Here is a 144179-nt window from a genome sequence, read left to right on the forward strand (position 1 = left end):
ATGACACTCACACCTTTAAAACAGAGAGACAGGTTGTCCCTGACCGTGTACCGAAAATAGGAAGGACTCTGAATATGGGTTGATGTACATAGAAACACTACTTGCATCCATATAATATTGCAGGTCTTTTACAAATCAAAGACTACAATGATAGTATTGCTTATGAAGGAAAACTTGTTGAATTGTCGCTTTGAGCACGGTCAAGTTATTGAGTGTGGAGTGATACCTCCTAAACCCACACTGGATGCAACTGAGTACTGACCTAGTTTGAGAACCCATACTATGTGCTGGTTAATGACACACACTAGTGTCTCTCCTACACAGCCTGCAAGTCTGACGCTACAGTAACTACTGGGTTAGTATGATCCTTTCCTGGTTTTAAAATCGTGATTAAAACAGATTCTTTTCACAAGTTGAGAATGCGTCCTGTAACTCAAATTGCATTAAAGAGCTGGAGGAGGACTACCTTCAACTGCATGTTCAATTATTTCAATATGCTGTAAGTTAACAGGTTGTGGTATAGTTAGCTACTGACAATGCAGAATCCAAGTTCAAAATAGAGAAAGGCTGGTTGTATACTTCCTGTTAACAGAACAGAAATCAAAACCAACCCACTCTTGCATCTTATGATAACCATGGAAAGCTGGATCTGGCTAAAATTGGCCATGATTGTCTAACAGTGAGCAGTGTCTCTCAACAATGGTAGAAAAGACCCCTGGTCTTGTGCAGATGCTTGGAGGTGAGTCCACCTACAAATCCTCCCAAAGGCTTCCCATTCTTTGCTTGTGGGAGTGGAACTACTGAAGGAGTTCAGGAACTCTTGTACTGATCTCTCTCACATTATTCTCCTTGCCTTTGCTCTTGCCATTCAAAAGGTTGCAAACTTTAAATATGTGGGGCACCAGGTAAATCTACACAGCAGCCCTCCAATTCTTGATTATAGGATGACACTCATCATTCCACCAAGGGACACACTGCCTCTTAAGTGTTCCTGATAACTTGGGGAAGGATGCATTGGTGGATTGGCGAGTTAGAGCTGTAATGTGATCTACCCAGTACTGGATACCTGCACATTGCTCAAAAATAGCTAACTGCATGCAAAGCATCCAGTCAGAGTTTCGGAACAGCCATTTCAGCAGCTTCCATTTGTGATCTACTCCATCTGGCAGATAGATCCAGATAGGGAAAGGTTGTCTGGCATGATAGCTGTCAACAACTTCCCACTGAGCAATAGCAGGAGGAGAGATTTATGGCAGTACACAAACCTGTAACAATGCTGAAATGCATAGCTTGATCCAAGATCTTCTAGTATACAAGTCCTGGGGGCGAGAGGTGTTGGGTCCCCATAGTACAATGTGTGCATTGTCTCTCAAAAGGAGAACAGGGTGGAGCAATATAGCAAAAAGCTGTGCGAGGATCTCGCTGTCAATGGTCTCATGGTGTAGAAGGTACCCCCAGAGCACACTGTGACATTAACGTGGGTCATTATCTTAACAACATTATCACTTGTAGCTTTTTGGTTACGGACATAGGTGAGGAGTGGGATGTGTCCTTGATGAATACTGCTTCCCATCTTTTGTCTTGTCTTTCTCGTGGAAGTGAAAGCCTCTATGTTCAAGTGCTTCAGTAGCTTTAAAATGTGTCTCTTGGAGATGTAAGCACATAGGTCTGTCCTGTACAATGCGTGCAAGTTCCTCCAGAGGGGTCTCGTCTTCTTCCTCTGTGCTCTACAACTCATGATGAATGTTCCCCTATTCAACTATCTCCTTTCACTTATCCTGGTCCCATCTTTCAAAAGTCTTCAAAGACTCCATCCTCCCATTTAGTTTTCAGTCGATCATGTCCTTTCTGTCCACCTGCTTTCTTTGCAAAATCTTTTTTGGTCTCTCTGTATCATTCATCCATGCCACGTGTCCAGCCCCTCTCAGCCTAGATGACTTCACAATCTACAGCTGATCTTTGTAGATGGTGTACAACTCATGATTGTATTGCCTCCTCCATTTTTCCTTTCACAAATTGGGGCGATGATTCTATTGAGTATCCTTCTCTTGAATGCATCCCTTGTTGCAGAGCCCAGGTTTCAGAGGTGTACGCTATATGATCAAAAGTATCCGCACACCTGGCTGAAAAGACTTACACGTTTGTGGCGACTTCCATCAGTAATGCTGGAATTCAGTATTGTGTCGGCCCACTCTTAGCCTTGATGAAGGCTTCCACTCTCACAGGCATATGATCAATCAGGTGCTGGAATGATTCTTGGGGAAAGGCAGCCCAGACTTCACGGAGTGCTGCACTGAGGAGAGGTATCAATGTCTGTCAGTGAGGCCTGGCACGAAGTCAGTGTTTCAAAACATCCCAAAGGTGTTCTATAGGAGTCAGGTCAGGACTCTGTGCAGGCCAGTCCATTACAGGGATGTTATTGTCACGTAATCACTCTGCCACAGGCCGCGCATTATGAACAGAGGGTCGATCGTGTTGAAAGATGCAGTTGCCATCCCCGAATTGTTCTTCAACAGTAGGTAGCAAAAAGGTGCTTAAAACATCAATGTAGTCCTGTGCTGTGATAGTGCCACACAAAACAACAAGGAGTGCAAGCCCCCTCCCTGAAAAACACAACCACACCACAACACCACCGTCTCTCATTTTACTGTTGCCACTGCACACACACACTGTCAGATGGTGTTCATGGGGCATTCGCCATACCCACATCCTGCCATCGGATCGCCACATTGTGTACCATGATTTGTCACTCCACACAATGTTTCTCCACTGTTCAATCGTCCATTGTTTACGCTCTTTACACCAAGCGAGGCGTCATTTGGCATTTACCGGCATGATGTGTGGCTTATGAGCAGATGCTCAATCATGAAATCCAAGTTTTCTCACTTCCCACCTAACTGTCACAGTACTTGCAGTGAATCCTGATGCAGTTTGGAATTCCTGTGTGATGGTCTGTATAGATGTCTGCCTATTACACATTACAATCCTCTTCAACTGTCGGCAGTCTCTGTCAGTCATCAGACAAGGTTGGCCTGTATGCTTTTATGCTGTACATGTTCCTTCACGTTTCCACTTCACTATCACACCAGAAACAGTTGACCTAGGGATGTTTAGGAGTGTGGAAATCTCACATACATACGTATGACACAAGGGACACTCAATCACTTGACCATTTTCGAAGTCCATGAGTTCCGCAGAGTGCCCCATTCTGCTCTCTCACGATTTCTAGTGACTACTGAACTTGCTGATATGGAGTACCTGGCAGCACAATGCACCTATTGTGAGAAACATATGTTTTTGGGGGTGTCCAGATACTTTTGATCACATAGTGTATGTAAGCACTGGTCTGATCAGTGTTTTTACACAGATGGTTAGTTTCATGGTTCTAGTCAGGAGTCTTGACAATAAAAGCTTTGTTAAAGCAAAATAAGCTTTATGGACTACAATTAATTACTGCTTTATTTCATAGAAGGTATCATTCAGATGGGTTACAGTTGAACCCAGTTATTTGAAATGATCAACTTTTTCAAAGGTGTAGTTACCCATTTGGCTGGCACGTTTTTCCTGGGTGCCTCCCCAGCAGCTAGGTATTGTGTTTTCTGCTTGTTCATATTTATCCTATATTACTGCTGGCCTGTTCAAGTGCAGTGAATGATTTTTCCATTGCCACCAGAGCTCTTGCTACTGCATTGATGTCATCCAAAGAGGCCAGTACCTGCACAAATTTATGAAAAATCATTCCCCTATTCGAGTTACTTGCTTCTCGAATCATCTTCTCCAAGGCAGTGTTGAATAGAAGGCATTCCAGCACGTCAACTTGCCATACTCCATTTTTAATTTCCATAGTATTGGACAACAATCCTCAAGTTTTTAACCTTGCATTTCTCTCATTGTCATTCTTACTATCTTTATCAGCTTTTTTGGAATAACCAATTCACCTAGAGTTTGATATAGTTGTTCTCTTCCTATACAGTAAGCTGCTTTGAAATCAGTAAAGAGATGATATACTTCGACCCCATATTTCTTTTTCCAGAATTTGTCTTAGGGTAAATATCCGATCGATAGTGGGCTCACTGGAGATAAATCCATGTTGCTATGGCTCCATTTCCCTCTGTATTATTGGATGGAGTCAGCCGTACAGTAAGCTAGAGGATTTTACATCCCAGACTAAGCAGGGTAATTCCTCTATTGTTATCACATTTCGTCTGGTCTCTTTTCTTATATAAAGGACCTCTAATTCCCTCTTTCCATGTATGAGGCACTTCCTCTTCTCCCCACATTAGATTAAACAGTTCAGGATGTTCCTTTCCAATTAGAGCCTCCTTGCTTGAAAAGCTCTGCTTGAATGCCATCCGTTCCTATCACTTAATTTCCTTATTGCAGTTCTCACCTCTTTCTGTCCCTGAAAGGTTTCCATGGCTTATTCCCCTCTCTATAAAATTTCCTTGCCTCATTTGCACTTCTGTGAAGCTCCATTTCTTCAATATTTGCCTTCATCCACTCCCTCTTTATCCTTTGATGGGTCCTCTTTTTCAGTTCTACACTTTTCTTTGAATTCTTTCATTATCCTCCTGGTACAATGTGGTTGTAAAGTCCTTCTGTGTGCTTTCTTTTCCTCATTTGTTACTGCTTCATATTTGGTATGGAACCACGAGGTTTTTGTTTGCCTCATGCTGTTCGCAATTATCTTGCTTGTTGCTGCTATCTGCACTGTTGTTTTTACCTTTTCCCATTATCTTCAATGTTGTTACATTCTCCAGCATCTTCAAGGGCCTGAATTATTCTCTACTGGTATTGTTCCCCTGCTTCCTCTGATGCTAAAGCTGTACTGTTGTATTTCTGTGTCCCGGGCTGCATTCCTTTCACTACATTAGATATTCTTGCTCTAACCCATGCCCAAACTACGAAGTGTTCCTTGTGTATATTTGGACCTATTAAGCTCCTTACACCCAAAAAGTCTGACTTGTGCCTTGCATCAATTATTACATAGTCAATCTGATTTATTGTATTTCTATCAGGTGCTATCCATGTTCCCTTATGTATTTCCTTGTGGAGGAGCAATGTGGAGCTTGCCACAACAGAGATGTTGCAAATACTATCAACTTTGCCCTATTGTCATTACTTACACCATGTTAACTATAGGTACTAAGATTTGATCTACAGATCTGTTCTCGTCCCATCTGGGCATTTTGGTCTTTGTCAAGTATTTTTATATCATGCCCTGAACATTCATCATATGCTCTTTCCAGAGATTCGTAGTAAGCTTTTTTTCCTCATCCTCTGATTCTTCAGTACCAATCTGCCTGATGGGCATTAATTATGGAGTTACTGAAGTGTCAATAGTTTTGGGTTCACAGGGTTGAATCCTATTACAAAGTGCTTTAGTTAGTGATGCACCACAAATCCTGCCCCAAACTCATGGTTCCTTTCGCTACAGCTATAAAATACATTTGTGTCTTTCTTTTTTAGTATTCCACTCCCAGTCTACATCTTACTTCTTGTAATGCTGTGATGTGCTGCTTCAGGTTCAGTATTTCGTCTAAAATGACTTTCAGAGCTCCTGGGTGTTAGTACCGATGAATATATTCAATTTACACTTAATACTGTTTTTCTTTCTTTTCTCACTATTTTTGTCCCCATCGACTGGTTGCCCATCCTCCATAACCTGGTCCATGCCATATCCGTTATCCTTTATCAACCTGGCTTTTCTTTGCTGAAGTTTCTTAACATGTAATTTTTTACATGTGTGGGGAGGTCAACCCTATGTCCAATCTCCACTGGAGAACGGGTAATTTTCGTTTAGAGTGTTCTTCCTTAGTAACTATTCCCTTCCAGCCACTTGGGAAGGAGCCTTATGGGGAAACTAGGAACTCCATACGGGAGATATGTCCTGCATCCACTTATATTCCACTAGGGTACAGGACCCACTTCAGTGACATGGTTTTAAGCTACTACAATCTTTTAGTCAGGTTGGTGAGGCATTTGTAGATCTAGGGGGGATTAAAGAGGCTGTCATTGTCTGACGATGAGGCATTTAATTCGGTGATCATGTCCCCCTTGTCTGTCAACTGTGCCAAAATTATGTCTGTTGGTGCCTGGAGATAGTTGGGACCCAAAAATTCTGACCTTTTCCTTACCCTCTTTCACTTCAAGGTTGGTGGGGAAAGGGGAAGTTTAGAGGCATTCTACTTTTGGGGCTCTATGCCCAATGCGAATGTGTTGCCCTTCTCTCATGTTGCACCTGCTTGTATCACTAGGTCTTCACTCTCATTGCTTTGGCATGTGCAAGTGCAGGTGCTGGTTTTGGTGTTGAATACAACTTCACTAAATGGCATCTGTGTTGGAGCGTCTACAATGAGAACAAGCTTCTTCACTGGGGAAGCAAAAGAAACGGCAAAGGTACAGGGTTTCTTCACCTTACATGCTGTTTTTGGCATCCACATAAGGGATCCACTTTGTCACCTTTGTTTCCATAATTTTTCGTTCATCAGTGAAAATTGGGTAATTTCAGCTCTGCGCTGGTTGGCTCCCAGAGCAGTTGATGCATATTGCTGGAGATGTGCAATAAGTGTCAGCATCATGAGCTGACTGTCCAGATTTCCTGCAAGTCACTTAACCTCTGAAACTCAGCACTGTGTGATCAAATTGCTAGCATTTGAAACAGCTCATGGAGTTACGTCTATATAAGGCCTAACCTTCAGAAATAGGAACCTTGCCATGACGCGCAGGAGATTTGAAGGTCGCAATGGAGGTAGCAGTCTTCTCAATCTCTCCATTGTTCCACATCGACTATCCCCTGTGACACCCATACTTATTTCAATTCTGAAATGTCTATGTCCATAACATCATGGCACATGATCACATGCTTGTCTGAATTGAGGGAGTTGTGCAACTCTTGAACTCTTTCATAGTCATATTGGATTTTCTAAGAAGGTCCACCTGCTTTGACCAGTTAGTTTCAATTATCAATTAACAATTACACAACAATGTAATAGACTTGAAAGTACCAGAAAGCCATTCCAATTCCTCATGAATATAGGACGGAGACAGTTTTTCAAACATACCCTCTTACCTCATCATCACTATATACAAGTTCTGATTCATGAGTCCTTGAGGCCTGTTACTAAAGACATTCCAAGTATCAGGATGACTAGCCTCTCCATTCGCTTCAATGAGAGAGTGTCAGTATTGATTGGATTCAGGAATGATGTTTCCACGAGCATCTATGGACATACCAGTTCACCCAGACAGAGTTCTGCTTGCCTGGTTAAGCCTTATATAATCAAGGTACGGCAGGTACACCAGAGGTTGCTCGTTAATGACTGTTTCGCCTCAACAGCCATGCATATCATCAGCAAACAGTACACCTTCAGATTGAGGGTTTTCTTGTGAGGTATTTACCACCCTTGTGATCACAGCGATTGACCCAAGATCCTCGCTCACTGCAAAACATAATGTTTCACCGTCGCACTGCGAGGTTGTTGCTGAAGATTCCTCAGAGTTCATTGTTACAGAAAACTGGAGGCACTTACCAGTCCTCAGCTCAGAAAACCTTGGTTTGCCAGGCCTGTACCCACCAAACAGATTGCTGAGCTATCTGCAGTGCTCACCATTTAGCTCGACCAGGGGAGGCACATGTGGCATATCAAACACCACAGATTCAGCTGTCTCTAAGTATTTCTTTCATGGAAGTTTGCAGTTGGTGAATACAACAAAGTCTAGTACATTATCAAACAGTTCAGTACTTTGTTCCCACCAACTGATGCTTGATATGTACGTTCCACCATCTTAAAATCTATATTTAATATCTTAATCAATGGTTGAATACAAATGTGTGGATTTTACTCATAGGTGATGTGGCAGTTATGAGTGATATACAATTAATTTGCCCAAAACATATATACATAAACATATCACAATTATATGGAAGCAAAAATTGATATGTTTATGATAAAATGCATTAGTGCTTGCACTTTAAAAAGGAAATAAAAGAGTGCTCTGGGAAGATGAATTCTTCTGGAAAGCATTCAGTTACACTTTTGAAACTATGAAAAATTCCCCAGTATCACCTGTCACATGATAAAAATAGGGGGCCAGTGAAAAGGTTCAAGCTCTGTCAGAGAACACAGCATTACTGTTGGGAAAACGCTCCAGTTATTCTTATCACATTACACTGACATCTTGATTCCGAGTAATGTTAAATTAATGTAGTTACCTAGCAAGTTACAAAAACACTGTGGCCCAAAGCAGCTACATGTGCCAAATAAGTTCGATTACAGAGGTTGACTGTAAAATTTGAGGTTCTTCCTATTATCTTTACCCATTGTCCTCAGTGAGATGCTTTCAGGAAGTGATAAAAAAAACAAATAGGTAATTTCATGACCAAAAAAATTGGGAAGATCAAAAGAACCTGGTGTATGTAATACTGATAAAAATGCACTGAACACTCAATGTTGCCAAATTTCAATGAGGTTTGCAACACAAAATGTATGTAGGGTGATCCATCTAATGATTAGCTTTTGGTGCTCATTGAATAATGGTCACACTACAGGTACATGACAATACATGATCAAATCCCTTATTTTAAAGCTGTCTGATGATACAAAGAGAACAGTAACACATGAACTTATTTTACACATGTATCACAGAAAACTATGATAGTGCCAATAAGATGACACCAAACATCCATCATCTAACTAAGTGGCTTAGTGTGGGTGTAAGAGACTGGGTTGGAGGAGACAATAGGTAACAAAATATTTGAAACAGCAAACCTGCTCTCCCCACACAACCCAATGCCCCCTCAACATACTGATGAGAACCTGACCAGAAGCACTGTTGTAGTTGCCCTGACAGAAGCATAGCAATTGTTGGTGAATTCATGAATTAATATTGTCACCTAAACGTCCACACACACCACCTGATAATGGGTATACAGTCCTTTGTTTCTCTGGCATGCTTACCTTTGGATACATCTTAACGCCACCTTTAGTGGAGAAAGAAGCGAGTAAATGACAATCAGTGGTATTTGACAATGAATCTCTGAAGCCTCAAACAAAAATTCTTATTTGTAGATATACTAGCTAACAAGGAACTTAAATGTATGTTTCCATTTGTCAGTTCAAACTGACTATGGGATCGGTACCCACTGAAATCCTCTCAGATAATCATTCACAATACATTTAGTGTCCACAGATTCCAAATTGATTCTTTTTCCATGCCAATATCTTAGATACAATAAATAAATAAGCAATGACACAAAGTTATTTCCTTACCTGGTTACAGTTTAACATCATCTGTCTGTAGACAAATGATGAAACACTGAGTACATACTAGGATAAAACAAGTTCAGTTTCTTTGTGATTTAAGGATTAATGGAAATTAGGTTCCAATAAGAATGTTTGTTCAAAATCTAATATGAATGTAATCTAAATTGTACTCTATTTCCAAAATAAAACTGGTTTTTGGCATTTTATCAGAATGCAATCTGAAGAGCTAAGAGGAGATGGACAAGAAAAATACATGACAAAATTATATCACAGGTTAGCTGTGCCAGAGCAGAATAAACAGTCATCATGTTAGAAAATTATCACACAGGACCTGTCTTTGTTTACTTACAAGTATTCTGTTGTGTGAGTGAGTTTCCAGACCAACTTGTTTGCTTCTCTCAGAAGTTTCTAAATGAAGTGGGGTTGGGACATATGGAACCTCAAGTTTTCTATTTTCTTTAGATGAGGCTTTCTTCAGTCTGTCTTGTGTATGAGAACTTGCAAAACAGGCACCATTACACATCAGAAAATCCTCACTAGTACATTAGATAGCCAATGTGTAATATTACAGCTGGTGTTAGGTGCGCTATTTCCAGATCGGTTTTATTTTTGTTGTCCTTTAGCTAAGAGTGAAAGCTGGATAATGTTGTTGTTGTGGTCTTCAGTCCTGAGACTGGTTTGATGCAGCTCTCCACGCTACTCTATCCTGTGCAAGATTCTTCATCTCCCAATACATACTGCAGCCTACATCCTTCTGAATCTGCTTAGTGTATTCATCTCTTGGTCTCCCTCTACGATTTTTACCTTCCGCGCTGCCCTCCACTGCTAAATTTGTGATCCCTTGATGCCTCAGAACATGTCCTAGCAACCGATCCCTTCTTCTGGTCAAGTTGTGCCACAAACTCCTCTTCTCCCATATTCTGTTCAGTACTTCCTCATTAGTTACGTGATCTACCCATCTAATCTTCAGCATTCTTCTGTAGCACCACATTTCAAAAGCTTCTATTCTCTTCTTGTCCAAACTATTTATCGTCCATGTTTCACTTCCATAAATGGCTACACTCCATACAAATACTTTCAGAAACAATTTCCTGACCCTTAAATCTATACCCGATGTTAACAAATTTCTCTTCTTCAGAAACGCTTTCCTTCCCATTGCCAGTCTACATTTTATATCCTCTCTACTTCGACCATCATCAGTTATTTTGCTCCCCAAATAGCAAAACTCCTTTACTACTTTAAGGGTCTCATTTCCTAATCTAATTCCCTCAGCATCAACCGACTTAATTCGATTACATTCCATTATCCTTGTTTTGCTTTTGTTGATGTTCATCTTATACCCTCCTTTCAAGACACTGTCCATTCCTTTCAACTGCTCTTACAAGTCCTTTGCCGTCTCTGACATAATTACAATGTCATCGGCGAACCTCAAAGTTTTTATTTCTTCTCCATGGATTTTAATACCTACTCCAAATTTTTCTTTTGTTTCCTTTACTGCTTGCTCAATATACAGATTGAATAACATCGGGGAGAGGCTACAACCCTGTCTCACACCCTTCCCAACCTCTGCTTCCCTTTCATGTCACTCGCCTCTTGTAACTGCCATCTGATTTCTGTACAAATTGTAAGTAGCCTTCCGCTCCCTGTATTTTACTCCTGCCCCCTTCAGAATTTGAAAGAGAGTATTCCAGTCAACATTGTCAAAAGCTTTCTCTAAGTCTACCAATGCTAGAAATGTAGGTCTGCCTTTCCTTAATATTTCTTCTAAGATAAGTCGTAAGTTCAGTATTGCCTCACGTGTTCCCATATTTCTACGGAATCCAAACTGATCTTCCCCAAGGTCGGCTTCTACCAGTTTTTCCATTCGACTGTAAAGAATTTACGTTAGTATTTTGCAGCCGTCATAGTTCGGTAATTTTCACATCTGTCAACGCCTGCGTTCTTTGGGATTGGAATTATTATATTCTTCTTTAAGTCTGAGGCTAATTCGCCTGCCTCATACATTTTGCTCACCGGATGGTACAGTTTTGTCAGGACTGGCTCTCCTGAGGCTGACAGTAGTTCTGATGGAATGTTGTCTACTCCCGGGGCCTTGTTTTGAATTACGTCTTTCAGTGCTCTACCGAACTCTTCACGCAGTATCATATCCCCCCATTTCATTTTCCCCTACATCCTCTTCCATTTCCATAATACTGTCCTCAAGTTCATCACCCTTGTATAGACCATGTATATACTCCTTCCACCTTTCTGCTTTCCCTACTTTGGTTAGGACTGGGTTTCAATCTGAGCTCTTGATATTCATACAAGTGGTTCTCTTTTCTCTAAAGGCCTCTTTAATTTTCCTGTAGGCAGTATCTATCTTACCCCTACATCCTTACATTTGTCTTCTAGCCATTCCTGCTTAGCCATTTTGCACTTCCTGTCGATCTCATTTTTGAGACTTTTATATTCCTTTTTGCCTGCTTTATTTACTACATTTTTATATTTTCTCCTTTCATCAATTAAATTCAATATTCCTTGTCACCCAAAGATTACTATTACCCCTCGTCTTTTTACCTACTTGATCCTCTGCTGCCTTCACTACTTCATCCATCAAAGCTACCCATTCTTCTTCTACTGTATTTCTTTCTCCCATTCTTGTCAATTGTTCCCTTATGCTCTCCCAGAAACGATGTACAACCTCTGGTTTACTCAGTTTATCCAGGTCCCATCTCCTTAAATTCCCACCTTTTTGCAGTTTCTTCAATTTTAATCTGCAGTTCACAACCAATTTATTGTGGTCAGAGTCCACATCTGCCCCTGGAAATGTTTTACAATTTAAAACCTGGTTCCTAAATCTCTGTCTTACCATTATATAATCTACCTGAAACCTGTCAGTATCTCCAGGGTTCTTCCATGTATACAACCTTCTTTTATGATTCTTGAACCAAGTGTTAGCTATGACTAAGTTATGCTCTGTGCAAAATTCTACCAGACGGCTTCCTCTTTCATTTCTTACCCCCAATCCATATTAATCTACTACGTTTCCTTCTCTCCCTTTTCCTACACTCTAATTCCAGTCACTCATGACTATTAAATTTTCATCTTCCTTCACTATCTGAATAATTTCTTTTATTTCATCATACATTTCTTCAATTTCTTCGTCATCTGCTGAGCTAGTTGGCATATAGACTTCTACTACTGTCGTAGGCATGGGCTTCGTGTCTATCTTGGCCACACCAATGCGTTCACTATGCTGTTTGTAGTAGCTTACCCCATTCCTATTTTCCTATTCATTATTAAACCTAGTCCTGCATTACCCCTATTTGATTTTGTATTTATAACCCTGTTTTCACCGTACCAAAAGTCTTGTTCCTTCTGCCATCGAACTTCAGTAATTCCCACTATATCTAACTTTAACCTATCCATTTCCGTTTTTAAATTTTCCAACCTACCTGCCCGATTAAGGGATCGGGCATTCCACGCTCTGATCCGTAGAACGCCAGTTTTCTTTCTCCTGATAAAGACATCCTCTTGAGTAGTCCCCGTCCGGAGATCCGAATGGGGGACTATTTTACCTCCGGAATATTTTAGCCAAGAGGACGCCATCATCATTTAACCATATAGTAAAGCTGCACGCCCTCGGGAAAAATTATGGGCGTCGTTTCCCTTTGCTGTCAGCTGTTCGCAGTACCAGCACAGCAAGGCTGTTTTGGTTAGTGTTACAAGGCCAGATCAGTCAATCATCCAGACTGTTGCCCCTGAAACTACTGAAAAAGCTGCTGCCCCTCTTTAGGAACCACACGTTTGTCTGGCCTCTCCACAGATACCCCTCCGTTGTGGTTGCACCTACGGTACAGCTATGTGTATCGCTGAGGCAGTCAAGCCTCCCCACCAAAGGCAAGGTCTATGGTTCGTGGGGGGAGGGGGGGGGGGACGAGCTGGATAATACACAAATATAAAATGAAAAGGGATAAAAACATCATAAGAAGAGTTATTGCATCCCAAGTTAATACAGTCCCAAAATTAGCTCTTTATAAGCAGTAAAAACATTCTTCCTTTGGTCATAACACTGATATTTGACAAGTTGACAATTCTGGAATTTTCACACACTGTGGAATAAGCAAGAGAAGCATAGAAGGGCAAATAAACACTATTGTTCACATATAAATTATAGGCTGGCCCACAAAAATGATACCCCACTGAATTTTCCAATGTCCTTTCCTTATTCAGACGCAAGTAACTAAAGTTTGCATTCCCCCCCCCCCCCCCTCCCCCTCCCCCCTTTACCAATGCATGGCCCACATTACAGTTACCGCTCTCTGATAAACAGATGCCTCTTTTTAATCAAAAAATCTCTCTCCTAACAAACAAAAAGTTTACCTCCTAGAGAATATTACATTATGAGCTGGCTTTTTGGAGGTGCAAAGTAGAGATGATACCTGCGTGTATGTTTAGTTATGTAGAAAATCCAGAAAAGTTGCTGTTACACACAATGAGATTAGCACTGGTGGTGTCTAGTCTACAGGTTTCCAAGAAACAAATTCACATAACATTCTTCTTCATGTACCACTTTTTGTAGATAGTCTACCTCCCAGCAATACATAAAATTTCACTGCAAAATGCGAACAGATTAAGAATTTTATATTATAAAAAACAAGAACAACAACACAGTCAACAATAACAAGACTGTATTTACAAATTAAGTGGAACTCCACACTTTGATCATATTATATCACACACAACGCATGTTATCTTGGGCTTAGTTTCCTTTGATCATAAATGAAGTGGCACAGACAATAATAAAAATTTTGTTTTTCTGATGTCTTGACATTTTATGTGCATCAGGTTTTAAGGTATTTGACAGAACAGTAACTACATATTAATTAACCTCAATCATTGTCAGTATCATCATCATAGTAATCCTCATCTTCCCCATCATCATCATCATCTTCTTCTTCTTCATTGTTGTCCAAATAGTGGTCACCATGCACCACATCCGATGTGTAAATATTTGACAACAAGTCTCGCATTGCATCTAACAATGTTGTTACACTGATGCGAAGTTCTACCCCAGCTGCAGCTGCTCCTCCTGCCCCTGCATCGGCATCTGCTTCAGCTGCTTCATTTTCCCTGGAAAAGTATGATAAACAAGACTGTTTTTAGAACTTTAGTATACATGGTGTGTACAATGCTAACAATACTTTTCACTGGCATAGAATGAAAATAATATTTATATTTAATGTCTATTTAGAAATGCTTGGGTGTACTGTGTTTGTTAGTATTTGCTTCTTGAACTTTCAACTTCAGAAAATGTGCCTTTTTTAAAGGTTCCTTTCACTCTGACCCAAGGAGGTCAAGATCATAACAGCACGGAATGATTGATGGAGTGGGGGGAAGGGAAAAGAAAGAGAGAGAGAAAGAGAGAGAGAGAGAGAGGGGCGGGGGGGGGGGGGGGGGGGCAGAATATTGTGAGGAGGATAGCAATGGATGCAAATGCCTGGCTAAGTTCTAGATGTATATCTATCCATCTCACAGCTTAAATAAAACAAAAGAAAGTTCACGATGGAATAATAATGTGAACAGAATAGTGAGCTATTCACCACAAAGAGGAGGTACCGAGTAGTAGAGAAAAATCAATGCTGCTTCTATGTGGTGAGCAGAAATCTATTCTTTTCATAATATTGTCATGTCACAGGTTAGTAAGATGACGTGAAATGTCAATGTAAGTTGATTCAGATCTGAGATTGAGCTCTGTATGTAGTAGCATCTGCAAACTGTTTCATACCTTTTGCCTGTGGGATACACAGTCCCTCCAAACTAAGTTGACACATGAATAACATCAATGACTGGTGTTTTGCTATTCTAAATGATATGGTGATGGTTCCGAAGCAGAAATCTATAGGATCAGACAAAAATGCAATCCAAACTTTGGATTAAATTTTGACTTAAAAAAGCAGGAATCACAAATAAAGGCACATACTGAGCAAAAAAAAATTGCTAAGTCGAGTTGTTATGCATCCAGAAAGATGACAAGCATTCTATCAGTATCGTCAATAAAGATGGTCTTAAGGATTGTCTCTCAGTATCTGCTAAACAATGATGTAAAGTTGGAATCTCCTCCTGCTGATGAAGCAGTGATAAAAATTATACACACAGACCAACACCTGATAACCTGGTATCATACATGAAGTATCGTAAATAAACAATGGAAAATCTGGGATGAAATAACAAAAGTATGCACACACACAAGTGTGTCCGCACACCTACATGCAGGCATGTAAATATATCTTGCACAGAACAAATATAAACCCCAAATAATAATCTATTTTCACTGTGATAGTGGAACTTGAAACACAAACAGGTGAAAAACTCAGTTTCTTACATTATACCACACATGAGAGAAACAACAAACATGAGTTCACAATTTACAGCATACCTACAATCACCAGTGCCATCATTCATACCCTGTCCAATCAGCCTATAACTCATAAAGCAGATGGTTTCAGATATTTACTACAAAGCCTAAACAAAACACCTATGAACATACATGATTACACAGAAGAACTGAACAAAATAAAACAACCTGCACAGGTGAATGGGTATGGTTCATAGATAGCAGATAAAATAATCAACAAAATGCAAAAACAGGCAACACAGTCATAAAAAGAATCATACACATTGATACAACACAACTCACAACAAATTGCATAACAACAAAATTACACACAGGGTGGGCAATATATTAGAGAGGCGAGGACTGAACATAGCATACAGAATCAACAATACAATACAGAACAGACTTGGAAGAAATACCACCAACACTGACAAATACAGCTAGCCTGGTATATATCAACTACCTTGCAACTGCTATCAATCTCTTTGTGTGGGACAAACAACCAGAAATTTTAGAAGCAGCTGTACACGATATCTCAGACCACTGAAAATAATAGCTCACATTCAACATTTGTAGATCAATCAAAGGCACAATGAAAACAGAAATTGATTTAAAAAGTTCTTACAACTAGTAGCAGCTTATATCAAAAATTAACAATAGAAGAAAACTATAATCTCCAAAAATCAATAGGCCTAGAAAGAAAGCACTAAACCAATAACCCCACCCCAAAACAGCACATAATCACCATCTAAAATTAAATTCCCCTCTCCCCATGCTTCACACCACTCACCATTTTACCTCTCTCTCTCTCTCACACACACACACACACACACACACACACAAACACACACACACACAAACACACCAACCATCACAAACACACCAACCATCACAAACACACCAACCATCACAAACACACCAACCATCACAAACACACCAACCATCACAAACACACCAACCATCACAAACACACCAACCATCACAAACACACCAACCATCACAAACACACCAACCATCACAAACACACCAACCATCACAAACACACCAACCATCACAAACACACCAACCATCACAAACACACCAACCATCACAAACACACCAACCATCACAAACACACCAACCATCACAAACACACCAACCATCACAAACACACCAACCATCACAAACACACCAACCATCACAAACACACCAACCATCACAAACACACCAACCATCACAAACACACCAACCATCACAAACACACCAACCATCACAAACACACCAACCATCACAAACACACCAACCATCACAAACACACCAACCATCACAAACACACCAACCGTCACAAACACACCAACCATCACAAACCTCAAAAACACTTCAAATCTGCACACCACATCGCAAACAAACATGCCACACAACAAACGAATACCACTAAACCACAACAACACATAATGGCAGTAGAAACTCTGCATTTGGTCAACAAATCTTGGAAAATGCACATGTACAAACAGCAACACAAGAAATAAGTGTGTTACCTTGGCACACACAAAGGAAGAGAAATGTTTAAGTAATATGCCAAATAACCTGATATTTAGTGATACCAAATAACCTTATATAAAGTAACTTTCATTCCTAACTTCATAATAAACAGAGAATAAAGAACATTTTGCTGTTTGCAGATGACAAGCTGCAAATTGTATAGCAGATCTAAAGTTACCAGCATATACAACTAATAGCTGCAAGTGCGAAATGTAAAAAGAGTTTACATCCACTTGTTTTTAAATTTACTGTAAAACTAAAACTTCTAGACAAATTGTAAATGAATGAGATGGAATGCCTCAACTCATTGATACATGTCTCAGTTCTGTATTGTTGCAAACTTGTGCAAAATATTTGACAATAACCACTCGTTTTACAAATGTAAATATTTTGTACCAAAAGTTTCTTTAGAAGATTAAAGTGTAACAACAATTTTGCAGAAACAAAAACACTGAAAACAGCACAGCACAAAAAATACTGAAACTTGTTAGGATGAAACCAGACCACAAAATGGTGTTGCTTGGTACAGAATTCCTCTCCAATTTCTCTAAGGAAGCATGGAAAAGAAAACCTATCACATTTACAAGATGATCCCCAATCAACTATTAAATAACAATTCTTCGAATATGTTCATGTATTATTCCACCTCATACAATGTAGAAAGATCTAGTAACTGTATTCAATAATAATTTGACTATTACATCAAGCAATACAGACTGCTTTTGTGCCAGAGTAGACTAACTCCTCTTCCATTGCCTTCATGACATAGTACACTGTCACAGTGTGTGCTATTGCATGGAACATGGTGTTTCTCCAATGACAAACTAGAGGGTGCAGCAAAGTGTGACTGAAATGCAAGTATCATGCCATCTTGCAGAAATGTTGCATCCATCTGCACTTGATTACATGCATGAGCAATATGTAATCTCCACACAACATACGAGTCCAAACTCACTAAACCAAGTAATGAGAATTACTTGCATGTTTAGTGACCATCATTTGATGGTACGATGAACACTGTGCAACATATCACTTTGCCAAAGTGGTATGTTGTACTACATGTCATAATAACAACAGGGACTGATGGCAGTGCTTGGTTCCAATTGTGTTTGAATACTGTGAAGATTTGAAAATGAACCAATCTTGAGACTTACTTCATATCCAAAGGATACATTTCCAGACATGGGTTCCTTATCAAAACATCTATTTGAGTTCCCTCTACAACTCCCAGAAGCATGTAAGTGATTCTATTAGTGTTCAGTACTTCAGAATATACAAGGCTATTCCTAAGTATCTCAGGGTTTCGGAAGACAATTGTGTGACAACTGCGAGACATATAGAAAATAGATATATGAGTGGATAGAGCTTCTCTCAAAGTTTTTAAGTCAAATTACAGTTGTTCCATATATGGGCACCATTTGTGATGTGCAATCATCATTATGATAATTGGAAACTTACCGTAAATATCCTACCAGATCATGGTCGATATCAGTGACCCCATTAATTATCCTTGCTTATACCACCTTCAAATTAAGTGGTGGTAGAAACAGGAACATGTTATCTTTGATATGGCACCATTAGGAGATCTCATGCAGTGAAGTCAGTGGCCACTGAAGGAGAAAGAGCCATGACGGGAAGCACATCCACTTAAACAATAAGAGAGTATGTCCCTGAGGTAATCATAAATGTCTAAAAGAAAGTGTGGTGAGGCACTGTATTGTTGCACAATTAAGTCTCCACCTCCTTGTTATAATTGTGGCACAAGCATTGCTGCAACATGCTGAGGTACACAAGACCAGTCACAGTTTTCGCCACAAAGAAAAATAGTCTACAACATTATGAAGACGATACGGCACAAAAGACTTTCATTTCAGGTGAATCACGAAGGTGTTCCACAATCTTACGGGGTTGTTATGTGCCCACACACACATTATGAAGACTCTTTTCCAGGCACTTTAAATGTGGCTTTGTCACTGAAAACCAAATTCATGCAAAACTGTCTTCCCTCAGTAGCCACTACAAGTCACTGCAAAATTCAGAACGAAGCTCATTATACTGAGTAGTCAGCACACACAACAACTGCAGCTAGTATGGTATTACACACAGACCTATGAATAGAACGCATCAGACAGCTGGCCACTTTATCAACAGTTCTACGACTGCTTGTTTCATCCATTCCTTTGAGCTCATGACAAATGATTCCCAAACATGTTCTACTTTCTTTGCTGACGGTCCCGGATAGCCTGTTTTTTCTTTCATGTCAAGTAAGCAGCCAGTCTCGTGGAATATGTTATTTTGTCTGTTGAAGCTTTTAACTGTTATCTGGTACAAAACTGTAGTTTAATCATCACAGTTGCCTCACATTTAGTGAATTCAAGAACACAAAACGTTCGAACTGCTCCACTGTACACCATGATCTGTGACACTTGCCATGAATTCTGCAACTACATCACAGTGTGTATTATGAACTGAAGCTTTAAGAGATGCTTTATTCACAGATATGTATCATTTTTATGTATGCTGCTTAGTTTTTGCACACTCATCTTCTGAAACTCTGAAGGTACTTGTGAATAACCCTGTACTCTGTTAATATCTGTGATTATTTTTTAATTCTGGTTTAATCAGATGCTTATGTACTTCTTTGTGATACATAAAATAAAGGAGAGGAGAGGAAAGGCAACCACTAAGGTGGCTGATGTGTGGCACATAAAAACTCGCAACAGAAAACATATTTACAATATCTTTCGAGCTCTTTATCTCCCTCTAGTAAAAGTACACAGATTCACATTTCTATGTACAACACACAAGTCAGCTATAGCCTATAGGGGAATGGTTGCCTTTCCATCCGGAATATACGTTTTTACTGTGTCATACGAAAATCGCACAAATTAAATAAAGTGTAATTTCACATTTATGTTCCTAGAATTGACATTTTTATTGATGCTTTCAAATTTGCTGTGGACACAATACTGCTTTGGTTTGTGGACACAATACTGATTTGGTTGCTTTTACTTTCAAATAATTAAAAATTGCACACCATATTATAGTGTGACAGAATTCTTGATCACACTGCTCTCTTTCCCACCTGAGTGACATATAATAATTTTTCTTTTTAAAACATAATTAAGGAGTTTCTATCCATTATGATTTATGATATAATTTAATTTTTTTTTTTTGTTTCATATAAGATGAGTATGATATGGATCATCAGGTTCAAATATTCTTCACTGGGAGCAGACCATCACTGCACCATTCAGAGCCACACATTTAACCGACGGCAAGTGATCGCGAGAAGACACCACTGTTTTGTTTTCATTTCCTGCGATAATCAGTAATATAATTGTGCTTTATAATGAAAAGAAATTACATGTAGAGCTGTACAAATTTCTCTCTAGTAATATTAAGTCTTCATGTTATATCAGGCACCGAAAGGTTGTCCATCTGACAACTTATGGAAGACAGCAGCAAAACATCTATGAAATATTGAAATTATTTTGCAGTAAAGTGTGAAACTTAATGTTTTATTAATGGAATGTGAATAAACTACAATGTCTAAATATTATGGTTTGACAGATTTTTCATGTGTTATTGGAACTTTGAGAGATTGATGAATGAAATGAAATGTTTTATACAGTCATGAAAGATAAAGCAATTAAAGATTATACGCTGATGTGCTCTTAATATGGTGAAAACTACCATATATGTGAATTACACATTTTCGAAATATTAAAAGTATGGGTAATGAAAAACATGATATGATGAACAAATAGACTACATCTAAATGATGGAGACTAATTTAATGGGACTAAGTTGAATAGTACATCAAGAATAGAGGAAATGATAAATTACACTCTCGTTGACACAATAGCAATGAGAAAGTACATAAACAAAACTTCTCTGTTTAGTGCTATAGCAACAAAAACATACAGCTAATCCAAAACAGTTAATCTACATCATCACACAAATTATAATAAAATCTGCACACTAGCAATTACTTTTCCCAGCACAAACCTATGACAAAGACAATAATTACAATACAACTATAAATTTATGCATGCAGCTGCTTGAAAAGCAAACACTATGAGGTCAACTAGAATACTAGAATCAAGAAATACATTTCATCAAGAGAGAATCTGTCACATCGGTGGAGGAGAAAACTAAGGGACGTAGAGCTATATCTGACTGTCTTCTGCAGCTGATGGCTGTCAACTGAGATACTGCTTTTGGTTATGAACAATAGCATGAAATTTCTTTTTAACATTGCAATATTAATACATGAGAGTGGCAATACATTACACTACAGCTGTCAGGGGATTTTGGTATAAGATGTTATGAGCAATTATTTTGATGAGATATTTAACAACAGAATCTGTGCAGTATATGGTGGCCAATGCGCAGTGACCAAGTTTCATCCAAAGTGCTTGGTATTTTGTTTGTTCGGAAGGGAGGCCAACACTGATTGTCCACTTTTGGCTGATCAGGGATGTGCTGTGATTACAGAATTGTGGTGCAAGCCATGCAGTCTCTCTCTAACAAATTTACAGAAACTAACTGGTAAAACAAAAATTTTCATTTTGGCATTGATTATAGCTTTATATGTCAACTTCATGCTGAAGTGCCCTTCATTTTGTTAATGTTCATAATTACTGTGATATTTGTATTTGAATAATACATTGTGTGAAATTTGACAAAGTTTGCAATGAAAAACAGGGATCACTATGATTTGCATTTGGTACATATTACATAATATGTTGCTGCATATGAAATTTAATTTACATATTGCAGTTTATTTATTTCAAGTTTCTGCTACCAGTCACTTTTTATTTTATGTTTAATCTAACATAACGCAACGAGTTTCGACCATACACTCCTGGAAATGGATAAAAGAACACATTAACACCGGTGTGTCAGACCCACCATACTTGCTCCGGACGCTGCGAGAGGGCTGTACAAGCAATGATCACACGCACGGCACAGCGGACACACCACGAACTGCGGTGTTGGCCGTCGAATGGCGCTAGCTGTGCAGCATTTGTACACCGCCGCCGTCAGTGTCAGCCAGTTTGGCGTGGCATACGGAGCTCCATCGCAGTCTTTAACACTGGCAGCATGTTGCGACAGGGTGGACGTGAACCGTATGTGCAGTTGACGGACTTCGAGCGAGGGCGTATAGTGGGCATGCGGGAGGCCGGGTGGACGTACCGCCGAATTGCTCAACACGTGGGGTGTGAGGTCTCCACAGTACATCGATGTTGTCACCAGTGGTCGGCGGAAGGTACACGTACCCGTCGACCTGGGACCGGACCGCAGTGACGCACAGATGCACGCCAAGACCGTAGGATCCTACGCAGTGCCGTAGGGGACCGCACCGCCACTTCCCAGCAAATTAGGGACACTGTTGCTCCTGGGGTATCGGCGAGGACCATTCGCAACCGTCTCCATGAAGCTGGGCTACGGTCCTGCACACCGTTAGGCCGTCTTCCCATCGTGCAGCCGGCCTCCAGTGGTGTTGCGACAGGCGTGAATGGAGGGACGAATGGAGACGTGTCGTCTTCAGCGATGAGAGTCGCTTCTGCCTTGGTGCCAATGATGGTCGTATGCGTGTTTGGCGCCGTGCACGTGAGCACCACAATCAGGACTGCATACGACCGAGGCACACAGGGCCAACACCCGGCATCATGATGTGGGGAGCGATCTCCTACACTGGCCGTACACCTCTGGTGATCGTCGAGGGGACACTGAATAGTGCACGGTATATCCAAACCGTCATCGAACCCACCGTTCTACCATTCCTAGACCGGCAAGGGAACTTGCTGTTCCAACAGGGCAATGCACGTCCGCATGTATCCCGTGCCACCCAACGTGCTCTAGAAGGTGTAAGTCAACTACCCTGGCCAGCAAGATCTCTGGATCTGTCCCCCATTGAGCATGTTTGGGACTGGATGAAGCGTCGTCTCACGCGGTCTGCACGTCCAGCACGAACGCTGGTCCAACTGAGGCGCCAGGTGGAAATGGCATGGCAAGCCGTTCCACAGGACTACATCCAGCATCTCTACGATCGTCTCCATGGGAGAATAGCAGCCTGCATTGCTGCGAAAGGTGGATATACACTGTACTAGTGCCGACATTGTGCATGCTCTGTTGCCTGTGTCTATGTGCCTGTGGTTCTGTCAGTGTGATCATGTGATGTATCTGACCCCAGGAATGTGTCAATAAAGTTTCCCCTTCCTGGGCCAATTAATTCACGGTGTTCTTATTTCAATTTCCAGGAGTGTATTTTGTTCGTTTTCAACTGGAAGAAGACAACACCATACCTTTTCTTGACATAAAAACATCAAAACAGAACCAAAAGGTAGCTTTCAATGTTTATAGAAAACCTACTGGCATTGACACCACTATACCAAACACCTCAACACATCCCTCCTCCCACAAAAAAGCTGCTTATAGATCAATGCTGTACAGAGCACACAAATTTCCACTTCAACATACAGAACTCCAACAAGAAATAGAAACCATAACATATACTGCAATAAACAATGGATATGACCCTTCTCTAATTAACACCATGTCACAACAGATAAAAAAATAAACTGAACAAACAACATCAAACTACACTCACAACTGACAGAGCCCCAGCAGTCAAATATGTAAAAATGCCATATCGTGGAATAGTATCTGACAAATTAGCAAGACTATTCAAAAACACAGAAGTAAAAATTAGCTTCAGCACCAACAACAACCTAAGTAGGAAGCTTATCCACAATATAAAATCACCAGATAGAAGTCTTGATGCATCTGGCATTTACAAAATTACCTGCAGCCAATGTAATAAATATTATATAGGCCAAACAAGCAGAAATTTCAGAACCCGATTCAAAGAACATTTAGACTGCTACATGCTTGATAAATGTGACAAATCAGCAGTAGCAACTCACATTAAAGACACAGGCCACCCTCTGAAAATAGAAGACAACCTCGAAATTTTACACAAAATAGGAAAAAGTAAAAGAATGGATATCATGGAATAAATGGAAATTTTCATACATAACACAAAGCATGGAGATAACATGCTTAATGAAATAACCATATTCAAAAACTCAAAATTCTTCAACAGTCTTAAGCCAGTTGTAACTCAATAGATTCATGAAATGTCGATGTAAATAATCTACCAGAACCAAGAATATAGATACAAACCCTTGATAATCGATACAGACTCACATGCTACAGTCCGCTATCTTGTGTTGTGTGTACAACACCGAAGCAATTTGTGCAGTGACATTCAGTGACAAAATAATGTGCAATAGTGTGATGTCTATCAACAGCTCCGCCATTACACCAGTGATACAAGTGAAGCAGCAAGAGGATGTAACTGTAAGTGATCAACTGCCATATAAAAGCCTTTCACACTATTTTCGTAACACATAACTGATGCAAATCTATCTGCATCCGATACAGGCTGTGAGATACATAACCAACAACAGAGAAGAAAACCAGCAGAAGACATCACTGACTTCGGATCTCTATATATACACTGCATCCCTACTTCCCCCCAAATGCCACACCAGCAGCTACAGTAAAAAACAAAGTGTTCTAGATTAATCTAATTTGAAATTGTTTATTCTAAGTAATATTTCTCGATGTATATATGTATGTATGTACAAACGCTTGAAAATGAACAAATATGTTTGAAACGCGTTGCGTTATGTTAGATTAAACATAAAATAAAAAGTGACTGGTAGCAGAAACTTGAAATAAATAATTTTCCCACACAGTCACGGTATACAAACATTAGCCATTATGGCTGAAAATAATATTGCAGTTTCCTTCGGCTTGGGTGAAGGTCTCTTTCTGTTACCAGTGTCAAGAAAATTGATTCCATGTAGCAGACTCATTTGTGACTGTGCACACCAATGATAAAGCCAAAATGAAATATCCACAACATTCCTCATATTTCATATACAGTTTGAAGTATCAAAACGAGTTTTAGCAAATGATAACACACCAAGAGGAGAGCATTTTGTTGTATGGTTCTTAAGCAAAACTTCATTAGATTCCATGTTATTCCACTAACTCAACTTTTTCAATGAAATAGTGTAATTTTTAAGGGCCACTGACAGCTTGTGAAATGAGAAATGATGTGGGTTTTGGAACAAAATAAGTGAAGACATTACACATTTATTTTTGTACTGAATACAGTCTTTTCATATGCTATCAACATTACTTATCCTTAGTTCCTATCTTAATAAACATAATACACCACTGTTTCAGAATTCTCTTTCAGTTGCACCTGCACAGCATGTTAATGTGGTGACTTCCATGTGAACTCGACTATGTTTTGCCGAAAGAAGCAAATTTTAACAGGGCAAAAAGAGATAACTAAATCCACCACTTGTGATGCTTCTCTGTGAGTTAGGAATGGTTAACAAGTCAGGCGAAAATAAATAGCTGCTTTTGTCACATTTTCAGTGGAAATTTTTTTAGATTTTAACCAAACGAGAGGTGACAGAATATCTTTTTGAATGGTCACCATGCAAGTGTGGGCATGAAGGGGCTCCACTTAATATTTACAAAAATTACAAATATAGGCTTTATTTTAGAATGGCACTTTCCCTCCATTGCTTGGCATTTCCCCTACAGCACCTGCCTATTGCCCCCTCCACTAGCACTCTCCCCAAGCGAGCCATGCTGACTGCTCCTACCGGCCATGTTATTCTGCAAGCATTCTAGTAAGAAAATAGTGTGTTGAAAGAAGTGTTACATGCTATTTATGCTAAGAAGCCCAACATAATAATTAATATTTTTTGAAACACCACTACGTTGAGAGTGCCCAGAGAGAAAATGACAAACTCCAAAAGCAAGAGATTTCAGATATAAATCAAACCAGAGACGTTACTAGATTCAAATTAATATAAGCTTCTTACAATCCTCTGACTGAAAGATTGTGAGGAACTTAGCATAGCAAGCAAAAACAACATCTAAACATAATTAATAAGTTTTGTATTTCAACAACTTTAGTGGAGGGTCTTGAACTGGCAATGTTAGTATCAAAATTCTGTCACCAAAAAATAAATATTAGCAACTTGAACTGATGTCGAGTGTACAATGCCCAGATTCATATGTACACGATCATGTAACTTCCATACTAAGACTGTTCATCTGAACACTGACGTGGGCTGCATATGTAAATTTCAAGGTACTACATATGCAATATCACACAGGAACATTTACGTAATAAGCCGTGGGAAGCCAATGTAGCATCACCCAACGGGGATATGAAGCTGTGCACAGGCCACCCCCTCCCTCCACAGAAATAGACAAAATGTGATACTAAACCTGCTGTAAATGCAGAACAAGAGTATGTCAACTAAACTTACATTCAGTATCTGAGCATTTACTGCTTGACCCTCCTTTAGATTTTCCCATTTACCATTTTTTGTGTTTAAGTATCTACGATTAAGCATCCAATGATTCAAGGAGGACTGACAACATAACACTAGTTTTAGATAGTGCTGATTCCAGACAGATTCAATGAAGGATATGCCTTCTTAGTTGAATGGTAATGTGCTTGCCTCCCAAGCAGCAGGCCCAGGTTCAATTCTGGCCGGGTTGGAGATTTTCTCTGCTCGTGCACTGGGTGTTGTGTTGTCCTCATTGTCATTTCATCCTCATCACTGGCATGCAAATGTGGCATCGACTGCAATAAGACGCACATTCGGTGGCCGAACTTCCCCAGATGAGGCCCGGAAAGCAATGCCACATGCTCATTTCATTTCAATGAAGAATCCTAAGAAAATTTAATTAATGAAGCAAGGCAGGAGTTTACAAAATCCCCATTTGAATGATGCTTGGACATTATTGGTTAGTATGATATCTTCATCACTAAAGGATTAATAGACATGATGGAAAAGATGAAATGAGAGCTGTGCATTTCTTGATTGATGATGTTATAGAGATGTTCACCAACTTCATTGCTCATCTGGAGCAACTTATTGTTAAAAGCTGCAAGTCCATATTTTGAGAAAAGTCTAGTAACCAATCTATTGTATTTGGTACACAGCAAAAGAGGGAAGAAAATCAATCATGCTGGTGTTTACAGGTCCATCCAAAATTTTGCAAGCCAAGGTTTCAGGCAATCATGGAAAACCTAACATAGGGCTATTATGAAAAACCTAAATCCGGACAGCACACGGAACTTTCTAGCCTGAACCTCAATGCAGAGTGCTGATAACAGCACCATCTCTCACTGTGATAAAATTCTGGGCATGAATAGAGTGATTTTTGTACATACACCCAGTGACTTTTTACAGGCTTGATGAGGCTAAAAATATTTTATTTTCACTCTACTACTTAAGTGATTATACTCTTTCTGTACATGGACTAAAGAAAGAACAAAGCTGAAGAAACTTGTTTAAAATTAAAATTTAAAACATAGAATGACAGTAAATAATTGGATCAAGTGTGACTTCTAATTCTCTGGACAAACTCTTTAAAATTTCTTTAATTGTTATAGTATTAGCGTTACCCAGAATGTAATGCACAACATTCTGCCCCCCCCCCCCCCTCAACCCTCAGCAATGAATGCGAAACGTTACATATATATTATTTGAAGTCTTCTGAGCGAGTGCACCAGCAGGCTGCGTAGCTGCAGGACAGTTTCAAAATGGCATTTCTAGATGATGTATGTTACAGGCAAAATGCCGTCATAGCATTTCTCACTGCAGAGAAACAAACTGTGGGGAATATTCATAAAAACACTTGTGCAAAGTCTATGGAGCATCTGCTGTCGACAGAGGTACAGTTAGTTGCTGGGCACTGAAGGTGAGGTCATCAGAAGGCGGTTTCATTGAGCTTCACGATTTGCAGTGGTCGGGGAGACCATCCACGGCTGTCACACCTGACATGTTGCAGCAAACTGATGTCATTTGGGAGGACAAATGCATTACAACTTGGCAGTTGGTGCTCCATCTGCTAATCTGCAAAGGAAGTTCCCACAGTGAAGCACCGGCTCCACCACCAGGACAAGTATTGGTACGGACAATGTATACGTGTCCTTGTTTCACACTGGAAGGCCATAGAACGGGATGGAGTTAACATAGAAAAAGAGGGCATGTAGCTAAAACACCATTCTTTGGTGTGTTTAATTCTCATTATGTTCATTAAAGAATTGTTGAAAAAAAATTCAGTGCACTCCTTTCTGGGCAACCCTAATAAATGCACTGTAACATGTACTAGTACCTAGGTTGTTCTTGAAAGTACCAAGTGAAAAAAGGTATTTATATTAGTCTATGTATACAGTTTTTACAAACAGAAAAAAACAGCATCATGTTCTGTTATCTTACTGTTTTCTAAATAAAATGGTGCAAATTTGGACAAATGTTCACTCACACACGTTCTGCAACAACAGCTGCTGCAGCTGGTTGGTTTAAGTTGAAGTTTGGCATCAAAGAGCGAAAAAACATTGAAAATGCGTTTGAACGTTCATATGCAGATCTCAAACGCTGTGGCCTTGTGTAGATATCAATGGAGTCTAGTGGTGGAAATGGATCAAAGCTCAGGACTGGACCTTGAACATCCTACAAAACAGAAAGTAACACATTGTACCATTAAAAACAACTGAAGAAGTCTTATTTATGCTAACATTACTAGTTTAGTGTTGCGATATGATCTCTACTGCTGCAGCTTTTACTTTATGTATTTTATTAAAACTTAATTATGAGGTCCATGATAATAAAATTACAGATTTCATTTTACTGTCAATGATAATCACAAACATATTAAGAAACATTTCTCCATCAACGCAAGAGAAATTACAATACACATGTTACATATCAGGGTGGTGGGCTAGACAGGGGGGAAGGGTGTGGGAAAGCAAAGGGGAGAGGGGAGGGGAGGGGAGGGGAGGGGAAAAAGGAAAGGGGAGGGGAGGGGAGGGGAGGGGAAAAAGGAAAGGGGAGGGGAGGGGAGGGGAGGGGAAAAAGGAAAGGGGAGGGGAGGGGAGGGGAGGGGAAAAAGGAAAGGGGAGGGGAGGGGAGGGGAAAAAGGAAAGGGGAGGGGAGGGGAAAAAGGAAAGGGGAGGGGAGGGGAGGGGAGGGGAAAAAGGAAAGGGGAGGGGAGGGGAGGGGAAAAAGGAAAGGGGAGGGGAGGGGAGGGGAGGGGAGGGGAAAAAGGAAAGGGGAGGGGAGGGGAGGGGAGGGAAAAAGGAAAGGGGAGGGGAGGGAAAAAGGGGAGGGGAGGGAGAAAGGAAAGGAAAGGAAAGGAAAGGAAAGGAAAGGAAAGGAAAGGAAAGGAAAGGAGAGATTAGAGAGGAGGAGGGAGGGATGGAGGGAGAGGAGGAGGAGGGAGGACTGGAGGGAGGGATGGAGGGAGAGAAAGGGGAGTAGGTGTGTGCATGGGGGGACGCATCTCTGTAAAAAGAGATAAAAACTCACCAAGTGAACAATGTTATACGCATCGTTAATACTATCATGATCAACCTTTTTTTTCCTGACACTAGAGCTTGTGTAGGTGGGAAGTGGAGGAGGGGAGCAGGTGCTGCAGGCAGAGGGGGGAGACAAGGAAGTAAGTGAAGAATGGTGGGGGTGGCTGGAGAATGGTGTAGGACAGGGCCTCCCAACCTTTTCAGCTGGCGGACTTCTTCTCGACTGCCATAAGATGTAGTATGTTGAAAGTATTTTACCACTGTCTGGGCTACAGCTTCTGGTGCAATGCTTAGAGCAGCATTGCTCTATATGGCCAATGCAGTGCCTTCATTCGTTTTCTCATTGATCTTTCTCGTTGACTCCCCATGCCTTTGCTGATGTGAAACATTTAACAAATTTTAAAATTCTTACCATGAGGTTTTTTATCATCACCCTCTCTCTTTCTGATAATGCACTGAGCTTTTACTCCAGCAATACAAAATGCAACAAGAGTGTCAGGAAACGCACTATGGTCAATATTTTTGGTCTGCCCACCTATATAGATGGTTTAAACCTTTCAGAACCTTTCGCTACAAATGTGTACATTAACTTTTATTGTGTCTTAGCCACAACAGATGTTTTTTTCCCAAAGGAAACCTGAGCAACACATTTATGAATGTTCAAACTTTTCATCATGTGAAGTGCTGCCAACTGTTGGGCATTATGATGAAAATATCACCAAGTCAAAGTAGCAGTGTGCAGAGTCTCATGACCACTAGAATGTATGAGTGTTGTTGGTTCACTGTCATCCACTGTACAATTGAATAATGTTATTTTGCATGGTAATTACTGAATGATCATTTTACTATTTATTACACAGAGAGCATTTTCTCATTAGTTATTTTAGTCTGTAAAATGAAGCCAAGTGTACAAAGTTTGTTTTGAAAACAGGTACATATTTTTGTATAAACCTTGCAACTAGAATCATTAAAAATATCACCAATAGCATTACCACATAAATAAAAATTCTCCTTCCTCTAGAAAAAAAAAAATCATGTCTGAAAGGGTTAAAACATAACTTTTGGACAGAGAGATTGGTAGCCCTCTAGATGACAGTTACATGCTCTACTATGTCCTAGATGTTAGAATGATGCTGTAAAGTGTCCAGATTGCTTTGTCTAACATTCATTTAGGTGGTTAGTGGCAGGTGGATAAAAATTTGAATATGGCAACGAGAATGCAAGTCCTCCCCCACAGCTCAAAGGACAATATCAGCTAGCATGCAAAAGCAAAGTGCCAGGTCAATGGCTGTGAATGATTTGTTTGCAAAGCTGAACTATGTCATTTTCCTGGTAGCGAAGAGGTGATATCATTCGACAAGAGGAACCTCGCCACTATTTTACCCTTGAGAAAAGTATGTAGAGCCCCACTGCATGTGATGTATATTGAAATCTCTAAGGAGGAAAGGTATTCGGAGTTCACTTACGGGATCCTGAAGAGGCTCAATGGGTGGGTGTTCATGTGATAGGTGACAGGACACACGCAGTTATTTTTAATGCTACTGTTTGAACTTATATGGTGAAAGTAACAGGTACACAATGGTATGCACCATAGATAAATATTACCACTCTTCCAATGGCCCATCCTTCATGCAAATGCTATAACCTTTAAACACAGGATTATATGAAGGTTTGACATGTGTGTCTTTTATGTATAGGCATGAAGATGTCTCTTGTGTAGAAAACTTTACTTCTTCCACATGTGTTCAACAATTCACATTCTGCTGGAGTATAGAAGCAATTTATAAGGGGTGGAGGGTGACACGTTGGACAGCAAGCGGAGAAGTAGGATGACGACCTGCTTTATCAGCATATATGGTCAGTCAGATGTATTGTCAGTTAATATTTACCTTCTCATATCTGATGATTTCATGTTAGGTTTCTTTGGATTTCAACTGTTTTTGGGTGTGGATTTTGCTCTCTGTTGCTAGAATGTAGGCTGTTCGTATAAAGTTGAAATGCTTTGTGCATCTAGCTTTGTGGTTGAAGATTGTCCCTGCAGCTTGGTAGCGACATACGTAGGAAATACTTTAGTAATACCTGCAGATGTAGTAGCATAGGCACTCTTGCACATGCACACAGTTGTGGCCAATATCTACAACCCAGAATGAGATTTTCACTCTGCAGCGGAGTGTGTGCTGATATGAAACATCCTGGCAGATTAAAACTGTGTGCTGGACCGAAACTCAAACTCGGGACCTTTGCCTTTCGCGGGCAAGTGCATCTACCAACCGAGCTACCAAAGCACGACTCACGTCCCATCCTCACAGCCTTACTCCTGCCAGTACCTTGTCTCCTACCTTCCAAACTTAACAGGAGCTCTCTTGTGAACCTTGCAGAAGTACTGGCAGAAGTAAGGCTGTGAGGACGGGGCGTGAGTCGTGCTTGGGTAGCTCAGTTGGTAGAGCATTTGCCCGCGAAAAGCAAAGGTCCCGAGTTCGAGTCTCGGTCCAGCACACAGTTTTAATCTGCCAGGAAGTTTCAATATCTATAACCTTTGTTTGTAGGGCAGAACTGGCCTTATCTACAGCTTTTCTCAGAATAGCAACAAACAGAGTTAAGAAAATAGAGGGATTTGAGATTTTCTAATGTACACAACTATAGATACCTGGCCACTTGGTTTGACAACCACAACTTAAGGCTGGATATAAAACAATAATTATTAACGCATTCAAAAATTAGTGCCGTAAGGAACACATTTTGACCTCACTATTTTTAGCAGAACTATTTTGAAAAAGCTCTTCAGTCCAGCACGAAATACTGAGGCTACACATGAAAGAAGAATCGAGGACTGTCAGAAATGATGCACAACATAATACTGTCCATTAAATAAAGGCAAAACGACTTCAATGGGCAACAGGTGATCCTCATACTTTTAACATTTTAGGGTCAAAGTTGTGAGAGTGTAGAGGCCCAAGGGAACATTTTCACTTGGCAAGTAATGGGTGGATGAAGTTATAAGGAACATACAATAGCTTCAGGTCAAAGGTAACTGAAGAGAGAAAGTGCAACAATGCAGATAATAAAGGCAGCCTTGAGGTTGACAAATGATCTGTAAGGCAGAATAACACTGAAGTAAGTTCATTGCAATAGTAAGTGGCACACTCACTGAACAACATTACATTTTAAAATAATATAATAAATACCTTAGTTAATCAAATACTTTCCTGAAATACAAATAAATATTAAATAAATATTCTCTTGACCTCAATGTGTATGTATGTGACTTGCATCCTAATGGCCCTGCTTTGTATAAAGAAAAAAATCTGAGAACAGAGATGCCTTCCAGTCACTGAAATTGAAACTGCTACAACTTATAAAAATTATGGAGCCTGTAAATAAGAAGTACCTTTCTCTTTCAGCAAGAAAAATGCTGTTTTTATTTACAAAACAAAAATTTCTGTGCTTGCTGAAGAGGATGTCCAAGCAAACAAACTTGTTATTCATAAAAATTAATATCATGTTCAAAAATCTTTAAAATGTCATGCAACTAGGTAATAAAACTTCATGCACATGCTTCCAACATTTACTCTGTGATTGTCAGTCACTTGAGCTGTTAAACAATCTTAAAAGCATCACTATAATTGAAAACAATTACTGTGGGGTCCCGGACTTAATATGTGAGTATGAAGATAGCTCACAACTCACTAAACAGGGAAAGTGCTTGACGCACCTGAGCAATTGCCGACCCCCCCCCCCTCCCCCGGCACACAAACACAGACTTTGTAGTTAAAAAATATAAACAATATATTATTTCCAAAATTACTTACAGATGGCAGTGCTCCTGAAACATCTTTGAGATCTGACAGCACAATGTGACGAAGCACATTCCTTGGTGTTTTCATATACCTCTTTTTTCTGTTCTCACCACTGTCCAGAACAAATGCATCTTTACTGTCAACACGGTCCAGCACAATATTTACATTCTTCTCTAGCCATGCAATCACTTTAGGATCTTTCCATTCATGATATGTTCTTGAGACATACAACTGAACCAATTGTTGCAGTGGCTGAGTTTGACTGTAAAATTCAATAATAAATTCATGTAATATTTACTCTCAAAGTTTATTAACTATACAATGGACTATTACATGTGTTTTTCATGGCTAGATGACATTACTCACAATGAGGTGTGACAGTTCTGCAAGTGTGTATACAAAAAGCTGCATGCAAATTAGGAGAAAAGAGAATGCAGACTATGTCTTTAATATTCATGGAATGCAGCTAATCTCTCTTATCCTTACTTTAATACAATCTCAATATGTATGATGTATTTGGAAAGGGGGTAAGAGGAAACAAGGGAGGATGTAACAGTTATAGCAGAGATCACACAGTCAAAGTGGTGTCTTGAGTTTAAACTAAGCCATCATGTTCCAATGTAGCAACATCCTTATCACTATAACACAAAATAAAATGTTAGAAAGAGAGGAACAATGACTGAATCATACCAAAACCTTTCAAATTCACTGCTGTAGCCTCATCAGTTACATAAACTATCCCCAGTTCAGTACACAGTAGCGAATCATTGCCAACCTAAAAGCTGCAACACGGCAAGCAGTGCCTCTGATCTTAACTTTGGCCTGAAACATATTTAGTAGTTTGTCATTGTGCCAACATACACACATAGTCTCACCAGAAGGGCACTAACGAGAACTTAAGAGGATATCAGCCTTTATAACAATATCATTTGATACTGTTCAGATCACTGAAAAAATTTGCAACACTATTTTATAACACACCACTGGAGAGTAGTGCCACTAGACAGTTTCAGAGAAAATGGTAAGTGCCCAGAAATAAACAAGTGGATAATGGCAATCTAAATACAAATCCAAAAGGACAAAACTAAGAGGAATCATCAACAGTGCATGACCAAAACGTGCACAGCAAACCGAGAGGAATAACCAGAAACAAGCACGTCATTGCGTACAAATAGTAACATTGGTGACCTGAAAGTTTCAGATACATAAACACAATTTTACAAGGAATGCATGCTCACTTTCCTTTTTGTCTATGCTGTCGCAGGATCTTGCCAACTCACTTAGTGTTCATGCCACCAATAGTGTGGCTGTGAAAACATAAAACTATGAATGGACAACACTAGTGTGTTCATCTAGATATCTCTGCCCAAATCTGGGCCGATTGCCGATACTTAATTACCTCCCCCCCCTGCCCTTTCTCCAACAGGCATAAAGGGTTATGCTTTATTCACTAGGGCAATGGGGAGCATTGTGCGAGTAGTTCTGCCAATGGCTTCAACAACTTCTGAATTTCCTGAGTTTCCATCCCTGTGGTGTCTTCCACAGTTGCTGCCTGGTCCAATTGAGACTGCAGTTACTGCTGAAGCACTTAAACTATTGGTGACTACAAAGCTGGAAGAAACTCCATGGTTGGCAGCTCTTTGCCAGTACAGTCATCATCAGCTCCTGCTGCTGCTGCTGCAGGTAACTGTGGCGTGTGCACAGGTTGTAACAGCACTATGACTGTGTCCCAAGTGTACACTGAGAAGTACCGGCAGGCTGCAAGGATGGCCTTAAAATGTGGTCGCCAATAGAGGCAGGACTGGAAGCCCACTGCACCAGCTTGAGGAGTGGGGATACCTCCTGGGTTATGTCTCATTTGCAACTGGTTTCGGTGAGGGATCAGATGCTCCTGCCCAGCTGCAACAAGGAACATTTGGTGCATCTAGTGAAGTGTGCGAGACAAGGCAGCTCCATCCTAGTAGCTGGGTGTGTAATAGAAGCTTGGGGTTCACGAGATGGGGCACAACAAATCCAGGAACACATGTGGCCTGTGCCTATGCGCTACCTCAGCAGCGCTTCGTCCGTTGACTGGGGTGGACTGGTAGGTGGCAAGAAGCACTGTCAATGTCTCGTCAGTGGGCATCAATGCCAGCACATTCCTCATTTGTGTCTTGGAAGTTTTGACCATTCACTCCATTTTGGAGTTTAAAACTGGGTGGTGGTCAGGTGCTAGGTGCCATTGCATTTGCAGAACACTCCAACTTTCATCAAAACAAACTGAGGTTGTCAGATACTAAGGCATTGGGGATGGGGAGCCCCTCTACTGTAAAAAGTGAAACAAGCCCTCAAATCGTAGTGCGTGCAGTCAGAGAAGCGACATTCACAACCATCAACCACACAACACCCTTAAAAGAGGGGGCAAAGTTGATATGCACCTTCTCCCAAGGGTGCTCAGGCTTGAGCCATGGGTACAGACTTTCTGCTCAGGAGGCTTGGTTGTGAGCTCAAGCCTGACACATACACACTGCATGCTCCACTGCATTGCCTACACTGGCCTGTAAATGTGGCACTAAGATAAAGCTTTCATCCTCGACATCTCCCATTGGGAAGTATGTGGCAACTGAAAGACATGGTCACACATTGTACGTGGGACAATGACAACATTTAGCATCCTCTGTATTTAACACCAGTGGTCCCTGAACAATATTAAACCTAGGAGAGAGAGAGAGAGAGAGAGAGAGAGAGAGAGAGAGAGAGAGAGAGAGAGAGAGAGAGGCCCAATGACTGACAGAGATTGGCAAAAGGACCCCAATTCCCGTAATCTCACTATATCACACGTTGCGACAGGAAATTACTGTGCATGACAAAATTTAGCCACAGCAGACTGTTTGAGTGAAGTATGTGCTTCAAACTCATTGGCTCAGGGCCATCATTGATTGGAACTGCTCATAATTCTCTAATAACAATTCTAAACATCTCTAATAACAATTCTAAATATCTCTAATAACAATTCTAAACACTGGAATGGTACCTATCTGAATACAAGGTTCACCTCATCCAATACTTGGAAACAAATGCAATAAATGCAGGTACACCAAAAGTTTTTACAGCCACCAGCCACCAGTCTTTTACCCCACAAAGGGATCCTCTGTCAGCTATATGAGATAACCTGCCACTGCGGTGGCTGCAAAACACCAACTCTGCAACCCATGTGTCAGTGAGGGAGTGGCTCCTTCTCTTGACCAATTCCCTTCTCTTCATTAATTTCTCAGTTGCCACTGTGTCACATTCCAAATCCAGATATCTGCAGCATCAGTTTCTCCCATATGTTGTGAGGATGCTCCAACAACAATGTCACCACCACCTACTGGTTGGAACTTCAACAGTATTAGTGAGGTGAATTAACTTTCTATTTTTGTGGCTGCTTCTGTTTTTGGACACAGCAATGATCGAGAGACTTTATGTGCTTAGAAACATGCAGGTGTGATTTGTGAAACCTGAAGGACCTGCGGATGTCCCAGTTTAAGCAAAACTATAGGGAGCACTATTTATGGCCAGTCATATGACAGCAACATAACCTGGCACATCACATATTTTGTTGCATGCAGTTAGTGTCAGTAACATGTAGTACTTGCCAATATTAGTGGCATGAGGCACATGACTATATGGAATCTATAATAGTTATCTTTCTTTTTTTGTGTTCTTTAGATGTATTGTATTCCTGATTGATAGAGGTTGCACAAATACCAGGCTTACAAACATGAGCAATAATGACTGAGGAAGTGATTGAATTCTTGGTGAAACAAGTAGCTGAATTTAAGGAAAGTAACGCTGCTTTACAAAGGCAAAATGGATACCCAGACAGACTGCAAAGTAGGTCGACAGGGTGAACTAGCTGGAGCAGTAGAAACAAAATTTTCATTTAGCGTACTTACTCCTTCATTAAATTTGGCTGCATCTAGTCTAGTTACCCTTTCTTTGAGTAAAGCAACTGAGGATGAGTCAGCATTTATTGATAACTTGGAAACTAATGCAAGGCTGTGGGAGTGGTTGGATGAAGTATGTTCAGACTCAGCCAAATTATGATAATTTATGGGTGAGGCAAAGATATACTTAATGTACCACGAAGGGTTGAAAAGACACACACATTTCAGCAACTCATAACTGGCAGCACTTAGCACTACTGTACTGAACAGTACCATAGTCTTTAGGGAACAGCTTAATGGAATATCCCAGAAGTACAACAAATTGGTGTAAGCGTTCTCGGATAGGATACAGGAAGATAAGTGCAAAAACATGAGAGTTGACACAGTATGAGGTGGTAGAAAAAATTATCCTCCAAGAGGCAGTGTACAGAATATGTTAAGTGTGTTTTTTGAGGGTACCTCCATCCAATATGTCGAGTAGAGTGTGGATGGAGAATCCGAAGGATTAGGTTGCTGCCATTAAGGTTTTTAGGCAGCCGGAGGAGGTGCATATAGCAACATAAGTATAGGATAAGAGAAGCGTTTTTTCCTTGGAGGTAAAATATTGCACGGGTGGATGTGAGGCCCGTATTTGCAGGCAATGCCTCTGGAGTGTGAAGTGGTAGGACACTACGCATGGCATTGTACGAATAACAAGAGGGCGGTAGAAGGTCGTTAAACATCAACATGTTTTCCGCAACTGCCAAATGACATTCCCAATGAAATTCAATGCTACGAAGATATTTGCACATTGAGAATACAGCTTAGACAGCATGGTGAACAGTATGGAACAGGGATTTTAGTGGACACACGGCTAAGGAGTCATTAGTGAGTCTTGAACCCTTTGGTAGGAAGAGACTGAATACCTCACAGTGTTATAGATTACATGGAATAGGTGACAATGAAGTAGCATCACTGAGGGTCAATGTTGCACAGTTTTTGTATTGGAGCAAGGAACTGTCAAGAGCACATGGATTTGTTGTTATATGTTGGCGGGGGTACTATGCAATAATGGGGTGGGATCATGTTATAGCAAGAACAAACATGATTTATGAACATAGCACTTTACAGAGCCAGTTTAAGATGCAATAAAGTACAGGTTCCACACACTGAATGGGCAACAGCAATCTAGATTACAGAATAGGCCGAGCACTTGTTTGCGATCGCTTACATAATGCTGTTTCTTTGGTGGCTCACTGGAGTGCGCCAGAGGAACAACCCAGCTGGCCTCTACAGGGTGTTACAAAAAGGTACGGCCAAACTTTCAGGAAACATTCCTCACACACAAAGAAAGAAAATATGTTATGTGGACATGTGTCCGAAAACACTTGCTTTCCATGTTAGAGCTCATTTTATTACTTCTCTTCAAATCACATTAATCATGGAATGGAAACACACAGCAACAGAACGTACCAGCGTGACTTCAAACACTTTGTTACAGGAAATGTTCAAAATGTCCTCCGTTGGCAAGGATACATGCATCCACCGTCCATCGCATGGAATCCCTGATGCGCTGATGCAGTCCTGGAGAATGGCGTATTGTATCACAGCCGTCCACAATACGAGCACAAAGAGTCTCTACATTTGGTACCGGGGTTGCGTAGACAAGAGCTTTCAAATGCCCCCATAAATGAAAGTCAAGAGGGTTGACGTCAGGAGAGCGTAGAGGCCATGGAATTGGTCCGCCTGTACGAATCCACCGGTCACCGAATCTGTTGTTGAGAAGCGTACGAACACTTCGACTGAAATGTGCAGGAGCTCCATCGTGCATGAACCACATGTGTCGTACTTGTAACAGCACATGTTCTAGCAGCACAGGTGGAGTATCCCATATGAAATCATGATAACGTGCTCCATTGAGCGTAGATGGACGAAACTAAAATGAGCTCTAACATGGAAATTAAGCGTTTCCGGACACATGTCCACATAACATGTTTTCTTTATTTGTGTGTGAGGAATGTTACCTGAAAGTTTGGCCGTACGTTTTTGTAACACCCTGTATAAGCAGCACTGTGAACTGTACAGACGTGCAATCTCTGAAATCGTGTGCATATCAAGTGAAGGTACATCAGAGTGCTTAAATAAGTGTCATGCAAAAACGCATCTTTTGCAGCATACTATCAAATTAAGCGGAACATTGTCCTAACTAGGAGAGACCTCTGTAAATGATACACTGTTACAAAGTTCACCTAGTAGGAAAGTGAGACCAATCAAAATGCATACACAATCATAAAGGCTCAGCTCACATAAAAAGTGCTGAATGGTGCAGGAGAAATACTCTGGGTAAGGGGAGGAACTGCCCTACTCAGTGATATTTTCTTTGCTATATAGCCATTGGAACCCAATGACAAGTTGGCACTATCACATACTTTTATATCTACAAGCACGCCACATATGTAGGAAGTGAATGGAGAACAAATGGTCCCAGTTAGTGTGGATAATTTTGGCACTTTGGACATCCTGGGGGATGACGATTTAGACAGATCAAGTTGTGGACCTTTGCCATAAGCAAACCACAAATGCAGCTGCATTATGTGAAAAAGTAAAACATTTGAAAGGGAAAGATAAGGTAGCAATAGAAATCCTATTGACACAGTTCACAGTTTTGTTCAAGATTAGTGGACCATTACCACACAACATAGGATCCTTGGCGGTTAATCCTCCTGTCTATAACAACCCATAGAGAATGCCTCAACACATGCAACCAACAACGGAGGACTCGTCAATCGACAGCTGAAGAATGGCATTATTGAAGTGAGTGGTAGCTTGTGGGGAGCACCCGTTTAATCATTGTGGCCATAAAACTAGTAGAGCGGGATGAGAAAATACAGATTCTGTTCCAACTATAGTTACTTAAATGCTATAATTGTGAAATATGCATATTCAATATTGAATATTATGGAAAAATTGGACAGCTTGGGTGAATGCAATTATTTTTCAGCAACAGAACTGAAAAGTGGTTTCCACAAGTTAGACAGTGGACTGGCTGAAGACAGCATTTATCGTCCCGGGTGGGCATTACCAATATTGGTGGATAGCTTTTGGACTTAAGGATTCATTGGCCATATTACAATGATTATTTGATGGAGAGTTGGGGGGGGGGGGGGGTGTTAAACCATGCCAGTGTATGGCCTACTTAGCCCCCCGTAACTTCTTGCTGTCAATGGTTACCTGAAACTATAATCACAGTGGCTCCACAAGCTGCCACAATGGCCATTGGTTAAGTTATCTGAGGGTAGGATTGGCCAATAGGTCACACTAGCAACTTCCCATACATCTAGGAGCAAAATGAAGAAATACCAGGGCCATACGAATCAGAGAGCTGACAATGCCTGTGAATATGAAGTTGCAATTACTAATTTCAACTTCCATTGTCTGCATAGAATGAGTTAAACAGTTTAAGGCTACCCTGGACACACTACTTGAAGTGTCAGTGCCATTATTTATGAAGATGGCGAAAGGTAAGAAGAGACTAAAAGGGGACAGAAGGTAAGTAAAGTTGCAGGATGTAATGTTAATCTCCAAGGGGAGAGAGGAAGTTGTGTGTTGATGTCAATGGACGAGTTCATATTGTGCCAAAGAGAAAGAATTATCTTATACACAACCAATATGGTCCACACTGACATGGAAGCACATGAGATACAGATTTTTTAGGTAGCGAAAATGGATCAGGATTTCGAAGAGATGTTCTGATGCAGCAACCGAACTTCCAAAGTATCAAAATGCAATGGATTTACTCTGTATTTGCTCCAGAGATAGTCACTGAATTGTTACTAAGAAGGTCGTCCCAAGGGAATGACAAAGCTAGAATTCAAAATCAAGTGGGATATTAATTAATAGTCCAACCTGCAATATAGCTCCCAACTACTGTCACTGGGACGACTCATGAATAAGGTACAGTCCTTGCTGTAATAGCTGGAAAACCTTTACAGATGGTGCCATTCAGTACTTGAGCACCTAAAATAATTCCCTAAGACTACATCTCCTCCATTTGTAGGGTGAACTGATAGCCCCATGGGAAGGTCATTTTACCATTGTGCACATGTTTCAGCACATTCAGCAACACCACTTTAAGCAACGAGATATGATTGTGTGTGTGTGTGTGTGTGTGTGTGTGTGTGTGTGTGTGTGTGTGTGTGTGTGTTTCTGGTACCACTGCAGTTTTGGCCTGACTATATGTAATCTATGTCTACTACAAGCAGACAACTCCCCCAGCTCTCAAGCTCCCAGAGCAACAGTTGCTGAAAACATTTAATACTAAGGAACAGCCAATGAATCATATGGTTTACACTATGGATTAGAATAGAAAGATGAGGAAAACTTTGCATTTTACACCAATCTGCAAAACGTGTTAAGATAGCTGTGGCCAGAAATGTACACAGGTCCCACATGGGAGACCAGGTGTTTCAAGCAGGAAGGAGTGTTAAGCATGATTCAGTCTAGTACAACGCTCTGAAAATGTCATACAGAGGGAAGAAAGTGTCAGTTTGCAGCCCAGGCACCATTTCCAAGTTATATTCACAAAGAAAGAATGCTTATTCATCAGGAAGCTGACAAAGCAGAATAAGCTAGTCAGCAGCTCTGAAGGGTGATGCTGGCCAATACTACAGTTCCAACTAGGCTCATGCAGGGATTGATTAAACAAGAAAAGCTGAACAAATGAAGTCACCACCACTGAATGATGACACTCAGCTGTTACAGCATGTTGTTTCTCTCTTGGGTGGAATTCTGCTGTTTGAGAAGTACCAGCCAGCAAACATTCATAAAATATCACCTAAAATCAGACCCTCACTCTCAGATGTTCTCTGTATATGACCACATTTGAGTTACAGTCACACCAACCATCACCACCTTCCTCAGCTGCAGAGTTAGAGCTGGAGGACACTGCAGTGCCAGATGACGTATCCAGTCACCTACCAAGAAATTCATCTCCAGTAGCAACAGGCAAAGGCCTGTGCTGAAAACCATGTGCAGACGACTTGGTTCCTTTGCACCATTAGGGATCCCGTTAAGTGTCTTCCTCCTGATAATGGCTACCTCCCTAGCGATGCACATATTCAAGCATGGGCCAGGGTGGCATGGTCTCTCTGTTGCTGTGTAATGGCTCCCGAGGGCCTCCGTCATTTCTGATCACCATCCAGTGCAGCACACACTTTTGACTTTGGCTGTGCTGGATGTTATGGTTTGAACACTGTCTATCCTGGAGTGGTATGCGGTGACAACGAGTTAATAAGGCCGCCAGGAGCTGCACCTTTCACACTTTGGTGCCAGTTTTACTGACAACACTGAACATCACTGCTAACACATGCTGGGTTCGCTCCTAAGCTAGAATTTGCAAAACCGCGGAGCTCGGTGTCCTGGATGCCGTCAACAATATCTAGAGGCAATATCCTCCCACCTCCTGTAATCCTGTCTCTGTACTAATATAAATAAAAGAGTACTGTGAACAGTGATGTTGCATTAATGGCTCACCAAGCAGTTTCGGCTATCTCCACTTCCATAACCTATGTCCCACAAAGGAAGCGGCACATTCTCCTGATCTACAAACAGCTGATTCCTCCTCCTCCTCCTACACTCTGAATTCATTCCAGCATTTGGGGAATTTTGCAATAGCGGAGACTACTATAGTCTGGTTAATAAACAGCGAAAGTATGAACATTTCCGATAAACTTTGGTACAGGACAAAGGTCGAGATACTAGGAACACCAACAAGAATTTCACTATGTGAAAAGTTCCATTCAGAAGTTAGCATTGCATTGATGTGTCTATCAGAAACAGTAATACATTTCTTTCATTACTACATAACAACATAAATCTGTCTACAGACCGAAGATGAGTGAACATCATAGAAGTTCATTTGGCATGGCCATATTGAAAGTGGTATGGCCTTCCCTTCCTCTAACCTCTTAACTGATTTACTGTACCAATTACAGTGGCAGCTTAAGTTTAACATGGACTCTGAACACCAGTGCAGCTCAGCATTTTTCACTCTGAGAAATAACTACCATAGATGAAGCAAGTTATAAGCAACAGATAGAAATCCTAGGAACCACTGAGTACAATACTACACCTTTGGTTTTGTAGTGTGACAATGAGTCATTTAGTCACTGAGCCTAATCTTAAGCTGTCACACACAAAGCAAGTGCCACCTTAACTTTGCTTGACTGTTGCTAGCAGAGCTGGAGATAGCTGGCCCACCTGCCAAAACTGTCACATCATGTAATAAGGTGTGTGGCAAGATGTTCAGTGGCAAGATGTCTGTTTCGAGTACAGATATTTGTTGTAATAACTGGAAGTTTTCTCATGATATAAAATGACTCATCCCGAAAGGCGTCATTTAAAGCAATAATGCTGTCTTCCTTCCAAAGAGGAGATATCCACAATGATGCAGGCACTGTGAAGTTAACTGCTAGTTGTGCGCCTGCCTACCACGGCCGATATCAAGGATAGGCTCTGTCTTGCAGTTGTAATGTCAGAAGCTGACATAACTTGATATTGGATAGTGTAGGTAGCATTCAGAGAATATTGCAGGAAAAATAGCATATGAGCTACCACCTGCAAACATGCAAAGCTCCTTGCAGAAAAGCAACCTTGGAAGACAACTGTGCCTGCCAACAAGCCATAGCAAAATCCAGCACACACTCTAAATGATTTTTATTTTATTGTATAATCTTTCTTTTGATGGATGTCATGATGAAGCACCAAGAGCTGGTTTAATATGTACAATATTTATTCACAGACAACCAGTTTTGGTCAAGTGGCCATCATTAAGTTACCTATTATGTCACTGGTGACGACATGGCTGTCTGTGAATACACACACATTACAGCTGCTTTTGGTTGTCCACAACTTCATTCTTTAAGTACTCAAAGTTCCTTAATCGGGAGGAGGAGCAAAGAATATCTTGGGGAAAGTTAAAAGGTGACGTCAGGTTACTCAAAACCCAGGATGACGGGTGTACTGTACCCCAGCTTCAGAACAGACGAGCTAAAGACAGAGTGAGATGTACAGATAGATTACGTGAGCTTTTTAATACAGAATATTGAAGATACAGTCATTCACAGTTTAACTGTCATATATCTTTATATGAATTCATAAATTTACTGTATCAAAGGAAAGTGGAATGGAGAAAACTAATAACAATTCTGAGACACAAATGCTGCCAGTACCCACCTTTAGGAGGATTGTCAGTGTTGTTTACATATACACATGAAGGCAATGAAACATTACTTATCTTTAGGAACTAATGGTTTCTGCACCAGGGAAGAAACAGACTGAGAAACATTAAAAATGAAGGGCAGGTTATTCAGACCCCATGCGGGAGGGATCCACATGTAGTGATAGACAAAGATTATAATGTTCTACCATGTTCTCAGATTTCTGCAAAAATTTAACTCAATTTGCCAACTCTATTATTCTTGTCCTTTTACAAATTCAGAACCACCTTGCTCAATGTTGACCTACACCTCACCAAAGAACACATTCAAAAATCTGCCCTTATAAAATCAACAAGTAATGTAAATGTCTTGTAACTAGGGCCTCCCGTCAGGTAGACTGTTCGCCAGGTGCAAGTCTTTCCATTTGGCGCCACTTCGGCAACTCTCGCATCGATGGAGATGAAATGATGGTTATGGTGATTAGGACAACACAACACCCAGTCGCCGAGCGGAGAAAATCTCCGACCCAGCCGGGAATCGAACCCGGGTCCTTAGGATTGACATTCTGTCGCGCTGACCACTCAGCTACCATGGGAGGACAACAAGAATTAATACCTACACTATGACAACTGCCACTCATTCCACATCATATTTCCCTTCCCTGAAGCCTACGCATGTGCAGCATCTTAGTAGCCACCTCTCCAGAGCAGTATCTTCCATTTATCCACCCACTAACAAATTTTCCATTTCCAAAACACTCAAAACTCAAAAACATCCCCTCATCACTCTGTACCACTCAGGCACTGAATGCCTCAATGATTTATTACTCTGTCAAGGCAATAATTGAAGTCAAGCCCTGGACTGAGATCCTCTCCCTCTGATGTCCTCTCCCCAACATCACACACTGTTCTCTTCCATCAGCCTCCTAACCTCAGTAACATCCTAGTAAAATCTTATAAAGTTTCCAAACCATTATGTACCAACCCTAGCAATTGTCCCCACTGTAAAAACTGTCCCATGCACCCACTCACTACCACGTATTACAGCCCCATCAATGGGAAATCTTTCAATAACGGGGTGACCAACTTGCAAAACAATGCACATTTTTTTATCAGGTAACTTGTCTCTACTAACAGTATTTTATGTAGGCATTATACCAACACTAAACTGGCTGAACTTGTGCATAAATATAAAAGACCTGTCCACCTTGGGGACACCCATACTCAGTTGCTGAACATGGTCTACAGCTTGCCTAAAGGGAAGCGAGTGCTTGCTGCATCACAAGGGCTATTTTGTTTTTCCCAAATAATGCCACTTTCCCTTAACTCCACCAGAGAAAGGAAATTGCCCTCCAACAAATCCTTGTATCCACCCCCCCCCCCCCCCCCCCGGGCCAGACTTAATCACCATTAACATTGTTTGTTGTTGTTGTGGTCTTCAGTCCTGAGACTGGTTTGATGCAGCTTTCCATGCTACTCTATCCTGTGCAAGCTTCTTCATCTCCCAGTACCTACTGCAGCCTACATCCTTCTGAATCTGCTTAGTGTAGTCACCTCTTGGTCTCCCTCTACGATTTTTACCCTCCATGCTGCCCTCCAATACTAAATTGATGATCCCTTGATGCCTCAGAACATGTCCTAGCAACCGATCCCGTCTTCTGGTCAAGTTGTGCCACAAACTTATCTTCTCCCCAATCCTATTCAATACTTCCTCATTAGTTATGTGATCTACCCATCTAATCTTCAGCATTCTTCTGTAGCACCACATTTCGAAGGCTTCTATTCTCTTCTTGTCCAAACTATTTATCGTCCATGTTTCACTTCCATACATGGCTACACTCCATACAAATACTTTCAGAAACGACTTCCTGACACTTAAATCTATACTCAATGTTAACAAATTTCTCTTCTTCAGAAACGCTTTCCTTGCCGTTGCCAGTCTACATTATATATCGTGTCTACTTTGAGCATCATCAGTTATTTTGCTCCCCAAATAGCAAAACTCCTTTACTACTTTAGGTGTCTCATTTCCTAATCTAATTCCCTCAGCATCACCTGACTTGACTACATTCCATTATTCTCATTTCGCTTTTGTTGATGTTCATCTTATATCCCCCTTTCAAGAAACTGTCCATTCCGTTCAACTGATCTTCCAAGCCCTTTGCTGTCTCTGACAGAATTACGATGTCATCGGCGAACCTCAACATTTTTATTTCTTCTCCATGGATTTTAATACCTACTCCGAATTTTTCTTTTGTTTCCTTCACTGCTTGCTCAATATACAGATGTCCCTCGATTCTTATAACTGCCATCTGGTTTCTGTACAAATTGTAAATAGCCTTTCGCTCCCTTTATTTTACCCCTGCTACCTTCAGAATTTGAAAGTGAGTATTCCAATCAACATAGTCAAAAGCTTTCTAAGTCTACAAATGCTAGAAATGTAGGTTTGCCCTTCCTTAATCTAGCTTCTAAGGTAAGTTGTAGGGACAGTATTGCCTCACGTGTTCCAACATTTCTATGGAATCCAAACTGATCTTCCCCGAGGTCAGCTTCTACTAGTTTTTTCCATTCGCCTGTAAATAATTCGTGTTAGTATTTTGCAGCTATGACTTATTAAACTGATAGTTCGGTAATTTTCACATCTGTCAACACGTGCTCTCTTTGGGATTGGAATTATTATATTCTTCTTGAAGTCTGAGGGTATTTCGCTGTCTCATATATCTTGCTCACCAGATTGTAGTGTTTTGTCAGGACTGGCTCTCCCTAGGCCGTCAGTAGTACCAATGGAATGTTGTCTACTCCGGGGGCCTTGTTTCGACTCGGGTCTTTCAGTGCTCTGTCAAACTCTTCACGCAGTATCATATCTCCCATTTCATCTTCATCTACATCCTCTTCCATTTCCATAATATTGTCCTCAAGTACATCTCCCTTGTATAGACCCTCTATATACTCCTTCCACCTTTCTGCTTTCCCTTTTTTGTTAGAACTGGGTTTCCATCTGAGCTCTTTATGTTCATACAAGTGGTTCTCTTTTCTCCAAAGGTCTCTCTAATTTTCCTGTAGGCAGTATCTGCCTTACTCCTAGTGAGATAAGACTCTACATCCTTACACTTGTCCTCTAGCCATCCCTGCTTAGCCATTTTGCACTTCCTGTCCATCTCATTTTTGAGACGTCTGTACTCCTTTTTGCCTGCTTCATTTACTGTCTTTTTATATTTTCTCCTTTCATCAATTAAATTCAATATTTCTTCTGTTACCTCTTCTGTAGCCCTCGTCTTTTTACCTACTTGATCCTCTGCTGCCTTCACTACTTCATCCCTCAAAGCTACCCATTCTTCTTCCACCGTATTTCTTTCCCCCATTCCTGTCAATTGCTCCCTTACGCTCTCCCTGAAACTCTGTACAACCATTGGTTCTTTTAGTTTATACAGGTCCCATCTCCTTAAATTCCCACCTTTTTGCAGTTTCTTCAGTTTTAATCTACAGGTCATAACCAATAGATTGTGGTCAGAGTCCACATCTGCCCCTGGAAATGTCTTACAATTTAAGACCTGGTTCCTAAATCAGTGTCTTACCATTATATAATCTATCTGAAACCTGTCAGTATCTCCAGGCTTCTTCCATGTATACAGCCTTCTTTTATGATTCTTGAACCAAGTATTAGCTATGATTAAGTTGTGCTCTGTGCAAAATTCTACTAGGCGGCTTCCTCTTTCATTTCTTAGCCCCAATCCACATTCACCTACTATGTTTCCTTCTCTCCCTTTTCCTACACTCGAATTCCAGTCACCCAGGACTATTAAATTTTCGTCTCCCTTCACTATCTGAATAATTTCTTTTATTTCATGATACATTTCTTCAATTTCTTCGTGATCTGCAGAGCTAGTTGGCATATAAACTTGTACTACTGTAGTAGGTGTGGGCTTCGTATCTATCTTGGCCACAATAATGCGTTCACTATGCTGTTTGTAGTAGCTTACCCGCATTCCTATTTTCCTATTCCTTATTAAACCTAGTCCTGCATTACCCCTATTTGATTTTGTATTTATAACCCTGTATTCACCTTACCAAAAGTCTTGTTCCTTCTGCCACCCATCTTCACTAATTCCCTCTATATCTAACTTTAACCTATCCATTTCCGTTTTTAAATTTTCTAACCTACCTGCCCGATTAAGGGATCTGACATTCCACGCTCTGATCCGTAGAACGCCAGTTTTCTTTCTCCTGATAACGACATCCTCTTAAGTAGTCCCCACCCGGAGATCCGAATGGGGGACTATTTTACCTCCGGAATATTTTACCCAAGAGGATGCCATCATCATTTAATCATACAGTAAAGCTGCATACGCTCGGGAATAATTACGGCCGTAGTTTCCCCTTGCTTTCAGCCGTTCACAGTACCAGCACAGCAAGGCTGTTTTGGTTATTGTTACAAGGCCAGATCAGTCAATCATCCAGACTGTTGCCCCTGCAACTACTGAAAAGGCTGCTGCCCCTCTTCAGGAACCACACGTTTGTCTGGCCTCTCAACAGATACCCCTCCGTTGTGGTTGCACCTACGGTACGGCTATCTGTATTGCTGAGGCACGCAAGCCTCCCCACCAACGGCAAGGTCCATGGTTCATGGGGGAAGGGTAGCAAACACATTGAATAAAGTGACTGCTTCAGCAAATTAGTAATTTGATTCCTTCAGGTTCCCCAATGCCAAGTACCTTTTTGGGCACATTTTAGTGCTAGTGCAACTGCAGCCTCTTTGAGCAGCAACAAGTAAATACTCATATTTTGATGTGCAAATTATGGGAATCAAGTCAATATGGTGTTGCCTTTTTCATCTGAGACAGGCTTTTGTGCTCTTTCAGCTGAAAGCCAATAGCCTCAAGACAACTGCGGCAGCATTGTCAATATATCCCTTGTTCTTTATTGTAAAAATAAAATGATAAATGTTTATGGTAAATCAATTCTGTAGTGTTCTGTGAAGAAAAAGTTAGCACTCATCTCTCAATCAAAATTCTATGCAGAGGAGGTTGTTTAACTGTGAAGAAAGTCACTTGAGGAGGAAAAAAATGTTCAGAATGAGTGTTTTTACTTATTAATAAATTTATTTGCATTACAAAACTGGAATATATCAGACAACATTTGAATTGAAGAAAAATTAAATATGCATCAACTGACTTAATCAAATTTAAAGTTATTGTGATCTAAAGAGAATATATTTCATACAATTTATCATATACACTAGAATTAATTATGTGAAAAAGTAATTCTCGAAAATATTGAATAGATTCATTCAGGGACTTCCCCATATTCTAAAAACAGAAAACATATCTGCAAATTCAAGAAAAGGAAGGAAGTAAATGATGATGATAATTTAGTTCAGAGGTAAATAGTTTTGTACTGTTACAATTTCCTGTAGCTCTTATCTCAAGAGGCCATTCTGTACATGGTCAGTGAAACTTTGGAAAACAATATTAATTCCATATAAATCCATAAAAGAAGATTAGATGTTGAGCTAATGAGTAGAAACACAGTTAAGGTCCACTGTCATGATTAAAGAATTTTCTTCTTACTTTAGGAATTCAGGGGACTGGTGCCATGTATTGTATGTAAAATATGACATACTCAATCTTCTCAAGTGTTCACAGGGTAAGTTATTTCACACAGTTTTAATCACTAGAGTCTAATGCCAGATTGTGCCCTTTCTTAACCTGTAGTTGCAGTTGGGACATTTACAAGAAGGATAATATACAAAAGAAATAAGGAATGTCTGAACTTATCTCAGCCATTTTTGAATCGCTGAATACCAGAAAGCATAAATCTGGAACTCTGGACAAATTCCATTGGCAATAAACTACCCAAAAGAATTTTTTTTTTTTTTTTTTAAATACTGAGAGCTTGGTTAAACGAAATACACAGAAGATGCCTCAGTTTAAAAAAAAAACTGTCTGAACAAATTTATTAATAACATCAAGCTTGTACTTTATTTGAATTGTATAATATTAGAATGTGTACTAAGACAACAATAATAAAATATGTATCAAATAGAATATTCACTTGAGGAAACAACATTAGTTTTTACATTCCACAACCTACCCTCTTTCTTCCCTTAGGAGGGGAATAACAGTTCCAAAAACTAGGAAAAACTTTCTCAGCTTTAAATGAGTCTATTGGGAGTATCGGAATTTCGCCTCCTGAAGAACTGACCAGTCATTCAAAAGCAAAAGTTTTATAGATATTGACAGCATTTCTGTGACAAGTCAAGAAATTTTCTCCTTCACCACATACTTAGCACTGCAGCACAGTTTCTTACCTGTTTTCAGCCTGTGAGGTGAAAAAGTTATGCCTTATTACCCTTGGATCTGGCTGCACTGAACATTTTTCCAACAAAGGCATCAGCACACCAGGAAACATTATGAGAGCCTTTTGAATTTGTATATCTGAAGCATCTGGTTCACACTGATTTGTTTCTGCCAGGTGGTAAAGGGCCAGAGCATGTGAATATGCAAAATTTGGTAATTGTGAAACATTCCGTGTTGCTTCCCATTCCTCAGCAGCAGCAACAAGCCATGCATACTTCTGTGATCGTAATGCATAGAAATCTATGCACAACACAACAGCCAACGGATCATCTGCAAAGTTGAGTGAAAGCAGAACTTTGCACAATTCCAGTGCAGTTCGGTAACATGCACGTTGGCCTACAAACATCAAGTGCTTAAAAATAGTGATGAATAGTGCCCTGTAACAAAAGAATACAATAAAGTCTATATTAATGTTTCTCATAAAATCAGAGAGAACTGAGGGGGGAAGGGGGGGGGGGAGGGGAGAGAGAGAGAGAGAGAGAGAGAGAGAGAGAGAGAGAGAGAATGAAGGGGTAGTAGTGTGATGGAATGTGATGTTTTGAACACGTCACTCAGTTGAAACATACCCCGTAACAATAACAATGATGACATACAATAGGCTAAACTTACTCCAGATTTAACCAAACAAATTACGGAATGAAAACCAAAGTTAATTCAGTGTTATGTGGTAGTGACCTACCTTCTACATCTAATTGAAAAACAAAGTAGTTGAGAACAATGTACGTATGTCCTGCTACATGTTCCTTTGCAGGTGATGCCTTCTGTTGTCAATTTCTGGAATCGTTTTGAAAGAAACATCAGGGAATGTAAAAACTGCTATTGTGAACAGCTCAGCCACTATGTAATCATGCTGATGTAACTGCGGGCACATACTGATCGGGTTTCGCAATTTCCTGTAGTTCTGCTACAAATATATCACATTTGTTGAGTGAGCAAGACATTTTGGGGGCTAAAGAGGAAAAAATTGCTCAATAACTCACTTCACACTTTTTTTTTAAGGATAATTATACATCTCTGTCATCATTATTTAAAAATTTATAATCTATCAAAGAACTAAAGTAAAGGCTTAACACTTGGTCCTTTCTCTCTCTCTCTCTCTCTCTCTCTCTCTCTCTCTCTCTCTCTCTCTCTCTCTCTTTTAGTATTTTTTACTCTTAAAGATATATCCATGAAATTTGTGCCATTACTTCTTCAAATTTTAAATAATTGCATAAATGGCCAGTTTTCTAGGCCAAGACATTCATCTAAGTGCCCATTCTCCAAAATGTTAATGAAGAATTTTATACCACAGACCCACCAATAAAATAAGGTTTCAGTGAGGATGCTTTCATTAGTTTCCAGTATAAATGGTGCTGAGTTTAATGTGAAATATTTAAAGACAAAAAACACTTGTCAGCCATCATATCAGCAATTTCAGTCTCCAGAATACTAATATTTTGACAGGAGCTCCAAAAACTATGCTACGATACTTCTGAAAACGCGAGTCACATAATTCCTTTCACATAAAATACTGCCTCTTGAAATTCAAGAGCAAGTACAGAATACTCATTCTCTCAAGTTATCTACAGATAAATCTTCATCTATGATGATCAGGTCCTGCAGAAAGTGTCATCACTTCTGTCTCTAAGCTGGTTGTAGGTTGTGTTCCAAAAATGAACAATATAGAGACAGAAGTGACTACACTTTCTGCAGGACCTGCCATCATTTTGCAGGACAATGCTCAAGCACATACAGTGCAAGCTGTTACTGATTTGTTTGACTGATGGGGCTGCTAAGTGCTATACAACCTACTGCGCTCCCTGACTTAAGCCCTCATGAGCTCAACTCGATATCTAAACTGAAGGAAACAATTTACAGCATTTGCTTCACAACTGCTACAAATTTGTCGGGCAATAGACCATGCCGCTCAAACTTTCAACACAACTGGCACTGTTAAGAGTATCCTATGACTTCCACATCGTTGTTAATAGATTATACACAATGCTGGTGGCTACTTTGTAGGTCAGTAAAACTTTGAAACATGTATCTATTTTGCAAGAGCTGTAAATAAATAGTTGCCACTATTAAAGTTCCAACCCTCTTATTAATAACTGAAAGAAATAGTTATGTCGCAGGTGAGAGTCCACAAAGACCTTTATAAACAGTGATAAGGTAAGGTGTACACCATTAAACTTTTGTGCTTTAATGCGGAACAAAATTTTTTATAACTATTCCTTTCAAAATCAAATGAGAAATATCATGGTATAAAAACTATGGGAAATGAAAAATAGAAGTTTTCTTTTTTCATAAGGAAAACAATAGATTAAAAAAACAAACTACAATATCAGACTTTGCATCATTTACATAAAAATGTTTTGTGGAAAAGAAATCACATAAGTGCACTTCTTGACACCAGGTTCAGCACGTAGACAGAACCTTCAACAATTGACACGAGACAGAGCAGTTCGCTTAAAAAAAAAAAACCACCCACCCAGGAAAAATACCAAGCAGAAGGGTCTTGTCTTTGCTACTAGCTTTAATTCTTCCCAATCCAATTATGATCCACTGGCATATGGGAGACATCTGATACTGAGGTTTTGCTCTTTCTTTATCTTTTCGAAATGATGGAGTACTGAGGATGGCGGAAGAAGAGAGTATGTTAGCTATTTGAAAAATATTTGTTCCCAATACTGACTTAAGTCACCATCCCATGTTTTACTGACTGATTGAAGAAAAGTTTAAATTCTGAAGTTATAGTTTCATTATTGTTTACAATTTTTTCTCCTTCTATCAGAAAATAACACATGAACTATCAGAAAATAACACATGAACAATCAGTCAGACAAATGCGATTTGCTTTCTCCACATACTTTGCAATCTTTTAGAAACCTTTGTGACTAATTGTTGGAATCACTACAGAACAGTGGGGCTTTAAAAACATTTTCATTAGGTTTTCATAAAGTTTTGATAAAGTATTTGGTGAATAATAATAATAATAATAATTATTATTATTATTATTATATGTCTCAACTTGCTGTAACTTTGCTGTCCAAATTTTTATAAAGTAAAGTTAGTTCTCTACTTTATAAATCAGCATATCATGGAACTGGTGGGTGGTTAGAAAATTTTACTATTAACAGAGATACAAAAATGGGCAGTAGAAAAAAAAAAGAATGACTAAACTTGCTTTAGAGCTAACAATGGGTGTTTGATGAGAGGAGCCATGCATGTGTATTCAAGCATGCAGTGTTTCTTTTTTTATCATCACGAAACTGGGCATGTTATTTTGTTACTCAGTCTTGTCGAGGAACCATGGCAAAACGGAGATTAATTTATTTTTGGGATTACTCCATTTCCTTGCTCAACGTGTTCTCCTTGGGTGCCTATGTTACAAAACTGACTACTTTCATACCAACTACTAAAAATCTGGATAACTGAGCTTTGCCCTTGCTAGTAGACTTCTCCTTGCAGCGTTTTCTGTGCTACACGCTGAAATAAAAGTCTGAATCCTACTCAGTTTCATGTATTGATCAAAATTTCTTCTTTCAATGAAATACCTTTAAAAAAATGATCTATTGGCACACAACCTGCACAGAAAAAAAATCAGTTCTTGGGAAGCTAATGGCTCTTTATTTACATGAAGTGATTAACATTACAGACATGAGATCTCAAGTTGATTCCATATCTCTAGCTTTCCAGAAGCCTTTTGATACTGTTCCTCTCAAATGCTTCTAATCAAATTACAGGCATGTCTAGTACTGGCTCAGCTATTCGATTGGATTCACAATTTTCTCACATAAACGTCACAATCTTTGATAAATGACGGGAAGTCACATAGTGAAATGGAATTATATCTGGGGTTCCCCAAGAAAGTGTTATAGGTCCTCTGCTGCTCTTAATCTATATAAATGATTTAAAAATACACGTTGAACACCCTTCTTCTTAAATGTCAGTATCAATGGCAAACAATTTGTGTAGTGAAGTTATCAGACCAAATTGAATTAAAAAATTATTTATACAAGCTATCTGCATGGAACGAAAATCAGCAGCTGACTAAACAGCAGCAAGCGTGAGGTTATCCACATGAGTAATAAATTTCTGTCACACAAAATCTACATAAATTTAAATGTTGTCTTTTCATCTAAATACCTAGGAATGGCGGGACAGCATAAATTGGGAGCATCAAACAGAGAATGTTGTAAGGCACATCAAAGATTGTATTTTATTGGCAGAACACTTAGAAAGTGCAGCAAATCAACTAAAGACACAGCCTGCACTATACCTGTCCATCCTTTTCTAAAGTATTGCTATGTGATATGGCATCCTCACCAGATAAGACTGATGGAGGATACTGAAAAAGTTCAATTAAGGACAGCCTTTTCATATCATATGACAGTGGAGAGAATGTCATGGATATGATAGTGGAGAGAATGTCATGGATATGATAAGCAAGTCAGTGCTTTTCATGCAGCGAGGTCTTTTTACTTCTGTCACCAACCTCCTCCTCCGAATGTCAAAATACACTGCCCACTAAAAAAGTAAAGCACCCAGAAGACATGGTCAGATGTCAATGTAACACACACACACACACACACACACACACACACACACACACACACACACACACACATTCTTTGTGGGTATGTAAATGATTAGAGTTAAAATTCTATGTGACATGTAGAACTGTCATCAGAGTGCATTACTGTTGTTCTTGTTTAGTGCTGTTTACAAGCCTGGTTTAGTATAATGGTTATGAAGAGTTTCAGATGTTGAGTGATCACTGTAAGGGACCCAGGGATCCTGTGTACTCATGTGAAACAGAGTTGTCATACACAACAGTTTGAAAGGGGCCTCATAGTGGGTCTCCATTTAGTCGGTCAAATTGTGAAATATCCATACTTATGGGACATTCGGATGTGACAGTGGTCTGATGTTGGATGGCATGGGAATGTGATGGCGGGCATAATCATAGTCAAGGTTCCAGTCAACCAAATCTGACCACCACCAGCATGGATCGTCACATACTGCACCAAGTACATCATAATAAATAAAATAGTCTATGTTTACTTCTTAATAATTTTTACATTATGTCCTTTAAAATATTCCCTCCAAAACCCTTACACTACTCCATGGGAATTTTCCACTGCTCAAACGAGTACCTGAAGTTATCTTTTGAAAGCATATTTACAGATTCCATTGATTTTCCTTTCATGGCTTTAACACACTAAAATATTGTTGCTTTCAGTGCAGATTTCACTTTCAGGAACAGAAAAAAAGTGTCTCATGGAGCAAAATATGGTGACTAGGGAGGATGTTCCAACACACGGATCTCACACTTAACCAAAAATGACTTCAAAGATGTAAGATTCTCGTGCACCACTTTTGAACAAACTTTACTGTTGTAGCAATGTTCACGTAAAATCTGCCAAACTGTGTCAATTTTTACAATACCAACAACTGCATAAATACTTAATCACTGGTCTTTTCATTTAAGATCTCTAATTCTTTCAATGTTTTCGTTCATAGCTGACACTGAAGGTCACCTTAGACATGACTCATCTTCAACCTTTATTCGCAAATCCTTGAACCACTTCAGTCACTCAACCAGCCTACTTGAATGGGTGAAAGGCATTAATTACTGCACCTTTGTTTCAATAAAGAATGGATGTCTGTGGTTGTCTTTCTAACTTTCACTTACAGTTTCACATTAATTTGTTGCTTTTTCATTTTTTAACAGGCTGCGAATACATACACTAACACAAACGAAGGCCACGGCTTGACTGAGGGGTCGGCAGGTGAACGGGTAGTAACAATGAAGAGGGGAGACACCATGCGATTTGGCAGTGTAGCATTTGACTTCAAGGCCTGCAACGTTTGTCTAATAAAAAATCAGTTCAGTAATTTTTTAGCCAAACCACTCATGTCCGATTAATCTTAAGTAGCAATGTATTATCTGAAAGACTAGACTACCAAAGTCTTATTTAGTTGGATATTTACATGCTCCAGTAGTATATCATCCTCTCCTTTGCAGCCACCTTTATCCTAATATCTCAAAGGAGAGTAATTGCTTGAAATTGGTTTCGTTTTTAGTCATCCTACATAAATTTAATGTATAATCAAGAACAACAGCTCCGTTAAAAAAAAAAATATCAAAGAAAAATTCCATTACAACTCTGTTTGTCTTTCAATTCTAAATATTTTTCTAAGGTTTATAATATAGAAATATTTACAGCATTCCATCTGAATACCTAATGACAGTGTACAAAGTTAGGCTATGTTATTTCAGGAGCTGTAATAAAAGCAAATAATAGTGTCAACCTTCCCAAAATAGGGATATAATTATGTCCTTATGAGCATATAAATCCTGAAATAGTGTTGCGTGACATATTGTATTTTGCACATAAATTAATGCAACCTTAATAATCACCACCTTTATTGTTTAGAGCTAAAAAGTTTGATCTGCAGCACTTAAAGTATATACAATTTAATATCACCAATCATCTAAATAAATTTAACCATATTTAAAATGGACTAAATGCTTTTACCTGTTCTCCTGTCGCCTGTAATCTAAATGACAGTTGCCTGTGATAATGTTGAACGTTGGATGAAAGGCGCTTTCCAAGCAATATAATGCTCGTTCATTCAGTTCTGCAGCCATCTGTAAGTCTTCACTCAGTTTACACAAATCCGACAATTGGATGAGTGCATCCACATGGTAGGGATGGTCATTGATAATTGACTGAAAAAAAGAGTATTTATTACAATTATTGGCAAAAATAAATACTGAATGTGTTCACTTAAGTTTTGCATTTATCCATACAATTATTCATCCTACATAAACACCTGGATTAATTTATGAAAAAATTGCTGAAAAATAAAAGGAATAAAAAGAGTGACGTGACCTTTGATGTTTTTTTAGGCTTCACTGTTAATGATATATTGTTGAGTGTGAGGGTTACATAATCATTCCATTTTTATTCATAATATTTCCGTAACTGTTCTTGTGATGATGGTTTTGAAAGACCACAATAGCTAACACGGTGGTGGTGGTGGTGGCAACGGCAGCAGTATTAGTATTTAGTCTTATTGGGAGAATCATCTGGCATTTGTCTGAAGCAATTTAGGTACATGGTACACCTATATCAGGACATCCAGACAGAGTATGAGCTCCATCCTCCAAATCTGAGGCCAGTGTCTTACCAAATGCACTACTTAATCCATTATACCTAGCATACCTACTTAATTGATTATATCTAACATGTATGTGCGGATGGATGTGTGTGTGTGTGTGTGTGTGTGTGTGTGTGTGTGTGTGTGTGTGTGTGTGTGCGCGCGCGCGCGAGTGTACACCTGTCCTCTTTTTTCCTCCTAAGGGAAGTCTTTCCGCTCCCGGGATTGGAATGACTCCTTAACCTCTCCCTTAAAACCCACATCCTTTCGTCTTTCCCTCTCCTTCCTGAAGAAGCAACCATCGGTTGCGAAAGCTAGTAATTCTGTGTGTGTGTTTGTGTGTTTTGTTCTTGTGCCTGTCTGCCGGCGTTTTCCCGCTTGGTAAGTCTTGGAATCTTTGTTTTTAATATATTTTTCCCATGTGGAAGTTTCTTTCTATTTTATTTATACCTCTCTCTTACATTTGTATATACCTGGAACGCGTCAGTTTGATAACAGCAAAAATAATTACACACTGGTGGTGCAACATGGATCCTTCCGTCCACCACAGGCTTCTCTGAACTACATTGATGGGAGTTATTCTCGCAACATATCCTTCACTCTTGTAACCATCATGGTCTCAATCTCCAGTAACCCACTGTCCCCACACCCTGTATCGGTTTCCCCTTCATCCAACTTGTCACCCCTCACAATTCACGTCCGCACATCACCTTCGGTGTGCACCGCTCCCCACAGGCTCTGACAGTCAAGCATCACATGCCTAGCTCGTGCACCTCCACCTCTGCCTCCCATGTTCCTAGCTGGCAAACTGGCTTCCTCCCTCAGAGCTGCTAGCCACCCACACCCAAGTCCTCTTCCTGCCTCCCACCACTCTCTCCTTTTACTCACTCCACCTGACAACCGACAACCCCAACTTAGTTCATCTGTCAAAACGCACTAGCACTGTTTGTCCAGCAGGTGTCAAGTAGGGGCATAGGCACACGTATGTGCGTGCGTGTGTGTGTGTGTGTGTGTGTGGGGGGGGGGGGGGGGGGGGGGCGCCCACACCTATCAACGATGCAATGCTTCTGCTTTTCAGTGAGTCATCTCCTTTACTCCTTAAGTACTTACATAACCACACCTTGTTCACTTAGTCTCTCCATATTTCCCACTTCACAAACCAAACACACCTTCGAACCCCAAATGTGCTGCCACTTGTTCCTCATTAGTATCTGCACAATACTGATTTATGGCTCATTTAACGTGTATCTTTTTGGCAGGTCTCCTGTTTAAAAATTGCTAACGACTTAAAAGATTAATACAAGGGTTGGAACTTAAATATTGGCAACTATTTATTCACATCCAGTACAAAAAAGTTACATGTTTGCACCTGTTACTGTCCTTCAAAGTAGTCACCAGTGTTGTGTATACCATTAGCATTGCCTGTTCTGTTGATAGTACGAATCAAGTGATCTGAAGTTATGGTGATTCTCCTGTACGACTGTGATCGTGTTATCCTAACGCATTATGTTCCTCCACGCAGACCGTCAATGCACAGCATTACTGTTCATTTTTGTAGCATCACTTGCGACCAGCTTTTGCGAAAGAAGTGGCGACACTTTCTGCGCAACCCACCCATCATTTTGCATGACAATGCGTGGGAGCATACAGTGCAAGCTGTGGCTGCTCTGTTCGGTCGATGGAACTGGGAAGAACTGTACCATTCACCATACTCCTTAGACTTAAGTCCTTGTAACTTTGATTTGATTCCAAAGATGAAGGAACCACTTCGTGGCATTTGCTTCAGAACTGTTCCAGAGATTCAAAAGGCAGTAGACCACTACATTCGCAGCATCAACAGAACAGGCTCTGTTAACGGTATGCTACACCTTCCACATCACTGGCAACAGGCTCTACATAATGCTGGTGACTACTCTGCAGGACAGTAGCAGATACTAACATGTAACTCTTTTGTATCGGTTGTGAATAAATAGTTGTCACTATTTAAGTTCTAACCCTCGAACTTTAATAAACATTATTTAAAATCTTTTTCATACACGATTTCTTTGCACAAGCAAGCACACATTCACGAGAAAAATAAAACGCGTGTTAAAATAATGAAGCTTATAAAAAGACAGGACATAAAACAACTGTATTGATCAGTAAGTCACTGTAAACCTTACCTCCAAAAACTAGCTTGACTACATACAAAATTTTAAAACTTTCACAACATTTGCAGTCTTGTCAGATAAAACTGATGGTAGAAGCTTACGAAATATGATGGCTGCCCTCTAGTCACCAAATAAAATATTTCACATTAAAATATCATTTATAGACAAGGTATCAATGCAAGTATCACAACTGGTGGATTCTATTATCCACAAAGGTAGCAGCGAGTATTGTGGCATTGATTTTAACAACTCATTTTATGAGATTGGATTCATAATATGTACTAAAGCTGAGAGGTCATTTTGTTCCCAAAATTTTCGAAGTACCTGAGTAGGGAATTTGTGTGACTGGTGTTGTAGGGTGTTACCTGGACATAAGCATGTTACACACAAATTCTTTTCCTCTGGGTGAAAGATGTTCACAATGAAGTGACAGTTGGGTTACTGAGTTGAGTTACACTTTGCTATTCTTCATATTTTTGTCCTAAATCTAATCCCTTCCTAGAAACTTATAACAGCTTGACTTTTTGCTTTGAAAGTCACCCATTTCTTCCAGGTCCCTTTGAGCCTCTTGGATCTAGTATACTTTGGTTCTCTTTCTCACAAGGAACTACGTTACCTTATGAGTCAGCCTCTGCGGGGCCTTTCTAAGGATGTGACCAAAGAACATCTTCATTGTGTGGGCTCATCTCTATTCAGGTAAACACTTCTTGGTTCATTAGTCTTTTATCCGACTGTCTTCTGTTCTTCAAGATAGCAGTATCCTCCCTTCTGATATTCTACAAGCTTAAGTCTCTTAAATAATCCTGTTCCAAGAGGTTCAGACTCCCTTTTTGTGTATAAGATTTCAGGGCAGATTACTGTCCCATAATGTTTTAATACAGCATGGATCAATAGTGTCTTCTTATTGTAGATATTCACAATGAATTTTTATGTTAACTTCATCTTTTTATTCGTGCTCCCACAGCATTTTTTCTATCACACTAGTTCCCTAATGATTCCGACTACATCGCAATACTGTCTACGATTGCCAAATGATCTACCTGTATTCTTTTTTCCTCATATATTCCTCTTTTCGTGCATCCCAGTCATAAACCACTCCTCCTCTCATTTCTCGTCACATTCTCTGAGCAACTCATCACAGTGTAGTTAAAGAGGCATAGTACTTTGAGGGCACCTCTTTATCAGAAAATTTATTTTCATACATGTATTATCAAAAAGTTAGTTCCTACCTCTGAGATTCACAGGAAATGAAACAATTGATGAAGCACTTCCAGTCAAAACGTTACCTCTTTTATTTTTGTCCACTTTTTCTATAAATTTATGAAGAATGACAGTCGTTTCACATGTTCTGCCTTTTGAATGAGAAATACACTATTTTTTTTGAAACAAAATGACCCATTTTCCTCATTTGGAACTCTCAGATCCATAGAAACTATCCATGTACCTATTAGTGATGCGCCTAACCAGCTGTTAAAGCTTACGAAAAGTTCGCCCTACACTTTACCTAGGATGCCATGTTAAGATCGTTTGGACGGTTCAGTGGATGATCTATCCAAACTCATCTCCTCCAAAGTTTGGGACAGGGTCTGTTTATACAATAAATTGTAGGCTTTCTTGAAGTCTACGAATGTGTGCACAAAATTCTTGCTCTATTTTTTGTGTCACTACAAGTTTCAGATTCAGGATTTGTTCTGCACATGATCTGCCCTTTTTAGAGCCTCCTTGGTACTCACTGACATGTAGATGTAGTTGCTTTCCCATTCCACATGCCAACACTTTTGAGAATATCTTTTAAGTCACTGGTATTAATGACATTCTTCTGAAGACCACGGATCCAACTTATCTTCACTTCTGTATAGGATGTATCAGTGCCAACAGTCACTATTCTGGAAGCTGCTCCCCTTCCCAAATTTTACTTTTATGTGTCACATGAGTGTTTTCTCAATGTATTTAAGAGTTCAGTAATTACTGAATGTTCATATTAACATTGTGTATTTCAGATGCATTTCAAAACACAATTATAAGGTTCTTTTTGTAATTATCAGTCACTACATAGAAAATGTGTGCCTGTGTGAGAGGTGTGGTTGGAAGAGAGAGGGGGGGTTGGGACAGAGAGGGGGAGAGAGAGAGAGAGAGAGAGAGACAGAGGGGGCGAGAGAGAGAGAGGGGGGCGAGAGAGAGAGAGGGGGGCGAGAGAGAGAGAGGGGGGCGAGAGAGAGAGAGGGGGGGCGAGAGAGAGAGAGGGGGGGCGAGAGAGAGAGAGAGGGGGGGCGAGAGAGAGAGAGAGGGGGGGCGAGAGAGAGAGAGGGTGGGGCGAGAGAGAGAGAGGGGGGGGCGAGAGAGAGAGGGGGGGGCGAGAGAGAGAGAGGGGGGGCGAGAGAGAGAGAGGGGGGGCGAGAGAGAGAGAGGGGGGGCGAGAGAGAGAGAGGGGGGGCGAGAGAGAGAGAGAGGGGGGGCGAGAGAGAGAGAGAGGGGGGGGCGAGAGAGAGAGAGAGGGGGGGGCGAGAGAGAGAGAGGGGGGGCGAGAGAGAGAGGGGGGGGCGAGAGAGAGAGAGGGGGGGCGAGAGAGAGAGAGAGAGGGGGGGCGCGAGAGAGAGAGAGGGGGGGGGGCGAGAGAGAGAGGGGGGGCGAGAGAGAGAGGGGGGGCGAGAGAGAGAGAGGGGGGGCGAGAGAGAGAGAGGGGGGGCGATAGAGAGAGAGGGGGGGCGAGAGAGAGAGAGGGGGGGCGAGAGAGAGAGAGGGGGGGGCGAGAGAGAGAGAGGGGGGGCGAGAGAGAGAGAGGGGGGGCGATAGAGAGAGAGGGGGGGGCGAGAGAGAGAGGGGGGGGCGAGAGAGAGAGGGGGGGGGCGATAGAGAGAGAGGGGGGTGGGCAGGAAAGAGAGAGAGAGGGGGGTGGGCAGGAAAGAGAGAGAGAGGGGGGTGGGCAGGAAAGAGAGAGAGAGGGGGGTGGGCAGGAAAGAGAGAGAGAGGGGGGTGGGCAGGAAAGAGAGAGAGAGGGGGGTGGGCAGGAAAGAGAGAGAGAGGGGGGTGGGCAGGAAAGAGAGAGAGAGGGGGGTGGGCAGGAAAGAGAGAGAGAGGGGGGTGGGCAGGAAAGAGAGAGAGAGGGGGGTGGGCAGGAAAGAGAGAGAGAGGGGGGTGGGCAGGAAAGAGAGAGAGAGGGGGGTGGGCAGGAAAGAGAGAGAGAGGGGGGTGGGCAGGAAAGAGAGAGAGAGGGGGGTGGGCAGGAAAGAGAGAGAGAGGGGGGTGGGCAGGAAAGAGAGAGAGAGGGGGGTGGGCAGGAAAGAGAGAGAGAGGGGGGTGGGCAGGAAAGAGAGAGAGGGGGGTGGGCAGGAAAGAGAGAGAGGGGGGTGGGCAGGAAAGAGAGAGAGGGGGGTGGGCAGGAAAGAGAGAGAGGGGGGTGGGCAGGAAAGAGAGAGAGGGGGGTGGGCAGGAAAGAGAGAGGGGGGGTGTGGGCAAGACAGAGAGAGGGGGGGTGTGGGCAAGGAATAGAGAGGGGGGTGTGGGCAAGGAATAGAGAGGGGGGTGTGGGCAAGGAATAGAGAGGGGGCGGTAGGCAAGGAATAGAGAGGGGGCGGTAGGCAAGGAAGAGAGAGTGGGGGGGGCAAGGAAGAGAGAGTGGGGGGGCAAGGAAGAGAGAGTGGGGGGGCAAGGAAGAGAGAGTGGGGGGGCAAGGAAGAGAGAGTGGGGGGGCAAGGAAGAGAGAGTGGGGGGGCAAGGAAGAGAGAGTGGGGGGGCAAGGAAGAGAGAGTGGGGGGGGCAAGGAAGAGAGAGTGGGGGGGGCAAGGAAGAGAGAGTGGGGGGGGCAAGGAAGAGAGAGTGGGGGGGCAAGGAAGAGAGAGTGGGGGGGCAAGGAAGAGAGAGTGGGGGGCAAGGAAGAGAGAGTGGGGGGGCAAGGAAGAGAGAGTGGGGGGGCAAGGAAGAGAGAGTGGGGGGGCAAGGAAGAGAGAGTGGGGGGGCAAGGAAGAGAGAGTGGGGGGGCAAGGAAGAGAGAGTGGGGGGGGGCAAGGAAGAGAGAGTGGGGGGGGCAAGGAAGAGAGAGTGGGGGGGGCAAGGAAGAGAGAGTGGGGGGGGCAAGGAAGAGAGAGTGGGGGGGCAAGGAAGAGAGAGTGGGGGGGCAAGGAAGAGAGAGTGGGGGGGCAAGGAAGAGAGAGTGGGGGGGCAAGGAAGAGAGAGTGGGGGGCAAGGAAGAGAGAGTGGGGGGCAAGGAAGAGAGAGTGGGGGCAAGGAAGAGAGAGTGGGGGGCAAGGAAGAGAGAGTGGGGGGCAAGGAAGAGAGAGTGGGGGGCAAGGAAGAGAGAGTGGGGGGGCAAGGAAGAGAGAGTGGGGGGGCAAGGAAGAGAGAGTGGGGGGCAAGGAAGAGAGAGTGGTGGGGCAAGGAAGAGAGAGTGGTGGGGCAAGGAAGAGAGAGTGGGGGGGCAAGGAAGAGAGAGTGGGGGGGGCAAGGAAGAGAGAGTGGGGGGCAAGGAAGAGAGAGTGGGGGGCAAGGAAGAGAGAGTGGGGGGGCAAGGAAGAGAGAGTGGGGGGGCAAGGAAGAGAGAGAGGGGGGCAAGGAAGAGAGAGTGGGGGGGCAAGGAAGAGAGAGTGGGAGGGCAAGGAAGAGAGAGTGGGGGGGCAAGGAAGAGAGAGTGGGGGGGGCAAGGAAGAGAGAGTGGGGGGGGCAAGGAAGAGAGAGTGGGGGGGGCAAGGAAGAGAGAGTGGGGGGGGCAAGGAAGAGAGAGTGGGGGGGGCAAGGAAGAGAGAGTGGGGGGGCAAGGAAGAGAGAGTGGGGGGGCAAGGAAGAGAGAGTGGGGGGGCAAGGAAGAGAGAGTGGGGGGGCAAGGAAGAGAGAGTGGGGGGGCAAGGAAGAGAGAGTGGGGGGGCAAGGAAGAGAGAGTGGGGGGGCAAGGAAGAGAGAGTGGCGGGGCAAGGAAGAGAGAGTGGGGGGGCAAGGAAGAGAGAGTGGGGGGGCAAGGAAGAGAGAGTGGGGGGGCAAGGAAGAGAGAGTGGGGGGGCAAGGAAGAGAGAGTGGGGGGGCAAGGAAGAGAGAGTGGGGGGGCAAGGAAGAGAGAGTGGGGGGGCAAGGAATAGAGAGTGGGGGGGGCAAGGAATAGAGAGTGGGGGGGCAAGGAAGAGAGAGTGGGGGGGCAAGGAAGAGAGAGTGGGGGGCAAGGAAGAGAGAGTGGGGGGGCCAAGGAAGAGAGAGTGGGGGGGCCAAGGAAGAGAGAGTGGGGGGGGCAAGGAAGAGAGAGTGGGGGGGCCAAGGAAGAGAGAGTGGGGGGGGGCAAGGAAGAGAGAGTGGGGGGGCAAGGAAGAGAGAGTGGGGGGGCAAGGAAGAGAGAGTGGGGGGGCAAGGAAGAGAGAGTGGGGGGGCAAGGAAGAGAGAGTGGGGGGGGCAAGGAAGAGAGAGTGGGGGGGGCAAGGAAGAGAGAGTGGGGGGGGCAAGGAAGAGAGAGTGGGGGGGGCAAGGAAGAGAGAGTGGGGGGGGCAAGGAAGAGAGAGTGGGGGGGGCAAGGAAGAGAGAGTGGGGGGGCAAGGAAGAGAGAGTGGGGGGGGCAAGGAAGAGAGAGTGGGGGGGGCAAGGGAGAGAGAGTGGGGGGGGGCAAGGGAGAGAGAGTGGGGGGGCAAGGGAGAGAGAGTGGGGGGGGCAAGGGAGAGAGAGTGGGGGGGCAAGGGAGAGAGAGTGGGGGGGCAAGGGAGAGAGAGTGGGGGGGCAAGGGAGAGAGAGTGGGGGGGCAAGGAAGAGAGAGTGGGGGGGCAAGGAAGAGAGAGTGGGGGGGGCAAGGAAGAGAGAGTGGGGGGGCAAGGAAGAGAGAGTGGGGGGGCAAGGAAGAGAGAGAGGGGGAAGGGGGGAGAGTGAGAGTGAGAGAGAGAGAGAGAGAGAGAGAGAGAGAGAGATTCATTACCACAATGTTATCTGGATTCAGGCTATCAACAGCTTCCAGAAACTTCTTCTGCACCTGCCGATAATTTGCATTATGTTCATATGTAAATGTTGGAGAAGAAACCACACGCATTGATATACCTGGAAAAAAAGAAAACAGAATCATAAACTTTAAATTATTTAATGTTGCAGATTCTGTGGTTAGTATGTTAGGGAAGGTCATTCTGAGGTGAAACAAATAAGTGCAAGAAATTTCAAATAGACAAAGATCCAGAGGAATAGAAGAAGGTTCCAGTAAGTGGAGTAAGGGTGGAGCAGTAATGAGAGGCTTGTGTGTGTGTGTGTGTGTGTGTGTGTGTGTGTGTGTGTGTGTGTGTGTGTACACATGGGGGGAGGTGAAGGGGGAGGGAATATGGTATGGCATGATTGGAGGCAAAATGAATGTAAGTCTTGCCTGGTCTTTGATTGTCACTGGCCAGCAGATGCAAGAGGACTGTAAGGAGTGTTTGGATACAGGGCACAAATCTGTTTATGAACAAGGTTGAGAGGGTAGTTTCAGTCTATAAAGTAATGAGTAAGATAATCACCGTACGAGGTGGACTGCATATTGATACAAAAATAGAGTCTGCAGGAGACCAAGTAGGTTGCACAGACTTTTTGACAGGATAGGAGCTATTATAGTGGCCGAATTGCTGATGATTGTTATGAATAATGTGAACAGAACAAATGGGGGAGGAGGTATTGAGGATCTGGAAGAATGCGGATCTGTCAGTCAGATGGGGTGTTAAGCTGGACAACACTCTTGTGTTCTTCAAGAGGGACAGATTATGTGCCAGATCCAGATTCCATCCTCTCACTGGAATTCATCCATGAAAGCATAAACAATGCTAAACTACACCAGTACTCATCCCCGTACTCCATTCAGTGAAACTATAAACCTGACAAATAACAGGTTGGACATTGTGTTGCAATACATTTTCTTGCACCTTTATCAGCTGTGTCAACCTTATAACATGTCCCCAAAACCTCACATGTGTCGGTGTCCATCAAAAAATGTTGTCACTGTGGCAGAAGTATGTTGAGGGAATGGAACTATGGCTAATAATACATTTTTCACACACAATTTCTTGAGAAGCAAATTTGTGCATAACACAATGTATGATACCCTACTAACATAAGATTGAAATTGTCATAAACTGCATTGCAACTTGAGCTTGAGAGAGAGAGCCCTAACCATAGCTGCAATGATTTGATTTTTGTAAAATGGAAATGAAGTATTCAAAAATTAAGTGATCATGTTACCCCAAGTTCCGGATCATTTTCTCTGGAAATTACATTTCTTGAATAGTGCGATGAGACTTGAGGAAATTTGTGCTCAAGAAATTGTTCCCATAATCAAACTTCACCCTACAGTATTCTTTTCAGAATTTCTTAGATCTCTGAAATATACAACCAATTTTTGGAGAGGAATTCTAAACGAAACTGCATTGATATTAACAATAAATCTGAATAATCTTACTTCAAATTTATTAGATACAAAGGAACATGTAAATGTACACAGGAATTGTAACATCTATCATGTTCTGCCTATGCAGCTCTAATTACCATTAGCAAATTAATCATACTGAGCAGTTGCTATCTGAGCTTCACATATTATTTCGATATATAATTATTTAAATGTAACTCTTAGTTTATCACACCGTCTATATAATTTTGTAAATATATGTGTAGTTTTTTATCAGATTGTAAGTACTATTGTGTAGAACTAATGAAGCCCCTCTTTTAACAGCAGAACTTCAAATCGTACACAAAATTAATGAGACAAAACAGTATCTATTTCTGATGTGGTTTATTAGAACTGTAGTGGAGCTAGGAAGACATGTGAAAATACAATGTTTTCCAAATTGAATATTAGCCTACTTTAATCATCAGCAGGATCTTGGAATATATTTAACATTAACAATGATAAAGGTAATGAGTTGCTAATAAGTGAGTATTTGAACTACCAGCCACGGTGAGACTGATGACTCGGCGGTAGTAAGTCTGCTAGATTACCAACTTTTTACAATGTGTAATATTGTATTTGTGAGCGAGAGCACCATTTTTGAGACTAGTATTTAAGCAACAAAAGCAAAGCACCGGTCCGTGAGCAGTGAATATAGCATCTCAAGCTGTATTCAACCTGACTGTGTGCACCGTGAAAGATACAACAAAAGGTAATAGATTAATATATACTGGACTGGAAGAGGAATGAATAAAAGTAGGCAGTGAAAAATGGATTACAGAAAGAAAATAATTTTGTATACTTTTGAGTCTATTGGGTATCTAGAAAGGATGGACCTTTCCACGGTAGAAAGCAAAAATTTTCGAAAACTGAATTGTTATCTAATACTGCAGAGTATCCTCAGATTGTGCCAATCAATAGTTATGAACTTGTCACAAGGACATTGGTAGTGCTCGGCTGGAATTTTAATACAAGCAGGAACAACTGTCAACGTGGGGTAGTGCAAGTTTGGGTAATGCAAATAAATCCAACAAGGGAACAGGTTTGCTGTCAGTCTTTCAAGGAAAAAATCAAATATCTATTAGCATTAAGCAAGACTCGGACAATAAATTTTCAACTGTGAACCAAATGTTTGCTAGCTTTCAGCAAGTTCTCTATTATAAACCAAATGTTTCTTAGCATGAAACAAGACTCAGACTATACGTTTACAGATCTTGATCATCAAATATCTTCAGTGGCAGACAACATAATACAGCTGTCAGTCCCTGGGGGGTGATAAGATACAGCATGATGTAAAAAAGCTGGAAAGTATTATACTGAGATTCTCCAAGTGGTGCAAAATTCATTGTAATTAACAGATAAGAAATGTTCGTGATAATTTTAGTTTGGCACTGTCTCAAGTGCAACATATCAATTATGATCATCTCTGCATGTTATCGCAGGCCAACATGCATTGCACAGCTACTGCATACCTGGTGTGGCAGGAGCTCTATGAAGATTTTATGATTCCACGTTGCCTGTGGCTAAGAGCTCTGTTGCAGTCTCAGCCAGCAGTCAGATACCTAAGCCCCAGTGATTTAAGATTGATATTCTAAGTGACAGCATGTGCTTAGCAATGGCACAGTTAAATCGCACTTCTACAAGTTCCATAGTGGTGCTTTTGATTTGAGTTGCCGCAAGCCTGTCAGATGTGATGGTCAAGTTCTGCAGAATACTAACTTCAGTAGATTAATCTGTTCTAACTACAGTATAGAGTCATGTATCTAGCATCATTAGATGATTTATGTAATATCACTGAGGTCTAGTGGACTGAACAAGTTAACATCAGTGCAGGTTGCACCTGGGTGGCTCTGTGTGCAGTGATTTGGTGCCATTTACAATCTAAAGCATGTTGGATATTTATGATTGGGACAGGTTTTGGAACTAATTTCAGCATGTTGGAGAAGTCACTTGGCTGCACTCGTTAAGATGCACATCCTGTATGTTTGATTCAGCAGCGTATTAATAGTATAACTAAGGTTAATTCTTTAACTGACCCAGATTCTACCGAACGGTTCTAGGTGCTACAGTCTGGAACCGCGCGACCCTACGGCCGCAAGTTCGAATCCTGCCTCGGGCATGGATGTGTGTGATGTCCTTAGGTTAGTTAGGTTTAAGTAGTTCTAAGTTCTAGGGGACTGATGACCTCAGAAGTTAAGTCCCATAGTGCTCAGAGCCATTTGAACCATTTCTTCTGCTTACTGACAAAGTTTTCAAGACAGCATGGTCATATTGGTTCAACTTGTGTAAATGATTTGAGTTTAACAATCTTCACTATTACTTGTGATGTTTGTTAAATTAAAAATTGAAATGAAGGGTTGTAAAATTTTATTTAGTTAAAGTTTTTTGAGGACTGGTACCTGCAGAATGTGGTTATGTGAATTAAACAGTAGTTATCATACCAGGAAGGACACTGAATGTAAGTTGTACTATTAATTATACTTGCACCATTTGGTTATAATTAAAGTGCAGCTACTCATGGATGTCCACTTGGTAGATATGCTAATGGATTAATGCAGAACCTATTTACTCTGGAAAAAATAGTTCCAATCATGGCCACCAGGTGCAGATTTGTTGCTGTACACTATTTGTATGACAGTATGACATCCACACCATTATTTGACAAGCCATCAGATGAGTGAACAGTGTGGCCACTGAAAAGTGAGACTATCTGCTGTTAATGAAACTATTTCATGTGAATGGTGGCAACTACAGTACTGCATTGAGAGAGTATAGCCCACTGGAAGGTCTGAGGAAATGTTTGATGTCATTAAATCGTTTAAAGAAGATAATGAAATTCAAAAATGCAGGAAAACTGTGTGACACCTCGGAGAAAAAAGTGTCCTATTCCAACGGAAGTTACCGGTGAGGTTGCCGTTGCTGTAGAAGACCATGCAGAACATGCCCCAGGTAATGGTGCTTGTGCAGTGTCACAAGAATTGGCTGTACCATGGTAAACAAGCAGTAAAGGAAACAAAAGAAAAATTTGGAGTAGCTACTAAAATCCATGGAGAAGAAATAAAAACTTTGAGGTTCGCTGATGACATTGTAATTCTGTCAGAGACAGCAAAGGACTTGGAAAAGCAGTTTAACGGAATGGACAGTGTCTTGAAAGGAGGATACAAGATGAACATCAACAAAAGCAAAATGAGAATAATGGAATGCAGTCAAATTAAGTCGGGTGATGCTGAGAGAATTAGATTAGGAAATGAGACACTTAAAGTAGTAAAGGAGTTTTGCTATTTGGGGAGCAAAATAACTGATGACGGCAAAGTAGAGAGGATATAAAATGTAGACTGGCAATGGCAAGGAAAGCGTTTCTGAAGAAGAGAAATTTGTTAACATCGAGTATAGATTTAAGTGTCAGGAAGTCATTTCTGAAAGTATTTGTATGGAGTGTAGCCATGTATGGAAGTGAAACATGAACAATAGTTTGGACAAGAAGAGAATAGAAGCTTTCGAAATGTGGTGCTACAGAAGAATGCTGAAGATTAGATGGGTAGATCACATAACTAATGAGGTGGAACTGAATAGGATTGGGGAGAAGAGGAACTTATGGCACAACTTGACTAGAAGAAGGGATCGGTTGGCAGGACATGTTCTGCAGCATCAAGGGATCACCAATTTAGTATTGGAGGGCAGCATGGAGGGTAAAAATTACAGAGGAAGACCAAGTGATGAATACACTAAGCAGATTCAGAAAGATGTAGGCTGCAGTACGTACTGGGAGATGAAGAAGCTTGCACAGGATGGAGTAGCATGGAGAGCTGCATCAAACCAGTCTCAGGACTGAAGACCACCACCACCACCACCACCACCACCACCACCACCACCACAGTATAAAGATACCGTTTCACCAGTAATCATGCATGATAGGAAAGGTCAGCATTGTTCACATGGCAATTGATGAGAAACACACAGACGTAGATATGACCACGCACTTACTTTTGTGGTTTTGGATTGGGGCATATGGTACCCTTAGACCCAATTCTAGAACCTTCCCCATTGCATACAAATGTCGCATTATGGTGAAATGATCACATTTGTCAGTTCCTGAGTACAGTGACGTGGATCACTGTGATTAATTCATTTAAATGATCTTCATCAAACCCCAAAAGTCTTCCTGAATGTAGAGTGTCACTAATGTCAAAATAATCCTCCATAAAACGAGAAAACAACTTTCTTGCTGTGCTCTGTTCAATGGCATTATCTCCATACACGGTATAAATGTAGCTGGGTGACGCTATTGCTGTCACCCGAACTTAAACAGAAGAATAGGTTGGAAATGTTCCGATCTCTCTATTTGGCATTCCATTTTCTAGTGTCCACAGCTTCACACATTATCTCCAAATTACAAAATGACAATATGTAAAGTCAAATAGATACAGTGAACTATAAACAAAAAATGACAATAGACAGATAAATCCACAGCAACCGGAACACCTACATCTACATCTACTACATCTACATCCGTACTCCGCAAGCCACCCGACGGTGTGTGGCGGAGGGTACCCTGAGTACCTCTATCGGTTCTCCCTTCTATTCCAGTCTCGTATTGTACGTGGAAAGAAGGATTGTCGGTATGCTTCTGTGTGGGCTCTAATCTCTCTGATTTTATCCTCATGGTCTCTTCGCGAGATATACGTAGGAGGGAGCAATATACTGCTTGACTCTTCGGTGAAGGTATGTTCTCGAAACTTCAACAAAAGCCCGTACCGAGCTACTGAGCGTCTCTCCTGCAGAGTCTTCCACTGGAGTTTATCTATCATCTCCGTAACGCTTTCGCAATTACTAAATGATCCTGTAACGAAGCGCGCTGCTCTCCGTTGGATCTTCTCTATCTCTTCTATCAACCCTGCCTGGTGCGGATCCCACACTGCTGAGCAGTATTCAAGCATTGGGCGAACAAGCGTACTGTAACCTACTTCATTTGTTGTCGGATTGCATTTCCTTAGGATTCTTCCAATGAATCTCAGTCTGGCATCTGCTTTACCGACGATCAACTTTATATGATCATTCCATTTTAAATCACTCCTAATGCGTACTCCCAGATAATTTATGGAATTAACTGCTTCCAGTTGCTGACCTGCTATTTTGTAGCTAAATGATAAGGGACCTATCTTTCTATGTATTCGCATCACATTACACTTGTCTACATTGAGATTCAATTGCCATTCCGTGCACCATGCGTCAATTCGCTGCAGATCCTCCTGCATTTCAGTACAATTTTCCATTGTTGCAACCTCTCGATACACCACAGCATCATCTGCAAAAAGCCTCAGTGAACTTCCGATGTCATCCACCAGGTCATTTATGTATATTGTGAATAGCAACGGTCCTATGACACTCCCCTGAGGCACACCTGAAATCACTCTTACTTCGGAAGACTTCTCTCCATTGAGAATGACGTGCTGCGTTCTGTTATCTAGGAACTCCTCAATCCAATCACACAATTGATCTGATAGTCCGTACGCTCTTACTTTGTTCATTAAACGACTATGGGGAACTGTGTCAAACGCCTTGCGGAAGTCAAGAAACACGGCATCTACCTGTGAACACGTGTCTAAGGCCCTCTGAGTCTCGTGGACGAATAGCGCGAGCTGGGTTTCACACGATCGTCTTTTTCGAAACCCATGCTGATTCCTACAGAGTAGATTTCTAGTCTCCAGAAAAGACATTATACTCGAACATAATACGTGTTCCAAAATTCTACAACTGATCGACGTTAGAGATATAGGTCTAAGTTCTGCACATCTGTTCGACGTCCCTTCTTGAGAACGGGGATGACCTGTGCCCTTTTCCAATCCTTTGGAATGCTTCGCTCTTCTAGAGACCTACGGTACACCGCTGCAAGAAGGGGGGCAAGTTCCTTCGCGTACTCTGTGTAAAATCGAACTGGTATCCCATCAGGACCAGCGGCCTTTCCTCTTTTGAGCGATTTTAATTGTTTCTCTATCCCTCTGTCGTCTATTTCGATATCTTCCATTTTGTCAACTGTGCGACAATCTAGAGAAGGAAGCACAGTGCAGTCTTCCTCTGTGAAACAGCTTTGGAAGAAGACATTTAGTAATTCGGCCTTTAGTCTGTCATCCTCTGTTTCAGTACCATTTTGGTCACAGAGTGTCTGGACATTTTGTTTTGATCCACCTACCGCTTTGACATAGGACCAAAATTTCTTAGGATTTTCTGCCAAGTCAGTACATAGAACGTTACTTTCGAATTCATTGAAAGCCTCTCGCATAGCCCTCCTCACACTACATTTCGCTTCGCTTAATTTTTGTTTGTCTGCAAGGCTTTGGCTATGTTTATGTTTGCTGTGAAGTTCCCTTTGCTTCCGCAGCAGTTTTCTAACTCGGTTGTTGTACCACGGTGGCTCTTTTCCATCTCTTACGATCTTGCTTGGCACATACTCATCTAACGCATATTGTACCATGGTTTTGAACTTTGTCCACTGATCCTCAACACTATCTGCACTTGAGACAAAACTTTTGTGTTGAGCCGTCAGGTACTCTGTAATCTGCTTTTTGTCACTTTTGCTAAACAGAAAAATCTTCCTACCTTTTTTAATATTTCTATTTACGGCTGAAATCATCGACGCAGTAACCGCTTTATGATCGCTGATTCCCTGTTCTGCATTAACTGATTCAAATAGTTCGGGTCTGTTTGTCACCAGAAGGTCTAATATATTATCGCCACGAGTCGGTTTTCTGTTTAACTGCTCAAGGTAGTTTTCAGATAAAGCACTTAAAAATATTTCACTGGATTCTTTGTCCCTGCCACCCGTTATGAACGTTTGAGTCTCCCAGTCTATATCCGGCAAATTAAAATCTCCACCCAGAACTATAACTTGGTGGGGAAATCTACTCGAAATATTTTCCAAATTATTCTTCAGGTGCTGAGCCACAACAGCTGCTGAGCCCGGGGGCCTATAGAGACATCCAATTACCATGTCTGAGCCTGCTTTAACCGTGACCTTCACCCAAATCATTTCACAATTCGAATCTCCGTCAATTTCCTTCGATACTATTGCACTTCTTATCGCTATAAACACGCCTCCCCCTTCACTGTCCAGCCTATCTCTGCGGTATACATTCCAATCAGAGTTTAGGATTTCATTACTGTTTACGTCTGGTTTCAGCCAACTTTCTGTTCCTAGTACTATATGGGCGTTGTGACCGTTTATTAATGAGAGCAGTTCTGGGACCTTTCTATAGACGCTTCTGCAGTTTACTATTAGCACATTAATATTGTTATTCCTTGCTGCATTTTGCCTACTCCTGCCTTGCCGCGTAACAAAAAAAAAAAATGCTACAAACTTATATACTAACCTAATGTGTAAGAAGTTGGACAATATGTGTGCTGACTTGTTAAACATTACGTCGTCTACATGGAAGCTATCTTAACAAATCACATAATAGGAACCGGTGGCTGAAGGGTAAATGTTTATTGCTAATGAATGTGATTCCTGCAATGAGAAGTTCTATTGTAGCTGCAACCGCACAGCAGGCAGCACACACAAATATTTTCTCAAGATATTCTTGACCAGAAAGTAGTAGTTTCCAGGTCTATTTTCACACAAAACAGTACATAGCTATGCTGAGTAAATGACTACGGGAGCAATGGCAACTGATGGGTGAATGAATTGAATCATAATGATTCCAGTGTAAATATGATGGAAAGACTGAGTAACAAAATTAACGTTACAGAAAGGACTGAAGTCGACAGTTTTCTACAATGTGGTTTGTAGGCAGAGTTCTGCATTGGCAGATATATATTTAAAGATTGATTTTGTGTGTCTTCATTGCTCTGTTTTTTTTTTTATGGTAAATTAATTTTCAGAACGTGGGGCATAGAGTGGAAACTGCATTCGTTTGATTATAATCAAACACATCCTTTCATCTTTCCTTCTCCTTCCCTCTTTCCTGATGAAGCAACTGCCGGTTGCGAAAGCTCGTAATTTTGTGTGTGTGTGTTATTTTATTGTGCCTGTCTACAGGCGCTTTCCCGCTTGGAACTTTGTTTAATATAATATTTTTTCCCATGTGGAAGTTTCTTTCTATTTTATTTACATAATTATTTATTTGTACGTTTATGTATGTTTGTGTAATGTAAACATAGGGTGAGTCTAGTACGGGATTTTGTATGAACTGGGTCACTGGAATGATCAATTTCTTCCTTAAAGAATGGTGTTAATTTTGTTTTCTTATCTCTTTAACAGAGTGTTGTTTATGAATGGTTTATTGTCAGTAGAGTCATTATAGAGCCAAGATTTGGCAATGGAACTGGCTTCTATTCAAATGTTAATTATAATTAAAGAAGCTTTTATAGCAATTTTGATATTCTTTAGGTGGTTGGTGCAGACACACAGTGCCTGCTGTCATTTCTCTTATTGTTAGGAAATATCAGCTTTGTAAACTAACACAGATAATTGGTTTGTTTCCTAACACACATGGTGATGATGCCAAGGTCAGAGTACAAAAATACAGAGTTATCTAAATGGATTATTAGTCAATGTTAATGAGCAGTACAATCTTCAAATGCATCTAATACTCACAAAGGCAATGAGAACCTAAAAGGCAAGTATTCATACCACCATCTGATTGCTGATTTCAATGTCCAAGTGGCCAAGAATAAGTTGTTATGTCAACATTAATATAAGTAAATTTCTATCTTGTTGCAGTATTATAGTTACACTTGACAATGTCACCAGACAGCTGATGATGTCCACTCAAAGACCTTTTTTGTTGGAATCAGATCTGAAATATACATAGTCCTGAGTCATTGCCGATTTAAAGGCAACAATTCGTACTCAATCTTTTATAACTGCCCAACATGCCTGATGGTGTGTTCAGAGGAGGTACATATTTGACACACTGGAATGGCTGTCACAGACCCAAGATCCCAATTCAGAAGGGGCCCTTACTGAGTTTCATCATATGTTTTGTAACTCATCTCCCAAAATATGATCCACAGACATTCTTCTTCAACTACTTTAAAAGCTTGCTTATAGTACACAAAGTGAAGATAAGTTTGAATATCTTAACACTGTCATTCTTCAAAACTCTCCAGATGCTGAGAATCTATTCTTCGGTATTCTGCCTTGGCGCAAACCTACTTTATTTTTACAGCATCTGAATATCTTTTAGCCACTCACTGAAGCAATACTTTTGCTGACATGTCAGATCAGTGAAACAATTCTGCAACTGCTGTAGACTGTGGATGAGCACATCTTTCTTTCTTTCTTTTTTTTTTTTTTTAGCTGGGTGCAAAGACTGGTCCACACCACTCGTCAGGCCACCTCACTATAACGAACATTCTTATGCAGGTCTAAGAGAGAGACCACTGCTGCTTCCAACTTTCGGCATATCAGTCACAATTTAATCACAGCCAAATACCTTGTCCTGTTAACTGGTACCCCACTGCTTTCTCCATTAATGAACTGATTTCAAATCTCTTGTCAATTAGTGAGCCATCTGGAAATTTTTGTTTATATGCTGCATACGCACAATCTGCAGTGCTTTTTGGGACAGCTTTCTTCAACCAATTCATACTGCAGGTGACTTACACCCCTGTTTTAAATTTCCTTGCCAGCTATCTTGCCGATTAAAAGCTATCATGGCTAATTACATGTTGCGTATTTCAGTGCCGATATTTTTGAAACACATGTTCTTGTTTCTCAGAGATTTCTTTAGTTTTCTAGTTCATTGCTTCAAATCTCTCTTCCATGCTCCACCTGCTTATCCATTTCGAATTTAGTTTCTGCATTTCCTTTTCAAATGTGTCATCCATCACTGAACGCTTCTCAGTTGATTTCATGATTAGTTTATGCATCTATTTCTGATCACCTATTTGATCTTGCGTTGGCTTTGTCACCTTTGGTATTTGTGTAGTTGCATTATTACTTAAATGCTAAATATAATGGACACTAACAAAATACGAAATTTTTTGCCTTTAATTAAACCACTGTTTGAACTCACTGTTTTAAAATCATCAAAACTGCCACAAACATTCAACTACATGTTTTGTTATCAATCAATTATGGAATTAATAAAAATAATGCCAGATAACTCACACTAAATAATACATAACCTGAGGAATGTTGTCCACAATTAGTACAATTATTTAAAACTATTAAATCAAACATCTGAAACACATGTGGTCCATTACATTTTGCCAACCCAGTATAAAACATCTCAGAGATATACAACAATATTTTACAATCACTAACTGACTATCTATAAAAGTATGTGGTATAGAATGTTCTTACCTGTTTTAGTAATAGGCAACCAGTTTTCTCTCGGCTTAATTAACAATGGCTGTTTTATATACGTTCGCCCATGACCTCTCCTCCTACTGAACAAAAATCTGGAGTGTAAAAGATACCACAAAATGCACAGAATTTTATTTAACTAACATTCATATATACTGACTGACTATTTGGGCTGAACCTAACAACAATTGCAAGAAACTGCAGTAACTTATCCAGGCATCCCTTGCAATTGTTAGAAAAGTATGCAAACACACACACACACACACACACACACACACACACACACACACACACACACACAGTTTTCTATTATTACAATGAGAGAGACGTCAACTGCAATTACTCGCTATATTTTTTTCCTTAACAAACAACTGGGGATTTGTTTTAATACCTTTGGTTGTAAGAAAAACAATGTATTTCCAAAGATAGTCATTTTTAACACAATTTCATAACAAGTTATGTACATGACTAGCATGGTCTGGTCTGGTCTCCATGGTGTGAATAGGTGGTTTTCTGCTCGCAGGCTTTTCCATCTTCAATCTGTTCCTCTGAACATTGGTTTGGTAAGTCTGGGTAGTTTCCAGCAAGTGTTGAACTTAGTTTCACGGTGGCAATCCAGAGTGTGAGCAGCACATGGGTACTTAAGATAATTTCATGATACTTTCAAGTGATACTTTCACAACTAGAGAGCTTTAACTTGACGCAAATGTTAGTTTATTTCATGGTTTTGTTTTGTTTTATGGCACAGAAACACCTAGGGTCATACATGCCCATGTCAAAAGTGTAGTACACAAAGACAAAGAGGGGAGTTAAAAACAACTACACATCAATCCCAATCAACAGAAAAGAAGACAGCTAAAAACACGGACATGGAGAAAGATCTATAAAATATGCCACAGAGAAACAGAGGTCCAGAACTAAAAATTAAATGGCTTTCGCCATATTGCTATGACAGATAAAAAGTAAAACTTAGCCGACAGCCTACCCATAATTCACTAAAACAGCCAATAATTCAGATGGACAACACAAATGGGAACATAAGCGGTTAAAAAAAGGCATTCCGTCAGGAAATGGAGGACATTCAAAAGTTGTGCACTAAGTGGTGAGGAGCACCATTTAACAAATAATGATGACTAAAGAGACAGTGCACATTACACTATATAGTTAAAATGATCTCCTTGCAGCGAGAGGGACAAGATTAGGTCATCCATACAGTTGAGAGAGGCTTAATAACCTGGAGCTTGTTCTGATGAAGATAACGCAGAGATCATCAGAGGGAATATAAGAACTAGCGAGCTGAAGTACAAGGACTACAGCCTTGGCAGCAGCCTCATTTCCTGTCAGACCGACATGACTGGGAATCCTCATGAACACCACAGTGATTCCATCATTAGCAAGCAAGTGACACCTTTCTTGTAACTGTTGCACTAAGGAATGGATGATGAGCAGCACACACATTTGAAGGGCATAGAATGTCTGAGCAGATAATACAATTGAAAAGCCTGTGTCGCTGAATCTAACTGTGTGGCCTGATACAGGGCAAAGAGTTGTGCTGTAATTTTTGAGCTGTATTCTGGAAGCAATACTGAAAAACATTGGTGCCAATGACAAAGGCACACCCACCACCATGGTCAGTTCGAGAGTCATCAGTGTACACAAAGGTACAATACGAAATTCCGTGGGAAGGTAGTCAAACATAAGCAACAAAAGCAAGGCTGGAGTATATTACTTAGGAAGTGAATGAAGGCCAAGGTGAACACGGGCATCACATGAAGCCAAGGTGGTGAAGAGTTCGCACCTTTCAGGAAAGTGGCAGGTAGTATGAAGTTAAACTGCCAGATGCAAGAGCCAAAAGTGAACTCCAGGTGGTAACAGAGAAGAGGACTGTGCCGCAGTACTGGCAATCAATGAAGTCATTGAAGAAGGAGGCGTAGGATGGGTGGCCATGGATAGCATATGTACACATCTGCTAAGGAGAAAGTCACAGCGGTAGGACAGTGGTAGTTCGGCAGCTTCTGGCTGGCAGCTTAGTTCGGGCTAGTGTAAAAGGCGCCAGTGGTCAAACAGATGTCATGATGGTGGATAGCATTGGGACGGCATAAGAGGGACGGACATGCTATAAAGATGCATAAACAAAACACCCATAGTCTAGTTTTGAATGGACAAGGGACCAGAACCATCGGAAGAGGGTGGTTCGATCTGAACCCCAGGAAGTACCATTGAAGGCACACAGGGCATTGAGGGACTGCATACACCAGGCTGCCAGGTTAAGATACATGGGAGGATCAGGAGTATTTCCTATCGAGCAGGAGCCCCAGGAACTTCATAGTCTCAATGAATGGAAGAGCAACAGGCCCATGATATGAAGATGGTGGAAGAAACCAATTGTGCTGCCAGAAATTCATACAAACAGATTTGTCAGTGGAAAAATGAAAGCCATTGTTGATGCACCATGACTAAAGATGATCAAGACATCGCTTAAGACACCACTCAATCAGAAAAGTCCATGGGGACAACAATAGGTAGCAAAATTGTCAACGAAGAGGGAGCCACAGATGCCCAGCAGGAGACAGGCCATTAGACAGGCCATTACAGGGTTAATCACGATAGCACAGAGGACAACGCTCAGGACAGAATCCAGAGGCACACAGTTTTCCTGGATGTAGGTGTCCTACACGGTAGAACCCACGCGGAACTTGAAAACTTGGTCTTTTAAAAATGCGGCCACGGAAGCCCCACCTGTAGAAAGTACAGAAGATACCAGTCTTTCAGCAGGTGTCTTAGGCTTCCTCCAAATCAAAAAACACAGCCACAGTCTGGGATTCCCACAGAAAGCCATTCACGACATGGGTGTACAAAGTGATGAGCTGGTCAACTGCAGAAACTGCAGAATGCTGCGCTCAATATCCACACTGCGCAGTGGTTAGTAAATTGCCAGACTCTAGTCACTATACAAACCAGGCACGAATCATACATTCGATCACTTGCAAACATAGCTGGTGAGAGACATGGGGCAGTAGCTAGAAGGAAGGTGTTTGTCCTTAGCAGGCTTAGGTATGGGTATGACAGTGGCTTCACACCAGTCTCTGGGAGATATGCCCCCTGCCAAAATGCGGTTATACATATTAAAGAGGACGGGTTTGCCTGCAGGAGAAAGGTGCTGCAACATCTGAATGTTAACAGTGTCTGACCCTGGGGCAAAGGAGCTGGATGAAGTGAGCATAATCTAGCTTCCTCATAATAAAGGTGGCAATGTAGCACTTACGATTGTGAGAAAAGAAGGGTATAGCTGAGCCTCCTCAGCTTGTTTCCAATGGAGAAAGGCAGGGTGACACTGGAAGGACCTCAAAATCTCTGCAAAATGGAGGCCTAAGGTGTTGGATGTAGCAACAGGGTCCACAAGACATCATCAGCTACTTTCAGCCCGAAAATTGGGAAATGGATCTTGGCCCCAGAGAGCCATTGGAGGTTGGCCCACATGATAGAAGAGGAAGTGGAACTGTTAAAAGAACTAAAGAATGAAATCCAGCTAGCTTTTTTCCTATCTCAAAGAATGTGACGACACTGTGCACGCATCTGTTTATAACAATGCAGTCTGTCATCGTAGGATGTTGTTAAAAACACGGAGAGTACATCCCCATGCACGAACTGCATTGTGGCACGCGTCAGTCCACCAAGGGAACGGGAGAAATGGAATGTTCTGCAACAGTAAGGATAATGTCTAAGATATTCTACCTGGTCATCACAACTGAGGAAATGTTGATCACTGAAGCTGCCAGGGAGGAGTAAAGCCTCCAGTCCACCTTAGTAAGCTGCCATTTGGGTGTGCACAGCAGTGGGGTAAGAGTCCATAAATGGATAGCACACACGAAATGATTGCTCAAGTGTGTGTTAGTGGGGATGGACCACTTGAGACATGGGCAAGCCGAGCAGTGTAGAAGGATAGGTCCAAATGGAAATAGGTATGCGTGGAGTCTGCAAAGAAAGTGTATGCTCTTGTGTTAAGGCAGAAGTAGTTAAGTTAATTAAGGATGTCAGCCAAGAGGACACCTCTCAGACAGGTTCTGGGAGAACCACAAAGGGGATGGCGCGTATTAAGGTCACCAAGCAGCAGAAAGGGGTGGGATAGCTGCCCAATAAGCTGGAGGAACTCTGCCCTGCTGACATCGAATGATGGAGAATGTAAACAGTACAAAGGGAAAAGGTAAAGTCAGGAATTCTATTTTTTAAGCTGCACTACTTACAGTAGGCTTAATCTATAACATTAACACTTTTTTCTGGATAGAACACACACATTCATCTGAAAATCTGGTTAAGTTCAGCCATTTGATGTTACAAGGGACTCAACAACAGCAAGTAAACCAGAAAATGGAATTGGACAAATATCCTCTCATATCGGCAAATGGAATTAAGGTGAAGGTCCTGAAGATTACACAAATTACAGAGTAACATCATCTGTTATACTTAGTTCAGTAGTTACCACAAAGTACAACAGACTGGAATACTTACAAACTATCTTTATGGCAATAAATTTTCTTCTATCACAAAGGATATAAATTTATTCCTTAAATTATATTTCACTACTGATCCTCCCTGCTTCTAAGCCCCTTTAAAAAAATGTAATGGTTTAAAGTTGGGGAAAGTTCTGTCTCCAGGAACCATTTGAAGTTTTGCAAACATTCTGTGAGACCGGAATGTATGTGATTCAGACTCTTCAGAAATAAAACACAACTCAACTTTGACAATGCTACAAAACTAAAATAAAGCTGATGCAAATAATATTTGATTAGCTAGAAGTGTTTGTGGGGATACCAATCATTATTCCAAATTTTTATATCAGCTTTTGTTTTATTAAGGAAAGACATATACAATGTAGTAACTTGAAAACCTGTATTGCACAGTTTAGCATAAAATACTGTATAATTGAACTTGAATTAAATACCATAGAGGTTTTTTTTTAGCACTCGAGTGGGCACACCCTTTTTTATAACCTGAGCAGATGCATAAACTACTTTGTAAACAGTAAAAAATAGACGTGTTTATGTTACCAAGGTAAACATGCATGAGCAAAATCACAGTTTAATCTTCGTTTGATTAAACAATGATAAAAGAAAATTACATTATGCAAGCTAAACTGTTGTTTCATTAAACAATATTAAAATAAACATTCATTTATCTCACTGTTGCTGCATAGAAGTATTACCCCGCAGTAATGACCCACTCAGAGCATTAAACAGAACAGTTGCATCAGATCCCAGCCAACCACTTCCTCTATTGCTAATTGTCTCATAGAGAACTGTCTCATTGTGGGATTGTGCAGCTGGCCCTGCATCCGGGTAAATTTTTTTCCTCATCTAGCTCGCTGTTTATTTTACATTACTGTTGCTCACCTGGGCGTATGACAGCACAACTTAGCATGTGTTAGCCGAAGCAATAACTACAGGCTCACAATAGTAAAACAACATTGGAATGGTACAAAAGACACACAAAACATTAAAAATGTTAATTACTGAACATTCACAAATATCATTCCATCGCAAGACTAATCTGACAAAAATTGAATTAACCTATTTCTGTTTCTTTAGTCAGTAGTTCCTTGTCACTCATAATTCCGTAAAAAAAATTATAACAATTGTGAGCAATAAGGAGTGATTTGTAGATACTCAACTGTAAGTAAGAAAACTTCTCAACCAAGATCGTATTTGTAAAGCTTTTATTTATGACGACCGTTTTTGGAAAAAGAGAGTTACGATCATCTCATGAATGTGTACATAAAATGTAATACATAGTGTGAATTATTATTAGTCACACCTCTGTAAAGATTAATACAAGTACCCAATTAGAGCTGTAAACGTACTCCATATCTTAAATGGCTGGATAGTTGATGTAAGGTGCATTGGCATGTAAATAGTTAAAACAAGTATTTACAATATGTTTCACCAAGTGTGTCCATCCCATATTACAAGTCACGGAGTACATCACTGATACAAGAGTGGTGCTAAGCTGACAAACTGCAAAAGTTAGTAGAGAATATGTCAACATTTAATGCCTCTAGAGGCCACTTGTGTATTCCTGCCATTTTCAATTGCAAATTTAGGTTAGTGCACAGTCCTTAGCATTTCTGTTTTGCATGTTGGTATTAGTGTTCCAACCTGTGGGATTTGTCCAATATTGTGGGACATTTTTTATAAATATTTACCAAGAAGAGACAAAGGCATTTTTTTTCAAAAAGTAAGATGAATATGGGATAGTTAATTGTGTTGCCTTTAATACAGTGTAGGAACTCTTATGGTACATATAACAGCAAAGAAACATTTCGTACAACCAGCAGTCAGCATTCACTATGGGCACAATAGGTTTGCTTAGACAACAGTAATACATGTGCACTGTTATACATATGATTGTCACATACCCTGAAAATACAGTAAAACAGCTCACGGTAGTAATAATACGAGACCCGCTGACTGCCATTTGTTCAACCTGTAATCTGTGTGTACTCCATTATAGTAGCTATCATTAGTTCAAATTTCCCTTCGTATGCACTAAATTAAACACTCCATTATTTGTTAATGAGAGAAACGTGTGAACATTTTGTTGAGTTTTCAAATAAACAATGCATCGCAGCATGCAAGTGAGATGGGAGGTCAAGACAAGTGGCATGTTAAGCTGTAACATAGCACATAGTTATACAGTATTGTTAGAATTGCTTTAATTTGCCCAGTCCAGTGTCACTTGAAGTTATTACCTGTTGAGTGTCACTTGGACTGAGTCTTGTGAGCAAATCTTGATCTTATTTAATAATAATTGTTTCTGAGTGGTTTGTTTTGTACACATTTAAAAAGTCAGACTGCAGTGCAAAGAAATTTAATTCCAGGTGCAGTGTATTGGATCTGGAAAAAAATTCTATAACTTTCCAAGACTCTTGGCTCCAAATTGACAGATTTAAAGGGTGGTTGCAAGCGGCAGAAGATGACAAAAGAAAGACGTGGTGTAAAGAGACTAACGTGATTGTTGCTCGAGATAATACGAAACTCAAAAAATCTGCTTTTTGAGTTAAACACATTAAAAATGTTAAAACGGTGCAAAAGTAATGGAACTGTTGTGGATTATTTTTCGAAAACATGTAATGAAAGTAAAAATACAGATAATGTGAGACAGCTGAAATAAGATTAGCAACTTTTCTTGTGGAGCATAATTTTGCATTTTCAACATTGGATCTCCTTGCTCCTGTGTTAAAAGATGTTTTCCCCGATTCCAAAATTCCTTCAGAGGTGACTTTACATCGAACAAAGTGTACCAATTATAAGTGAAAAATGTTATTACAGAAATGGAAATTGATAAAACAGTTCAGTTACTAGAGGATAATAAATTTTCTATTATGGTGGACGAAAGTATGGAAATATCAGATAGCAAATATATGTGCGTTTTAGCCAAATCTGTGTTGCCAATTGACAGGCATGTGAAAACACAACATCTGGAATTGATCCATTTATATGCCAAAAACTGCTCAGCAGAAGTCCTATTCAGAGCTATGCAGAGTATGTTGAAAAAGAAGGATATTCCAATTACAAATGTAATTGGCATGGCTTGTGATAATGCATCTGTAATATTGGAAAGCCAAAATCCTGTAATGACAAAACTTAGAAATGTTGTATCAAACTTGATTGTTTCAGCTTTACTTGCCATTCGTCTGCTTTAGTTGTATGCAACACATGTGAGAAGCTTCCTAGATCCAGCAAACAGTTAATAAGGTCCATGACAAGCTACACATCTGGCAGTGCAAAGTGCTGCACTATTTTACAAGAATTTGAAGAATTTTTTGGAATCAAATGTAAAAAATATTGTGTACACGATGGCTTGTTTTACATGCATATGTTGTTGGTCTCCTAGGAAACTGGGATGTATTTTTGCACTATTGCCAGTTAGCAACTGTTTAAGTAAAGTAAAGTCTGCAGAAATGATTCTTTGCAATTTAGAAACTTCTTACACTGAAGCTTACATGTTGTTCATAAAGTATGTTTTCGTTTACTTCAACAATTTTAATGCCTTTTTCCAATCAAGGAAAATATTTATTCACAAGCTTCCAGAAGATTCTCTGCATCCATTCCAAAACATAGTCAGAACATTATAAACCCTAGTGTCCTCACGGAAATGTGCAAGAAATACACACTTCAACCATGCCATCATCGCTCACTAGAGTCAAGGTATCTCGGGCCCAAATCTGAACACTTATTACAAATTCTCCCCCGAGAATGTTAAAATGGAATTTATCAAATAAGATTTAAATGTCTTTATTTCTATATCACAGCAACCTACGAAATTAAGAAACTTCTACCTATACACAATGTTTTTTTTTTTTTTTTTTTGGAAATTTAAAATTCATAGAACCAAATAATCCATTAACAGCTAACGGAATGTCCCAGATAAAGGTTGTATTGTGTGTTGCATCAAAATTTGGAGGATTTGATCTAAATACCTTAGCATTTAAATGGAGAAGTCTTCCAACTGTGCCTGAGGATAGGACGAAGAAATTTTCAGAAATAGACTTGGATTGTATGCAGAGGGAAAGTGATGTAAAAACAAGTAAAAGGAACAGAATAGGAGGAGAGAATTTAAATTCCATATGTGTTGTGAGATATTCATTTAAAGTAAAAGGAATACACAGTTGTTGGGTGGTCTTCAGTCCTGAGACTGGATTGATGCAACTCTCCATGCTACTCTATCCTGTGCAAGCTGCTTCATCTCCGATTAACTACTGCAACCTACATCCTTCTGAATCTGCTTAGTGTATTCATCTCTTGGTCTCCCTCTACGATTTTTACCCTCCATGCTTCCCTCCATCACTAAATTGGTGATCCCTTGATGCCGCAGAATGTGTCCTACTAACCGATCCCTTCTTCTAGTCAAGTTGTGCCACACATTCCTCTTATCCCCGATTCTATTCAGTACCTCCTCATTAGTTTTGTGATCTACCCACCTAATCTTCAGCATTCTTCTGTAGCACAACATTTCAAAAGCTTCTATACTCTTCTTGTCTAAACTATTAATCGTCCATGTTTCAAATCCATACATGGATACACTCCATACAAATACTGTTAAAAAGACTTCCTGACACTTAAATCTATACTCAATGTTAACAAATTTCTATTCTTCAGAAATGCTTTTCTTGCCATTGCTAGTCTACATGTTATATCCTCTCTACTTCCACAATCATCAGTTGTTTTGCTCCCCAAACAGCAGAACTCATCTACTACTTTAAGTATCTCATTTCTTAATCAATTTCCCTTAGCATCAACTGATTTAATTGGACTACATTCCATTATCCTCGTTTTGTTTTGGTTGATATTCATCTTATATCCGCCTTTCAAGACACTGTACATTCCGTTCAACTGCTCTTCCAGGTCTGTCTCTGACAGAATTACAATGTCATCGGCAAATCTCAAAGTTTTTATTTCTTCTCCATATATTTTAATTCCTACTCCAATTTTTTTTTGTTTTGTTTCCTTTACTGCTTGCTCAATATACATATTTAATAACATCGGGGAGTGATAGCCGTGCAAAGTTCGCAGGAGAGCTTCTGTAAAGTTTGGAAGGTAGGAGACGAGGTACTGGCAGAAGTAAAGCTGTGAGGACGAGTCGTGAGTCGTGCTTGGGTAGCTCAGATGGTAGAGCACTTGCCCACAAAAGGCAAAGGTCCCGAGTTCGAGTCTCGGACCGGCACACAGTTATAATCTGCCAGAAAGTATCATATCAGCGCACACTCCGCTGCAGAGTGAAAATCTCGTTCAAGTATTGTATTGTTATTCTGGGGAAAGAAGAGAATTTATCAGTTGAAGGATGAACACTTACCAAACCCTCTTTCATTCACATACCTCTTCCCCTGCACTACTACTTGCTTTGATCCACTTTAACCTTTCTAAGTCACCCCCTTTCACATCCATATACCAAAGGAATTGTTGATTTAAGTATACCTCTCCACAGAAAATTCCAACACCACTATTTTTTTAACTATTCTACAATATTTTGAACCTTATTCATATTTAGTCACCTGGTTTCATTCTGAATTATCCGGGATCCAAATATCCTTTTCAGTTCATTGTTCGGATTCAAATTTTTCCGTCTAACCTCCAGCAATGGTCTTATCTGCTCACTTTTTCCGTCTTTGTTTGTGACACTAACAATATCAGTATTTTCTCCTGGCATAAGCTCTTCAACTAAAACCTAGGAAAGAAAGTAAGATGATTTAATTATTACTAATGAAAACAATGTTTGCATACAGGTGATCTCAAATTTATTTAGATTTCATTTCAAGGAAATAATGCTTTAAATTAAATAGCACGAAATATATCATTGCCATTTGAGTTGGAACAAATGGAATAACCATAATCTATTCATACAATGAACTCCAAGATGTAAATAGGTTTCAATTTTTGGGACTGCAAACATAACATGGCCTGAATTGTAACACACAAACTTTAAATTCAACTATCTACCACATATTAAGCTGCTGTAACAGGAAGTGTGATCACAATAAAATAAACTAATTCATTCTGCTGAGTCACATATAAGCACAACAAAAGAACTGTCACAAATCAAGACTTTGGCCAGTAAGGCCTTTGTCGAAAGTACGTGGTGCACAGTGAAGTGCTGCTGGGGAATGTACAGGGATGGGAGGGAGAGAGAGGGGGGGAGAGAGAGGGGGGAGAGAGGGGGGGAGAGAGGGGGGAGAGAGAGGGGGGAGAGAGAGGGGGGGGAGAGAGGGGGGAGAGAGAGGGGGGGAGAGAGGGGGGGAGAGAGAGGGGGGAGAGAGGGGGGGAGAGAGAGGGGGGAGAGAGGGGGGGAGAGAGAGGGGGGAGAGAGGGGGGAGAGAGGGGGGAGAGAGGGGGAGAGAGGGAGGGGAGAGAGGGGGGAGAGAGGGGGAGAGAGGGAGGGGAGAGAGGGGGGAGAGAGGGGGAGAGAGGGAGGGGGGAGAGAGGGGGAGAGAGGGGGAGAGAGGGGGAGAGAGGGGGAGAGAGGGGGAGAGAGGGGGAGAGAGGGGGAGAGAGGGGGAGAGAGGGGGAGAGAGGGGGAGAGAGGGGGAGAGAGGGGGAGAGAGGGGGAGAGAGGGGGAGAGAGGGGGAGAGAGGGGGAGAGAGGGGGAGAGAGGGGGAGAGAGGGGGAGAGAGGGGGAGAGAGGGGGAGAGAGGGGGAGAGAGGGGGAGAGAGGGGGAGAGAGGGGGAGAGAGGGGGAGAGAGGGGGAGAGAGGGGGAGAGAGGGGGAGAGAGGGGGAGAGAGGGGGAGAGAGGGGGAGAGAGGGGGAGAGAGGGGGAGAGAGGGGGAGAGAGGGGGAGAGAGGGGGAGAGAGGGGGAGAGAGGGGGAGAGAGGGGGAGAGAGGGGGAGAGAGGGGGAGAGAGGGGGAGAGAGGGGGAAAGGGGTGTGGTGGTGGAATCAGGGCTGTGTAATGCTGGAATAATGATGAAGAAGATTATGATGATTTTGATTGTTGATTATTATCCTTTCCTTTCTCAGACATGTCTTTTAAATGCCTGAAATGCCCGAGATTGTGCAGCAGATGATTCTGTAACGAACAGTGACCCATTTAGCAATTTTCCTTATAAGACAACTTCTCTACATTTGTCTTCTATTTGTAGTGTCTTTAACTAGATTTAGTAGAACTCTAGAACAATTTTAAGTAGCCACACTGTAGCATTGTGTCAAGCTGCCATGGGACAGCATAGTGTGGCAGCATGTGTATCAGAATAACAAGTACGCGAAAGGATTGCGAAACAGGCTTGCTATACTCAGCGGAAAATTGTACCGTGCACCAGTAAGAGACCGAGAGGGCAGGACGGTGACACCACTCCCGGGCAAGACTTTTTACAAGCTCTTTGACTGGGTGTGGAGTTTTAGCATAACAAGTGTGCACTAGAGTCATAGAAATAATAGATTTTGAGGTTGAGGCATTTGGAGTCCAGCACCACCACCACTACCAAGACACCTGGGCCACACCAGACAATGAGATTACTGGGTATCTCCACCTGCATTCATGGGTTCAAGACAGTGTCATGCCTGCCACCTCCTGCACTTGAGTCTCGTTGTGCGAACTGGTATCACGGCGCCATTAACCTGACGTATGTGCCTACTGCCATCCTACTACTACCAGGGGGCAATGGCGATGTCTCATGTATGGCAGTTTTCCTTCACCTCCACAGTGGACATCATCGGACCTGGGCCACCTAAGCACGGACATTCACCACTGTAGAATGTTGTCATAGCATGAACCCGGCCAAACCATTGGCTGTCACTCCGTCTAACATCAGCATCACAGGGTGCTGACACTCTTCCTCCTCCTCACCAGGATGGAAGCAGCTGGACAAGAGCCTTCGCTGGCCTGAGTCACTGGATTGGGGTGTGTGTGTCTCCCATTTATAATGTCACAATGAGTATCTGAAGTTAACGAGATATTGTTTCTTGGTCATGGCTGTATTTAAAGGACCCCACCAGCCCACAACTACGTCACTCACACCTCTGATGCTCTTAATATTTGTCCCATGAAAAATAATGGGTTCATGACTGTAGAAATTCCATCTGTTCTAGAACACACCAAGTATTGGGTAAATTGTTTCATTGTTAGTCTCCTGGCTTGCTCTCCTTCCCACGGAGTAGCCAGGATGGGGAGAGCAGCTGGACTGCAACTATCTGTGTTGAAATCTGCTGAGACTGCCAGATCAGTACGGTTATTACGTTGATGTTCTTTGATGCATCTCATATGTGAAATATCTGCCCTGACGTCACCTACCCCAATCAAGGGCTCTCTCCCATGGGCACCACCCAGCTGCAGCAAAGAAGTCTGACATGAATGAGAAGCTAGTAGCTCAGACATCAGAAGTGTGACACCTGTCTTGTCAGGAGGCTCCACTGGCTACTGAGTTGGCTTTCACGCCAATGTATGAGCCTAAATAATTATTGAGGGCAGATCTTTTTTAATGCTGTTGGTGCTATTTAAGATGTTTTTCCCCAGTCAGTTCACACCACAGGAGAAATTTTTGAGAATTGAGGCCTAATTCAGAAAGGTACCAAAAATTACTTAACCAAAATGCTGATGTACATGAAAGTGTAAAGTATAAATGAAAGAAAGTGGAACCTAGAGATACTGACGGGTCACCATCAAAGACTGACAACATGTGTAGAAAGTAACAGAAGTATGAATAGTTGGAGGATTGTAGTACAAGAAAGGAAGTAGGTCCTGCAATAACATGGGGGACCGTCCTCGCCATGCGCGTACTCACAACAGAGTTGTGAACCCTGTGAGAGGATGAAACTGTTTGGACAGGACAGGATTTATGGCAGTAATCAGTAACTGTAACACTCCAAGAAAGCTTCGGAGACATGTTGCACCAAAATGGGCTTTGTTACGCCATATCCATGCAATCACTGCCTGCACATCCATGGTAGTATAAAAAAAAAGAGAGAGAACGCACAACTGAAAATGTAACTTGCGAAGTGCACATTTTGTCCAATATAGTTCCTTGTTAACAGTTTAAGGATTTATACAAGGTATGGTCTTCTCCTAAATAACTTGAAAGTAAGAGGTGGTTCACCCTAGTATTAGGAGGAGTATAATGGGTTGAGCTGGGAGACACATAGTTCCTGCTGGGATAAATCTTGTTCAAAAGTGGCTCTTCTGACACACCTTCCTGGACTAATTACATAAGTACAGTTAACAACATTCATTCAGTAGCTGATGAGAAGATAGAATGTACAGTATACCACAAGTAATTGAGCAGAACATAGTGCAATATCAAAATTTTTGAATTGGTAACTAATCTTGATTTCTTGTAACATTGCTAAGACATTTCTTCATTTGAAATGCATGCAGTTTGATTTCTTTTTCAGGTCTACCTTGCAGGATCCCATTTCATTCCAAAAGACAACATTTGTTTTAAATTTACTTTTTTTTAATATTGTAGTGAAAAAAATGTTTGAGTGTAAACATTTGAATTTAAGTAGATGACAAAAATTCCTGTCAAACTAGGAATCAAATCCAGATATCCACATGGCACTACCTTTTAATTAATATTACCTTGTGAGGATGCCCCGAACTGACTCGTTACATAATTAACATTTCTCTTGTGTTACTTCAAAAAACTACAACTGGAGGTTTTCCCAGGAGATATGTAGGAACAGTACCACTGGGTGAATTGATATAGTGAAGAAGTCAGTCTGTACCAGACAATCTGGGAACTCAATATACACAGAAACATTTAAATTAAAAAAATATAGTTATGACAGCTGCAATAATGAACCGATTTCACTCGTTTCTTTGATTTCAATGTTTCTGTGGATACTTAAATTCGTAGGCCAGTGCTACAGCCCTGCCCCTCCGACAACATTCTCTTTGTTAGACAACTTTCACGTAAGCCAGTGAAGGAGGGTGTCCAGTGATTGATCATTTTCAAATTCAAAGAGTTGCAAGGCAAATTTTTTCCATGTTACTTTTTTATTAAATTTGAGACTAAATCATCCTTTTTTCCAAAACTTTATATTGATAACTGTTAGAATGTGCATAATTGATTACAAGTTATTTCTTTAGTGGTATAAAACCACAAATACAAATTAAAATAGTTTTAAAACATTAAATACTATATATTATGTAAATGTAACAATGAAAATAATCAATTATTGACAATGTAAATGGATAGATAAAAAATGTACTCAACAAGTGGTGGCAAGGGAACACACACACACACACACACACACACACACACACACACACACACACACACACACACACACACACACAAAAGGTGTTTAACTTTTACGAGCTTGACAAGCCAGTAGCTCCTTCTTCTTGCAGAAGAACTGAAGGGGAAGGAAGAGGGTTGAAGGAAGAGGACTGGAGATGTTTAGGGAAGGAGATACTGTTCAGAAAAGTCACCCAAGACCCCAGGTCAGGGGAGACTCACCAGACAGGATGAGAATGAAAGACTGATTGTTGGGGACTGCACCGGATGCCATTTGAAAACCTGAGAGCTTAAAGTTTGAAGACAGGGAAAAATGCAAGACCGAGATTACTACAAAAACATCATGCATGAGTGAATACGATTGAAATGCTAAGTGTAACAGAGGTGGGAGGGGGGGGATGGCAAAAAATAGACAGGTCAGAAAATGGAATATGTATAAAACTAAAATGGAGTGAAGAAATGTTGGGATGGAAGGAATTAATATAAATTAAGGCCGAGTAAGTGGCGAGAACAAAGGACATTTTTTAGTGCTAGTTCCCACCTGCAGAGTTCTGAGAAAGTGGTGTCTGGGAAAAAATCCAGATGGTGCATAAGGTAAAACATGCACTGAGGTCATGACTGTCATGTTGTACAGCATGCTCTGCAACAGGATATTGTGTGTTGCATATATACACCCTCAGTCCATGCCCATTCATCCTGTCTGAAAGCTGGGTGGTAGTCCTGCCGATGTAAAAGACAGAACAATGTTTACATAACAGCTGATATATGATGTGTCATTTCACAGATAGCCCTCCCTTCGATAGTATATGTTATGCCAATTACAGAGCTGGAACAGATGCCAAATAGGAAGGTGCAAAGGACAAGTCTTGCTGTGGGGACTGCCACAGGGGTAGGAGCCACTGGGTAGGGAGATGGGTGCAGGAGGAGGAGTGTCTGACAAGAATATTGCAGAGACTGAGCGGATGATGAAATGCTACTTTAGGTTTGGTGGGCAAAATCTCAGATAGAATGTATCTCATTTCAGGGCATGATTTTAGAAAGTCATAGCCTTGTCGAAGTAGCTGATTAATACATTCAAGACCAGGATAATACTGGATGACAAGTAGTGTGCTCCGAAGTTGATTTTTTGGAGGGATAAGCAATAATACGATAATCTGTTGGCCCGGGAAATCTGCTTCTGAACTAGGCTGTTGGGATAATTACATCCAGTGAATGCTGAAGTGAGAGTGGTGGTGTATTGCTGTAAAGAGTCTGCATCTGAACAAATATGTTTGCCTCAAATGCCAAAGCTGTATGGTAGGGACCGTTTGATAAGGAAAAGTTGGCAACTGTCAAAATGTAAGGTACTCCTGTTTGTTAGTCGGTCTAATGTGGATAGAAGAGTGTAACTGGCCTTCACTGAGGATAAGATCAACATCAAGGAAAATAATGGGATTCGGAATAGGACCATGAGATATTTAATTGGGAAAAGGAATTCTAACAGTTCAGCCTTACCATGAGTCCCTACAACAAAGACGTCATCAATGTATCCAAAACAAACCAAACCAGAGGCCGAAAGCTTAAAGATCCCAGGAAAGCCCCCTCGAAGCTACCCATGAAAAGGTTGGTTTAAGAAGGAGTAATCCGGGTTCTCATGGCCGTACCCCTAATCTGTTTGTATCACCCAAAGGTGAAATATTTGTTGGTAAGTATAAAGCTCATCAAAGTAAGCAACAAGGACATCATAGCTCGGAATCAGGTGAGTGTTGACAGGAAATGTTCAGCAACGAACAGACCATGTACGTGAGGCATATTGGTATAGAGAGAGATGGCATCAATGGTGACAAGCAAGGTACGTGGTGAGAGTGGGACAGGCACAGATTTCAGACAATCTAGGAAATGGTTGGTACCTTTAATAAAGGAGGGAAGTCTTTGTACTATGGGTTGCAGATGTTGATCAACTAAGGCAGGTATAAGTTCAGTGGGAGCTTTGAAGCCAGCAATTATAGGATGGCCAGGATGACTGGATTTGTCGCTCTTAGGTAGAAGGTGAGGGTGTGTGGTTTTGGTGGGGGTAAGAAGTTCTATGGACTGAGGTGTAAGTCATTGAGAGGGAACTGAGGCTTTTAGCAGGGACTGCATGTCAGTTTCAACCACAGGGATGGGATCCTAATGGCAGATCCTGTATGTAGAGGTGTCAAACAGCTGGCATAGACATTCACCAACATACTCCTGTCAAGTGCCACAGTGGTAGATCCTGTGTATACTGGGAGGATAATAATGGAGTAATCGGCTTTTAGGGAATTTAGAGCTTGGAGTTCTGCAGAGGTCAAGTTAGGGTCACATTGTAGGGACCTGAGGAAAGGTTGTGAAGCAATGCTGGATGTGAAGAATTCTTGGAAGCTTTGTAAGGAATGATTCTGAGGCACTGGTGGTGGATCAAGTTGGGATCGTGGTCAGAACTGTTCACGGCAGGGTTCAATATCAGGTTTGCTGTTGGAGAGATTTTGAGATTGGGTTGCAATTCGTTGTTGACATTACATGTAAAAGAACATAGGTTCTTCACCAAAGCAGCACGGTTAAATGCAGGTTTAGGGCTGAAAATGAGACCCTTGGATAATACAGGTAATTCAGGATGGGAGAATGCTTCAGACAAAAGGTTGAGAACACTGTACTGTTGTGACTGTTTCTTGTGATCATGAGTTATTATTGCTGGTCTGGAAAGCAGTGGTGAAGGCTGTGGGGTGTGAAGGAGCTTGGTCAAGCATATTTTGTAGAAGAGAGTTGGTTGGTTGGCTTAAAATGGGGGGGGGGGGGGGGGGGGACCAAAATGCTAGGTCATCGATTCCTTGTTCCGAATAAAACAATGCCACAAGGGTGAGAACAAAACAAGTGCAACTGACAACACAAAACGGACAGAAAGGAAAAACCACAAGAACGACGGAAGGGTAAGGGTGGTGGTGGTGGTGGTGGTGGTGGTGGTGGTGGTGGTGGTGGTGGTGAGGTGGATTCATGGGGCACTCAACACCCCGGTCATCAGCACCCTGACGAAAAGTCAACATGCAAATCTCATGGGTGGGGACGAAGGCTGTCCCCACATGCAGAGCAGTTTACAACATACTAAAGTCTGCCGCCCTTCCCCCACCAGTTTATGGATGAGGCCTGATAATTCACAAAATTTCACCACTTTGTTAACACTGCTATAGGTATCTGCGAGGACAGTTGGCAGATCACCAGCGAGACCAAGGGCTGCCCTATTATCAGTATACCGGACACATGTAGTCACAATATGCTAAACTGAAAGGAGCACACCACAAACTTCACAGAATGGTGATCATCCCCCCGGAGGAGGAAGCCATGTGTGAAAGGGCTATCCCTGATGCACAGTCTGGTAAGCAAAAACTCCCTCCAAGCGGCATGGCTGACACAAAGTCGCTAAGCTTTTGTGGTTGATTTGAGCGACCGCAGTTTGTTGTCCGACATCTGCAACCATTCAGTCTCACACTGACGCATGAGACATCTGTCAGAAAATGAGATAATGGCATGCAACAGGATGGGACGTTGATGGACAGCACCACCCCAACATGCTGGAGCTTTATCAGCCATGTCGTTACTCTGTATCCCAAAGTGGCCAGGTACCCAGCAAAAGATCATCTCCTTGCCACGGCGTTGGAGCCGCTGTAAGGAGTCATGGATGAGCTGAATCAGCGGGTCTACCAGATACATTTGGTGAAGCGCTTGCAGTGCACTGAGAGAGTTGGAACAGACAAGAAACCTCATACGGTGATGACTGTGAACCCTCTCCAGTGCCATTAGAATGCCATATACTCCGCATCATAATTTGTAAATTGTTCTGGAAGACGCATTTTAAAAACCCTATCAGGGAAAACCACAGAACAACCAAGAGCATTCCCCTGCTCAGATCCATCTGTATAAATAATGAAAAACTATGGAACATACTTAAAATAGACGAAAACAACGTTGTAAAACCCATATCTGGAGTACAATTTTTCGGATACTGCGTCAAGCTTAAAATCACTTTGGGCCTCTGAAGACACCAAGATGGCAGTGTGTTACATCCCTGGGTGTCTATTTTCACGCACGAGAGATCCAGATCCTTGAGGTAGGCTGTAGCAAGTATACCAAATGGCTGGGTCGCTTGGGGCCGATGCCTGAACAGTTGTTCAAAGGCGGGTTGGATCACTGAACTAAATGTCAACGACTGGAGTTAAGCTGAAATTTTCAGCACCTGTCGAGTCAATAGGATGTGCCGCCAAATCCAGAGTGGTGGTTCATAAGCCTCTGCACACGGACTCTGAACTGGAATGGTCCAAAAGACTCCAGTCGATATTCGAATGCCTGTATGGTGGACAGCATCTAACAGCCTGAGCTAGGAAGGACGGGCAAATCCATAGACCACACTGCCATAGTCTAAGTGTGATCGAATAAATGCCCTATAAAACTGCAGGAGGCGGGACCTGTCAGTTCCCCATATTTTTCCACCAAGGCATTTCAAAGTGTTCAACAACCAGAAGGCCTTTGTTTGTAGGTCTTTCAGGTGTGGGAGCCACGTTAATTTCGGGTCAAATAATAAACCCAAAAAACACACTGTGTCTTAAAAAAGTAAAATACAGTCCCCCATTGTAAGCTCTGGTTGGTTTAAAACTCCAACAAGCATGATTAAAATTGACACATACAGTCTTCTCAGGTGAGAACCGAAAACCAGTTGCCTGGGCCCAGGTTTCCAGCCTCCTAATAGTGAGTTGTAGCTGCCTCATTGACATCGTAAGATCAGAAGAGGAGTAGAAGATAGCAAAATCATCCACAAACGAAGAGCATTTGACAGGGCTCCTGACTACAGAGGAAATGCCATTGATAGCAATGGCAAACAATGTGACTCTGAGGACACTGCCCTGGGACACACCATTCTCCTGAACATAGCAATCAGATATGGCATCGCCATGTGATAATGAAAACACCTGTCCTCAAGAAAGAATTGGACCAGAAGCGGCAGACATCCACGTAGTTCCCATTCATGAAGTTGGCAAAGGATGTGTACCTCCAAGTAGTGACATAAGCTTTTTTGAGGTAAAAAATCACACAAACTAAATGGTTTTGGCATAAGGAGGACTCCTGTATCACCGTCTCCAGTATAATTAAGTTGTCAAGAGTGGAATGGTAGCGCCTGAAACCACACGGGGAGCGGCTCAGGTAACCTCGGGATTCGAGCAGCCAGATGAGGCATTGGTTGATCATGCGTTCAAGAGTCGCAACCATACAACTAGTAAGGGCGACACTCCGATAACTGTTAGGGGCACTACGGTCCTTACCTGGTTTCAAGAATGGAATTAAGATTGCCTCCTTCCAATTCATGGGGTACTGTCCATCAAACCAAATCTGATTTAAACAAGAGAGGAGCTGACCTTTTGCTTCAGGGCATAGATGATGAAGCATTGTATAATGGATCTCATCAAGTCCTGGAGCAGTGTCTCTGGCTGCAGACAAAGCTGATTCCAGTTCCCACATGGAGGTTGCAGACTTCTTCATTACACAAGAAAAAATTGAGCTTCCTCATCTCTGCAGTCCTATGGGATACCCGAACAGCAGGAACTTGTCTGGATGACTTAGTAACAGTAAAGAAGTGTTCAGCTAAAATGTGAGCCATCTCCTCTGGCGTGTCCACCAAGACCCTATTATTTGACAAGGCCGTAAGGGGATGTGGACTACCGTTGCCTGAAATCCGACATATTGATTCCCAAACGTGCACAGCGGAAGTGGACAGATTAATAGAAGTCGTGAATTCCCTCCTGGAAGCCCTCTTCCGTTCTTTGATCACTCGCCTTGCATGTGCTCTCTCAGACCTGAAGACATGAAGATTGTCTGTAGTTGGACACTGTTTGAAGTTCTGAAGAGTTGCCCATGCGGCCCTGATTGCCAATCGACAGGCGTCACCCACTAAGGTACAGGCCGTCGTCAGAGGTGGTTACTAGACCTGCACATGGACTCTGCAGCAGCCCTTTGGATCTCTCGAGTGATACGGGCCACCGCCTCTTGTGCACAGTCCGTTCATTCAAAAATAGCCCGTCGACTGTACTATAACCAATTTGTCCTTTGTATCATCCACCTGCATGGTCTCCTGCTGGTCACTGGTAGGCAGTAGACGAATCCATACTGGGAAGTGGTCACTAGAATGTAAATCTGGAGCCACTTTCCACTGATCTGAACCTGCAATAGCTGAGGAACAAAAGCAAACATCAATAGCTGAAAAAGACCCTGTAGCTGTGGGAAAAGTGAGTCATCTGACCTGCGTTCAGAAGGCAGATATCCTAAGAATGGACGAGTCGCTCGATCATCCGAACACTGGATCAAGTAGTAGCCGATCCACACAGCACATTGTGGGCACTGAAGTCCCCCACAAGAAGGAATGGACGCAGAAGAGCCTGGAAGAGGTCTGCCAGTGTGTCCGCATACAAAGTATCATGGTGGTGGTGGTGGGGGGGGGAGGGGGGGGGGCAGGTACAAAGAACACACTGTGATAGTAAATGGTGAGAAAACTTTCACAGAGTACCGTCTTTCCTGTATATGTGGTAGTCCCGTAATGTAGGTGTGCCTGTGACTTTAAGATGTGTTTCTTGTAAGCAGATGCAGAAAGGTTTATCCTGGGCCAGCAATTGCAATTCTACCAAATGTGAGTGATATCCATTCAAATTCCACTGCAACACCGAAGTCCCTATGAGATTCATTAGTTAGCGATGGTGGTTCTTTCCTTTCTCCCTCGGAAGTGGTGATTTACAGGGGAGGTCAGGGGGAACATTAGCCGGTTCCGTGTTCTCTAGTTCTTCGAATGGAATTCCATATCTTCAAGAGCATAGTCGTCATCAGAAAGAGAGAGTGCTCATCGATCTGAAGGCTTACCTATTACTTTCTTGGACTTAAAGCTACTTTTAGAAGAACATCTTTTCTTTACTGCCTGGGTTGCTGGGATGGCTTAGGTGGCTTCTGAAGTTGGGGAGTGGTATGTGGCTTAGGTGGTAAGTGTACTGCTGACAGCTTCCGAGTGACATCAGTTGCAAGTGGAGTGTTTCCCCCCACAGGTACATTGACAAGTGCATGTGCTTGTACTTGAATCTGTGGTCTGAGTTTGTATGAAGGCATCACACTTACCTACTGGTATTTTAAGGGCTGATGCAAAAGAAGTTGCAAGACCCGGTGGTTGCATGGCTTCGTAAGCCTTTTCAGCTTCACCATAGGGTATGCGTCTCTGTACTTTCAACTCTTGAATTTTCTTTTCCTCATTGTAAACCCCCACACTTTCTGCTCCACACGGGGTGATCCCCAGAGCAGTTAACACATTTCGGAGGTGTACAAGAAGTCCCTGATTCGTGAGCGAAGCCTCCACAATTGCCTCATGTAGCCTTCCCGTTACATCCCATAGTGGTATCGCCAAATCTTTTACATTTATAGCATCGCATGGGGTTAGGAACTAACGGGCGAACCTTAAGAGGATATAGCCGGCAAGGATATATTCCGGTAATTCGGGAGTACTAAATATTACAATAAATGTTTCCGATTTTTCCAATTTGCCATTGAGCCATAAATCTGCACCTCCTTTACGCCCACATTATTCCACTCTCCACACAACCCCGCAGAGTCCATCTCCATTATATGGGAGCAGGTAACCACGCCCTTGCTATAGTTAAAGGTGTTATGCAATTCAGCCTCAATTGAGTAGTTACCTAAGGCTTTACATTCCAGAAGCTTAGATATTTGGGTGGAATTAGCAGTTTCCACCAAAAGCGTTCCATTACGTAGTCGTTTGACACTTTTCAGAGACCCAGAAATACCTTCCAATGTCTTGTTAATATAGAAATGGGATATCTTCTCAAAGCTTCCCCCATTTTGCTTGATTACAATTAAGGTTTTATGGCACACTAATGCGCTGTTACTATTATTCGGAGACTTCTTTTCGCGAGGAATGACCAACTGAGCTCTCTTAAGAGTGAGTGAGTGTAGGTGTTGCTTGACGGTACACCTATCCTGTCAGGAGTTCAAATTTGTTCAAATGGCTCTGAGCACTATGGGACTCAACATCTGTGGTCATCAGTCCCCTAGAACTTAGAACTACTTAAACCTAACTAACCTAAGGACATCACACACAGCCATGCCCGAGGCAAGATTCGAACCTGCGACCGTAGCAGTCGCGCGGTTCCGGACTGAGTGCCTAGAACTGCTAGACCACCGGGGCCGGCCCCTGTCAGGAGTGACAGTTTCACGAGACAGTTCCATAAGGATCCCACAGGACGCTAAGGAAACAACCGTCGACCCAGGCAGAGCCCTGCATACCTGAGCAAGCCTGATTCAACCGGGCTGCGGGAGGTGCCCCAGAGGTTGCGCACTTAAGACTGTTTCACCTCAACTGCCATTCACCTCCTCAGCACGTAGCACACCTTGAGGTTGAGGTTTTTTTTTTTCTTTTATAGAGTTGGGTACCTCTTCGCAGGCCAGGCGGTGAAGCCAAGACCCCCGTTCTCCGAAACACGCAACATTCCACTGCTGCGTCGCACGGTGGTCGTTGAAGTATGATCAGAGCTTATGGTGACAGAGGGCTAGTGGCAGTTACCAGTCCCCAGCTCAGAAACCCCGGCGTCGCCAAGCCTGTACTTGGCAAACGAATGATGAGCCCCTGAGGGGGAAGGAAGGGGAACAGACACTTAAATGGACAAAAGGGGACAGGAAAGCCACAGAAACGCAAGACATAGGTAGAAAAGATCAAAACAACAAAACAGATTACCATGGCTGGCTGACCATGCGAATAAAAAGGAGAAGACAGCCACTCTGCAATACATTAAAACCTCCACTCTAAAAACACTAGGGTGGAGGAAAAAGAGGGACAAAGGATATGCGCTAAAACTTTGATCAAATGATAAAACCCATGGTCGCAAATAAAACATAAAACTAAATCAGCCGATGAGGCGCTGTCAGATAAAATTAGCGGCAACAAGTCCAGTAATCGAAGATTTCGTTGCACGGCAGTCAAAGTGGAACAGTGAACCAGAATATGGGCCACTATCAAAGGAGGGCCGCACCGACACTGAGGCGGGTGTTCACAGTGCAGGAGGTAGCCATGGGTCGCCCAAGCGTGGCCAATGCAGAGACAGCAGAGAGCCACAGAGTCCCTGAGAGAGGCCCGCATGGAGGACTGCCTCACATTCGTAGTCTCCTTAATGGCACACAGTTTGTTGTGCATACTGAGAGTACGCCATTCCGTCTCCCAAAGATGAAAAACCTGGTGGCGTAAAAATGAACGCAGGTCAGTTATTGGAATACTGATCTCCAAAGTGGTTTACATGTATCCTGTTCAGCCACCCTGTCAGTAAGTTCATTGCCTGGGATTCTGACGTGTCCTGGGGTCCACACAAACAGCACTGAACAACCAGACCACCCCAGGGCATAGACTGACCACTGGATGGTCGTTACCAAAGGATGACAAGGGAAGCACTGGTCAATAGCTTGTAGGCTGCTCAAGAAGTCAGTACACAGAAGAAATGACTTCCCAGGGCATGACCAGATGTGCTCAAGAGCACAAGATATAACCACCAGCTCTGCAGTGAAAACACTGCAGCCATTGGGCAAGGAAAGCTGTTAAATATGTCCTCCATGGGTGTAAGAGAAGCCGGCGTGACCATCAGCCATCGAGCCATCGGTGTAAACCACTACAAGGCCTCGGTACACATGAAGAATTGAGAAGAAGTGACAGCGGAGGGCCACGGGGTGAACTGAGTCCTTTAGGCCATATGAAATGTCTGGGCGAATCCGCGGCCTAGGTGTACACCGTGGAGGTGTACACGAATGGACCTCGAGTATAGGTGGTAAAGGCAAGGACTCCAGCTCCTACAGAAGGGATCGGATGTGAACTGCAATTGTTAAGACCTGACCTGAGCCACCGATGTCGGAGATGAACTGCCATGGGTGGGGAAAGGAGATGGTAATTCGCATGCGCAAGAGAACTACGAACATGAACATGTGCAACGTAAATGGCGAGCAGTTGTGCATGCCTGACCTGCAATGGAGGGATTTCAGCCTCTGCCAGAACATAGGTCACTGACTTGTCCTAAAAGCTCCCATCGCTAGTTGAATGCCACACTGGTGCACCGGGTCGAGTAAACGCAACGCTGAGGGCGCCACCAAACCATAAACCAGACTCCCATAGTCAAGGCAGAATTGAACAAGGGCTCTTTAGAGCTGCAGCAGCATAGAGTGATCTGCACCCCAGTTGGTGTTGCTCAGGCAGCAGAGGGCACTGCTGCCAGCACTTCAGCTAAAGCTGACAAAAGTGAGGAAGCTATGTCAATCGGGCATCGAAAACAAGTCCTAAGAATCTGGTATGTCTCCACTACAGTGAGGGGATCGTCAGTATGGTAAAGCTCTGGTTCCGAATGAAGGGTATGACGCCGACAGAAGTGCATAACACACGACTTTGCAACCGAAAACTGGAAGCCATGGGCTAAAGCCCATGACTGTGCCTTGTGGATGGCTGCCTGTAGGTACCGCTCAGCCACACCAGCACTGGTGGAGCAGTACAAAATGCATAAGTCATCCGCATACAGAGAAGGTGACACGGAATGCCCTACAGATGCTACTAGACCATTAATGACCAATAAAATTAGAGATACACTCAATATAGAGCACTGAAGGTTCAAATGGCTCTGAGCACTATGGGAGGTCATCAGTCCCCTAGAACTTAGAACTACTTAAACCTAACTAACCTAAGGACATCACACACATCCATGCCCAAGGCAGGATTCGAACCTGTGACTGTAGCGGTCACACGGTTCCAGACTGTAGCGCCTAGAACCGCTCGGCCACTCCAGCCAGCGAGCACTGAAGGACCGAATGCTCCTAGATAGGGGGAGGGGGGGGGGGGGGTGAACTATGGTAGGCACCAACTTGGACACCGAAAGTACGACGCGACAGGAAATTCTGGATAAAAATCGGGAGCGGGCCTCAAAAACCCCACTCGTATAATGTGGCAAGGATATGATGTCACAAGGTGGTGTCACATGCTTTTCGTAAATAAAAAAAGACAGCAACAAGGTGTTGGCATGTGAAAAGGCTGTTCGGATTGCAGACTCGAGGGACACAAGATTATCAGTGGCAGAGAGACCCAGGCGGAAACTGCCCTGGCATGGAGCCAGGAGGCCACATCACTCCAGGACCCAACCCAACTGCCAACACACAATATGTTCCAGCATATTACAAACAATGTTGGTGAGGCTGATGGGCCAATAGCTATCTACATCAAATGGATTTTTGCTGGGTTTGAGCACTTGTATGATGGTGCTCTCCCGCCAGTGCAATGTAAAGATGCCATCGCACCAGATCCGGTAGTTGAAGATCATGAGGAGATGTCACTTGTAGTCAGACAACACATGATTAATCATCTGACTGTGGATCTGATCTGGCACAGGAGCTGCATCGGGGCAATGAGCAAGGGCACTGAGGAGCTCCCACTCTGTAAATGGGGTGTTATAGGATTCACTGAGGCATATAGTGACAGAGGACTTTCCCTTCCATCCACCGTTTGAGAGTGCGAAAGGCTGGTGGTGTAATTCTCCGACGCAGAGGCATGTGCATAGTGCTCAGCAAAGTGTTCGGCAATCGTGTTTGCGTCAGTAGATAACACACCATTTATAGTAACACCGGGAACTCTTGTTGAGTCTGGTACCCAAAAACTGGTTTGATCTTGCCCAAACTTGGGAAGGTGACGTATGGCACCCAATGGTTGAGACATCTCTCTCCCAACACTCCTGTTTCCATCCTTTGATAAGCTGACAAATGTGAGCATGGAGCCATTTAAAGGCTATGAGGTGCTCCAGGGAAGGGTGCCACTTATACCGCTGTAGAGCTTGCCAACACTCCGTAATTGCTTCAGCGACTTCCGGCAACCACCAAGGGACTGTCTTTCACTGGGGGCACCCTAAAGAACGAGGGATCACGTTTTCTGCTGCAGAAACGATAGTTGTAGTTACCTGCTCAACCACCGCATAGTTGTTACCAAGTGGAGGAGATTCAATGGTGACAGCAGAGGTGAACGCATCCCAGTCTGCCTTGTTTAAAGCCCGTCTGGGCATGCGTCCATGGGCCTGACGCCGGGGCAGTGACAGGAAGACGGGGAAGTGGTCACTACCACACAGGTTGCCATGTGCTCTCCAGTGGATAGATGGGAGAAGGCCAGGACTGCAAATCTAGAGATCAATGGCTGAATATGTGCCACGTGCCTCACTGAAATGTGTGGGGGTTAAGAGGCAGAGGTCGAGTTGTGACTAAAATTTTTCGACATCTCTGCGTCTACCAGTAAGTACGATGCCACTCCACAAGGGGTTACGAGTGTTAAAATCTCCCAAAACTAGGAGAGGTTCAGGGAGTTGAGCAATCAGTGCAGCCAATGCATTCAGCGGTATTGCACCATCTGGAGGAAGATATACGTTGCAGACAGTTATTTCCTTCATATTTCTTATCCCGACAGCCCCAGCTTCAAGACAGGTTTGAAGGAGCACAGATTCACAACATACGGAGTTCAGGACATAGTCACAAACTCCACCTGACACACTATTATAGTCACTATGGGTCTTGTAATATCCCCTATAGCCATGGAGGGCAGGTGTCCGCATTTCCAGGAACCAGGTTCCCTAGAGGGCAATGCAGAAGGCAGGTGTAAAGCTGAAGAGTTGTCACAGCTCAGCCAGGTGGTGGAAAAAACCACCGCAATTCCACTGGAGCATGTCGTTATTGTGAGGCCGTGAAAGCATGAAGTACACAAGGAGGCAGGTAATGCCTCAGGGTCACATGCTGCTACCAATTGAGTACGTTTGTAGTCATTTATATGGTGGATGAAGCATCAGCGAGATACAGGCCCGCAGGGGACACTAAGATCTCCACTGCATCCTCAGATACGGAATTGGTACGGAGTGGTGGAGTTGAGGCCAACAGAGGGACCCTTTTCTTATCAGACCTTTTTGTTGCTTGCCTTCTCACTTCTCTTTAGGGGCTTGCTGGGAGAACTTCCCTGAAGTATCTTCAGGCACGGAGAACGGCCGTGAAGCTCTTCATCCAGCAGCTTTTGGCTCCTTGAGCCACTGGCGAGCATCTGCGGTGGCATTAGTGGAGACCTTCAGGGAGAGGACCCCAAGGGACCCCTTCCGCATGAGAGGAGCCTCAGGAGGCTGGTGCTTCTCCAGCAGGGGCGAGGGGACCTATGTCCCCTGCGTTTGGGGGGGAAGGGGGGGGCATGCTACTGAAGTAGCTGCTTTGGGAACAACGGAGGAACATTTGCGCCCTACCAACAAGGGGGTGGATGTATTCTGGTGGCCCAGAGGGCCCAATATTCGTGGCACAGAGTGAGGAACCACTGGCACTTGGGACAGCGATGGTGACGTAGCTGCAGCATATGTTGACATCAATTGAATGGGGTGTAATCTTTCAAATTTACATGTAGCCTCTGTGTAGGTCAACTGGTCCAGCCTCAAAATGTGGCACTGGAAGTACAGCAGGAAGACATGTGCCAAAACTTCTAGCACTTAAGGCCCCGCGTAGGGGGAGGGATGTATGGTTTAACGTCACAGCAGTAAACCATCACCTTGACCTTTTGAGGCAATGAATCAAACTCAAATGTCAAGATGAAGGCACCAGTAGCAACCCTGTTGTCATTGGATCCTCTGTAAATGCGGCGGACGAAATGAACACACCACCATTCTAAACTGGCGCGGAGCTCGTTGTCAGACTGCAAGAGGAGATTGTGATGGAAAATGATCCCCTAAATGATGATGATATTTGGGATGAAGGGGTGCTCGACATCATAGTCATCAGCACCCTGACGAAAAGACAACATGCAAATCTCATGGAGGAGACGGAGTCTGTCCCCACAAGCGGAGCAGTTTATAACGTATTATAGTCTGCCGCCCTTCCCTACCAATTTACGGATGAGGCCTGACAGTTCACAAAATTTCACCACTCTAGTAACACTAGTATCGGTATCTGTGAGAATGGTGGGCGGATCTACAGCGTGACCAAGGGCTGCTCTAATATCAGTATGCAGGACACACCTAGCCACAATATGCTGAACTGAAAGCAGCATGCCACTAACTTCACAGCATGGTGGACCCTCCTGGTGGAGGAGGAAGCCATGTGTGGAAGGGCTATCCCTGATATACAGTCTGGTAAGCAAAACCTCCTTCCAGCGGCGAGGCTGACATGAAGTCCGATAAGCCTTTGTGGTCGATTTGAGCAACCGAAGTTTGTTGTCTGTCACCTGCAACCATACAGTTTTCCACTGACGCATGATGCATCAGTCAGAAAATGAGATAATGGCATGCAACGGGATGGGACATTGATGGACAGCACCATCCCAACATGCTTCACTGGCAGCTTTGCAAGCCATGTCGTTACCCTGTATCCCAATGTGGCCAGGTACCCAGCAAAAGATCATCTCCTTGCCATGGTGTTCGAACTGCTGTAAGGAGTCATGGATGAGCTGAATAAACGGTCTACCGGATAGAGTTGGTGAAGTGCCTGCAGCGCACTAAGAGAGAGTTAGAACAGACAAGAAAACTCATACAGTGATGACTGTGTACCCTCTCCAGTGCCATTAGAATGCCATATACAGTGAAACCTCTTTATAACGTTCCTCCATATAATGTTTTTTCTATGTTACGTCCGTTTTTTTCGGTCCCGACTAAAGGCCCATATAAACAATGTTAAATTTTCCTCTTTACTGTGTTTCCTCTATATTACAGTTTCCTCCATGTAACACTCATATTTTTGGAACCCAGGTCAATTATTTACCTCTTTATAGCATTTAAGTAACTGGATATAGATGCATTGTTTTCAGTTATGTGGTTTCACAGTTTGCACTGGCTTGGAAAGCCCGCGCTCAGCGTATTTCATATGTCAGCGGCAAAACCCGGTCACGTGACATGTGACGCACATTCTGCTTGCGATCTTTTTGGCGCCATTTCAGTCGATGCTTTGTATTAGTACTTAGTAGCGTGTTGTGTTAGCTGAGCAGCAAACAGTTCGTGTGCCTAGTAAGTGTGTGTCTTCGATATAACATTTTTTTTAAAGCTTTCATCAGTGGACATGGGTGAAAAGCGGAAGAATATTTCTCTGGAAGAGAAGGTTTCTATTATTAAAAAAGTGGAGGCATCTCCTGGCGTGAGTCGCGTGGAGCTAGCGAAGCAATTGGGACTGGCCCCTTCAACACTCAACACTATTATGAAAAAGAGATCGCCGATAATGGAAGGGTTTGAGAATTGTGGAAATTCAAAACTTATGCGTTTGAAACAATTGACTTACGACGAAATGGAGAAAGTTTTATTAACTTGGTTTAAGCAAGCACGTGCTGCAAACATTCCTATAAACGGAACTATTTTGAAGGAGAAGGCGCTTCAAATATCACTTCAATTAGGAATGGACAATTTTAAGGCGTCCAATGGATGGATTGATAAATTTCGACAGCGTCATGGTGTTGTGTACAAATCAGAATGTGGAGAAAGTAAAAGTGTAGATGAACCAACTGTAGCTCAATGGATACAGACTCTCCCTAATCTGATACAGGGCTACAAACTGCGTGACATTTATAACGCTGACGAAACCGGCATGTTTTTCAATTTAATGTAGGATAAGACATTTACTTTTCGTGGGGAAAATTGCCATGGCGGTAAGAAGAGCAAGGAACGTCTTACCGTTTTGTTGTGTACAAACGCTGATGGCAGTGAAAAACTGAAACCTTTGGTTATCGAGAAGCCAAAAAATCCGAGGTGCTTCAAAAACATTTCCACGTTTCCGTGCAAATATACAAACAATGCCAAGCCATGGATGACGAGTGAAATATTTTTACATTTTCTAAAAGAATTTGACGCCAAAATGGGGAGTGCTGGAAGAAAAGTGCTGCTGTTTGTGGATAGATGTGCGGCACATCCACCAGATGTACCCTTTCTGAGAAATGTTAAAGTAATTTTCCTGCCACCCAACTGCACCAGCCGTCTGCAACCTTTAGACTTTGGCATAAAACACGCCCTTAAGGTTAAATATAGGACAGCCCTTGTAAAAAAGGCCTTGAATTTGATGGACCAAAGAAAACCAGGAAGCCAGCAAAGGTCACAACTGAAACTGAACATTTTACAGGCAATAAATTTAATTATGTACTTGTGGAGGGAAGTAAGTGCTGAAACTATTAAAAACTGTTTCACAAAAGTGGGATTCTGTGAGAATGAGGTGGAAGCTTCCATGGAAGAAGTTGCAAGTGATTTGCAAGTGTTCCACCAATTAATAGGCAGTGATTCTGTCACTTTTGAGGACTTTGTGGCTGTGGATGACAACGTGGCAACCACAGGAGTACAAAGTATTGAGGAGCTGACTGCAGAGAGAAGCTTGGAGAGTAATAGTGAAAGTGACAGTGACAAGGAAGATGACCCTGTGCCCTCATATACTAAGGCAGCTGAAGCCTTTGAAACATTCAGGAGGTACATGATGGCCCATAGATTTGAGGACAGGAAATGATTGCCATAGACTCTAGGAGAAACAGAAAACAAGCAAGCCTGCTTTAATATTTAAAAAATCATAAGTATGTTATTTTCAGATTGCTTAGGTTCCTAGAGTTTTGTGCAAATTTAAGTTCCATTTCATAATTTAATTATTGAAGTAATTTTTTTTAATCTGTCCCATTTACTGTGTTTTTATGTAATATGTTCAGTAAATATAAACAAAATTTGGCTCATATTCTATAATTGGGTCAACTGAAGAATGGGATACCACCTGTCATCTTTCGAGAATGATGTCAATCTTAAGAATCTGTTATAACTTTTTACTGTACAAACTGATCCGTTTACTTTCACCCATCCACCTACCGAGCCCCATGTTTTAATTTAAAAAAAAAACTAATCACTTGATACATTCATCATTTGCAATGAATATCATATAATGTGAAAATTTAAAACGTCATCTATGGCAGCATTTGTCAAAGCTGATTAGTGGTATCCTGATCTGCCCTATAATTATTATTTGGAAGCCTTCCTCTTTATAGTGTTTTCCTCTATACAGTGTTCAGAATTAGTGGTCCCTTGAAAAACGTTATATAGAGGTTTCACTGTAACTCCGCATCACAATTTGTAAATTGTTCTGGAAGACTCACTTTACAAACCCTATCAGGGAAAATCACATAACAACCGAGAGCATTCCCCTGCTGGGATCCATCTGTATAAATAATGATAAAACTATGGAACATACTTAAAATAGATGAAAACAACATTGTAAAAACAAAACCTGGAGTACAACTTTTCGTGTACGGTATCAAGCTTAAAATCATTTTGGGCCTCTGAAGACACCAAGGCAGCAGTGCGTTCCATCCCTGTGTGTCTATTTTCATGCCTGGAAATCCAGATCCTTGAGACAGTCTGTAGCATGTATAACAAATGGCTGGGTCGCTTGGGGCCGATTCGTGAACAGTCGTTTGAAGGTGGGTTGGACTACTAAATTAAATGTCAATGACTGAGGTGACAGAGATTTTTAGCGCCTGTCAAGCCAAAAGGATATATTGCCCAATCCAGAGTGGTGGTTCATAAGCCTCTGCACACAAACTCTGAACTGGGCTGGTCTGAAAGGCTCCAGTCTATATCCAAATGCCATCCTGGTGGACTAAATCTAACATCCGAAGGTAGGAAGGACAGGCAGATCCTAAGACCACGCTGTCATACTCTAAGTGTGATCGAACAAATGCTCTATAAAACTACAGGAGCTGGGAACTGTCAGATCCCCATGTTTTTCCACCAAGGCATTTCAAAATGTTCAACGTCTGGAAGCCCTCTGTTTGTAGGTCTTTCAGGTGTGGGAGCCACGTAAATTTCAAGTCAAATAATAAACCCAAAATGTGCACAGTGTCATGAAAATGTAAAATACGGTCCCCCATTGTAAGCTCTGGGTGGTTAAAACTCCGACGAGCACAATTAAAATTGACACACACAGTCTTCTCAAGTGAGAACTGAAAACCAGTTGTCTGGGCCCAGGTTTCCAGCCTCCCCATGATCAGCTGTAGTTGCCTCGCCATCGCCGTAAGATCAGAGGAAGAGTAGAAGATAGCACAATCATCCACAAACAAAGAGTATTTGATAGGGCTTCTGACTACAGAGGAAATGCCACTGATAACGATGGCAAACAATGTGACGCTGAGGATACTGCCCTGGGCACACCATTCTCCTGAACATAGCATCAGACATGGCATTGTCAATGTGATAATGAAAACGCCGATCCTCGAGAAAGGATTGGATCAGAAGCGGCAGGCGTCCATGTACGAGGGCTTTTGAAAGTGGCAGGTCAAACTATAGAATGGGACCTGAACTCATTGGGCCAAAAAGTGAGACATTCCTTTTAGTTAGCTTTTATTACAAGCAGGAATACCTCCAGCCTATTTTAACGCCCGCACCCGCAGTGGGAGGGAGGAAGGAAGGTGGGGGATAGGAGCGGGGCAGTGCTGGAGGGTGTGACTGGAGAGCTGCACAGAGACAGGAAGGGAACATCAGTGTTGAGGTAGTATACTAGATGGTGGGATAGCTTTTAGAGCTGAAGTTTGGCATCATGTTGTAGTTTGTAGTTGGTTTGGCAGTCGGTACCATCCAAGGAAACATGAGAGGCAGATAATTGCAGAATTTTGTGGAATGAGAAAAGTCTGGTTGAGTGGAAACTGGCAGATGAGGTGTCAAAATCTTTGAGACTTCCCGTGACATATGTGCTCTTTTTGTTTCCAATTCTTTGATTTCAGCTTGCTTTCGTTTGTTCGATAATCGCTCCTCCTTTTCTCTTTCACCTTCCTTCGATTTTTGTTTTATCTCATCTTTGTACAAAGAATGCGCACAGCGAAAACAGTATATAAGACTTTTCTTGATGTTGTCACTGTCAACTCCATTTATGTTCTGGATTGCATCACATATTTTTCTTTACGTCCTATAAGTTGATTTTCAATAAAGATGAGTTTTAGCTTTTTAAGACAGCTACTTTCACAACTTGCTGCATCAAAATGTTCATAATATTATGTAGTACATCATACACATACGGAACCATCGGACATCGCTCTGAAAACTGAGTAAAAATAATTCCAACAAGCATGCTGTAGAACTGAAGAATGTGTTTTGGAGCTAGCAGTTTGTCAATGACAGCTTCACTTGATGAATGAGGAATAGTTTTCGATTTCTTTACCTCAGAAACAGAAGTTCAAATATGTTCAGCTTTTTCAGCTGCATTGGCAATTTCGACCCATCTTGTTTCACAAAATGTCTTAGGAAAAGATATGGTTATCTCAGTGAATTGTGACCATTGTGGAGGTGAACTGTGCACTAAATAATAAAGTGCTCTCAAAAATGAGAATTTCCCAATTGCTTTTGGATACGCCTGTTCTGAAACCGCCATGTAATACGTGAAAACTGCAGGTACCAATTTGCAGCAGTTGTAGACAATCGAAGGATCCTTTTACTTCCTTATTGAAGCCATTCAAAGGTTTTAAATTCATGTTTGGTCCACTCACTGATAACTGCCAGTTTTTTTGTGTTTTCCAAACCCAATTATCTTTTTACACCTTTCAACAAATCACTTGCCCTTGTATGTTTCACAAAACAGAATCAATGTAACAACTAATCATAAATGATTTATCAAGGTCCCAAATGTAAATCCATCTGCGTTTTTTTGAAAAAAACAGTATCCATACTGTCATCAAATACGAGTACAATCACTTCACATTTGTCAATCAAGTCAGCAAGTTTAAGTCTCACGTATTGTGCCAATTCGTATACTATTCTGGAACAAAGTTTTGATTTTTGCAATAGCATTTTCTTTGCAATTTGACTGTCTGTAAATAATTAAGGGAATAACGCTAGACAATCCTCTGATCTCCGAACTGACAGATGATTCCTGATGGTGTCCAATCACTACAAAATAGCAGTTCGTGTAATGTCATCTGAGAGAAAATATGACTGCACTGTAGACTGATTCCCTGGATCATTCTGTGGCTTTGAATATATTGCTTTGTTTGCTACTGGACCTACTATTAAACATGACACTATCTATATAAGCCAGTAAATAATACACACTTACAAATTAATAAATTGTACTTCAGATTAAAAATAGTTTACATTTCTTAAAATTGCGATGAAATTCCCAACTCCCTCCCATTTAAAAAACTCTGTGCAACCATATAGTTTCTTCCCTAGTCTGGATCTAACCTTTGTGTCTCAAATTTGAAGAATGCAACTGAGGTTTTTCATATCTACTACTGAGAAGAATCTTGTGTACATAACAGGGTAAATTTGATTCTCAAGTCACAACCCACATGATATTCTAACTTGCTTTCAAGCTCATACAGCCAACTTCACACTTACTAAGCAATGAACAGTCTAACACAGTTCCAGCTGAAGTTGCCCAACAGCTTCCAGGGGGGCAAAAATTTTATTTTCTGTATCTCATACAATTACTCACCAAGCTTAGAAATTTAAAATGCTGTTGTAATCTATTTACTCATTACAAGACATAATCTTGCATTAAAGGTTTAATACAATAGGGCAAGTATTATAGCTAGAAACTGTACACATCTGTTGACTGTGTAATTCACAGTGTGAAAATTACACAGATTATGTATTTGAGAATTAACTTAACACCTTATTTAAAACCTTTTCTAAAATTTTTCTTGCTCATAGCCCTATAAAATAATGAGTTTATGGCTTAGTAAATGTTCGCCGTTTTAGCTTCAAACATTATGTTTAATTTTTTGTCACTTTACTACCAGTACATTTCTTTCAGATGTTTGAAACTGTTCAAACATGGGAGTTTGATTCTTTAAGGAATCGAGTGGGGATATTGGGGGTGTTATTGATTCATCCCTATACTAAACCACTGAATACTATTGTCCCTCTCCAGAACAACAACTAAACAGCAAAAGATAAGTTGCTTATTTGTTTTATACAATGATATTGCTTTTTAAACAATGTATTTTTACAGGTTTTACTCTGCAATATTTCATCCACAAACTTAAACATACTGGTACTAAAAATAGACGAGTTAAAAATTTGTAAGTTGTGTAAAAGTTATTCCTAAAATTACCTTGGAGTGATGTACGACTGTGTCAAAATTTTGTTGCTAAAGGTTCAGAATGTTGCATGAATGCACCTAGTGGCAGCAACTTTTGCAAATTTGTACTGAAACCCTGCTGTTTTATGCTCTCGCCGTGACTTTTGAAAGCATTTTCCCCATGCCAGAAATATTGCACCAAGTACAAATAGCATTTGTACTTGGTGCAATATTTCTGGCATGGGGAAAATGCTTTCAAAAGTCACGGCGAGAGCATAAAACAGCAGGGTTTCAGTACAAATTTGCAAAAGTTGCTGCCACTAGGTGCAGCCACTAGGGTCAGCCTCATTTCAACGGAGTCCTTCAGAAACCAATCTCAGTAACAAGAAGAGACAGCAAGCACCTGTGTCGATTACATTTCACTGTTTGTGCCTTGGTTAAGCAATGCTTCCACCACTGTGGAATTTGAAGTTTGTGCAGTTTAAGATAGACGTGTGGAATATCGTCGACACACTCTGAAATGTAATGAGACGCTTCTCATTACTGGTATTGCATTCTGATGGAATCAAATGTAAATAGGTTGGCTGATAATCTTACCAATAGGGACAAGTGCTATCTTGTCATAAAACCCTGCACTGACCTACACTAAAACACAATGTTCTCAATTGGCAGAAGAAATCAGTGATACCTCATTTTTGTTTGCTGCACCAACAGCAGTGTTGCTAGTATCTTACGTAGTTGGAGCACTATTCACGACACTTTATGCATGCACTAAGATTTCTGCTGCTCTAAATAAGGGCAATGGTTCCAGTATAGCATCAGTTTAACGAGACGCAACAACACTAGTGTCTCATAGGAAGATAGCAAACAGGTGGACAGTCAAAATATCGTGTCAATCTGAATTGAAGACCCAGCTGCTAACTCTAGAAGATTATCATAAGCTATTCTTCTAGGAAAGTCTACAAGTCACTAAGTAATTTTGTTTATCAATCACTCACCTCAATATTATCATCACTGCTTTTACGATTATTTGTGAAAACTGGTTTTGTAGCTTTCTTTTTCTTCTTCTTTTTCTTCCGTTTGACAAAGACATTTTCATCTTGAGTGCCTTCAGCAGCTAATGTTGTCTCAGTTTCATTGTCATCCTCTTTAACTTCTGATTCTGAATGACTCTGCTGGATTAACTGTAAATGAATTGATATTTTGAAGATATTAAGTTATTCACTGTATGGAAACTGATCAAAGAATTAATCCTTAAATAAGATTGAAAAACTGCTGAATTGGGAAGCATTTTCAAACCTAAATACATCAGTATTAGTCATCAAATCTTCCTATTTTACAAGGACTGGACTAGTTAATTTTTGAAAGTGCTTCATTTCATTATTATAAGATTGTTATGTGTTTTTCAGCTTATGGACAGTTTACATTGCATGCAACAACTAAATTTATCTCGCAGATCGTAGATTAGCCAATATTTGCAACTTGTATCTGTCAATTAACTTCTGTTACACAGACATTAGCAGATGGAGACAAACTGCTTACCCTCCTGAGCAGCGGTGTATTTCGCAAGGAAAAAGGTATATGAGAGGCAGTTGGACATTGAAGAAAATCATTTGTTTTAAACTCATGTCACTTCAAATAAAATCCTGGAGCTTTTGATAGCTGCCTCTCCCTACATCATGTGGAGATCATTAGTAACCAATAAGTAGGTGGTGATTTGGATATCAGATAACTCTAGCATTCCATCAACAATATAAAATTGCCTCTGTTGTTCCCATGTAAAGCAATATTATCTCATTAGCAACACAAAATTAACTAAAATGGATCTTATGAGTGCAACTAAACAGGTGACAAAAGAGTTCAAGTCTATCAACTGAAATAGCCGACAGTCTACAGATAAGACAAGGTCATTTTTCAACACCACCTTGTTGAAATCAACTGATCGGTCTCCTTTGAGTATACTCTTAATTAAATCCTAATGATATCTAGACAAGATGAAAAATTGTATGTCCTCAAATACACTTTATAAGCCAATGTACATTTGTACTCCACAAGCCAGCTTTCAGTGTGTAGTGTAGTGTATTTTTGGTACTACTATCATTTCCTGCTTTCCTGGGGTCAACTTAAGTGTGTGATACAACTCATCTGCTAAGACCTTCAACCTAATTGTGTTGTGTGACATTATGGGAGTGCAGTGTATTTGAAACGTATTGTTTGCAGAGGACCTGTATGTGGTGGCACACACTAGAGTGTAATGTTTACATTTCTACATTGTTTGTGATTGTTATTAGTGATATTGGACTCCACGAGAACTTTTGGTGATAATACTCTAAGAGTTTGTGGTGGTTTGTTAGCGAGTTATTTTGATGTTCACAGTTAAGGGCAACAGATTCATTTTCTGGTTTTAAATTATTAGTGCAGAGTGTTGTTTATGGTCGGAGATTTGTCTACGTCGGAGCCAACATCCTGCTTTATCAATTCCCACCACCCATGTACTAATTATCACTAAGTGCATGCATCACTGGGCCAAGCATGGAAGTCAGTCCTCCTTTGCTCTTTATGATCTTCTGTTAGGTTGAGTGGAGTTCATCTGGTGGACATGTGTATCCGCATTACCAACTGAGATGGACGACAAGCTGGGCAGTGAGGTGTTTGATAGTGATTAGTCAATCACTTGAAATGAGAGTTTCCACACACTCCAACAATGCAAGAATCACAGCTGTGTGCAGCTGACACACAGGAAATCATACAGGTTTGCAATGATGACAAATGCCTTGCCCAACAACTCCCTGAGCTTTTGTTCACTGTCAAGTCTCTATAGACTTTCTGCAAGCACCTATGAATATGTGTGATGCCAAAAGAAACTCAATGACAGCTCTCTCCTTGGAACTGCCCTTTTTTTCCACCCCAAACTGCCTAAGAAAAAAAAACTGTGTTGCTTTACTCATTAAACATTCTCTGTAATTATACACTATTGTAGTATGTACAGTATGTGGGTCTGTGTGTATAGTTGTGTATTGGTAAGTATGCTGGATTGCCAGTGGTGGGTATCGTATGTTTGGTTTACCTGCATTAAGGTGGTTAGTGTTCCATCAGTAGTTATATTTGGGCACAGGTTGACTGATTTTGTCAATTCAGTATTTTGTTAGTTTTTTGATGCTGCGTTTTATACCTTCCCTGTTTCATCCACAAATTGTGCAAATGGACGATGACTGTAAGCTTCTGTTGATGATGAAGTGTGTTTTGAGTGATCACCATGTATCTACTTTCCATATCACATACCTCCAGCTCTCTGATATCCCGCAGTAATGGGCTACAGGTTTTGTATCCTCTGTGATAACTACTTATTTAATTTTTTGTTGTATTTGGGAACTATAAACAAAAAATACTTTGTCATAATTTGAAGATTGTAGATTTTCTCGTGTTTATTCTGCCATCTTATGACTGAGTGATGTACAAACAATACTTAAACTGTCTTTCCTTCTTTCACTCTACAATCTTTACGTAATTCATTATTTCAACTGCTGCTGGACATCAGTATAAGGCTGACTTTAGTCAACTTGCTTCCTCAAAACCTGCCACAATGAATGTAATCATTTGAACACAATAACTTGCCAATGGTCACTGTGTGTGTGTGAATTCATTTGTTTCAATGGTTAGGCACTTGTGGAGATAGGCTACAGACTCAGTCAGTTTTTAACTATGACATATAGGATAAAGGGCAATATTCAATATTAATCATCAGCTTTGATCAGTGATGGAGAAATACAAGAAACATCACGGTGACTGGATCGTCATATCCGCGACGATTTTTTTCAAACAACAAACAAGTTAAGTTAAAGTTACAGATCAGTCTGCTGCCCCAGCCAGTTCCCCCCCCCCCCCCCCCCTAATACATCCACTGGCTTTGCCATCTCGCAACCAAAGTGTCACCTTTCAAACTAACCTAAACTTCAGGTTACGCTACAAATCAGTCTGTCAGTAAAATCGTTAGCCTTGCCCACTAACAAACAAACCATGAAAATACAAGCCAAAAGGTGATCTCACAGCAGCCATTAACATTATGTCACTATTTGAGGCCAATGACTAATATTGAATATTCCTCTATACCTGAAATGTACACTTACTGTATTTTCTGGGAGACATTTTAACTGACTTGTTTAACAGCTGTTACTAAATTGCAACACATTTAATTTTTGTACATATCACACTCATTGGCAGACAGTATGCTCCAATAAACAAGTATCACTTAAGCGGAATATTCTCTGAAACGAGTTCTATATCATTATGATACACCATTATCATGCTATTTACAAACATCTACCTAAATTTAACAAATATGTATAAAATAAATAAAAATAAATAAACAACATAAAAAAGAAGTGGGCTATTAAAAGTGTTATGCACAATCAACAACGAGATCATTAGAGGTGGAACATAAATTTAGATGGACAGGTTTGTCAACAGCGAGATGGAATGCCATGCCAAGGGGCCCGGGTTCAATACCCAGCCGGGTCAGAGATTTTCTCCACTCAGGGACTGGGTACTGTGTTGTAATCACCACCACCACCACCTCATTACCATTAACGTGCAAGTTGCCGAAGTGGCGTCAACTAAAGACTTGCACCAGGTGTCCGGTCTACCCGACAGGAGGTCCCAGCGATACGACATGTTATTTGTGAAAGAAAATATCTGGCTTATTTGAGAGAAACAATTTGATATGAAATGATGGAAAAATAAAAGGGGATGACTAGAAACTGATTTTACCTCTGCTGCTCATCAATGGTCTAATCCAGTTGGTCAATCACTAACCAGGTAACAATGTTTAGCAGGAGTGTTCATCAGACTTTACCTACTTATTTCTGCTGTTTTCACAATATGATACAGTGATTTGTTATTACTAGACTGGGTGTCTAACACTGTACAACAAGAGTGAAAATACTAAATATAAATAGATGTGCAACTAAATCACTGCATTGGATAGTAAGAAGTGCCTAAATGTCTCATTTAGAAAGTGTACATCCTGTGATTCATGAGGATGCAATTTCACGTACAAACAGTTTCAAAGAGACATTTCTTCACTAATCTTTATGGCACACATTCAGACAATTTTGTTGTTCTGTGGTCATAGTGTTCTGGTAATTTGGTAACTACCATCCTCCAAATCCTCAAACACCCAGTAAAATAACATAGTTTCTAAATACAAACAGTACAATGTGGAGGTACACTAGTCAACATTATTCTCAATTTTTAAAAATTCATTTTGCCTTAGCAGTGATGCTGAAGTACAGTTCTACCTGTGTGAGAAAAGTACAATACTATGTATCAAAAACAATGAAAATCTGATGTGGGGTGAGAACTGTAGATGGAATGTATTCATTGTATTTTTCAGTTTCAGGCTGCACTTTTCCCCAAAGTCAGTATGACTAGTCTGAGCGTTAGGAATGCTATAACTGCTCACATGTCAATGAATGTTGTAATATGTTTTTAGCCTTTCTTAATAATATCAAAGTTTCATTACTCAGCAGAAACACCATAAAAGTGTAATTATTGGTACACGGGAGTCCAAAACTGAACTCTCAAAACAACTATGGAAATAGTTTCCTGGCTGTGAAGACAAACATCCTCCAATTTAAAACCCCGTCACCTGTCACAAATAAACCTACAAATGACCATTGGTTGTGTCTGAGAAATAGTAACACGACAGCACTAGATGTTGTCAATAATATGTTTATCAAAATTTTGATATGTCTTCAATAAGTAAGAAGCTTAGAGGAAACAATGTGAACTTTTCCACAAAAGGTAGGTCCAGTGGCTAAAAGAAGAGAACAGACACATACTATACAAAAAGTAGACTTGCAAGCAGCATCAACACAGGACAACAAATTACAATACATTAAGCGAATTTGCACCTATTACAATCTAGAGAACCTATTAACCCTACTGCACCAGGCTACACTACATGTCAATAAGTTACCAAAATATTTATTTTGTATTCAGATTCACTGGCTTTGTCAGCCCACAATCAATTTATCACATTTCAATCATTCAGGCAATGCTGCAGATAAAATTTTCATCAAGCCAAAATGCTAGTTGAGTCCACTATCAAGTTCTAGCCATGTGATATACAAAATGAGGATGCATCAAAATTTGTGGAATGGATTAGGATGGTACAGTTTGATTCTGGTGGTGAGGAGAGCTAAATGACTCTTTGGACAGCACCAATGACTGCGAGAAACACAGTCAAGCAGATAATTTTCCACCTGTCAGGGCAATTCTTCAGTAAACTAAGCCTTGTGGAATGCATTCATACTATTTCATTTACCATGATCAAGGTGTTGGTGTGGAAAATCATCCAGCAGTTGATTAAAAGTTTGACAAGTAGAGTGTTTTGTTCTAGAGATTACCAGCTACCAAAATCAAATGACTAGATGCTAGGTTTCAAATCACATGCTCCTTATCACATACTGAATGTAAAAAAATAATTCTGCTGAAGCTGACCAAATATGGATTCATAAACAATGGTAGAATGAACCAAGATTTCCTCGTAGCACAGTTCCCAGCACTCCAGCAGATAAACATACAACATACAAAAAGAAAATATTTTTTGATACTGAAAAGCAGTTTGTAGATTACCAGCTGGTGAATTTCAGTATTCAATATGCTTTGTCAATGTGTTTTGGAAAGCTTTGTTGTTAAGCCTACAAGTAAATGACCGGTTGATACATTACGGTACGTCTTGAAAAATGATTTCTAGGATTATGTTTACTATTACAAACAGCGTATGGAAGCGATTACCACCAAACATTACACAACAATAAGCATAAACTTCGGTGAGATACTTACTAAATCATATGGATTTACATTGAAATCTTTCCTTTTCGCCCCTCCTCCAACAGTCACATCAAGTTCTGTTTCGCTGTTTGCAGCTGGTTCTTCAAAGTTCTCTTCACCACGTAACTTTCTTAATACTCGCGACGACATCCTGGAATCAACTTTTGTAGACTGCTCATCCCTTTAAATATATATCAAATCATTGTGTTATTCCCATATTTACAAAAAAATTGGGTGTTCGGAACCTGCACATTTCCACAAACCACAACCACGAACTGATTTCTAAATTCTCCGCGAATACTTTACAAATGTGTTTAATATCTCTGCTTACTGACGTTTCAGCAAAACAATCGACTTACACACAGGATAGCACCTGAAGTTACTGATTTTAACATTAAACATCGAAATTTCAAAATATCTTGATCAGTCATCTATCACCCTTTCGAATTAGATCTATAAGTATATAAATACCTGCATTAATTATATTTTTTCTTGTTCGTAAATTGTAGGATAATCACATGAATGTTCCATACGCATGTAATAGTGATCTACTACCGATTCCTCTGATGAGCCATAAGAGATACCGCGACTTTCGGCAGTTACCTTGTGTATCTTCTTCCTGAGAACTATAATGAAAAGTAATTGATCTGTACATACGAAACCAATAAGTCCCTGCAGTTCTTCGAAGAGCTGAGTCAATTTATATGGGTAGCAATTAATATAGGGATCGGTTGGTAGGACATGTTCTGAGGCATCAATGGATCACCAATTTAGTATTGGAGGGCAGCGTGGAGGGTAAAAATCGTAGAGGGAGACCAAGAGATGAATACACTCAGCAGATTCAGAAGGATATAGGTTGCAGTACGTACTGGGAGATGAAGAAGCTTGCACAGAATAGAGTAGCATGGAGAGCTGCATCAAACCCGTATCAGGACTTAAAACCACAACAACAACAACAATTAATATGTCACAGTACTTATTTTTGTACGGATGAACACTTGGACTAATGTAGATGGAGAATTAGCTTCACTGACTTTTTAATGATATATTATTTGATGGATGTCCAGCGACATATAATAAACCCTGCAGCACATCGTTTCTACCAGATTTATCTCTAGTTGTCTTCGCAACCTGACCGCCATTTTCATACGATCTTCAGTGTCATAGAATACGAGCAACTTATAACACACTCTAGTACTGTCGTATACTTCTAAGAACAGAGAGGTTTATGGAGCTGTGAACATGCAGTGACATGGACGAGCAATTGCATTTTCATTTAAATGGACTGACAAATATGCAAAATATAAGCAAATTTCGTCATAAACTCCAAAAATGCAAAGACCAGAGAATGTTCCATGATGTTTTACGACCAGATAACGAGTTGTCACCAGTGAAACACTTACCAAACTCTAGTAGACAGCCATCACTCGTACAGTAATCTGCACCCACAGCCAAAGGACTATAAAATGTGAACAGACATCGGTTTAATGAACTCAGAGCAATGAAATGGACAGTGATATCCAGAGCCAGAACTGATACCTGATACAACTCTCTGCATGCAGACGACACTGTCAGTACTGATCATGGCTCTTGTTCACAATGCAATTGTGAGCATTATACTTGGAGATAGCAGTGTTCTTATGCTTGCCCCCTCTACATCGCCATTGCAATATCTAGATATCCCATATCTCCCCCAAAAGATAAGTGCATAATGGCAGTAATTTCCTAATTTGTGCTGCCTTTTCCAAAGAAATTAATGGAAAAATCAAGCCCCTCTATTTTCTCATGAAGGTCTACTTCCATGCCTGCAGTGTGTGGTGGTCGTAGTGGTGGTGGGGGGGGGGGGGGGGCGTGTACTGTGATCTAAGACTGTTGCTGTGGTACATTTGATCCCATTCCTGCTAACTGCATGCAGGTTTATCCTACGTTCTTCCAACCCATGTAGGAAGGTTGTGGCGCAGTTGGCGACAACAATAGCGTAAGCGAGTGGTGGTGCTGGTGGTCCTGGCAGTGGCCAAAAATGCTGTGGATACTGATACTGTTAGGCAGTGGTGCTGTCTTTAACCATATTGGTAGATAAGATGTCTCTGGGTAGTGATACCAACATTTGATCGTGATGTTAAAGAAAATGACCAGCCATAATTTTAAGGGAGGTTTAAGGGAAATTTTGTTCCAATAAATTTCAATTGCAAAACTAGATCGCATTTTCTTGGAATTAGTGACAATGGAGAGTTAAAAAAATGGTTCAAATGGCTCTGAGCACTATGGGACTCAACTACTGTGGTCATCAGTCCCCTAGAACTTAGAACTACTTAATCCTAACTAACCTAAGGACATCACACACATCCATGCCCGAGGCAGGATTCGAAGCTGCGACCGTAGCAGTCGCACGGTTCGGGACTGCGCTCCTAGAACCGCGAGACCGCCGCGGTCGGCAATGGAGAGTTAAATGGCATACTTTGCACCCTTTTGCTCTAGTATATCATACAGTGTCGTGTTTTAGGATAATTTCACAAGCTGAGAAAAAGTAAAGTTTTTAGAGTGTAAAAGCGTGTAGTGTCACTAAATTGTTGCCTAAATTCAATAATGAGTGTTACACTAAAGTATTGTAAATATGTTTGTTGTGTTGCTTTCTGACATGTTCCACATATGTGATGATCCACACATTTTTGGGTTTATGAATTTAATCTAATCTGAACATGACAATTTAGTTTTTATGGTGTATAATACAAAAAGTATAATAGCAATAGGATTTAACAAAACCGCATATATTTATTATGTATAGCCTATAAGAAGCCCCCTTGTTTACATTTCCACATTAGATCCTTCGATAATTTACTTCCTCAATCCAACTTCTCTAGCTGATATTGGATTTGACAGTACAAAAAGCTATTGCTAGCTTTCCTGCTTCCCTTACCAAAACATCAGTACTATTTCACCAGATTAATATTTATTAAAGTAATTGCTGATAAAATATGTGGGAGAAACAGGTGGGCAGTAATGTAGCTGGAAAGACTAAAAAAAATCTTTACTATGGGAGATCCCAAGATATATGGGAGAGTTGGTCACCCAGGATCTGGGTCTCCTGAACCTACAATCGCATGTCATGTATGTGGGGTGGCTTCAGCATTACGAGGCGAGAGGTGCTATGCTTGGGATCACTGTAGTTGGAGTGCTGCAGATTGGGTTCCTGCTGTAGTTCTGCTGGCAGCAGCTGGGATCGCACCCAGTATTACTGTTGCCCCATTGATGGGGGCCAACAGTACTGCCTGATGTCAACTGTGACTAGTAGCTATCACTGATCTCCTGTTGGATGACCCATTTCCTGCGGAACAGCTGTCGCATGCTCCATTTGGAAGTTTCAACTTTACAGCCTGCACCCAAGAGCTGTAACATCTGCATTTGGAGACAAGGCAATTGACAACCAAATGTCCTTGTCCATGTTCAGGAGCCTCCTCAAAAGCAGGCTGATTTTGCTGCCTCTTGTCAGGATGTCTTAACTTTAGCAGTTTAAGAACAGTCCACTATGGGAACTTGAGTAGATGCTTTGCTATGCCTTAGTCATCTACTGGCACTGACTTCGAAGTGCTGAGGAAATAACATTGCCTGTGTAGATGTTTGTGATCTCACTTTGGCATGTCAGATACCGATTCTTTTCTTTTTTCTTCTTTTTTTTGCAATAACAAAATGTATTTAACATGTGTATGGAAATTTTGATGTATAACAGACATGAGGCTTTTATATGTTCCTGTCCTAAGGAAGATACAGATGTACACCACATTTTACTTCTCACACTACTGCAGAGATGACTAATGCAGATATTGAAGTCAGTGGCGTTGAGCAACAGTTAAAACTAAACATTTATGAAGGGTCCAATCGGAACCCTGTTAGATGCTATACAGAATTTGCAGCTGAATTAGCTCCCATTTTAATCCGAACACACTGCAGATACAGTGCACAAAAAACTGTGTAAAGCGTTTGAGAATAAATCACTGTTCACACCTGCCTGCGAGCGATCTGCGAAACTACTGTCAAATATCATTCATGCCCATCTACTTTACATTCCCATAATATATTCTAACTCAATAAGGTATCTCAAACAGAAAGAATTTCTCTTTATCAGGCAGCTTGGATTCCAAAAATAACGGTTTTCCTAAAACTGTAAAGTCGCTCAAATGTTCTCAACTTGATTTATATGTACAGAAAAGAAAAAAATATGCAATTCACAGATCGAAAAATCGCAGTATGCTATGACTGCAATATCATAATTCATTATTAGAATCAGCCAACTCATGCAAATATCTGGATGCAGATTATGTAGGGGTATGAAACAGAACGAGTACACAGGCTCAGTACTAGGTAGACAGGTGGCAGACTTCATTTCATTGGCAGGATACTGAGAAAATGCAGTAAGGCTACAAAGGAGTCTGCTTGCAAGTTATTGATGTGTCTCATTTAAGAACATGGTTCAAGTGTGCGGGGCACATACCAAACTGCACTGACAGAGGAAATTGAACATACTTGAAGGAGGTGACATATTTGTTCAGCTCATGGGATAGTGTCATAGAAACGTTGAAAAGCTTGAATTGTAGGATTCCTACGACAGCCTGTTTATAAAATTAAAAGAATCCGTATTAAGTGAAGAGTCTAAAAATATTCTTCAGCCCGTTAGGTATTGCTCCAGGAGGGATTGTAAAGACAAAATTTGACTATTTACAGTACGCACAGAGATTACATTAAATTAGATTAGATATACATTTCATTCCAGCAAATCCATAGTGAGCAGTCCCTGCAGGACTTACAACAAGTAAAAAAAAAAACAAGAATATGTAATAAATATTTACAATGAAAAATAAATATGGTAATGTACTTTACACAGATAGCAAGTCAAATCGTCCTCATTGACGTGGAAGAAATCAAAAAATGGTTTATTTGGAAGGTAACAATTTAGGTGTCACAAAATATACAAATGTTCAATGTTCATATGAAAATTCTTAGGTTATTGGAGCAATAAATCGTCATTTAGAATAATCTATTTACAACGCTTATTTGCAATGATCACATTACTGCATTGAATTTGTACAAAAGTCAGATTGTATTAACACTCGCATTATGTGACATTAGAAATATACTGATATCAGTTGGTTCTACAAAGAAATCCGCCAGTGGAGTAAAAAGAATTAGTCACCAATAAATTGTTAAGGTTCCTCTTAAATTGAACTTTATTGGTAGTTAAACGTTTTATGGCTGCTGGCAAATTATTGAAAATGTGTGTTCCAGAATAATGGACACCTTTTTGGAACAAATTAAGTGACTTGAAATATTTGTGGAAATCGTTCTTATGTAATACCATGAACGGAGCTATATTTAATGATCAATTTTATTATGGATTAAATATACTGATAAGCACACTAATTCTCTGAACTGGCTTCTGTGGTATTTTCTCATCTTCATATCACAAACAAATTTAATTAGGCGTTTCTAAAAATTGGAAGCTTTAGCTCTGCTTGATATGTCACCTCAAAAAATAAGCCTGTATGATATGGAATTAAAGTAAGCATAGTATGTCAGTTTTCGATTTTTATATCACCTATGTCTGACACCATTCACACAGCAAATGGCGAAGTGTTTAGAAATGTCAGCAATTCTCTGGTATGCTTCTCCAAATTGAATTTATTGATAAGCTATAATCCCAAAAGTTTAACTCTGTCAGATTCTTCCATCTGGCTCTCATGTTATTTTAGGCATACACTGGTGGCAAACCTCTTACAAGTTGTAAATTGCACGTAACGTGTTTTTCAGACTTTAGTGAATTGGCTAGGAACCATTTATTAATGTTACTGGGAAAGAATTGGCTGTGAATCATTTAAAACGTCCATCCTTCCTGTGTTCCATACACTACTGGAAATGGAAAAACCCCTAACACATAGTACTGTGTCTAAATATTCTCTGCCAATCACTGGACAGTGGTTCACAAGTCTTTGTGTAGATGTATGTGAAATGTAAAAATATTTTGGCGAAATCGGTATGGAAGTAATCCCAATGATGTTACAGTTGAGAGGAGGTAGGAGGGTGGGGAGGGGGGGGAAAGCTCCTTGCATGTGTTGAACATACGCCCTAAAGATATGTTTCATTGCCATTAATTGTGACAGGCCAAATGAGTATCACCATGGTATGTTTTTCATACACCTTACCATCTGGTGGCCGTTAAGTAATTGGTGGCTAAAATTCATGTTCCCTGAATGTTGACAGGATGCTTATGCAGTGCTCTGACTCTTCTGTTAGGAGAACTCGTATATCATAGATCTGAACTCAACTGTGTTTTAACAAAAAGAAGTTCCGTAAATCTTGGACCAATTTTGCTTGCAGTTGCTGAGACCATGTGTGCATTGTGCAGATTTTTGTTTCCAGAATATCAACTCAGTGATAATGTGAGCTGTGAGCTGCTAGTATATCTATTTCAGCTTAACTCTTTCTCTTAATTTGTTACCCAAGATGTGAATGCATACTAGTAGTGGAATGAAACACTGTTGTTGTTGTGGTCTTCAGTCCAGAGATTGGTTTGATGTAGCTCTCCATGCTACTCTATCCTGTGCAAGCTTTTTCATCTCCAAGTAACTACTGCAGCCTACATCCTTCTGAATTTGCTTAGTGTGTTCATCTCTTGGTCTCCCTCTATGATTTTTACAGTCCACACTTCCCTCCATCACTAAACTGGTGATCCCTTGATGTCGCCGAACCTGTCGCACTAACCGATCCCTTCTTCTAGTCAAGTTGTGCCACAAATTCCTCTTCTCCCCATTTCCATTCAGTACCTTCTCGTTAGTTACGTGATCTATCCATCAAATCTTGAGCGTTCTTCTTTAGCACATTTCGAAATCTTCTTCTCTTCTTGTCTAAACTATTTATCGCCCAAGTTTCACATCCATACATGGCTACACTCCATACAAATAGAATAGACACAAATACTTTTAGAATATACACTTAAATCTATACTCTATGTTAACAGATTTCTCTTCTTCAGAAACGCTTTACTTACCATCGCTACTCTACATCTTATATCCTCTCTACTACGACAATCATCAGTTATTTTGCTCCCCAAAAAGTAGAACTCACTACTTTAAGTGTCTCATTTCTTAATCTAATTCCCGCACCATCACCCGACTTAATTCGACTACACTCCATTATCCTCGTTTTGCTTTTGTTGATGTTCATCTTATACCCTCCTTTCAAGACACTGTCCATTCCGTTCAATTGCTCTTCCAAGTCCTTTGCTGTCTCTGACAGAATTGCAAAGTCATCGGCGAACCTCAACATTTTTATTTCTTCTCCATGGATTTTAATACCTACTAAGAATTCTTCTTTTGTTTCCTTTACTGCTTGCTCAATATACAGAGTGAATAACATCAGGGACAGGCTACAACTCTCTCTCACTCCCTTCCCAACCGCTGCTTCCCTTTCATGCCCCTCGACTCTTATAACTGCCATCTGGTTTATGTACAAATTGTAAATAGCCTTTCGCTCCCGGTATTTTACCCCTGCCACCATTAGAATTTGAAAGAGAGTATCCAGTCAACATTTTCAAACGCTTTCGCTAAGTCTACAAATGCTAGAAATGTAAGTTTGTCTTTCCTTAATCTATTTTCTAAGATAAGTCGTAAGGTCAGTATCGCCTTACGTGTTTCAACATTTCTACGGAATCCAAACTTATCTTCCCTCAGGTCGACTTTTACCAGTTTTTCTATTCGTCTGTAAAGAATTCGTGTTAGTATTTTGCAGCTGTGGCTTATTAAACTGATAGTTCGGTAATTTTCACATCTGTCAACACCTGCTTTCTTTGGGATTGGAATTATTATATTCTTATTGAGGTCTGAGGGTATTTCATCTGTCTCATACATCTTGCTCACCAGATAGTAGAGTTTTGTCAGGGCTGGCTCTCCCAAGGCCGTCAGTAGTTCTAATGGAATGTTGTCTAATCCCGGGGCTTTGTTTCGACTTAGGTCTTTCAGTGCTCTGTCGAAGTCTTCACGCAGTATCGTATCTCCTATTTCATCTTCATCTACATCTACTTCCATTTCCATAATATTGTCCTCAAGTAGATCGCCCTTGTATAGACCCTCTATATACTCCTTCCACCTTTCTGCTTTCCCTTCTTTGCTTAGAACTGGGTTTCTATCTAAGCTCTTGATATTCATACAATTGGCTCTCTTTTCTCCAAAGGTCTCTTTAATTTTCCTGTAGGCAGTATCTATCTTACCCCTAGTGAAATAAGTCTCTACATCCTTACATTTGTCCTCTAGCCATCCCTGCTTAGCCAATTTTCACTTCCTGTCATTCTCATTTTTGAGACGTTTGTGTTCGTTTTTGCCTGCTTCATTTACTGCATTTTTGTATTTTCTCCTTTAATCAATGAAATTCAATATCTGTTCCGTTACCCAAGGATTTCTACTAACCTTCGGCCTTTTACCTACTTAATCCTCTGCTGCCTTTAGTATTTCATCTCTCAAAGCTACCCATTCTTCTTACACCATATTTCTTTCCCCTGTTCCTGTCAACCGTTCCCTAATGCTCTCTCAGAAACTCTCTACAACCTCTGGTTCTTTCAGTTTATCCAGCATTTTCGTAAATTCACACCTCTTTGCAGCTTCTTCAGTTTTACTCTACTGTTCATACCCAATAGATTATGGTTAGAGTCCACATCTACCACTGGAAATGTTTTACAGTTAAAAACCTGGTTCCTAAATCTCTGTCTTACCATTATATAATCTATCTGAAACCTTCCAGTGTCTCCAGGCCTCTTCCACATATACAACCTTCATTCATGATTCTTAATCCAGGTGTTAACTATGATCAAGTTATGTTCTGTGCAAAATTCTACAAGGCGGCTTTCTCTTTCATTCCTTATTCCCATTTCATATTCATCAACTACTTTTCCTTCTCTTCCTTTTCCTGCTATCGAATTCCAGTCCCCTATCACTATTAAATTTTCGTTTCCCTTCACTGTCTGAATAATTTCTTTTATCTCATCATACTTTTCATCAGTCTCTTCATCATCTGCAGAGCTGGTTGGCATGTAAACTTGTACTACTGTGGTAGGTATGGGCTTCTTGTCTATCTGGACTACAATAATGCGTTCACCATATTGTTCATAGGATCTGACCCACGCTCCTACTTCAGTAGAAAGATAATGCAGTTCCTGAAACGGGATGTGTTTTTGGAATGAACTGTATCGCATCTTGTTCTGAAGAAATAAGGACTGAGATGCAGCACAGCCAAAATACATTTCTAGTATTAGATATAGAGATAACTAGAAGCGTTGTTACATGTGTATAATCTTTGAAAGGCACCTTTACAAAGTTTTTACCGCAAGCGGAATCAGCTGTATTTGTATTTCTTTAGTCATTCTGTAAATTGTGATTAAGAGTTCCTAGATAACAGAACGCAACATGTCATTCTCAATGGAGAGAAGTCTTCCGAAGTGAGAGTGATTTCAGGTGTGCCGAAGGGGAGTGTCGTAGGACCGTTGCTATTCACAGTATACATAAATGACCTTGTGGATAACATCGGAAGTTCACTGATGCTTTTTGTGGATTATGCTGTAGTATATCGAGAGGTTGTAACAATGGAAAATTGTACTGAAATGTAATAGGATCTACAGCGAATTGACGCATGGTGCAGGGAATGGCAATTGAATCTCAATGAAGACAAGTGTAATGTGCTCCGAATACATAGAAAGATAGAACCCTTATCATTTAGCTACAATATAGCAGGTCAGCAACTGGAAGCAGTTAATCCATAAATTATCTGGGAGTACGCATTAGGAGTGATTTAAAATGGAATGATCATATAAAGTTGATAGTTGGTAAAGCAGATGCCAGACTGAGATTCATTGGAAGAATCCTAAGGAAATGCAATTTGAAAACAAAGGAAGTAGGTTAGAGTACACTTGTTCGCCCACTACTTGAATATTGCTCAGCAGTGTGGGATCCATACCAGATAGGATTGATAGAAGAGATAGAGAAGATCCAATGAAGGCCAGCGCGCTTTGTTACAGGATCATTTAGTAAATGCGAAAGCGTTACTGAGATGATAGATAAACTCCAGTGGGAGACTCTGCAGGAGAGACGTTCAGTGGCTCGGTATGGGCTTTTGTTGAAGTTTCGAGAACACACCTTCACCCAAGAGTCAAGCAGTATATTGCTCCCTCCTACGTATATCTTGCGAAGAGACCATGAGGATAAAATCTGAGAGATTAGAGCCCACACAGAAGCATACCGAAAATCCTTCTTTCCACGAACAATACGAGACTGGAATAGAACCGATAGAAGTACTCAAGCTACCCTCCGCCACATAAGGTCAGGTGGCTTGTGGAGTATGGATGTAGATGTAGACGTAAGTATATAGTTTGTACAAATGATATAGGATAAGGCAGGTTTGATATAGTACATACAAGTTCATACATGCTATGGTTTAGAAAACAACAGTTGATGCACGTTGATTATTTGTAACATAAATATAAAAAAATAATGTGATTGAAAGAATAGTAAGGTTAAGAATAATTGTTTGATCAATTACACTATATTTTATTGGTGCTCCAAACACTCAGAAACTGAATAGAAGCAATGGTCAAGCAAGTCAAGGTAAATTTTGTATCTGTTTCAGAAAGGATGGCATGTGGTTATGTAACATAATGCCAGTATGAGATACACCGCTTCCCTACAAATGTTTGTACTTACTGGACTGACATGCAGGTAATGCTTCTGCCTTGTATCATGAAGGTGGAATTCACAATTATGCTTGAGTATATTTTCTTCTCTTAAAATGCTTACTTTAATGAAGGTTAGTACATTGTGTCTATATAAAAACAAGGAAGTGGCAGTATACTAAGACTTTTCATTTTGGTCTACATGAGTCTCCTTGTTCGGCCTGTATTATTATTCCAACATTTTTTATTGTAGTCTAAATGTTTTTCTGCTAGATATGGAGTACCCCCAAAGGCGAATTACATATACCAGTGGTGAATGGATACTGCCATGGGACATTATGACCATTCATGCATTACAGTAGAGTCCCGTTAATCCAAACTAATTGGGACTGGACCTTATTCGGATTACTGATTTGTTCGGATTAGCTGGAATTATGGTGAAGAGTTTCTAGAATGAAGCATACCAAGCAGATAAGTAGGTACTCCGTGGTAACAAATATGAACAAGTGTGGGAACAATCGCTCACTCTCAGTCCCTGCCCTTGTTGTTGTGCATTGTTGAGACCTTTGGTGTGTGAGGTCAGTGCACTGCCAGTTGGCTCGCATAGCGCTTGATTATCCTAGTTATCGAACTCTGGCATGCGTAACGCATTCGGTCAGGTATTGTGGTGTACGTATTTTCCTCTTGAGTAAACAGAAACATACAATGACAAATCTCAAAGAAAAATTGAATGCTTTGAAGGGGATAGACAATGGTGAGAATGTATCTAAATTGGCAACAGAACTGGGTGTTGGTAAAGCAATCATTTGTGTTCGGAAGAAGAACTGACTGACGTTTGAACAGTCCTGTGCAGAGTTTTAGGGAAAAACACTGGAAACTGGGCAGCGTTTGGAACAGTCCCAGTACCATGAAGTGCTGTTCCTGTGTTTTACGCAAGAAAGAGAAAGGGGAACTTCCTTTAGTGGAGCACTGGTTCAGGAGAAGGCTGTTTACCTGAACAAGCTAATGAATTTTTGGACAACATGGTTGTGGAGGGAAGCAGCGATTAGTATAATTAATTAATACTTCAAAAACAGTCTTAATAGCATTTATTATTATTATTATTATTATATGGCCAATTGGTTTCAACCCAACGTAGGGGTCATCTTCTGGTCGTTACACCATTGGTCGACGGCTGGTGGTGTCACTCTTGTCTACATAATGACAGGAAGCTATCAACAATAGTTGCTAGTTTATTTTATTTATTTATTTATTTTCTTATTCTGCTGATACATTTTGAGAGATAAATAAATATTCCAAAATAAAAAGTGTTACAGAAAATAAATATTGCAAAATGTGTGTTTACAGTAAAGAATAGTCAGGATTACAAATGTATATTTGGGCAGATATTTGCAGTTAACAATACAAGAAATGCTAAACACTGTAGTTGAGAAACTGTTCTATAGTATAAAATGATCCTTGTAATAGGATCTGCCTTAAAGTTTTTTTTAAACAAGAGCGCTAGTGCCGTTTCGTTTCGAGTCCCCAAGGTCACCGGGTCCCCCAGGGTACAAAGGTCTGGAAGGCACTGGCGCTGTGTCGCTGAGATAATTAGCTCTGTTAGCAACCATTATTAACCATTAGCAATCATTATTAACTATTTCTTGTAAGAGGACAGCATCTACTTTGGATAATGCATTAGAATGTTTGATTTTGCCGTTACCATTTTGTCTTCAAATGGATAGATTGAAACAGTGGCAAAAATATAAGTTACAGCACGTAATTGATACATACCACTTACCAGATAAATATGTTTTCTATAATCCAGGCAATGTTCCAATGATTTACGGAATCATGTGTGATGTAAATAATGCAGGTAATTTTCTATTGATGGAAGTGTTACCTGGGAACATTGAATGTCACTTACATTCACTGATCTTCCCTCAACATGTAATTTCTGGCAAAGTACATTTAAAATAAACATTCAGTATTGGATTCCTAAATTTTTTTGGGCAGGAATTTACAATTTGTGAACAGCATTTATTACAATTGTGTAATGAGCGTACTAATGAAACACAGCAACGTATAATTTCATCTATGATTGTTCAACTTGTGTTAGAGCCTACATCATATTCACATGGTGTTTTGTGTCCACCATGTTATCGAAAATGTACTTAATGGTGTACATTTTGTTGAAATACGCCATTATTTCGGAGTATAAGTTGCAGTGGTTCACTAGGCGCAGTATCCGATCCGGAAGAAGAATATGATATTGATGATGGTTTGCTTGCAGATTGGCAATAATGGACAACCTACAGGAGGTGCTGCAACTAATCTACACGTTGGACAGCCAACACTCAAGATGATGCTGTGCTTGGTGACCCGATTACACTAAAGAAATACACCAGTGTAATTTTGAACTGTTTGATACTATTAGAAACTTCTTTGCAAAAATCTACGTTTGGTTTAACGAATTTCTTAGACTCTGCGAACTCAGTGAGCGATGGTACTTCACTGATGTCATTGTCCTCAGAACAGAACGGAACAGAACAGAAACAGCAGAATCTGCACTGATGCATTTATTGCCTCCAGAATCAAAAAGAGAATCAGAAGAACCATGGCCATTCCAGCAATGTCAGATGTCGACTAGATCAATATTCTGTTATATCTCTTCATCCAAAAACGGCCAGGTAGGGGACAAGTTTAGATTAGAGGCTCCTATAAAAGACTACCTGGTCAGCTTGAAATTATACAATGGCAAGATTTCATCTCAAGATCCGTCGATGTATTGGAAGGGGAAGACATGATTAGTGCAGAGAAGAATTCACCGGCGATGGAGGCCGTAAATGGCCTCATACAAAGTGCCAACCTATTACTACAGGAAAAGGTGCAACCGTGCAAAGATTGCAAAAAAGGTTTTATTCTTACTAATGTCATACAACTATATTTCGCCTGAGAATGTAATTAATATAATTAATTTTATGTATTTAATTGATACGAAACTCAAAAGATTTTATGATATGGGACTGTAACTATATAAAAAGACTGTGAATGGTCTAGATTTAAGAGGATTAGAAAACCTATTAGGATCTGGCTCTGAGGACAATGTGTTTTATGCTTATAGTGACAATGTATGGGAATATTATTGCACTCTTCAAGATTCATTAAGTTGCTTAAACAAATTGTTATTGTATCAATGTAATGATGATACTGATAAAGCTACAGAATTCCTCACAAATTTAGTTTCATGGTTAAATAAAAATAGCTTATATGTTTGTCAAAATGATAATTATCTACCTTCCAAAAGGTTAAATACACTGTGTGTAATGGGCACTCCAAGTAGTGTTGGTTTTACGACTGTTTAATATCGTTAGCTTTAAATGTAGGCCATATTGGTCGTTGTAACAATAAAACAAATCACTTTGCTCTTCAAGATGCAGTAAACAGAAGATTAATAGTTGGGAACGAAATTTCATTGGAAGACGATTTTAAGAAAGTTTGTGAAGGTATAGGCTGTAACATATGAGTTAAATATAAAGGTGATTCCATTTTATGTCTAACTCCTCTACTTTTGATTTCTAATTCTCAACCAGTTGTTTGTAGTCATACGTGTGAAAAGTGTTAGATGGAGAAAATTTGATGAATTAAAAGATGCAAATAAGAAACCATATCAATTAGCCTTCTTCAATTTGTTACAAATGTATAATGTGTCATATTGAGGTGAAAGAAAGTCAATCCAAAATTGTATATATACTGCTTTTATTGTCATTATTGTACATTACAAATGGTTTTACAATACATTCAATCAAAAGGATTATGCATGTTTCATTTCATATTGACATTTATACACAGATGATTCCTCATTCCTTGTCACATTTGCCATGTAAATCATATCCGATATTTGAACATTTGATACATTTTCTTGAGGATAATGAGTCTCTATTCCATCTGAATAAACAGAACATTGAGCAATCACTTCAAATAAAATTTTTAGTATCCGTATATTTTGAAACATCACTGTTCAAACTACTGGTACTTAAAGCATAAATAGGATTTATTCCTATATGAAGACTTGCTTGCACATTAGTATCATGCAGTCTAATATTATACCTTTTCAAAAACAGACACAATGTCTTATGGTATAACAGAAATCAGTGATTTTATAATGTTACTTAAAAACCGTCTTGATAGCAATTTTTTGTTTGTTCATATGACAGGTTTCGGTTTATTCAGAACCATCTTCAGATTTGTAAAAATAATGATACTAATTTACTATTTCATGGAAGCAAATCTTTTTCATCATATCTAATCAATATCAAATGTACCAGAGCGTACCTGATATTTCAGTTACAGGAGTAACCTGTCCAAATCCAGCAATTTTCACATGCTACGTCACATAAAATTGGTTGGCAGGGTGCCTACTATTACCGACAGGTGGCTTCTGGTACATTTGTTACATTCCATTTGCACATACTGTATTCAGTAGATTTTTTAAAATTAAAATGCTTAATTAAAATATGTAGATGGCAAGGTTAAAATCTGTACTTGTCAGCATTAATAAAAAACAGTAAAATTATCATTTTTATACGATCAAAATAACATAGGGCGATTCATATATCTATGGTGATGGCGTGAACTTGTTTTCCTCTATGTTCTGCTTCCGTATTTCCCGCCATTTCGGTGTTGTGCCGCGGTCCGCTCAGTCGTCTGATGTCCATCGCCGCGGGCAAGAGGGCCGCACAGGAGGGCCCCATCAACGATGCCAGGCACTGCACGCGTCTTCCGGCTTCTCCACCGCGCACCATCTCTCATCCCTCGGCCTGGATCTCCACATGCAACAGTTGTCATCTTAGTAGGTCGTCATAAATGCTAAAATAGGCGTTATGATTGAATTCGTTTTGCTCGTTGAGGATTAAATCCGGATCTTTATTTTTGTGGGTGTATATTTCAATTTCTTCCAAAATGTTAAGAAACGGTCCCTTATGAGCTCTATGCAGGATGTCAATGTTCGTGACTGAGTGCTTTGTCGCAGCCATATGCGCCCCAAAAGCTATTTTGTTTTGAGAGTAGGTGTGCTCCCTGAATCTGGTTTCAAAGTTCCTACTAGTCTGCCCTATATATTGTTTACAGCAGTCATTACATTTGATCTTATATACACCTGAATCCTGAAATTTATTCCTACTATTATATATTCTATGCCGGAGCTTCAATTTTAACGTGTTATTTGTTCGGAATTAATAATTAATATAAATGGCGTGCACTCTGCCAACCAATTTTATGCATTGTAGCATATGAAAATTGCTGGATTTGGATGGGTTACTCCTGTAACTAAAATATCAGGTACGCTCTGGTACATTTGATGTTGATTAGATAGGATGAAAAAGATTTGCTTCTGTGAAATAGTAAATTAGTATCATTTTTTTTACAGATCTGAAGATGGTTCTGAATGAACCGAAACCGGTCATATGAGTAAAAAAAAATTGCAATCAAAACGGTTTTTAAGTAACATTATAATATTATACCCACTAGATTGCAATATCAGCTTTTTTAATCAAATCATTATATCCTGATGATTTCTTATTTGTTACTGGACTAATGGCTGATACTAGCTGTTTTTGATTTGTGCTGTTTCTAAAGATGTTTTCGAAAAATTATCGCACATCATAAATGGATTGGAATGCTTATCACCATTAAGTGTATATCGTTGAGGCACACCTTGTTGAGTTACATAAATGGAAAATATATCAACATTTTAAGAAAACGTAAAGTAGGATTGTATTCATAATTTACAACAATACTTCCAGTATGCGAATCTGCATCAACTTCAGAAACACACGATTGTACACACTTCCAATCTCAATTATATAAACCTTATCTTTTGAGCTAGATACAAATGCATTTTAGTATTTCAAATTAGTGGGTTGTCTGAATTGATGTGCGGGAACTGTAGATAGAAAAGCGTCTTCATCATTTCTATATTCGTACCATGATTTCCGTATTGAAGAAAAATTATGTTCACGGTCTATACTAGTTATCTCCATAGGTGGAGAGGTGGCAAATGCAATTGGGTTTACATTAACACCAGGAATTTTTCAAATTTATACCTATACTGGTTACCATATTTTTATTTTGTTTCCACTGGCTAGTTCAGTATCACTCGAATTTGTTGGAAATGCAATTCTGGGATTACCAGCAATTACTTTTACATCACAATGAACAATTCTACAACCATCTGGAAATAAATCAAATTCGGAAGTAGTCATATACAAAAATGGTATATCAATAGGAATTTCGGCAAAAGGAGTGATCATAAAAACAGCATATTCATGAGTAATTGCTTTATATGCTAAACCATATCTGAATAAGCGATGGACTTTTCTGTACCTTGTAATATTTCCTTTATCTAATATTGATGGGGACGGTAACAGTACATCACATGTATTAGCCGAATCGCCGATTCCATTAGCTGAGGAGCTGCAGTTCCTGGAAGTGCTCTTTTTGAACATCCTTTCGCATTTGACCTGCACATTTCCCTGATACTGATTCCATTTCACTACTATGTGTGACAGAACCTGAATATGGAACTAATAGTGCAACTGGATTGTGATCCTTTTATTCGTTTTCGGAATATTCAATCTCGTCGTCGTCGTGTCCAGTCCCAGTTTCTTCCGTTGTTGCTAGTGACGTCCTGAAAGGTGTTGATGGGCGTTAATGATCTATAGGCAAACCACGACGTACACATGACATTAGCCACTGTTCATATGCATAATGTTTCTGTCCTTCATGCATTCGATTCCAATTTGGACGTTCCCCAGGAGGCCAATCATAATTCTGAAGGCAAGAAACATTACTATTATTACCGTAATATAAGAGACAAATAATGTATAAAACAATATAAATATATAAATTTACATACCTTTTTGTTTGACATCTGGTTATTTCGGACATAACACTTTGTTAAGTTTCTGTTCCACAAACGTTTTCAATTTCAATCTGTACTTTCCTGCAAAGGAATGCCAATTTCGTGAATGACTTCAATCAATAGCAAAGTGAATTATGGCTTTAGCATCCAACTATTGTACTCGTTGCTTAAATTCTTCTTCTGTAAAAAGGCGTTCTCGATCTTCCTTTACTAAGCGATCATACCCAACGTCGTGTTCTGTAGCAAAGGCATCTGCTTCACTTAGTGGTGCGTCTACATTTATGGGGTTTCCAGGCCCAACATAATCGCTACCTGGCAACGTTAATCCTTTATTTTTCACCCTTTCAACTAATTTCGTTGCGCTGTATGCTATTCCAGCACCTGCTAAAGCTGTTGCACCAGCAGTGCCAGTTATCTGACCTGTAGATAAAGAGATGCTTAAGGCCGCGCCGTCCAATGCTGTTTCAGCCACTCCAGATAAAAGCAGTGTACTTTCTGTCGGATGTATGTCTATTTCTGTATGACCTTCCTCAGCACACTGATATGGATGGCAATGGCGCAGTCCGGTATTGACTTCTTTTTTCGGCCTTGGCTCTAATTCAAATTCATCTACTTCTTCGTCTATATCGTCATATGCTGGACTGTGGCCTAATCTAATTTCATTAGCAGCATGTTGCCGACCAATTGTCCTTACACTGCTGCTTCTATTAACATTAAAATTATTACCCCTTTCCGCCATTTCAATATCGTCCACTGATCCTGGATATAATGTTCCTCTGTCGTACTGAATTGAACTATGTTGTCCTGTGCTTAAATACTCATTTAACCACGACATTGTGCTGACTAAATTATATTTGCTAGTATCTGTATTTAGATAGGCATGGCGCCATAAAATGAAAAATTTTATGTGCGCCAACCTTATGCTGGCTTGGGTGCTTGCCCAGACAATAGCTCTAACAGAGCTAATAATCTCAGCGACACAGGGCCAGCACCTTCCAGATCTTTGGTGCCTGGGGGACCCAATGACCTTGGTGACTCGAAACAAAACGGCACTAGTGCCATGTTTCATGTTTCATGAGCCCCCAGTTGCTCAGCCACCACTGACCAGACCTTTTCAGTTGGTGAGAGATCTGGAGAATGTGGTGGTCAGGGCAGCAGTCGATCATTTTCTGTATCCAGAAAGGCCCGTACAGGACCTGCAACATGCGTTCTTGCATTATCCTGCTGAAATGTAGGGATTCGCAGGGATCAAATGAAGGGTAGAGCCAAGGGTCGTAATACATTTGAAATGTAATGTCCGCTTTTGAAAATGCCGTCAATGCGAACAAGAGGTGACCGAGACATGTAACCAATGGCACCCCATACCATCACGCCTGTGATATGCCAGTATGGCGATGACGAACACACGCTTCCAATGTGCGTTCACCGCGATGTCGCCAAACACGGATGCGACCATCATGAAGGTGTAAACAGAACCTGGATTCATAAAAAAAAAAAAAAATTACGTTTTGCCATTCGTGCACTCAGGTTTGTCGTTGAATACACCATCGCAGGCCCTACTGTATGTAATGCAGCGTCAAGGGTAACTGCAGCCATGGTCTCCGAGCTGATAGTCCATGCTGCTGCAAACGTCGTCGAACAGTTCGTGCAGATGGTTGTTGTCTTGCAAACGTCCCCATCTGTTGACTCAGGGTTTCGAGACGTGGCTGCATGATCCGTTATAGCCATGTGGATAAGATGCCTGTCATCTCGACTGCCAGTGATATGAGGCCGTTGGGATCCAGCACGGAATTCCGTATTACCCTCCTGCACCCACCGATTCCATATTCTGCTAACAGTCATTGGATCTCGACCAACGCGAGCAGCAATGTCGCGATACGGTAAACCACTATTGCGATAGGCTACAGTCCGACCTTTATCAAAGTCGAAAACGTGTTGGTACGCATTTCTCCTCCTTACACGAGGCATCACAACGATGTTTCACCAGGCAACGCCGGTCAACTGCTGTTTGTGTATGAGAAATTGGTTGGAAACTTTCCTCATGTCAACACGTTGTAGGTGTCGCCACTGGCGCCAACTTCGTGTGAATGCTCTGAGAAGCTAATCATTTGCATATCACAGCATCTTCTTCCTGTCGGTTAAATTTGGCGTCTGTAGCACGTCATCTTCGTGGTGTAGCAATTTTAATGGCCAGTAGTGTATTACACAAAGCTCTTCACTAAAAGACATAATGCAAGCAGGCTACTGCACATGAAATAATTTATTAGAATTTTTATGTAAATGGAGGAGGAGATGCTAATTGTACCTGTAATTGCTTCCACTAACACAACAAATGGAACACATTAGTTGATCAGAATTTACACTCATAACAATATTAACATGTAAAACACACACACACACACACACTTAAAATTATTTAACTGATCTCCGATAATTAAGTATTGAATTTATAAATAGTTGCAGAAATAGAGAATGGCTAGGATGTAGACCAAGCGTGATTACAGCAGTAATAACGATTTCTAAATGGTCATGAGGCTTACAAACTAAATCATATATTAACAGATACACGAGATTCAAGTGGTTAAACAACACAGATCGTAGTAATTACAATGATTACATACACAAATTGTAAGCCTTACATTCTAATACATATAGAAAGCATTCTGTCATCAATTGATGTGCCAGTGCTACATAGTCAGTTCTTATGGGAATGCTTAAAATTATACCCATTGTACTAAATGTTGCACACTGTCAAAAAATTCCTGTCAAGAATAGTAGGAACTATTCAAAAGAAAAAATTTCAGCTGTTTTTTAAATTTAGTCATGTGCCCAATGTATGATTAAATATTAAATGGAAGTTTATTGCATACTTTTATGCTTGAATATGGTACTCCTTTTTGTAATTTGCTGAGATTTTTCATATCTTTATAAAGATCGTGTTTCCTTCTTGTATAATGATTATGAGATTCACTGTTTGCTTTGTAAATTAGATGGTTATTGTTCACAAAGTACATTAGTTAAAAAATGTATGAAGATGGCACAGTGAGGGACCCAAGTTGTTTGAAAAAGTTTCTGCTTGTGAATCTAGAGTTCCATCTAGCCATAATCCTGATGACTCTTTTCTGTTGAATAAACACTTTGTTTGCTCGTGACTGGTCACCGCAAAATATGATGCCAGATCTCATAAGTGAATGAAAATATCCTAGGTATTCAGCTTTAATTCTTTCCAAGTCACAAACGGATGAAATTGAGCGAATGGTAAATGGTAAATTCGATCTTTTACATAGGCCATTGATGTGAGCTGACCAGTTTATATTGTTGTTTGTGTGCAATCCCAGGAATTTGGGAGTCTCAACTCTCAACATTTCTTCATCACCACATTTTATTTGAATATTTTCCTCTTTTCTTGCTTTTTGAAGCTGAATGTATTGAGTACTGTTAACATTGAGTGACAGACCATTTAACGTGAAGAAATTTAGAGCTACTTTGAATACAGCAATCACAGTGTTCTGTAGACTGCAATTGGGTGTTTTGTCAGTCATAGTGGTTGTGTCATCAGCAAAAAGGGTGAAGTGTGCTTTTTGTGTCCTGTAGCACTGCAGATCATTGATAAAGGTAAGGAAAAATAAAGAACCTTGTGGCAATCCACATTTTACTAAATCCAAGTCAGAGCAGATATGTGACATTGCAGAAATGTTCAATATTACCTTCTGCCTTCTGTCGTCTAGATATAGATTAATTCCCCATTTAATCCATAGTGCTTTGCTTTCATAAGTGATATACACAGTCGAATGCCTTAGGCAGATAAAAGAAGATTCAAATTGGTGAAATTTTATTGTTTGTGGATTCAAGGAGTTGGTTGACAAATGAGAAAATGGTGTGTTCAGTTGAGCTACTCTTTTCGAATCCAAACTGATTGTTATTAAGGGTTTTATTTTTATGAAGGCGATCCATGATTCTCTTGAACATCAGTTTCTCTTGGATTTTAGAGGGACTTGTTAACAATTAAAGTGGCCAGTAGTTGGAAGCATGAGCTTCATCAACTTTTTTGAACAGCGTTTTACAATTACAATTTGAGTCTATTAGGGTCAGTACCTTGACTTATGGACTCATTAAAATATGACAGAGTACTTCAAGAATGAATTTGCAACAGTGCTTCAGTACTTTGACAGATTTTATATCCACTGTAGTGGAATTTTTATTTTCCATTTGTCTTATTATCTTCTCAATATTTTCGGTTTTAGTTTAGGGTACATGCATCTCACTAACTTTTTTCTGCATTGCTTTTTGTACAAGACTCATGGCTTCAACTCAAGATCCTTTACAACCAATTTGATGTGCTACTGTTGGAGTAGGTTTAATAATGAATAGGGAAATAGGAATGCGGGTAAGCTACTACAAACAGCATTATTGTGGCCGAAATAGATACGAAGCCCACACCTACTACAGTAGTACAAGTCTATATGCCAACTATCTCTGCAGATGACGAAGAAATTGAAGAAATGTATGATGAAATAAAATAAATTATTCAGATAGCGAAGGGAGATAAAAATTTAATTGTCATGGGTGACTGGAATTCGGTAGTAGGAAAAGGGAGAGAAGGAAACGTAGTAGGTGAATACGGACTGGGGCAAAGAAATGATAGAGGAAGCCGCCTGGTAGAATTTTGCACAGAGCACAACTTAATCATAGCTAACACTTGGTTTAAGAATCATGAAAGAAGGTTGTATACATAGAAGAACTCTGGAGATACTAAAAGGTGTCAGATAGATTAGATAATAGTAAGACAGAAATTTAGGAACCAGGTTTTAAATTGTAAGACATTTCCAGGGGCAGATGTGGACTCTGACCACAATCTATTGGTTATGACCTGTAGATTAAAACGGAAGAAACTGCAAAAAGGTGGGAATTTAAGGAGATGGGACCTGGATAAACTGAAAGAACCAGAGGTTGTACAGAGTTTCTGAGAGAGCATAAGGGAACAATTGACAGGAATGGGGGAAAGAAATGGAGTAGAAGAAGAATGCGTAGCTTTGAGGGATGAAGTAGTGAAGGTAGCAGAGGATCAAGTAGGTAAAAGACGAGGGCTAGTAGAAATCCCTGGGTAACAGAAGAAATATTGAATTTAATTGATGAAAGGAGAAAATATAAAAATGCAGTAAATGAAGCAGGCAAAAAGGAATACAGACGTCTCAAAAATGAGATCGACAGGAAGTGCAAAATGGCTAAGCAGGCATGGCTAGAGGACAAATGTAAGGATGTAGAGGCTTATCTCACTAGGGGTAAGATAGATACTGCCTACAGGAAAATTAAAGAGACCTTTGGAGATAAGAGAACTACTTGTATGAACATCAAGAGCCCAGATGGAAACCCAGTTCTAAGCAAAGAAGGGAAAGCAGAAAGGTGGATGGAGTATATAGAGGGTCTATACAAGGGCGATGTACTTGAGGACAATATTATGGAAATGGAAGAGGATGTGGATGAAGATGAAATGGGAGATACGATACTGCGTGAAGAGTTTGACAGAGCACTGAAAGACCTAAGTTGAGACAAGGCCCCCGGAGTAGACAACATTCCACTAGAACTACTGACGGCTTTGGGAGAGCCAGTCCTGACAAAACTCTACCATCTGGTGAGCAAGATGTATGAGACAGGCGAAATACCCTCAGACTTCAAGAAGATTATAATAATTCCAATCCCAAAGAAAGCAGGTGTTGACAGATGTGAAAATTACCGAACTATCAGTTTAATAAGTCACAGCTGCAAAATACTAACGCGAATTTTTTACAGACGTGGAAAAACTAGTAGAAGCCGACCTCGGGGAAGATCAGTTTGGATTCCGTAGAAATGTTGGAACACGTGAGGCAATACTGACCCTACGACTTATCTTAGAAGCTAGATTAAGGAAGGGCAAACCTACGTTTCTAGCATTTGTAGACTTAGAGAAAGCTTTTGACAATGTTGACTGGAATACTCTCTTTTAAATTCTGAAGGCGGCAGGGGTAAAATACAGGGAGCGAAAGGCTATTTACAATTTGTATAGAAACCATATGGCAGTTATTCGAGTCGAGGGACATGAAAGGGAGGCAGTGGTTGGGAAGGGAGTGAGGTAGGGTTGCAAC

General features: G+C 40.9%; 1 protein-coding gene and 1 non-coding gene across 3 annotated transcripts; one reads left to right on the plus strand and one right to left on the minus strand.

Moving 5' to 3' along the window:
- Window positions 1-13919: 13919 nt before the first annotated feature.
- On the minus strand, window positions 13920-120821 carry LOC126267087 (transcription factor 25). 2 transcript variants are annotated; one of them, XM_049971955.1, is made up of 10 exons: window positions 120464-120821; window positions 114616-114801; window positions 87857-88029; window positions 77806-77888; window positions 66018-66136; window positions 57362-57555; window positions 50789-51214; window positions 33391-33640; window positions 28549-28736; window positions 13920-14378 (listed from the first exon to the last, which is right to left on the minus strand). In XM_049971955.1, exons 1-10 carry the CDS (start codon window positions 120599-120601, stop codon window positions 14138-14140), a joined length of 1998 nt encoding a protein of 665 aa, XP_049827912.1. In that variant the 5' UTR covers window positions 120602-120821; the 3' UTR covers window positions 13920-14137. The 2 variants fall into 2 exon arrangements, with proteins under 2 accessions (XP_049827912.1, XP_049827911.1); XM_049971954.1 differs by having other exon boundaries at window positions 77806-77891; window positions 120464-120797.
- Trnar-gcg (transfer RNA arginine (anticodon GCG)) lies at window positions 32003-32077 on the plus strand. The gene has a single exon. It is a non-coding gene; the product is annotated as a tRNA-Arg (tRNA).
- Window positions 120822-144179: the final 23358 nt, after the last annotated feature.

Source organism: Schistocerca gregaria, chromosome 4 (genome assembly GCF_023897955.1).
Source record: "Schistocerca gregaria isolate iqSchGreg1 chromosome 4, iqSchGreg1.2, whole genome shotgun sequence".
NCBI classification, from domain to species: Eukaryota; Metazoa; Arthropoda; class Insecta; order Orthoptera; family Acrididae; genus Schistocerca; species Schistocerca gregaria.

What these genes read in the sequence shown, in the direction of transcription:
- LOC126267087 (XM_049971954.1), bottom strand. Translation starts at nt 120,601, where the DNA reads ATGTCGTCGCGAGTATTAAGAAAGTTACGTGGTGAAGAGAACTTTGAA. An exon ending in ATGTAAATCCATATGATTTA is followed by an intron (nt 114,802 to 120,463) that starts GTAAGTATCTCA and finishes ATTCATTTACAG; the next exon opens with TTAATCCAGCAGAGTCATTC. An exon ending in ACCTCACAGGCTGAAAACAG is followed by an intron (nt 33,641 to 50,788) that starts GTAAGAAACTGT and finishes TGAATTTTACAG; the next exon opens with TCAAACTCAGCCACTGCAAC.